The sequence below is a fragment of the Pipra filicauda genome, unplaced genomic scaffold, assembly GCF_003945595.2.
Source record: "Pipra filicauda isolate LSUMZ 115617 unplaced genomic scaffold, ASM394559v2 scaffold1_size10287979_pilon, whole genome shotgun sequence".
Taxonomy (NCBI): Eukaryota; Metazoa; Chordata; class Aves; order Passeriformes; family Pipridae; genus Pipra; species Pipra filicauda.
The window spans coordinates 2,496,952-2,641,130 of record NW_024104310.1 but is presented as its reverse complement, the minus strand read 5'-3'; the positions used below and the strand labels follow the sequence as shown (position 1 = coordinate 2,641,130).

The 144,179-nt window shown below is 39.9% G+C and overlaps 1 protein-coding gene across 5 annotated transcripts; it reads right to left on the bottom strand.

The window, feature by feature from the left end:
- Positions 1-24,606: 24,606 nt before the first annotated feature.
- NRP1 (neuropilin 1) lies at positions 24,607-139,163 on the bottom strand. 5 transcript variants are annotated; one of them, XM_027717333.2, is made up of 18 exons: positions 139,055-139,163; positions 138,429-138,889; positions 135,028-135,202; positions 92,317-92,498; positions 87,501-87,728; positions 80,172-80,327; positions 77,260-77,426; positions 59,913-60,068; positions 57,078-57,222; positions 55,316-55,647; positions 50,696-50,840; positions 47,645-47,749; positions 43,150-43,209; positions 35,920-36,057; positions 31,822-32,096; positions 31,248-31,341; positions 29,597-29,656; positions 24,607-28,373 (listed from the first exon to the last, which is right to left on the bottom strand). In XM_027717333.2, the coding sequence occupies exons 2-18, from the start codon at positions 138,493-138,495 to the stop codon at positions 28,087-28,089; spliced, it is 2,772 nt and encodes a 923-aa protein (XP_027573134.1). In that variant the 5' UTR covers positions 138,496-138,889; positions 139,055-139,163; the 3' UTR covers positions 24,607-28,086. The 5 variants fall into 5 exon arrangements, with proteins under 5 accessions (XP_027573134.1, XP_027573136.1, XP_039236569.1 ...); XM_027717335.2 differs by having other exon boundaries at positions 31,822-32,093; XM_039380635.1 differs by having other exon boundaries at positions 47,666-47,749.
- Between the last annotated feature and the right edge of the window lie 5,016 nt (positions 139,164-144,179).

The following is a 144,179-nucleotide window of genomic DNA, read 5'->3' as shown; positions in this document are numbered from 1 at the left end:
TTCATAGTCTTACTGGTCCTACTGTTAATTTTGAAGCAGAAAACCCACATTACTGTAAGGTGACCTGGATGGTCGTTCTTTCAGTTTGATTCTTAGTCCTAGTCTGGACTTGCCCAAGCTTTTGTGGAAGGTAAGGCTTCTCCATCTTTGCAAAACATACCTTACAATGTGAGCTCACTAACCAACATTTTTTTCTCAGGTAGTTTTTTTTGTCTGTTGTCCTAGGTTTTCAGTGAAAAATGAAAACTACGAAAGGAGAAAATTTGCATTTAATAAAGAGGCTATGAAAAACTGAAGCTTGAAAATGTCCTCCAGTTTGAGGCAACCTTAGGATAGTGAAATAAATAAGTAAAATTTAGATAAAATGGAGAAAGATAGCTACCACTGCAATGCAGTGAAATGGAATTAAGGAGTCTGAGTGATTCTTCCTTGTAAAGGTCAACATCATCGACTGAATTTTTGTGAACCTAATAAATTCTAAGATATGCTATAAATAGGAGCATCTCAAGGGCAATACTTAAGTCATTCAATTGAAAAATGGGACAAAATAAATAGTAAAATGATAATGAGAAATGGCAAATCAAGTTAAAATGGTACGTTTAGACCTGGCTTTCTGGATAATACAATTTTAAAATGTTACCAAATCAATTCTTATTTATAATGCATTTTGGAAAGAGATTAACTAACTTTGGATACAAATCAGGTTTCTATACAGGTTTTCAGTGATGCCAGCACTATATGTATTTGACTATTTCTAAAGGCTGTCACAACAGTGAAAATCTCTATTTACATATTTGCAATTTGATATGAATTTTAACCTTTATATTCATAAATTTGCAAGAAAAAGAACCAATGTATTACCATGCTACATTCACTGTAGGACTACAATATTTTATCTCAGTTTTCACTGATAAAAGTTCAATTTAGTAAGGAGGATAATTAGTCACGAGCCTGCAATAAATCTTGTCAAACTATTTTTTTAGATAAAAAATTCAGGGAATTCAAATAATTAATATCCTGTTGGCGATAAAATTACATGATCACAGCGGTCCATTCCAGTTTGAAATTATATTCATAACTTTATAGCAAATACCCCCCAATTTTATATTCATGTATAATTTTTATTTTTATTCAATGAATCAGACTTGAGGCTTGTCTTTTCTCATGAAAAAGAATATCAGTAGTCAATGCTCAGCATCCTGAAATGTTCTCTTCCCAGTCCATCCTGATCGTAAAAGCTCCTCTTGTCTGCTTCATCCTGGCTGTAAAAATGTCACTGTCCCAAGAGCACATCATGGTTCAGAGATCAAGTTTGTCTTTGCTCAAGTTGGGGCTTGATCAAGGTATATTATCAGGAGATGAGCAGGAGCTGGAGAAGGGGTTTGAGCTGGTGGCTGGTCTCTGCATCAGTGCAGAAGATGCCAGCTGCCTCCTGTCCTAGCTAACTCCGCTTTGTGTTCTACCTCCACTGATCATGCTCCAGCTTCACCAGCTTCACCAACCAGTCAGGTGCCCACTGCCCTCAGCAGAACACAGGCTTTGAGCCAGAGATGGAGAATAAAAATTCAAAGAGACAGTGGCAGCCCTACGCCTGTAGATGAATATTTTACAAAGTTGTCCCTCGTGATAGTTTATGCAATATTTAGCCACTTTCCTGAGCTAATGCTCACTGGTCAGAGTGGTGAAGAACAGCACCCAGATCATCTCTGCAAGCTGAACTTTCACATTAAACTGCATTAAAAAAAAGAAAAAACAAAAATGGGAAACTGTCGACATACTTCCTTATATCTAGTACACTTTTTTGGTTTTGAGGTCCTTTTCATTCCCCTGTCCCTTGAACAGATATACTATACTTCCAAATTAATGCATTTTGATTACAGCTTCAGCCTTTTTCACTAGCTTGTCTGCTGGGAGCACATGCAGCAGATCAAGGTAAGACAACAACAGGAAAGCATCTAAGCACAGACATACAATAACCAGAGGCACTCGCACAGAGCAAGTGGTAAGGTCATGGAGAAGTCACAGGGAGGGCAGAACCTAAAGAAAAAGGGACCAAAACAGGATACATACAAAGAAATAATGCTGATAGCATCATTGTCTTGTGTTCAAGGCACTCTGCCCCCTAACAAACAAGAGCAGTGTGATTTGATGGGTAGAAACAAAAGGATGAAAGAGTAGCAGGTAACGCAGTGCTGTGGCCTTGGGTATCTGTAATTCCTGTCTAGCAGAAGTCAGGGTGCTGATGGATAGCTGCTTACCCAGGTCAAAAGGATTCAGGAACCCAGCAGATGTGCAAGGCGTAGAAAAATGCCAGAGAACACTGGGGGGGAAACAGTTAAGAGAGTTGTTAGTACTGCAGGGGCAGAGGACCAGGATAAGCACCTAGCAAGCAGCAAACCAGATGAGAAGTCATCCCTGCAGCAAATCATACCAGTTAAACTGGCCCTTGTTCCTTGAGCTGGAAGCCTTCATCAAGCAACTATCTTTGGCCTAATGTTATGAGTGGATTACACTTTCTTTCTGTGTATTGAAGGTCTTACGAGGTCAACCAATAATCATTTGGGATCTTAAGTTCTGTGAAATGAAGTGAAGGCTGACTAGGACAGCAAAAAATGTGAAATAAGTTGTTTTAGGTTAACCCTGCTAGACAGCTCAGCCCTGTACAACCTCACCCTTCCCCCCTCCCAATAGCTGGGGGAGGATATCAGAAGGTCAACAGTGAGAAAACTCGTACATTGCTACACCAGTAGAACAGATCCCAGATATGTCCAGACCCCAATGGAGTTTGCCTGTTGTATACATCTTGTATAACACAAAAAAAAACCCTAAAAATGGGCTTTTTTGCTCTTGTAAACCATTAGGAAAACTTGTGGATTTCTCTGAACATCTTTAGGGCAGTTTGCAATGAGATACTCCAAAGGAGAAAATAAATACTCAGACTAGTAGCTTTTAGCATATATCGAGGAATCTAACAGCCAGAGCTGTGGTCTATGATCATGGTATCCAAGATAGATGAACCTAAATAGTTTTTGTATAGATTTCAGAAAGATCAATATTGCTGCTTCTTTTTTAAGCCTCTCCTATGACATAGATAGATACATCGCTAGAAAAGTTGTATATTTGGCTGCTGCAGATGTGAGAGAATTTCTGACAGGTTCCCTGAAGATACTGAAAGAAACAATTAGAGCTTTCATTATATTCTCTGGCATGAAGAAGTTTAAGATGTTACCTATAAATATAGCATGCTGGTTTCTTTTATGAAAGTGGTCTAGTTTTTGGAGGAAAAAAGGTCCTCCAAATGTAAAGTCTTTAGATACCTAAACTTGGAACTAATAATTCAAAGAGATACTGATAATGGTGGGTGATTTCTTTTCTCTCTCACAAACTCCAGGAACAACAAAAGCGAAGGTCATCATGGCTACTATCAGGATCTGCTCTTGTCTCTGAGTCCTGCTATTACTTACGTATTTTCTTGGGTTCCGAATTTTATCAACAAACTAAAATGCAGTTTGAATCCCACTGTTCTTTTTCCTTCATAGGGGGAATACAGAAAACCAGAAAACAATGCCAGGAAACCCTTGAATTTATTTTTAGACCTATTCGTTAACGGTTTTCCCTCCTCCCCTCCAAGCAAACTCCCGTTGAAGTCGATGAGTAAGGATTGCAAAACTTGTCTGTTTCTTGTCCTGTGTTTTGCTTTTGTTTGAACTGAAGGCCTGGCAAAGTTCAACAGTTCAGTGAACCAAACAGCAACCCCCTCCCCGAAAGGGTAATGCACTGCCCACATGAAACTGCAATTGTGATTAAAACAGAAAAGTGGTAGCTGGAATCTAAATGCACATTTCTTCCTGTCACTGTGTGGTTTTTGCATTTACCAGATGGCAGTTTCATACGTGCTGTGAGTCCACCCATGTGCCCTGCCACCAAAAGAGGCAGTCCTGCCTTCCTCTGTCTGCTCCTCTCCCTTCTGCCCTCTTTGCACAGGCATTAATGGATCTGGCAGAAAATTTACCCTACCAAAAAAAGCACAAAGAACTGAAAGAGCAGTTGTGGTCTGGCTGACTGTTTGGTTGCACAAGTGTTAATACCAGCATCCTCAAAGCGGTGGTAACGTGCACCCAGGGACGCTGCGATGGTGAGATAACATTTTGTTGGTGGCTGCGTAGTCTTCAGGTGGCTTAATCATTTGTAAAAGCATATCCTGAAATATAGTCAGGTCGGGAGGCTCAGGAATTGATGTTGTGAATTACTGGGAGGTCTGTAGCCCCACAGGAATTCAGCAGTAGATGCCAATTAAACTATCAAAGAGCAAAGATTCAAGTGCCAAAATCAGGTGATGATATTTGCAACAGAGAATGATTAGAACAGTGAGGTGTTAATAAATATGGAAGAGAACTTTAGAGAACTAATAGGTATGGGTGAAGTAAAAATAATTAAAATTATATTTAATGAGAGAAGCAGGAAAGCAGGTTAGCACTGTTTGCTCTCTGAGGAAATGAGAAGGAAGATAAATGAGAATGAAAAGAGAAGATAAAAAAGCAAAAAAGTAGTTAATGGAGGAAAAATGAAAATCAGTAATTTGTTTTCTTTGTCTAATGGTATTATAAAAAGAAATAAGAAAAATATAATTGTGACATTAGGGGAATTTCATATTCCTTGATGATGCACCAGTCTCAGTTCCAGCAGTATTTGATCATCTGGATAGCTATCAGTAGATAAATCCTTTGTCAAAATTAATCAGTTTTAAAAAAGCAAGATTTAAAAAGCTGTTCTGTAGAGGTTCTTCTGTAGATGAGGTAAAGTTTGCTTTTTCTGGCTGTATAGCACAATATTTCTGCCAATATGTTGTGGAAAAGCATCTGGCTTATCCTTGCTCACAGAAAAGGACATAACAGTGCATTGTATTGTATGGTGAAACTACTGACTTGAGCATCTGTTGCAGTTAGGGAGGAATTTACTGATATATTAATATCAATGCCATATGGCTTATAGAGAGTTCCTTGCTCTTAAAATTCCTGGTATTTATATGAGGCTGGTCAAATATAAACAGCAAGTTCCTCCAATTGTGGAAGAGTTGCAATCTTTTGTGTGCATGGTGAGGATGAGTGCCCTGAGACAATGCTGATGGCACGGAGGGAGGCAATGCCAGAACTGGGAACAGAAAGAAAAGCCCTTGATTTTGGGGCTGCAAGTGTTTTGCATTAACCAACTACCTTTCTTGGGGGAAAAATGACACAAGGATAATCGGTGGATTCAAACAGCAAAATTAGTGTACTCTGATAAATTAAAAATTATTAGCATGAGAAGCCAGTGGTAAAAACGTCGGGGGGGACGGGACACCAAGTGCTCAGCTGTTTCCATGGCATTTCTCAGAGGGGGATAAAATCCTTTTTTGAACATCCACAAAGGTGGCCAAAAGGCTGTAGACACTTTTCCATAGCTCATCTATGTGTTCCCAATAGTGCTTGAAGCCTCATCTTTGAATACCATCTGAAGAAGGATTCTTATTCATCAGAGAAGACCATGACTTCTGAGCAGTGTCTGGCAATGTGTTTGGCCACAGATAGTATAATACAGTTGTTGATGTATGCATGTAATTGCTCAGTATAAATCCTTAGATCGTGCATCTTGGTTTTTTTGGCAGGCTCAGTAGCTGTCCTTATCTCCTGGGCACCAGAAGGCTCTGCAGCTCAGACTTCCAGAAACATGGGCTGCCAGTTCTGCCTGCCAGCCTTTCCAAGGACTTTTTTCTGTTTTTTTCACAAGTCTCTTCAGAGATGGCCTTCTCTGCACTCTTGTAGCAGCTGGCCCTGGTGCAGAGGTCTCTCTCAGGCTATGTCTGATGCCTTCAGAGATCTTTGGAACTTCTGGGCAAGTGGCCTACATGTACCTGAAATGTGGTCAGCCACATTGGTCTGTTTGTCTGTTAAGAACCAAAGGGAGGAGAGTGATTAACGTGAAACTCATGAGACACTTTCCTTGAGCTTTGTGTATATATTTATCTGGTGGTTTCCTGTCAGTGAGTTATCTCATATCTCTTTGGGAGGACTGTGACATACTCCTAGCCCTCTTAGTTTCAATGGCATTGTATAGAATTTATGCTTTGCATTTTTTAAACACAATTAAAGATGCAGCTTAATGTCTGCCACAGAGTATTCTTATTAATATATAATTACTATTAATTAACATGGGTTGAGAAAAACCAGGAAGGATTTAATGGTGTTTAGGGAATTCTGAAGAAGCAGAGTGCTTGCAAAAAGAAATTTATTATTGTCTTTCCTGCTAAAGGGATTTGTCAGGTGTTAACACATCTTGTCACACAGAAATACAAGTCAAAAACAACTATATACACAGGCACATATTTATATTCTGTGGTTTAACCCCAGTCAGCAATTAAGCATCATGCAGCCACTTGCTCACACACCTCCACCCCCGGTGGGGGAGGAGAACTGGAAAAAAATTAAACCTTGTGGGTTGAGATGAGAACAGTTTAATAATTGTAACAATTTATTAAAAACATAATAATGCTACTCCTACTAAAGACAAAGATCTAGTGGAGAGGGTTCAGCAGAGGGCCACAAAGATGATTAGGGCTCTGGAACATCACTCTTATGAGGAGAGACTGCAGGAGCTGGGCCTGTTTGATCTAGACAAGAGAAAACTGAGAGGGGATCTCATTAATGCATAGAAATATCTCAAAGGTGGGTGTCAAGAGGATGGTGCTGGACTCTTTTCGGTGGTGTCCAGTGACAGGATGAGGAGCAATGGCCATAAACTAAAACACGAGATGTTTCACCTCAACATTGAGGAAGAATTTCTTTAAATTGAGGAGGGCAGAGCCCTGGAACAGGCTGCCCACAGAGGGCATGGAGTGTCCCTCTCTGGAGACATTCAAAACCCACCTGGAGACATTCCTGTGTCACCTGCCTCAGGTGACCCTCCCTTGGCAGGGGGTATTGGTCTGGGTGATTTCCAGAGGTCCCTTCCAACTCTAACGATTCTGTGATTCTGTAATATTGACGAAAATAACAGTAACAATAATAATTGTAATGAAAAAGAGGGAGGGAGAGGAATAAAACTGAAGAGAGATACATGATGTACAGTGCAATTCCTCAACACTCACTGACAAATGCCCATCCCATCCCTGAGCTGCAACTTATGGCTCTTGGCCAACTCCCCCCAGTTTATATACTGATCATGATGTTCTAATACTTGGAACATCCCTGTAGCCAGTTGGGATCATCTGTCCTGGCTCTGCTCCTTCCAGGCTTCTTGCACACCTACTCACTGGTGGAGTATAGGAAACTGTATAGAGCAAGAACTATAAGCAACAACTAAAATGTCAGTGTGTTATCAACATTATTCTCATACTGAATTCAAAACACAGCACTGTACCAGCTACTAAGGAGCTACTACTATCCCAGCCCAAATCTGTACAATATGCATATGTACATGTATTTGTGAACCTTATCAGAGATCTTAGAAGAAAACTCTACAGTGTAATTTCCTGTTCAGAAGTAGAGTTTTTCAGTCATATATGATATATATGAACACAAATACTGTGAATTAAAAAAAATAAAGCACTCTCAAACTACAATAAAATGTTTGATAATTTCAGACAAAATTTGCAGGAAATATTAAACCATAAGTTGGGCTGTGTACAATTACATTATGATGTTGACACATTGATGGATTTCTTTCTATAATTTTAGATGAGATCTTAAATTTGTACCTCCTCAATTTTAACCATACAGGAATGTTTCCTATTTCTTATAGCTCACAACTGAATTTTCCTCCCTAGGTTAAATAACCTAACCTTTACTGTATTCAGGAAAAGGTAGTGAGAGAGAGCTGACAGCTTGTGGATAAGATTGTTGTATCTGTGTACAGTTCTATGGCTGCTAAAAGTTCATGATGTGATAGTGATAAATCAAAGGCTTCTTTTTCTTGATTTTTAACACATATGAGCTGTAACTAGTATGCTACTATTGCATATGGGGCATTTTTTACAAAGCTGAACCAGTTTGTCTTTGATAATCAATCTTTTGCTGTTATGGCTCTGGATATTTGAGAGGGTAGACTGTGCCACCTGACCGAGAGATTTCAGTTCTTGTTTGAAGCTGTTGGTGCTGGTGTCTCTCAGAGGCAGGATACCAGACTAGATAGAAACACAGGAACTGCCGGGTCAGATCAACCTACAAGCTTTGCAAAATACCATAGGAATATTTTTAGCTAAGCCTCAGCACGACTCTCATGACTGTACCCATAATACTGTGTGACAAAAATTAGGCTTGATTGCAGTCTCTGTTTGTCGTGATACAGTTTTTCATCTGCAATAATAATTTTTTTTTCTAATGTGAAGAATGATGAACTCAGAATAATGTTCACTTCTAAATAGGCTTGTCAGAAAGAGAGAGAGAGGTTGTTTCCAGGTCTGAATCCTTATGAAGCACAAATTCTTTCATGCTCCATTCGGAACTGCTAAGCTCATCCCATGAGCCTTCTGCAGTTCTCTGCCTTTTTTATGTCTTTTTCCGTGTTCCCTCTGGTTCCCATCGATAGCCAGCAGACACTAAACCATCTTCTTACAGCTCTTGCATGATCCTACTGATGTATTTATTTGCTCTTGGAGATTAAATGAGGCACAAGTAGCACATACAGCTTTTGGAGGTGAATTCCTCTATTTTGGCTATGTCTGGATTAGGGCTGAAAGAGCTGACCTCACACTGAATCAACTTAGTAGTACTGGTATTTAAAACAGGATCTCTAATGCCATTGTACTGACTTGATTGGTTTAAAAACTTAAGAGGCTTGTTTTTAACTAAGATTTTATTGGTGCTTTTCTGAGTCTTCAGGTGCAAAGGCTTTGACTTTCATAGGGTTTCTTCTCTGCAAAAAGAGCTGCAAGTGTCCCTGTGCAGTGTCCTGAGTCCAGCAGCTCCTGGGAGTAATGCCAAATATCCAGGGCATGGTAAAATCATGACTTGAAAATACTACTAACTAGGCCAATCTAATTAATACCTTCTAAACTCAAGAATTTACAAAATGAAGCATGTAATTAGAAATAATATGAATCCTTTGAAATCCCAGCCTTGAGAGGCATGGATGTTATGTGGTGTAACTAGAAAACAGAACTGGGATCATTAACAATATTTCTAAAAGAAAAAGCAAGGCAATGAATGGAAAGGACGAGGCTCAGGAGTCTCTCATGGTGGTGGGTAGAAGTGCCTAATGGTCAGGACTCCTCGAGTCCTGTGACTGTGTTCAGTGAGTTGTGCAAATTGCGTGTGGGAGCCAGTATGAGACAGCAGTTTCCTTGTGTCTTGTGCCCCTCTTTTACTATTTAAGCAATGACCCTTCAGCTTGAAAAAAATTCGTGTCCTGGCTCACAGTGATTCTGGGGGCTTTGAATTTATCACCAAGGAGGTGAAGTAGGTATTGCTGGCGGGAAGCTGTGGCATCGTTTATAGCTTCAGTGTGATTTAATGGAGATAGAGATTCCTTCTTGGGCTGCGGTGGCTTAGGCTACGAGTGCTTGAGTGACAGAGAGTTGGGTTGAGACTTTCCTTTTGAGGGATTGTTGGTAGGATAATTCAGAGTGGAAATCACTAGTGTGACAGTATTTTCTTTTTGACATAGCCTGCACTTGGGTTCAGTTTCCTTGACAAAGTAATAAACTATGCAGAGGAAGGTCCTGTCTTTGGCAATCTCTGTTGCAGCATCCCCCGTTTCTAGGATGCATGGAAAATATAAGAAGATCCAAACGACCATGGGCTTTTTCTCTTTTCTTAACCCTTGTCTTTTCCACACCAGATTACCTCAGTTCAAAGACCTCCTACTTGCCTGGTTCAAAAGGAGAGCTTTGCCATTAACTTTCCCCGTGCAGTTGCTTGGCAACACAAGGTGAAGATCTAAACAAAAGGACAAAGAGAAATTATTTAATTCTCAAGACAGCCTGAACAGCTTTGGAGGTAGCTGCTGGTAGTAGTCTGTCGGTGGTTTGGCTTATGCTACAAAATTTTCCTCACAAAGCAGCGTGACACCCCCAGTTATCACCGATATGCTGAAAAAATTCCTCGTTGCAGACACACATATGGCTACAGAAGAGAGTGTTTCCTGGCTTGGCTCTTGCTGTCTGGGGAGGAGGTGTAAATAGATCAACAGACAAACGCATACGACATATGTTTCCCCCTGCCCGGGGGCTCTGACAGCAAGTGTCCTCAGCTCCTCTGGGCAGAGGAGTACCCCAAGCATGTGTCTGCTGTGACCCCTCACGTCCCCACTCCTCTCATCCTCTGGCCAGGAGAAAACATTGGGGGCTAATTCATTCACGTCTCCTTGCTGTCCCCAACACCGGGTGACATGTCTCATTATGTACCGCAGAGGCAATTGGCACTTCCACTCAGTGCTGGAATCAGATGCGAGTCCTCGCAAGGCACGTAATGTATGCACTACCCGTGCCAAAGTGGAGCCTATCTCTTGTAAAATGGCTTTGATACATCGATAAATGGAGCTAGCTGACAAAAATTCCTTAACAATGAAGTATCATTTCAAAGCCAATATTTTTTTTAGAGTGCTGAAGGTACAAGGAGCCCTAATGACTAACAGAGGATCGTTATGTATGCAGGTGAAAAAGAAAGATGACAAGGATTTTAAATCAATCTATCACATTATGCAGTTACCTGCCAGCAATGAGTTTTTCACCCCTTTCATTTTCTGCTGCCAAATACCACAGATTCAGGCTGGTAAGCAGAGCATTCGGGGGCAGAATTTACATTAAAAATGAACCTTTTACATAAATTATGACCTCTTTTGTTTCCCTGCTGACTGATGCACTTTAGCTGTCACATGCCCATTGTAGAGGGACTATTCTTTCCCCGATGCGTGCATGTAATTCTCATTAACATCAAGGCGACTTACAAGTACTCGCTTGGGAAAGACAGAACCTAAAGTGCCTCTAAATGCTTCTGACAGGGGTGCCTATATTTCCAGGTCCTACAAGCCACAATCCGTGTACACCCAGCTGAGAGCCTTTCCCTCCCCAGTGACTCCCTCAGCCACATTGTGAGTCCCACTGCCCTAATTCAGATGTCCTCCCATACCCTGACACAATCCCCTTATGCCTCCCCCGAACTCTCTCAACAACTTGAATCCTTCAGTGTCTCTCCCGAGCTCCCACATCTCCAAACAGCCTGGGCCATCACACTTTGCTGTTAGCCCACCATCTCTGCTGTAGGTCCCTGCTGATGCCTGCTTGGTGCAGGCAGCAGCAGCACCTCCAGCACCTGCAATGACATGTGCTGCTCCCTCCAGGCACCACATGGCACAGGCGTGTTCTGCAATCTGCTGGCACCTTTCATGTGTCTTGGAGCTTCCCCAGCTGGAGAGGCAAACATGTGTGAATCATTCCTCCTGCCTCCAGCAGGCCTCCATGAGCAAATGGGTCTCCCTACCAAGCACAACCATCCCTGTCCTCTTATTTGACCTGCTGTTCTCCCCCAGCTCTGGCACATCTGGTGTAAGAAAATGAGAGCAGGCTGGGTGTGATGGCAAGCTGTGTGTGGATCACAGACTTCGGCCAGTCTGCATTGTGGTCCTGAAGTGCTGGGACTACAAAGTAGAGGTACCATTGTGGGAGGTTACCTCTGAAAGGGAGGAGGCTATTTGCACTTCGAGAAGTGGAGAAGTGTTTTTTTTCTTCATGTGCAGTTGACATGATCCCCGTGTTAGGCACAGGCAGGGAATCTGTCCACCTGCAGCTTCTCTCATTCCTAAATCCTCTTGCAGTCTTAGCACTGCCACAGAAGGTGTGGGACCAGACTTGAGTCTGCTGCAGACATGGTGGGATTGGCAGGTAGGGAAGGAGAGGAAAAGCTGCATAGTTATTCCAAGAACCAGGGAAAAATGACCTATGAAAGTCTGACAGGACTTGCATTTAGTGCCTGCAACTTGTCCTGTTTGGTGAAAGATCACTGGGACTTCTTAGGTGCTCATTTGATTAAACCTATCACTTTCTCTTTTTTGACACGGCCCCTTATCAGTTAAAAATGAAAAATAGCCCAACTAATATTCTAACTAATGTAGGCGAGCTTAGAGAATAAAAATACTTCTATATTATTTGCCTCTAAGGGCAGTCAGCCCCTAGTCCAGCCTTTGAGGAGGCTGAAGATCAATCACAACAATAAAGTAACTCATAAAATAAGAAGGTGTCTACAACATGATAGAGAGAAGGGAACTGCCTCTCTGAGCAAAAGAAAATTCCATTCCAGTGGTACTGGTCTTTCTTAAAAATAGAAGTCATGAAAGAGAGAAAGCATGGCAAAAGCACAGACATGGATCATGGCTTCACCTTTGGGAACATGTGGCTCTGTGCAGAGGGGAGCAGAGAGCAAACCACTCCTTGGACCACCTATCCGAGTGCTGAGGCCAGGGTGATTCCTAACAGCGTGGGATTTTTGGGCACTTGAGATTTAAATGAGTCTAGAAGGCACTTTTTAATCTCCAGAATTTGCTCAGTATGAAGCCTTGTGGATCTATCCTAAATTAAAGCAACAAAACAAAACAGTCCTCTGGCTATCTGATAATTTTCTATGAAGATGGATCTGGGCATATGTAAGTTTGAGTTAAATGTTTACCTGATGCCTGTTAACTGGCTGTATTTAGTTTCATAATGTGTCAGAGCCAGTAAATTCAACAAGCCTAGCAATGCTCATTGTGATAGTCAATTATGCACTTATTTTCAGTAAGAAATGTCTTTCCCCCCCTCCTCCCCCCACCCCAATATCTCCTTCTTTGGCACTAATATTCTTTGTCAAAAAGTCTTCTTTTTAACGGCAAAAAGGGAAGGCAAACCGAGAGTGGCAAAAGGCTCTTTTCAGAAAGTGAAACTGGCAAGTGCCTGACAGGTCCTAATGGTTATTTTGGGCTGGTAAACATGTGCACTTCTTAGTACTTGCTTTCATGTGGGGAGGGGGTGTAGTCTCAGTATTTCACATGTGTCACCTCAGGGGAAACAGAGCCATCGCACTGGTACAGATCGGTGCCTGTGCTGAGACTAGTTTGTTTTTCAGTGCTTCTGAAATATAATGAATCTCATGCTCTGTGCCATATTGTCTCTAAAAGTTCAAATATCTTTCAACAGTTGTTTCCTAAGTCTGAAGGAAAGACTAAAAACATGAGTAGTAACAGTTAAATATGAGAGAGGAGCAAGGCTGTGCGAGTAGTGAGCAATGCATATGTTGACATTTCAACTCTAATGAACTAAGAAGCCTTGAGTCAGTGGTGGCATGTAATTACCTGGCTGCTGGAACACACCAGCGATTCGTCTTTTACCGAGACAGGCACCCGAAAACTGTGAGCTGAATTGCCATATTGCCATCTGGAGGTGTCCATCTCTACTCACAGAAAGAAACAGAATGGCTGGCTTAAACCTCACTTTTGGATGACTAGAGAGGATGAAGATGAATCCCACTGCTGTGACTCAGTCTTTGGTGTTTTGCAGGATGTTAACTCATTCCTTGCAAGTTGCCTGCTTCCAAGCCTCTTTCTTTGCTTCTTTCCACCCTTGTCCTCTCCTCTTCCTCATGATCTGCCTGAGCAACTCTTTGGCTAGAGACAGCAAATAGAATCGTAGAATAGAATCACAGAATGTCCTGAGTTAGAAGAGACCTGCATTGTCAGGTTTCAAAATTTGTTGTGTGAAGTGGAAAAAAATAAGACTTCCATTTTGGGTTGTTTGTTGTCCTTTTGGTGAAGGATTGATATCCTGGTGACTATACTTATCTACATGATTCAAAGCCCTTTCCACCATAAGATCAACTGAACTGCAACCTTCAGTCGTACTCATTTCCTCTCCACTTCTAGGAGGTTTACCAGCTATGGACTACTAACATAGGAGTTTTAATAGCATAAGTTTTTAAACTTTCTTGTTACAACTCTGCCTACAAGAAATCTACTTCTCTGAAAGCCTTTTTGTTTAGCTAGTTTGGATCTTCAAAGATAAGCGAAATGAAGCTGTGCAATACTGCCCACCTTCAAGACATTCAGAATTTTGGCTTCACCCTCTCTGCCACTCTGAGTGGGTCACTGCACCTTGTATAAACTTGTCCAGTACAATTTTGAAATGAAAATGTGGCTTTTTCTAGCAGTACAAATGATGCCTTTCCAAACTAATTTTAGTTGTCTGTGCGGAGCTCCATGTGTGGCTACACCATCACACTCAGTATGGGATCAGAGTGTGAACACAACTGCCTGCCTTAGACAATTTGAACATGTAAATTGTGTAACACTTTAGTCTTAAATAGTAGCTTTGATGTTATAGCCCTTTTATGCAAGAGGCTTTCTGTATTTGAGGACTGCCTTTATATATGCTCAAACGCAAGGGGAGAATCACTGCAGCAGTTCAATGGGAACAGGCAACGGTAGTGTCTGGAGCAAGAAGGAAAGAGAACTATATCCAATTGAATCCAGACAGGTGGACTTGTGCCAAGCCAGAATTTAATTAAAACACTGGGATTAAATTCACTTTTCTAGTAGCACCCTCTTTAATTGTGCTGAAGGCAGTAATATGACTAAGCTGCATATCTTCTTATTAGCCCTTCAGTGCAAAGTCTTCAGAAAACAGACGGCTGAACCTGTACTTTGAACAGTCAAAAAAACTGGACAATTTGCTACAACCAAATGCTCCATTTCATTGGAAAGATGACAGTGTTGGTGACAACTGTTTCTACTTCACAAGCTAAAGAAAACAGTAGAAAACGCTCCTTGTACAGAGATGAAGACGTATGTTAGGAAACTGCAGTCACACTCTTTGCTTTATGAACTATTTCTCTTCACTTATATTTAATCATTCTGTCCATGTGGAATCTAGAGTCATATATAAAATACATAGTATTTTTAACTACTTTTCAGTAACTCTTTTGATATACTTGAGCTTGTGTTCAAGTAGGTTTCAAAGCAAGCTTCAAAAATGTTCCCACAGTGCCAAATTCATGCTTCAGGGGATCATTTCATCCTTATTGGCTGACAAGATATGTTTTTATTAAGTTCATAGGGGTAGTTTGTTTTAAAGGTCTAAAAATATCTATGATCTTTGGAATATTAGTTCTCAGAGTTGGACCTGCATTGCTCTTCAGTGTTTGGAAAAGAGTGAAGTCTTTACAATCAAATGATAATGATGTACTGGAAGGTGGAACTTGAGCTTCTAACAGCTGCACCAGAATTCAGTTACTCTAGAGATGAGAGAGAATTTAAAGAAACAAGTCCTGTCACTATCAATGGCCATCAAGTACATTTTACAGTCATATAGTTTTGGTGTGTCTGGAATATTGAGATAATGACAAATCTTAGAGTTGTATTTTAAAGTATTTTTTGCTGATGCATATGATGGCCACCAGGTTTTTAGGTAAAAATCTTGAACAGATCCTTTGTGCATGTTAACCAACCACCTCTGTTTTCATCCTTTCCAGTGAAATAAAGAGCATAAAAGTTTAAAAAAACCTGAAAAACTGCTGAATGATTGCGACATGCTTGCCAATAGCAAACAAGCCAGCAAGTCCTTGAAGCTTTGGCTTACACTGCATAATAATTTACAGCAGGAGTTGAGCATTGGAACTGGTTTGGGAGAGAGGAGAAGAGGAGACTTGTATTCTAATGTTTCTTTTGTATTGAGAGAAATAAGCTCTCACAAACTGTAATTCAGAGCAGCTAAATTGGATGTTTAATGAGTTCTGTGAGTTATGTGCCTAAAGTGAACCAGTATCTGCTGCAGTTGTGCACCAAACAGCACATCTAGGGAACAGAAATTGTTTCAATTTCTTGAGGAATGAGGAGCTACTAACTTTAGAAAATTGTGTAGAAAGTGGTTTTGTATATTTTTTAGCACCCGTAGTTGTTTGAAACTTGCTGTCTGGGGGCTTCTTACATTCTAAATGTACATTATGAACTTACTGATCCTGATTTTCTTATAGTAGCATCAACTACTATACTGCATTGAATACAAAAGAGTTTCAGTGTTGGGAGCTATAACTAAGCCGTAATGATAAAAGCTAAAATTGAGATCTGTGCAAACAGTGATAATGATTATTTTGTATTTGAAAGTCTTTGTGAGATGCTAATGACCGGTATTCTCTGCTGCTGCAACTGGTTAACATTTACTTTGCATTTTTCAGGTTTTTCTACAGTCTTCTTTTACTATGGCACTTATTGCTTGTCTGCTAATAGTCCTCTAGGACACTGGCACTGTTTTTCAGCTAACAAGAGTGAACAGCAGCCCTGAACATTTCTGCTGGATTCAAGGCTCCCTCTGACTTTCTGTTCTGTTTTACTTGAGTAAAAGGCCCAGTGAACTGGGTCTGGCAACTCCATTAACAGGAAGAGTAGGGACATTTTGGTTGCTCAGCACTTTTTCTAGTTTCAACATAGCTTAGCAGATTTGGGGTTGTCTGATTACTCCTATTTAAAGGGCTTGGAAATGATGAACCATTTCCTATTCTCTATAATTTGCACATTTTATTTGCACAATATGTTCCAGACATTTGATAACGTATGCACCCAAGGGATCACAGATGTCTCTTGTATGCATTCATATTTTTATGCATGTTTTAGAACATACACTGACCTGAAGCAAGAATCATAAAAGAAAAAAGATATATTTTTAGAATGATTGAAGAGAGACTCAGAAAATCTTTATCTTCATTCTTCACAGAGAGGATGGAGAAACTGAAAATGTACTTGGAAGTGATGAAAATCAAAGCACCCGGAACATAGAGGTTTGCAAATATATTGAAGAGTAACATGAAGATAATACAAATACCTCTGTCTTTTTGATGTAGCAAGACACTCAAAAATCAGAACAAACTTCACCAAGATGGTGATTTACATGGCATATTCTGGGACCTGTCCCATTTGCCCACATAAACACAAAAAGAAGGAAGACACGTCATGAACCTTTTGTTAAAATGCATATTCAGGTAAGAAATATGATTTTTCCTAATAAAAGACAATCAGAAAAGATCTCAAGGTTCACTGCAAGCACAGTGGTGTCAATAACAATATTTGTAATAATGCTTACTAACACTTCTGATGATAGTTTCTTCCAGGTAATTTCAAGGTTCTGTCAGGTTTCATTAATATATTCACTAAGTCTCCTTCTGTATTAAAAGCAGATTGTGATTTTGGGTCATCCTTCATGCTGCCTGTCATGGACATAAGTGTGCTTGTTGCTGAGAAAAATACTTAACAAAGCATCTAAAGTAATGGTTTGAAATGCATGCGAAGCTATGAAATACAACTGTAAGTTTCAGAAGTTTGAAACTTCCTGGAGAGAACTGAGCTGCACTTCTGAAGTAGGTAGTTTTTATTCGCAGAGTCATGAGAGAATAAAACTGTAGGTAGATCAAATCTCTAAAAAAAACCCCCCAGCTTTATGTGATGTTACACATGTAGATCAGAACAAAACCAAAACACAAGAAGAAGAAGAAGTGAGAAAATGAATAGATGACTGTGAAGTAGGCAATGATCAGTCTGAACCGCAGCACTGTAGGAAACAGTATAATTAGCTTGTAGCAGCCAGAGCAAAACCAATTTAAGAAGCAAATTTAATAAGCCTGTAAAAATCCAGATTGAATTCTTAGTTCTAGGCTTTGAATAAAGACATGACTGGACACAAGTCTACCTAAGTATGAGGGTAGGATAAAACTCCTTCAAGACCTATCATAATTCTGTAGGTAGCATCGAATGACACAGTGATGAAGGATCCAATGTTCTACCTACCTTCACACTATGAATTTGCCTGCACTACTGAAACTGAACCAGTAGGTTTTGAGAATCCTACTGTAACTTAAGTGGTTAGGTTTTGCTTCTGCTGGCTAGCTTGCAGGTGAACCAATGCTTTCAGATGTCAAAATGAGCTATGATAAAATCAATCAAAGAAGTTCAGATCTCTGTCCTTGGAAATCAACCAAACCCACAACTAGTTTGTACATGATTAGAGATAATTAATTTCATTTTGCCCATCTAAAATGTAGTCCTTTAAATTCAAACAATTAATTTAGGATATTCTATAGACAAGAGAAATTGATACTGTAAAAGGAAAATTCAGGTAGGCGTTAGAAACAGTGAATTTAACTCACACTTTGGAGATGATTCCACCTCAGACAGTGATAGATAAGCTAAATTATACTCTTGAAGATTAATTGGCTAGATTTGTAGTAGCATCCCATGCTACTGATATATTGATCATAAAATCCAGCAACAGCTCTGGAAAATACAAGAGACAGAGCTGGTGATAAAGGTACTTGACAAAGACACTGGATTCAGAACCATCTGTGATTGCACAGCCACATTACAGCTCCTGTCTGTGAGGTTGGAATGCACATTTTCTGTGTCATTTAATGTTGTTTTGCACTATGTGAACACGATTTGTAATCCTGTGGGGACTATCACAATATAAACATTAAATACAAATTCTTTTAACTCAAAGAATATTGTATGCATAAAGTAGTAGAGCACAGTATTTGCTGAATATTAAAGACTTTCTCAAATCTGAGCTAGGAGGTGAGCTAGAAGATCAACATGAGAGCAGTCTGAAAATTATTTTGCCTGTAGAGATGCTCTTTGCATTTCTAAGTGCAGTACTGTCACAAGGAATCCGCAAACCGGACTAAAACATTCAGACGTTTAATAATTGCACACACCTCCACCTTTAGGAAAACTCTCCATTCTACTACTTCTAATGCTTCTTCACCTTCTATTGTAGAATGCAGGTTCCATCTTAGGAGATATGTATATATGTGTGCTTGCCATATTTAATGCACAATGTGTCATTGGCTAAAATGTATATATTGTTAATCAGCAGCAGCTCCAAAGAAAGCTGCTAAAAAGGCTGAAAGCTGCATCACCACTGGTGTCTAATGAAGTGCTTTCAGCAAGTATGTGCCAATATGAAACCACAAAGGTCAGACTTGTGCTGAGCTGTACATTATATTTGAAGCCCAGAAGAAGCAGCAGTCTGTATTAAAGTTCACAACCTGTGTGAAACGAGACTTGATTAAAATAATACAGGTCGTTAGCTCTGAGATGGTTCTTTATTTGAAAAGAACAAATCTCACCACACATAACTGTGCAGTATAAAAAGCACTGAAATCTTCTCATGTGCATTTAAAGCAGTGCTTAGCATTGTAATGAAACGCATGGTTCAGTTATAATGTGGGGTCAGTAATGCAAGGAGCAAGAAGTATAGCGTTAAATTAAAGAAAATGAGAGATCTGACTGACTATCAGTTTAGCACTATTACTCATGATGAGAAGTAAAATGAAGTTCATGACCCCATCTACTACGCCTCTACCCTCTGCTCCTTCATGTCCTTCATCAGGAAGCACTTCCTCAAGGAGATTCATAAATCCATAGTTTTTCTCCAATGAATTGGCGCACACTTATTCTAACTCTTCTAACCACCATACTTCTATAAACAGAAAAAGAAAAGCTGCTACTCTGAGGCAAGTTACTACATCCTTGCAGTAACTTGTGAGATGTCTGGTATTTTTCTCTTAAACTAGATGGTGACATCCTTACGGCATTTCTCCATTCTGTCTATATAGTGCTGCACACATTTGCATACAGTACACGAAGAAACAAATAGTGCTCATATTAGGTTATAATGACTATTATAATGCATATAACCTATTTATTACCCAGAGAAATAAGCTGGTAATGGTTTATTTCAACCTAAGAGCAACGTGATCTTTTCCAGAAAGCAGCTACCATTTAACTTTTCATAAGGAAGAGTACTAACGGGATCTTTGGTAAGACACTTACACTATAGAGAAATCCATCTTTTGCAATAATGGCTATTAAGAGCCATAAACTAATTGTAGATAATGGTCCACCATTCAGCAGCAGTAATTCAGCCACTTTATCAAGATATATGGTTTTAAGTTGACCACTTTAAGACCTCAGTATGCATGAAGAAAAGGGAATAGATTGTGAAAAGACTTGTTAAAAGTAGCAAAGATGATCCTTAGTCGCCTACAGATTATGGCACTGAAATAAGAGTCTAGATTTCAAGTGAACTTTCAATGACCTTCTATTGCAAACAAGATAGTGGTGCAAAACAACCAGCAAACCAGGAGAGACTAGGGTAGCAGAGCAGCACCAGCTGAGTGAATGGGAGGTCTGGTCCCACACTGGGCTTTTCTAAGCTGGTAAATGGGAACTGGAGTGCTCTGCACCATGCAAGACAGAGCTTGGGGAAACATGGCTTAATTGACAGGTGTCGTCTTAAGAAGAAGAAAGGCCTAAGATATGCAAAAGGGAGATAATATGGTCGTCAACAACAATAAAAATACATTTGAAATATATGCAATGGGTACAAGGTGGTATCACTTCCTGCAGGTAACAGTTTGGAGAACGTGAAAAGGAGTTGGTGTTGAGGGTCAGAGATCTTTCACATGGAAGGTGTTGGCACCCAGCATTTCCTTGCCTCAGTTTCAGAGCTGCATGATAACAGCAGGGCGTGAATTAGTCAACATGAGCCGTAGGTGGGACTGATCTGTAGTTCAGTTCATTCCTTGCTTTGCTTCCCATCCTCTGAGGACTGATTAAAAGAGAAACTAGTAACTAGAACCTAGAGTAAGAAGGTTCTTTCTGATCTACTCTTAACATAAATTATTTTCCTGCTTTTCTTCCATTTTGTCAGCTATGATTTGGGTAAATCAATACCTTCACAACCTGCCTACTTTGATAATCCTGTGCTCCCATCACTCTGCAGACTTATTAAGTCTTTCCAGATGTTACAGGGTAATTTTTATAAGGCTCCAGTGACTGTCTCCTCACTGCTTCACAGACATCTCAGATATCACCTCCAACCAGTCTGGTGACTTTCCTTTACTCCAAAAAACATGTTTCAAAATAAAAAGAAATTTATTTTTCTTTACATGTTCAGTGGACTTTTTTCAGTCATGTAGATAGAAATTGGACAGCTATCTTTTTTGGTTGTTTTTTTTTTTCTTTCTTTTTCTTCCTGATAGAGCTGTGGGAAACACAGTCTGATCAGAAGGTTAAAAGGAGAGAAAGATAAAATACTGGGATGTAGTTAGTAGTCTCAAAAGGCAAAATGAGAGCGACCCACTGACCCACTCTGGTATGCTAACAGTTATGAAGCTAGTAAGTAAATATTTAGTAAGAAGATTGATATCAATATTTAATTAATGCAAAGATATCAGGTCCCAAGTAGAAAACATTGAGGCTCCCTGAAAGGTAGATTATCTATTAAAGATGTAGTATCTGTGTGTTTGACGTGGAGTACACATCCCTGGCAAGGATGTGGAAGAGGAGATGTGGGACGAAGTGGGCTCTTCTCTCTTTTGACATATGGTATGTGGGGCACTGGCTGGGCTTATTTCGTGCTGTGCATGCCTTAGTAATGCATAGAGAGATGTTATAAAAGTATTTGAGCAGTGAGGGAAGCATAAATTGCACTACAGAAAAATATATTAACAGTAGAAAATCATAAAAAACACTAGTTTGGCCCAGGCAATTTACTTCTGAAACAAGTGGCATAAAACAACATTACAGAGGGAAGGGAATAAAGGTTTTCAAGATGAAAAGGACTGATGAAGAATGCCAGTCTATAGCTCTGAGATGCTACCTGTGCCTTCCTTTTTCCTGTGACTGTGAATTTAGAACTGCATAGGAGCCGCCAGAGACATTTCTGTATTGCAGATATTTTTTGAGAATTGTGAATGGGGTTTTTGTTGTTTGTTTGTTTGGTTGGTTTTTATTTTTAATCAGGGAAAAATGAAGTAATTTAACAAGGGACTTTTCTGACAATTCTCTTTGCAGCTTATGCCACCTGAAGTACTTTTTTCCTCAGGCAAGTCCTTCATCCTCCAGGCTCTCATCATTAAATCCCTTAGTCTTTGTTATGGCAGCACCTGACAAACCCTGCCAAACAGTCTCCTTACCTTCTACCCTTGAGAGCAACACCTGACCTCTCTCTTGGGTATCAACAGTGCTCCAGTGAGGTTACACTTCCTTTTTCAATAAGACCCACCTCACCCATTATGGAAACACAACTCTTTGTAATAAAACACAGTGCATGGTGCACAGTGATGCAGTACAATGACAGAGACATGAATCAAATGTCTGAGAGATGAATAAAAACAATGTAAGTTTAAATAGGAGAATATGATTATTGAAGATGGAATTAGGTTTGGACACATGATAAGGCTCCATCCATCTGTGAAAAATGCCAGAAGACTTTTTAATGAGATTTTCAGTTATAAATGTTGAGACACCATCAGTCCTGAGGTGATAAGATTAGAGCTTGATTGTGTGTAGCTATGAGAATGAAAATGTATATAGAGAACTGACCTACTGTGGAAAAGCAATTAGGGAGTACAGGGGGACTAATCGGAAAATAAAACAGCTATTCAATGTATCCCATGGCAAAAAAAAAATCAGATACACTCTGTTATAATTTAACAGACACTTGTAGATAACATTGTGGTTATGGGTGACTTGAGGCACAAAATGATATAAAAGAAGAAATTAACACTCTAATAAATTAATGTTGCTTGAACCAATATGCTGTGAGGCATAATGTATTGCAAAGGACGGCACAATTAAGGAATGGGAAGGGAATTACTTCTGGGATCTAATGTCCAGATGCTATGATCTGAAAATCAAGCCCAACTTTGACATTTGACTTTGACAAATTGGTTTAGAAGAATTGAACTGGAAATGGACTAATTGTACATAAGAAAAGACTTATGAGGGTCAAAATTAGAGCCATAATAGTACACACCTGTAAGGTCTTCATATGCCTCATGAAAGGAAGGTTATGAGGATGGAGGACCTTCATCTCCACTGGGACTGGCAGCCTTGGTCCCAAGGGTAGGTTTGCACAGATCGGCACTGCTGCCATTTCCATGGTGCCAGTGGGCCCTACCCACCACCAACCACAGGCCAGTGGTGCTGCCCCCACCCTCTCCTGTGCCCTGCCAAAAGTAAAGGAAATGGGACTGACCATGTGGATGCTGGATCAGGGATGCTACATTTGATTGGTGAAATAATAATGGGGTTTGCTTATCGCTACCTGCCAAAGACCCTTTTTACAGACCATGACCCTAATATCTGTGCCTCAGAGCTATGCACTCCTGGCACTGGTTGTCTATAGCTGACCCATCTGTTAGTTCCATCTGCTCTTCTTTTTCTTTCAAGTTTACAAGTTATCTTCTAAAATATAATTCAGATCCCATTGCACTATTTTTGTCTTTCCTTTATGCAGCCTATTTAGTGTGGAAAACTGAAGATTTAGTGCTAAGTGCTTGTTAGCTTCCAGGCAAATCAATTTCCCCTAAATGAAAGAAAGAGAATTTTCTTAACTTTAAATACTTGTCTCTCTTTCCTGAACTTCATCCTCAATGGATTCACTTTATAGATTTTTTTTTTCCACTAATTAATTCCATTGCCATTTATTTTCCCTCAAAGAGCCCTGTGGCTGGTTATCACAGAAGCAAACAGAGTGCAATGAAGTACATTTCTAAGGAATTTAGGTTTAGTGATTCTATGGACAACAACCTTCACAACTGCCTTTTGAGAGCAATCCCTACTCCAATCAGAAAGCAAAGTTTTGCTCAGGTGCTTGCTGTAGTTCCATGTCATGTTTTAAACAGGTACCATAACGCTGCTCTCTTGTCAGGAGACAAGATTCAACATGCTCTTTTCAAGTGTTAATGATGATCAAATATATGGTAATAAGTACAATACTCCCAGGAGTAGTAAAGTAGCTGAAGTAAAATATTTGTAGTCAACTTAATGACATCCTGACAGTATATGCTTATTCATGTGTGCAATGTAAAGAAAAGATTTGTCAATCTTTAATGTGCAGAGTACTGAGTATTATAAAGAAACAAATTACGTAAGTATTGCATAAAACAGGAAATGTGCAATCTATAGCTTCTGATCTGGATGCAAACTTCTTGAAGATCTCCCTACACACAACCATTTGTTCCTCAGATGAGTTTAGCACCCAACTGAACGACAAATCAGGCCCAATGGGCTGCCCTGGATGCATTTGCTCCCATCAGCAACTTGTGCTCTGCACTGGAAGATTTAGCCATGTTTGGGTAAATCCCAGTGACTCCAGTGGAAATTTGAAGGGACCTTATCTGTACAAACCTTACCACCAGAGCAGAGACTTAGTGGAGCAACACATTAAAACAGACATTACTTGGGAGTAAATCTCACCCCCACCCAAGAACAAACCACAGGGAGGGTGTAACACCTGCATAGGGTGTTACATTGGGCATCCCAAGGCGTAAGAGCAGGGGTGGCAGATTTGTCCTCTTAAATTCCTGCTGTTTGGCTAAAAGTTAGGCATGTCATGGGAGTGTACTCCAGCAAGGAAAGAGAAATAGGCAGGCAGAGGTGAATCTCTCTATCCTAAACCACAAATGAACCCACCAAAGTGTCTCTTTGTTGGAGCTGCCTACCAACAAACGTAATTGGGATTAAAACACTGTGCTTGTTGCAAGATGCTAAATAAAACCAGCCATTTAATAATACCAATCCATTTTAGTATAATAAAATACATCAGCTATGGGATATTTTATGAAAATGTTTAATTCAACTGTTTCTTTGGAATGTAGTAGTCATAGTTTGGAAATTTAAGTTACAGTTCAGTTCTATGTGTTTTTTTATGCTACTCAGTGTCTGAGAATACAAATGTCATTTAAAGTTAAGGCTTCGCTGTTCATTTTGAAACAACAATTTACAAGTGTCATATTGTCATAGAAAATAAAAATTTCTGTAAAAAAAATTTGCACAAAGTTTTATGATGGTACAAAACATGAAGCAATAATATACCAGTAAAATGAAATCATTTTACTACTGAAGATTTTTATAGTTTTTCAATAAAGAAAAAAATATGTTATTTTACACTTTAAAAATTATGAAACAATCTAAAACAATATAAACTGAACATTTCGTAACACTGCCTTTACAAATTAATAACTTTATAAACATATAATTTTTTTAAATATATTTATCAGTGCAAGATACTTTTCAATGTAAAGTTGCAGTATCATTTTTCCTTTATTGAAGGGCAACTTTCATTCTATTACCTTCAGAGAAATCAAATCTTCAGTGCTAGATCCTCATTATCATAGTAAGGTCTGAAGAACACAAAGGAGATATATTTCTTTTTATGTTCACTATTATCAGTACGTTAAAAGAAGGAAAAAACCCACCAACTACCAGCTTTTCCGTTCAAATAGATTAAGACCCAGAGCTGGTCCAGAATCCATTGAAATCAGTGGGAATATTTCAAAAGGTTTTGGGTTTGGGCTCCCCAATGGGATTTTCTCTTCAAGGCAATATAAGGGTATAACTCTTAGTCAAGTTAGTGGACTAGAAGTTTTTTCAGCTAAGGAGAGCAGGCCCTTAACTCCTGACTCACACAGTGGTGGTGTGCTGAAAATAGTTTTGAAAAATCCTTTTTTCTTTGGGTTAATTAACTAGCTGCTGCAATACCATTATGGACAAATTACAGTGTTAGAAACCAATGAAAATTCTACCTTTTGTGAGTTTGTCACTTGGGACATCTCATAGACTAATTCTTAGACAAAACTTTCAGGCCCTAGGTGCACTGTCTCACCTGCTGGAGGACCCAAGAGTGAGAGGTTGGGGAGGTAACTCTTTCATGAATATAAGGTTTGATGACCTGAAGTGGGTATTTGGATTTTCCTGATAGTCATTGCCTTTAGGACTCCTCTGAAGTAGCAACTGTCCACTTTTTTTTTCTACTGGATTTTCTTTTAAAATATTTTCAACTTCAAACCTCAATTTTTACCTCCTGTCTCCCTCTCTTTTCTTAAGTTTCTGGGTTACTGGTGGATTTTCTACATATTTCTCTTTTTTATAGCTCATATTGGTGAAATTATATGCCTCAGAACATTTAGTTGATAAATAATAAGGGTGGATTCTGTTGCTCCATGTAATTCAAGGCTGAATTAGCCCTTCTTTAATCCTAATCCTGGACAGGATATGTCATTGTTCTTCTACAAAAGCAATTTTGGAAAAGACTAACTCAGAAAGTCCCAATCACTTCCCTGACTCTACTCGGGAAATTCAATGACGAAAAACATGTATCCAGCACTTTGGCAGGATGTTCCTTTACTCGTGTTTGCACTGGTTTTATCTGCTGGTTGGTAGATACCCAGGGGAAGGTGGAAGCTGCCTCCCCATTTATGGCTGTGCTGTGTGCAGGTCACTGCAGAAAACCCAGGGGCTCCCCTTACACCTGTAGGAGGGGAGAGATCCTCCTGTTCCCTTGTCACCTCCTATGGACCCCCGTGGGAAACATGCTCTTGATTCTTTTTACCCTGTTGGACCAGCTGCATAGGCTGCTGAATATTATTTGTCCAATAATATTTGCCCTAAAATATTTAAAAAATTGCCACATAATTGTCAAACACATTTTTTCTGACAGCTTATAGTACTCAGTTCACTGAATTGGTCACTGTCTACACTTCTGGTCAAACAGAAACCACCTGGTATGAAATGCCAATTGGGTATAACATGATGGTAAGAACATACCTTACATACACTGTGGGATTTCATTCTGCCCTCAGTACCCACACTAAGCCAAATTAGCATTGATTAGCATGAAAATACACGTACACTGAGAGAACAGAACTCTGAGTTCAGGTAGGGGCAGGAGGAGGAAAGTTTCTCATTTTAAAGGCAATCTTCTCAGTAAGGGAAGCATTTTCCCCAGTGTAATTAACAGGCAAGCTGTTCAGGATAAAAGACATGTTTCATGACATCAGGAAAAAAGATACTGTCACTTTATGCTGTTAAGAAGAAATCCAAAGTTCGACTTTGGAGGATAAAGTTAAGAATTTTCCCTTATTTTTTAACAAAAACTCTAGTAAAATCCTTTGCCATTACCAGCAAGTTAAAGCTGAAGTTTTCTTTCCTTGGCAATGGCAAATGCTTATGCAACCTACTCAGAGAGACAAAGAGAGAGAGAAAGAGAAGAGAAAGGGAGAGAAATTTTACATTTGAAAATACATTCTATATGAAAGAACAATAAAAGGGGATATTGCAGCTTTATACAAAAGGGTCAAGAGACATGAAGTTGAAATACAGAAAGCAGAACAATCGAGCCAGGTTGTCAAATCTGATTAGCCCTTGCCTTGTTGAGGCTATTTTCTTACTCTAAAATATACTTTTCTTTTAGCCAGTGAGCCATCAGAATATGATTAAAGACAAGGGCATAACTGCAGAGAAGCTGTAGTTAATGTTAACACAATGAGAAGCAGTACAAACAAAAAGGCACTTGAGAGGACATACACTAGCCAGTGCCAAGGACTTTTTTTGTTTCATTTTTAGGCAGTACACTTGGTTACCAGTTGTGTCTGATGATGGCACATACTCTTTTATGGAGTTCACAAGCACAAAATTTAGTACAACACTGAAAAACATCAATAAAATTTGACTGTATTGCTTCGTAAACAGAGCTGACACACTATATCGGTACTGATGCAGCAGTACTTTCAAAAACATCCTAACCCTTCTTTGCCTATGCACAACACGAGCAATTATACACAAATACAGGTGCAGAAGTCCACTAAATTGCTGTTACTCCAATATTTTCTGGGCACTGAGCTACAGACAGCATGTCCATCCAAAGGACCCCACTGAATACATTTTGTGACAGCATCTTGGATTTTGCACAGTAAAAACAAAATTATCCATTAACGGAAAACAAAACAGAGGGAGAGAAAGAAACACAAAATGAACTATAAGTCAATCATACTTGGTCTCAACACCAGCATTCGATTATTTCAAATAAAACCAACAGAAAAAGCAGACTGTACATGATTCAGGTTGTTAACACAGATTGTTGTCCATGTTCATCGGTTACACACTCACTGAAGCTCCTGAGAAAAGCTTGGCTCAGTGTCATCAATGCACTTTTCAGCCTGTACAGTAAAAGATCAACAGTTCCCCAGCACGACCGAGCTATGTCCTTCTATCCCGATTCAGATTCTCTGAAACTTCTCCAGTCGCTTTATACCTTCATGCTTCCGAGTATGAATTCTGTGTGTTTAGTTTATCTTTTTTCAGTTTTACACCATCGACCAGTTCAAAATTATAATTCTCCAGTGCAGACAAGTTCCTCTCTGACATCCCATTGTGCCAACAGGCACAGTACAGAACAACTCCACAGATGGCTCCTAAAAGCACCCCGAGTGCACTCATGGCTATGATAGTAATAAGGATTGGATCTAGGGTCTTCAGGACATTGCCTGGTTTCCTGGAGATGTCATCATAGTCCTCGCCCGTACGGTATGGAGGTGTAAACCCTGAAATGGAGTGAAGAATTGCAAAATTTTCAGAACCAATCCTAGTTAAAACTTTGGAAATTTTGAGAAAGAACATCACTTTTTTTTTGACATAATGAGTTTCTACATAATTTTAAAACCTAGCTTCTTGGAGGTAGTAAAAAATAGCTGAAAACTATAATGTGACCCAAATAGTTGTTGATTTTTTCCAAACTGTTTTCCAGTCTTTGAATCTTCTGCCTATTAGTAGAGGTCTGATTCTGCCTTGGATTAAATGGGAGTCAGGAGCAAATAACTGGGCCTTTTGATTATATTTTACCAGGTTGCAGTATTTAGTTCAAAAATGTTAATCAAATCTTATTCAGCTCAGTGTGAGAGTTTATAGCCTAAGACAGTGGTTGGGAATGTCCTTTGCATCCTTTCCACTTCAATGACTTTAGGATTGGATCTTGAAGTAGAAATAGTGGCAGCACTGACACAGAAGAGCACTCTGCCCCCTTGTGTAAAATATTCACTGGGTATCATAATGTTTTCCCTCAACCCTTTCAGTTTATGAAAATGATCCAATAGCAGTTGTTGCAAGAAAAGCCCAAAAGTCTTTTTGGACAAACCCTCTTTCACTTAAACCAATTACAGCAATCCCATTGACTGTAACAGAAAAAAATTAAGCTCATTGCCTCAAAAATGCAAATATATTTTATTATTGGGACAATATGACAATTATGATTCATTTAATGATCCATTTACAGCTATCATCATTGAAAATGATAATGCTTTGCTAGACTGGTCATAAAATGACATTTTCAGCCAGGTCTGTGAAACAATTAACCTGAAGAGTTTTGAGCCCAATTACCGAGGCATGGTGTGAGTCATAAATTGTAAGATATAATGACAGTGCTTTCTACATCAGTGGACAAGCCTTCTAGATAACCAAATATTGAGGAGCTAAAAAGTGCATGCATATATATGTATATAATGTAACAAATTGTGTATATAAAATGTGAAGTTTTGAAATAGGTAAAAATAATAAAAAGTCCATAAGATTATATGACATAGAAGAATAAAACTATTACTTCCTTTAAATAAATGTAAGCCTTTTTAGTGTCTGATCCAAATAAATCAAAACACCTTAATACAATATGCATTTAGAGAGCAAATCTATAAATAAATGAATAGAATGTACGAATTCACACTAAAATACACGTTAAAATTAATTCCCTTTAAAAAAATAACACAATTTTTACCTGTTTGATTAATATCTGGCTCTTCTTCTTCATCTATTTCATTCTCCACATCAGTTGATTCTAATGAAGCAAAAGAATTGACATTGATTATTAGGGTTACAAACACTGATTGACTACCATGCTGGCAATAATGGTATAGCAGATTTTCCTGTGTCAGAGCATCATTATGGCGGCTTGACAGAACTGTTCATTATAATGGGCTCTGAAAATTAATGGAGGAAAAAAGAAAGATTAAAAAACTCCTCTCCGCCCAGTCTTGGCACAGTTTTAGTTATCAGCAGGGGTTTTCCATGCCTGGAAAAGAGAAGTCAGTGTGATGAATTAGCATCTCATTCACTGTATTTACAATTTTGGAGCCCAATTCCATAACACTTCATCAGCATAGGCATAGTTAATCACAAGAATAGTTTCACTGACTGCAGTGAGACCACTTGTGTTTGGGTTTCAGGCTGAGCTTTTGGATTTAGCTCCCTCAGGCCAGAAATCTTTGCTCAACATTTTGTCTGAAAAACCGAAACATGTGAAGGTAGGAGAGGAGTCAATTTTCTTTCTCATATTGGAGCCAGGTAAGTACAGTCACTGCGGTCCCAGCACCCTCCTTGGCACTGAGGACACTGCAGGAGGACCAAGCAGTGTGTCCTGCCTCTCTTTCCTGCTACCTGTCACTCTGGTGGCATTTGATGAACCCCAGTGTTTGGACTGTGTGACAAAAAGAGATTATACAGTTTTCTTATCCTGCAGTGAAATTACCAGATAGCTGAAGGCTGTCATGTTATCCTTAAATGTATTTTAGCTACAAAAGGTGAGGAGCACCCTCTATTACTGCTCTCAGTCATGTTGCCAACTCACATGGCATAAGTTTATCTTCCTAAATCTAATAATTTCTATTCCCTCTTTTACATAAAAGTAATTGCTTCATCTCCACTGCGAAGGACAGCATTCAGTGCTTGTGTTTATCTGGGGCTACTGCTGCCAAATTACGTGCAGCATGCAATGTGCATATGATCAGCAGTGACTGGAATAACCCAAGACTGGCCAGAAATAAAAGGACTCAAAGAGCATCTCAGGAATAGCCTGGCTCAGATGTGGGAAAGGCCATGTCCTAATATTACTTTGTGTCCTGCATGTCTGGGAGCTGACGACTACAGCAAATGAGCCACAGCAAACTCAGAATGACAGGACAGCAGAGGACAGAGCAGGGGCCATTTCACTCTGTCTACTTATCCTGTAAGGGTTTCATACGCTCCTTTAAAAAAGAATTTAAGTAGACTTGGTAGTAAGTGACCTAAAAAGGGTGAAGAAATTAAATTGGATTTTGAACATTAGTTAAAACAGGGAAGAGCATTAGGAAAAGTAGAGAAATTTAAAGAGGGCATCAATATGAAATACAGGGAGAGATGTGAGAATGTGAACATGCTGTGACCCATGTCAGTAGGATGCCGGTTCTGATCCAAAACACTGGCATTCTGAGGTGAAAGCAGTGGCACTTACTATGAATAAAGCTATGGGCTGAATCAGAATGTTTTCAATGGAAAACTTCCCATATAGCTAATAATTATCTATCTCTTTCTCAGAGAAAAAAGCAGCTATCAAAACAAAATAAATAATGTTTTGGATGAGAATTCTCTATGTTCTTGTTTTTTACACTTACTTCGGCAATCCTCTTGTGCTACGTGATTGTCAATTTTAATATCATCCACAGCAATTCCTCCAGTTCCTTTTCCAATTTCTCCCTCAATAACCACCTGGCAAAACAAGATAATATTAACATTGTTTTCATGTTAGCACACAATTGCAGCTTTCAGGATTTCTTAATTAGTTGTTAACACACATCTTCACCTGCCATGATGTCACATCTACATGTACTTTGTTTGCGGCCTGAAAATCTGCATTGCCTGCCTTTATGAACTTATGCACTCAAATGTAAATTTATATACTGTCATAACTTCATTACAGACATCTACATCAGCAAAACTGTGGCAAAGAGGCAGCTTTGTGACTGATGATAAACAATTTCCAAAGTATTTATTTGGCCTTTGATAACAAATTGCTTGCATCACTGTAATCTGAGATACCATGAAATATTTCACTATTATTAGTCACAGCAAGCCACCTCATCTGTAGGTGTAATACTGTCTACACAAATCCTTCAGTGACATCTTTTGCTACGGTGTATAAAACATGACCTCAGCTCTGGTAGTTCAGCGGGGAGCAGCCAAGCTCACCTGGTAGTGTTTCACAGATTTGTGAAGAAGAACGCGTCCTTCCTTCCAGTAGTTTGCCTGGTGCCCACTCAGGGTCCACAGCACCTGGTCATATTCATCTGGCTTTTGGTACCGCAGTTTGATCTTCAGGGTGCCCACGTGTGCGCCGGACATGTGGTACCAGAAAGTCATGCAGTGGGCAGAGTTCTGCGAGGAAATCACGGGGCTCAGCAGTCGGGCGACTTTGCCTTTCTGGCTTTCATCAGCTTGTGAGTAAATGAAATTGCCATCTCCTACTGTGACAAAAGGACTGTGTTAGGAATAGCCACCAGTTTTAATTTTCTTTGTTAACATAAGAATCCCCGACCACCCCTGACCATTTTGCTTTCCTTCCATGCTGGCGGGTCAAGCATCACAAATGAGAGTCAGAGTGGGTTGTTTTGGGAGCTCTAGGAAAGCTCATATGCTGTAAGGAGAGTGCCACCAAGATGTTCAGAGAGCTGGAGCACCTGACCTATGAGGACAGGCTGAGAGAGTAGGGGTTGTTCAGCCTGGAGAAGAGAAGGCTCTGGGGATACTTCAGTGCTGCCTTTCAGTAAGTAAAGAGGACTTATAACACAGATGAGGACAAACTTCTTAATAGGGCCTTTAGTGACAGGACACAGGGTAATGGACACTAAAAGAGGGTAGATTCAGACTAGACACAAGGAAGAAAATTGGTGGGTGGTGAAACAGTGGCACGGGCTGTCCAGAGAGGAGTAAATGCACCATTCCTAGGAATGCTCAAGATGAGGTTGGAAGGGGTTCTGATATAGTTGAAGATGTCCCAGTTCATTGCAGGGGGCTGGGACTACATGCCTTTTAAAGGTCTTGTCCAGGACCCAAACCATTGTTATTCCATGATTACCTCTCCCTGTCTCCTGTGCTGTTCACTGGGATGCTTTGTGCTGACAGTGAGCTGTAAGAACACGCTCACTACGTGACACACGCAAGGCATTTGCTTTTGCTCAGGGAAGGAGGCAAAAGCCTGTTTGGTGTGACAGCATATGCTCCATTACTCAGCGTGCACCTCCTGAAGGCAGCCAACACTAGGCTGGCTAAATAAAAGTCCCTGGGGCCTACTGTATGGTAATTGTGCAGAGAGCTCTTAAAAAACCTCTGTTTAAAGTAATCTGTACTCGAGAAGGCAAGATTAGAATGGGGAAAGCACTGAAGGATGAAATGGCTTTGAATAGCCATGGTCAGAGATCAGGAACTGAGATCTAAATAGTGTTCCTAAATAGAGTTGCAGATGGTGTCTGACTTACGCCCTTGATTTTTCTAACAATATACTGGGCACTATGTACTTATGAGCCGTTTCTTGAAAGAGGAAGATTATGACTGGTACGTTCTGAAGAGCATAATGGATTTATACATGTTGAAATCTGAACACCTAATACCCTTAACTTGGAAAATTACTTTCTTAATCACCCTGGGAGAGAAGCATGTGGGAGTGTGATTAGTTTGGTAACAGAAAATTGCTTAACAAGATACTGACTATAGAGAAGTGGTTCTGATTTACACCAGCTAGACATCCATTCCAGTCAGCTTTTGAACAGATTCTTTGCTGGGAATTACAGTGGAAAAACATGAAGTTCATCCTGGTGTGTTTAAGAATAGACTGCATGTGCAATGCACTCACACAAAAGGATGGAGATAATATTTATTGACATTGGTATAAAGATATTTTGAGAGTAGGTAGGACAAAAGTAATAATAAAAAATACTATTGCTCAAATGCTGAAATAAGTGTACATTTTTCTGTTCATACCAATACTTAAACAAAAGGAAATTAAAAAGAGGCAAAAGATGTTTTGGAAGGGTGGTCTTTAATCAGCATTGGTGTTTGTTTATACATGATATTCTTGAATTTCATGTGAAATAGTATATAATTGATACTTGCTGGATAGCAATGGTATAGTCCAATGAAGATGGGAAGATGAGCATTGTTACTCTGGGAAGTATAAGGACAGGGTAGTAAAAGGTGAACCAGAAACAAAGAGGAATGGGATAAACCCAGTGGGTGGAAGAAGTGGGCCTAATAAATGAGAATGGAAAATATTTCTTGTAACATGAGGCAAGGATGTTTTGTTTGGATTTTTCTGTGGGCAGTTAGAGTATCCTGCCCAACATGCATGTTGAAGTATCTGGTCTTTGAAAGAATTTTACAGGGAAAGATGATATTAAATTGTCAAAAAAAATTATGCCTTCTTTTTTTCCTGTCTTACTGCAGTAACATCTTGTCCAGCTTCTTAAGCAGGAGTGGTTATATCTATATGCTCTTTCCAACTTTGCTTCTGTGCAGAGAGCAGCACAACATGTGCAAATCTCATCAAAGAATGGTAATAGGGAAATCCAGAGGGAAGAAAAAAGGAAAATAATCACAGCATTAGGATGACTGTCTCAGTTGGAAGACCTAACACCGGCCAGATTTAATCACAACATGTATAATTTGAAGTGACATACAGTGTATCCTGCTGTCTTAAAGCAATTGCTGTTGAAGATGACTTCTGTGGATTTTCTTTAGCTTTGTGCATGTGGCTGAGAGAAAGATGTGTCTGGGAGTTGCTCACTGTGGTTCTCCCAACACATTGGGTGGCCTTGCTACATAGTGGTGACACTGAGGGTTTGTTTGGGACATCAGTGCCATCCAGACTGCTCATGGTCTGCATTCACATCACCCCACTCATTCTATACCTGCGGGCAGGTGAATGGCAAACCTGGCAGGTGAAGGGCAAACCTGGCAGGTGAAGGTGTTCTTTAAGGAAAATTTTGGAAAATATTGAAAGTTAGTGCAGTAGGAGAAAAAAGGGTGGCCTGTAAGACTTACTAAAGCTACAGCTCATGGGACAAATAAGTTTTTTGTGCTAGCAAGGCCCAGGGGAAACAACAAAATCTCATTTGAAGAATATAATTTCTTCATCTCTTGACTGAAGACAGGTTCAGTCTCTCAGTAATCTTTGGTGGCAAAGTGCAGATAGCTCTCATTTTCAGAATATTATTGCAGAGCTAGGTCAGGAACTCTTTCTTCATTGTCTTAATTAGAGCTTTACTTATGCATGCCTTTTAGATTTTGTCAGTCTCTGGCTAACATAGCTTTTAACCTCTTTTCAATGTCAGATCCTACTGAGCCATTTCACTTTACATCAATTTTTCCACCATTACAGCCTTCACTTCAGCTAACTGCATTTAGTTAATTTGATACCATTTATTTGTACAATGCCATTTATAGTCAAAGTATTACAAGTTTTTTTTTTTTCCCTGAAACTACTGTACTTGTCTTAAGATTCAATTGAAAGTGTCTCAGGATTTAAAAAGTCCAATTTTGTCTAATTTCCTTGTCATTCTCATTAGGCAAAGGGTAGCAGAAGTGGGAAGGGGGATTCATCTCAACACATTTGATTAATCTGCACGTATGCAAGCGAGAACACTAAAGTGAGAGGCTGTGCAGGTCACACAGTGCCCTCCCTTCTCCACTACCCTGCAGCATATTTATTGCCTAATTATGCAGAGCCATGAGTTAGATACTACAAAACAAACCAATCAATTTCCCAGGGTGATATTTCTGGAAAAACTGAGTGTGAGCAAAGGATGGCTATAATCTCCAACTCCTGCTGGAAAGGAGAAGAGTATGGTAATACATCAATCTGGGAAGTTTCACTTAGAATACCTTGCTGTGGTGGGTAGTCCCTCTAACTACAAACAGGAATAAAGTGAGGTTTGTGCATGACTGTATCAGTTGGTCAGTGACATTTGCAAAATATTTGTTCATTCAAATATTTTTCTACACCAGATGATGGTTATCCAAAGGCAAGTCAAGGGAATATCTTCAGTTCCTAACAATAAATAATCTTTATTCCCCAACAAAAAGTATAATTACGGTCAGCTGTAACTACCTATAATAGATTAGGTTTCCTAGAGAACCATCTTTTTGACTTTACCTACTTCAACTTTAGCTATAAGATACCTTATAATATACTTTAGTTATAATTCTCTATCCTGTCATTTTTGAAGACTTGCTGGTATTAAACAGAACAATCTCTTCCCATGTAAAATGGCTAAATCATGAACTCATGATTACCTGTGTGGTCTTGAATTGGCCCGGTTTTGCTGGTCAGGATTGCCCACCTTAAATCCACCTGGTTGTCGTGCTCCCAGTGGCACAAAGTCTTTTGGGATCCCCAGCCAAAGGCACAGTTGAAATTGTATAGTGGTAGTTCTGCAATGAAAGAGGGAAAAGGGGGAACAACATATGATGATTAATTTTGTACTTCAAAACAAATGTATACAATTGACCATTAATGGAACCATTCCTCCTTAAACTGTGAGAAGCCATAGCAAGAGCATCCCTCCTGGGAAACAGATGAAAACCTACTATTTTTTGTAAATGATGTGATTGTTTCCTGTCTCTTTATGACCCATATTTTGGGATTTTTTGATTGATTCTTGTGATTTGCCCACATTAGCTGATAACCACATTGTAACATACATGACTCACAAAGAAAGATCCGGCTTACTTATCAGATATACTTTCTGGTATTTCTTTGCCTTGTAATGGTGCAACGTTTTGCAACAACTTGCAATGAGATTTGGACAAATATTAGAAAAGACAGAAACATTAGTGGAATGTCCTTGGCAAGGAAAGAATTTCGGGTGAAATCTGCAGTACATGGCTTCAATAAGGAACTCATTCAGCATCTTCGAGACGGTTAAGTAGGCCCACAAGATGGCAGCATTGAAATGGACAAATTGAAAGGGAAAAGGGACAAATGTGGCTGATTGCCAAATGAACTCAAAATAAGCTTCAAAACAAGCTCTGCATAAAACAAGGGAAGTCTGGCATTATGGTCAGGATGAGATCATATCTTGTCTTTAGCTCCTTTTCAATTCTGCCCAAAGGTTTAATACATAGTAGCTTATTTTCTTCAATAGAACTTGGAATTTAAATGGAAAGATTATATGAAGATAGCACATAAATCCCTTGCATTTCTCATTTTCAGAAGCAGTTTGAAATCTTTTGAGCTTTTGCTTCCTAACACATTGGTGTGAACTTTTATCTCACCTTGAGCAATGACAATTCCCAGTAGAGCAATACCCTTCCCACAGCAATGTGACCAAATCTTGGAGTCTTTTCTCAGTCATGACTCACGCCTTATTAAAGGAATAATTCAGGTTTACTTTAATGTGATGCTTTGTGCAAGTATAAACTAAGAACAAAGGACTCTGTTCTCCCATCAATATCAGCTCTGGGGGAAGAATTGTGTGTCTTGCCCATTATTAATAAAAAAAGTCATGAAAGATAATGCAACCCCTAGAATGAGTTCGTTTATTGTGGGAAAATAAGGAGAAATATGAGAAGTGTGTTGAGACCTGTGGTTGTCCTGACCTTTGAGGTGAAGCTCTTCCAGTCTGAAGAAGCAAAGACCTCCTCCATGTAGTGAGATGCCAGGGAAGACTGGGAAGGCTTTTGAACTCACAACCCAGATTTTAATGGAAATTAAACTAGAATAATCATTTTATCAAGACAGAGGAAACCTCAGGTGAGCAGGTTGAGACAGAATGGATATAAAAAGGGTTCATCTATCATTCTCTCCTTGCCCGCTGTGTCCTTGTTTGGCAGGTCCTTGCTCCCAGACATAGTTTTAACTCAACTCGCTGGATTCCTGCATTGCAGCCACTGTGCCCTCTCTCCTCTGGCCCCTAGAAAACTTCATTCTGCCAGCAGAGAGGTCTAAGCCATGGCAGTTCCTGCCCCTCTCCTCTGCCTGTCAGTGCCTTTGCTGTGCTGGGGCTCTCTCTGCACCGAGCTCTCGTTCCTCACTCCTTCCTTTCATCCTCCCCATCCCTCCTGCCTCCCCCCTCTCTCCCGCTGGCCTCCAGAGGGGTCTACTCCACATTGTCACGAATGCAGCATCCTAGTTGGGAACAAATGAATTAAACAGATAATGTCTGGCACAGGAATTCAATGTGGAGAAAAGATGTTTCCTGGAGCACCCTAGCCCTTTCTAGGAAAGAGGCAGATTGTGGTGAATAATCTCTCTTTGGGCTCAAAACGTTGAAGAAGCAGAGCTCAACCTAAGCACATGAGTGCAGAAAGGCAATCCATTATGTCTCTTTCTTCAGTATATGGGTTTTTTTTCTAGACAATGGGGCTAAGATCAAAGACATTTGCCCAAAAGGGGACATCTGAAAATCAAGGGGAGTTTTTAAAGAAATAGAATGACATTGCAATGAATTAAACGGTTTTAAGATCATGAAAAACAGCCTTTCATTGTCAAGGAGGCCTAGGGAGAGCTATATTGCATGGCTTTGACATCAGAGCCATGAGAGAGAACTTTAGAAAAGGTTTTAGAAAACGTAAAACAAAATTAATCTTATTAATCCCAGAGGATTATATTATGCAAAGCTAGTGATAGCCTGTGTGGTATTCAAACCACAGCAAAGGAGAACAGTAGTAGATAGATCGCATTCATCTGAAGATATCATACAGCATAAATGAACACATAGCACAAACAGATTGAAAGGACTAGTATTGTTCAACTCTGAATAAAAATAAATAGCAGAATACACAGGAGAAGTATGTAACTGAGTGAAGAATTCAGAAAAAAAGAATACAATATTCTGTTTTTTCCATTTCATAGCCCAAGAACTGTGAGATACTCATTGAAGTTCAATGTGGATCAAAGGGAAAAAATTCTCACATGATGTGAGCTGTACTTGCTCCCTCAAATGCTGCTAAGGCTGAACACAATTCAAAGAGAACTGGACACTGAAATGAATAAGGAAAATATCCAGAATCTAACTGTTAATTTTAAGTGCAGGAAGTGACCAAAGCCTTTCGCTTTATGCTCTAAGGACAGCTCTGAACATTGAGATTAGAAGGAGAGTTTCAAAACAGAGCTAAATTTCACAGCCCCATCTAATAAATAGTTTCTTACACTTTCATTTGAAATATATAGTCCAGGAAATTGGCAAAGAGCCTAAGTCTGATATGCTTTGGCCATGCCTGTGTTCCTTGGCTTCAGACTCAGAGACAGCATGGTGTAGCATAAAAATGAACTTGTTTTCCATGCAGAAGTTTCCACTGAAACTGAGAAGAATTTGACTGGTAACCTGTTCTCAGTTAGCTATTCCTTGCTAGGTTCCATTTGTTTTCTGAAAAGTGATTGTGTTAATATATTCCTTAGACAATCACAGCAATGGGATTGAAGGTCAAAGACAAGCCATTTCAGAGTGCTCTTATTTTATGGGCTCCTTAAACATGCCATCTCTTATTGCCTATTCTTATGTCTCTTCCAATCCTTCTCCCAGGGACTCATAAAAAGAAAGACAGACCTGCTAGCCAATTAATAAAGGACACTTGTAGCATGAGGATAGGTTCATTAAGGTTCAGTATGGACAATGGATTTGCCCCAGCAAAAGATAGACTAGTTCAACACTTCTATTAAAGGTCTCAGGGGGCTGATACAGTAGCTCACAGCAAGCTACAGGCAATCTGTGCTCTTTGTCCTTGAACTACAGCTTGGCAGCTCTGGTGGAAGGAAGGAAACTAGGGACAAGTAGCATTTGTTGTGCTCCCTCTGCAGCGCTGACCCATTCCCCTGCTAGGATAATTCTCCTGCCAATAGGTGATTGATCTCTTGGTTTGTGTGTATTGAGAGGATGAAGAAAACCAGCTATTACGTAATCAAATAGCAGCTCAGATGAGAATCTAAGAGAGAGGTGTGATGAAATCCCATATGCCTTTTTCAAGATGTAGGGTACGTGATACTGAATTAAAACAGATTTATCCTCTCAAAAAATAACCAACAGCTGTACTTTTTGACCACATCTTGCTCACAGCTGGGACCATTACTGCACATGAACAAGAAAGTAATTTGAAAATCTAGTTGAGTGAGTTTCTTGCAAGTCCATCAATCTTTCGTGGTCCACAGACTTTGATATATTTTTATAAATACTCTAACAAAAGGCAAGAAGGAGCAAGATGGCATTAAAAATGCTATGAAAATTCTCTTATAAGATGCTCTCGCCAAAGGGTAAATCAACATTAAAATAGGAAATTACAAACATAATTTGGACCACTTCAAAGTAGTATATGTGGTTTGATTCATATTTGCATTTCACCTTTTTATATCACTTATGCTGGCAGCACAGAATTACCTTAAATGATAGTAAATGATAACTGCTTTAATACCCCTGTACTGATGCAAAATTACCCCATCATAAATTAGAATCAGACCTGTTTTACCTTTAAATTATTTCTTAGCATAGATTTTAATTCAAGATTTCTTAGTTATATTTTTCTGAAATAGCTGTTACATGTTCAAAAAACAAGGTACTTTACTTCTTGGAACAGTCTGCTTTACAAGAGACTTGACTTATACACTGAGAGCACATACTGTAAATGAACAGCTTGCTTTGTATGTAAATAGCTAGGAGACAAGCATTTCAAATAGTCCTTCAGAATTGAAAAAGATGTGTTCAAAAAGACTACATGTTAGCAAATCTTAAGGCTGAGGCCTGAAAGGTATTTACCTTGACAGACAGATTTGTTAAAGGCATCTTTAAGTTTGAGGAGGAAAGTAGATCCTCTCTTAAAAATAAAAAATAATCCAAATCCTTAAACATTTTTAGCAGTTTGAAATCACAATAATTTTTTATTTTCTTTCAATTCGGTCTCCTTGAAATGAACTGTAAAAGTCGCCTCGATGGAAAGCTTGTTTGTACATGGAGGCTTTCCAGCTATTTGCTCTTAACAGTTTCCATAGTGTATGAAAGCTGGTTGGAATGGGATAATCTCAGGCTTTGACACACGCAAGCATGTTAGTTTGGGATAACAAGATTAGGGGTATTTGCAGGCTTGAATTCAGGCAGTAGGGCAGCGATATATGGCGTTGGCACCTATTGCAAAGTACCTGTGCCATGGCAGGTGCTGCTACTGAGGGGGCTGGTTAGTCTCTGTCCCTACTCACTGTGGCATGAGCTGCTGTGGCCAGCACTGCCACCGTGTAGTTCGTGCAGGGTTACCCACTGGAGCCTGCAAACTGCATCTGATCTGGAATAGCTCTTTGGCTTGGAGTTCATAATTTACCTCATGGTGCATTAGCATCTTAAGGTAAACCACACCTTAGAGGGAATTAAGGCCAAAACTGAAGGTTCAGTCCTTGGTATGTTAACTTGATACCTTGTTCAGCTTGAGAATAGCTGAAGGAGTGCACTTATCCTCAGGCAGCTGAGGGCCAGGGGCCCCCTGAGCAGCCCTGTAACCTCAAGGGCAGTTTAAACTACATTATTTGTAGCTGACACAGCAGACTCTCTCCCAGCTGCGTGGCCCCTCACTCCAATGTGCTCCGTCGTGCCAGTCAGGTCCAGCCATGCCCCTTCAGCAGAGGGAAATGTTTACACCACCCCCAAGCCAGGAGGGGTTTCCCCATGTTGAGGGAAATTTCTGTCTGACCCTTTTTGGGAGTTTTTTGGCTGCTTTTCAGTGAGGGATTATGAGGCAGCTGGAAACCTTTATGTCTTAAACTGGAGATTCTGGAAACCTTATTCTTATTTATTAGCGTCTGACTGATCTCTATCTATGATCTTTGTAATGTGCTGCCATGTGGGAGCCTGGAGTTTGGGATGTGAACTCGTCCCTTATTCCCCGGAAGGAAATGGTTCCTAGCAGCACAATGCAGGGAAGTAACATTGGCATACTTTGAACAGAGCCCCAGAAACTCCTTTATAAGAGAAAAATCTTGGCACATCACGGAGTAAGCAAAGGTGGTGCAGGAGGGAAGTAAGGAGAGAAATATCTTAATCTCTGGCAGTAACAGCCAATCTGTTACTGGGGAGTCCCGCCCAAGCCAGGGGGATTAAACACAACTTGCAAACTCAGCTGGCACTAGAGAGAAGGGAGCGAAACTGTATTGCACAGAGGCACTTTCTAAATTTACAGTTTGCTTAAATGCTAGAAGATACTTAAAAAACCCTCCTGTAAATAAATTCTTAATTTCATCAAAATAGAAACCTAAAATGTAATTTCAGACATAAAAACCAGAGTGCTTTACTCTAAATCCGTTGCACAGAATCCTTTCTTCCTTAGCATTCCGCACCCCTTTCCAAACTGTGGGATCAGCAGCAGCCCTCCAGCCCTTCAGCAAGGCTGACTGTTGAAGAGCAGGGTGGAGAGGTGTCCCATGAGGCTGGGCTAGTTTGCTGTTGTGCTTCTCATTGCACCACAATCCCCCTCTGCTCATAAAGCAGGGTAGAGCTAGAAATAGTGTATGCTGACTAAGCCAGCTGGATGACACTGGAGACAAATTTTGAGGAGAGTAAAAGCATTGGCCTCTGCAATATCTGAATGCAGAGGCTGAGAGTGGGAACAACACCTTAGCTAAGTCAGCTCTATCTCTTAATCAGGTCAACACCATCACTGTCCTCTAGGAAACTTGCATTATTAGTCCCTTTCTTTCACTTGAAGCAAGAGAGGATTGTTGTCACATGGTCGAGGAAACAATGATAAACATTTACCCACCCTGTTAATAAATCATTTGCAAGACTGTGCCTGACTGTGCTTTAATGGAGGAAATGGGAGTAACTGAAAATTGACCTCTACTGCTTCACAGTTATTGTTGCAAAGGATTTTTAACTGGTGCTCACAGTTTTTCGAGTTTGGCTTTTCTGCCCAAATCTATCCTCTTCCCCAGTTCCAGTAAATTGTACAGAATATTAAAAAAATGGTATGCAAGCTGTGGAAGCAGCAAACTAAGGAATTTAAAAGCTGCCAGTTATTGTATTAAGTAAAAAGGACTCGCCGCAAGTGACAACTTGGTTTTCCCTTTTCAAGTTCATGGTAGCAGTTTATTTTGAGAAAACTTGCTAGAAAACAATATTGTAAAACTGCCAGCTCCCTGGTGGAGAAAACTGGCAAACTTTACTTGTCTTAGTTTTGTAAAACCATGGATATAAATAGTGAGTGGGCCTGTGTGGCTCTGTTTTTGTTTTCCCGGAGTTTGCAAACACACTTTGTGTCACTGACATGCCACATTTAAAGAGTGCACTGTGTGATTAAGTTAGTTTAATTTTGTCAGCATTTGGCATTTGCTGATGCAGAAGGAAATCTTGTTCTCTGCTGTGTCTACATGTGGATGAAAGGAATAAAATATTTACTGTACAGAGCTAAGAGACCAGATGCTTCTTTACTTCAGAGACTTTTAAGGAATGGGAAGTCAGGAAGTGCTGCAATTCATTATTTTGTCTCTGGCACGAAATTTGGGTATGGAATTTATTGCGGTTTTAATAAGAAAAAAGAATTCTTTTTTACCTGGTTGTAATGTATTGTCAATTACTGTTGGCTTTTCTGTATTCAGCACTGTAGTCCCACCTGGAAAAGAAATTATGCGTATCATGATACATGGGACACAATAAAGGACACAGCAGTCATTAGGAATATCCTATATATAAACCTGAAATATTGCCATCTTTATTAGACATGTAGGTAACTGAGTATGTGAGCTTAGGCATGAAAATACGACATCAAAGGTCTGGTTTCTTCTATCAAAAAGGAACACAAGGACTCTTCATTAAATAAACCTCTATATCTTTGGAGTTGTTGCAAACACCAACTAAATAATCCTCACCATGTCCCTGTGGCTGTCCTGGGTTTATAGACACAGATTTGCTCCAAATGACACAGGGAGTCAGTGACTGATGTTTATGGTACCTCCTAGGAGTCATTACTGTGTGCATTTACTCATTACATGTTGTTTCTCACATCAGGGATGTGAGGTCCTTCAGCCCCTGCCATACTGGTTCCTCCCCAGTTGTTTCACATGTTGTTTCATAGCTGTGTTGTGAGACCAGCTCACAAGAGAAGTACATGGGAATTGCCTGACTTTAGGATCTAACCTAAGGCAGGTCTCAAAGTGAAGGAGGAATTAAAGACCTCCCCTTTGTCCTTTTCTTCAAGCAGATAAACAAGAGGTGAGTGGGGTCATGGACCTCTCCTAAGCTCACTAATTGTTATTTTTAAAATACTTGACTTTTTAAAGCAAGCCTCAAATTATTGATAAAGGAAACAAAAAGGAAATTAGCACAATTATAAATGCACAGTGGGGTGCTGATTACCAGTCAATGGCTCCTCTTTTCTACAGCAAGCAAGTGCTTAAAGCATTATAGAAAGGATGACTATGATGACTTCCAATGAGAATGAATGCCCAAGCTGTATCAGCTTTATGTTTGTGAGAATAATCTGATGGGAAATGCTATAAGCCACGCAAATAGAGTAGCTCTGTATGGGGTCCAAATAGAGCAGGAAGGAATCTGGCCTCCAGCACAATTACAGTTAATTGCAAGGGAGGCTTCACTGTGATACATATGTGCAAGTGCTGTCACGAAAGCAACTCTAACAGTCATACCCATGAGAACGCGGGTGCCACACTCCCACTGGGAAAGGATAAAAGAGGGTAAGGTTCTGATGAAATCCCCTCTGCACTACCCTGATATCCTTAACCGGCCACAAGACTTACATACTTGCCTTCAATGATTTTGGCAGAAGAAAAGCAAGTTTACAATTAATTTATTGGTAAAATCAGTTCTGTGCATTTTAGTGTTTTAAGTAACTTCAAAGGTACAATGAAGTGTTTCTCCAGTGTCCAGAACAACTGGGCACCACTGCCTGGGGTTTCTAGGTGTTGTAATAATAAATTATACCAAATACCAAATGGTATTTGGTACATGGTATTTGTCCTCAGACAACTGCAAGAAAAGTGTAGAGAACAGAGCAAAGGTCTCCATGTAACCTTCATCAACCTCACCAAGGCTTTTGATACTGTGAGCAGAAAAGGTCTGTGGCAGATTTTGAAACGTTTAGGTTGTCCCCCTAAATTCCTTAAAATGATCATCTCACTCCATGAGGATCAGCACGGCCAAGTCAGATATGGCAATGCACTTTCTGAGCCCTTTCTAATAAAGAATGGTGTGAAACAAGGCTGCGTTCTTGCTCCAACCCTATTCACACTCTTTTTCAGCATGATGCTCCAAAGGGCCACAGCAGACCTCGATGATCAGGACAGTATCTACATTCGATACCGTACTGATGGAAGCCTTTTCAACCTAAGGCGACTGAAGGCCCACACCAGGACCTTAAACCATCTTGTCCGGGAGCTGCTTTATGCTGATGACGCCGCCCTTGTTGCCCACACAGAAGCAGCTCTGCAACGTTTAATATCCTGCTTTGCAGACCCTGCTGAGCTCTTTGGGCTGGAAGTCAGCTTAAAGAAGACGGAAGTCCTCTACCAACCTGCACCTCAGGAAGCCTTCCATCATCCCCATATCACCATTGGCCAGTCAGAGCTTAAATCAGTCCAGCAGTTTACCTACCTAGGTAGCCTCATCTCCTCAGATGGTAAGATTGATGGGGAGATAGACAACAGGTTAGCAAAGGCATATAGTGCTTTTGGAAAACTCCATAAAAGAGTATGGTATAATAAACACTTGAAGAAAAGCGCCAAGATCAGTGTTTACAAAGCCATAGTGCTGTCTATTCTCTTATACGGTTCCGAATCATGGGTCATCTACCGCCACCACCTGTGTCTCCTAGAACGCTTCCATCAACGCTGCCTCCGTACTATCCTAAACATCCACTGGTCAGGTTATGTGACCAATACATCTGTTTTAGAACAAGCAGCAGTCACTAGCATTGAGGCCATGTTACTGAGAACTCAGCTGCGCTGGGCAGGGCACGTCTCAAGGATGAAGGACCACCGCCTCCCTAAGATCTTGCCTTACGGTGAACTTGCCTCCGGATGCCGCAAGAGAGGAGCCTCGAAGAAAAGATACAAGGACTCCCTGAAACATCATCTCAGCCTTGGTCATATTGATCATCATAACTGGTCTACTCTGGCCTCAAATCGGGAGGCCTGGAGACACACCATCTACAATGCTGCCGTTTCCTTTGAGAACGCACGCAGGATCACTCTCGAGGAGAAAAGACAATGCAGAAAGAATCGTATCCTGCTGAATACACCACCTAAGGAGTCTTTCTGCTGTGCCTTTTGCAATCAGATATGTCTATCTCATATTGGCCTCATAAGTCACCAGCGTGCCTGTAACAAACACGGATAGAGCCTTCCTAAATCTTCGTTCGCGAAGCCTAGCCATGAATAATAAATTATACTAAAGTGTCTGCACCTTTGTAGAAGGGCAATGTAGTAATTTTCAATATTAGTACTGAAACAGGTTCAGTTCCCCAAAAGAACTGGTGCTCAGAAAGGCCAGTGGCTGTTCCTTTGTCTTAGAGATTATAAACTGCTCCATAAGCTCAACCTGCAAAAACTGCCATAAGGTTTTTCTTCTGCTCAGTGAGTTTTCCCTAAGAGACATGTTGGACGCATTCCTGAGCTCCCTGAAGTGCAGAGACTGAGTGAACATGGAAGGTGCTTGAATAGATCTCTCTCTGTCCCCTCATACAGCCTCCATCTATGTAAAATATGTCTCTACCTATTGGGCTTTCCCAGACCATGTAAGGCTTTGCAGGAAAGCTCCAGTGTTTCCTGACCTGGGTCTTTCTTTTCTAAAAGATTAATAAATTACCATGTTTAAACACTGAAAGATTTCTGAGTTACCTTAAACACAATACAGAGTATTTTGTCAGACTCCCCACATGGCTGTTTTCAAAGGGAATAAGATTCGTCTGGGGCACGGATTTGAAAAGCAGTGACAGTGACCATGCACTGTCTTTTCCACTCAAGACTTCTTTTTTCAATTTATGGTTTGCAACATGCAATTACAGGAGACATTGGCAAAACTCAGAAAGGGTTTGATGCTGAAACTGCACTCTCATTAGTATCTGCTGCCTGATGTTCTACTTGGCTCCGTCCGAAAAGCCAATCTCTTACCTAAGCTTTCCCAATGTCCTCTGGGACAGCTATTGCCAGATTTTAATACTATTTTATATCATTGATATAAGAAGCAATAAACATTTATTAGATAAGCCCATCAGGGAGCAGTGATGAAATAACTCGTGTTGCTGTATCTAAAAATAAACTCAATTAATGTACATGTACAGATCTCATCAAACAGACCCAGAGATTTGCAGAACAAGTGACCTCCAAGAAGAGATCAAACGCATAGAGGTGCAGTGTCAGCTCTCTAGAAGGACTAGTGGTTCTGTGCAAAACTGTGAGGATATGAAACTTAGCAAGCTTCCTCTGTTCCAGATGCAGACTATGTTATGCCTCCCCCCCCTATTTTTCTGCTAGTGATGGCAGCTTGGAGAACATTAGCCCCTCTGTGGCTGTAATGCATTGTTGGTGGAAAAGCTCATGGAAATATTTCTGGCAGCGTGAGTATGTGTAAGTATGCTTTGATGAAACAAATGTGTTTTGTTTCTGTCTGGGAAAGGTTTGGGGATGAGATTCGACTCCTATACTAAATGTTAGGTAGGGAGCAGATATGTAAATCTAAACAATATTTGGAGTTCTTCAATCTCAGGCAATAAACTCCAAAAGGTTTGTCCAGCTTTTCTGTTAGTAAGAGGGAGTTTGATTAGGGCATTTCATTAGACACAATTCCTGCTACAAAAATTGCCCTCTCTTCCATCTAGTCACTGTTATTTGCTTCAAAAATTACATAGCTGAGAAAACAATCAAAAGTATTGTCATATGTAAAAGGCAGATGCCCATGTTTTGGCAGCACTAACAATATGAACTGCATACCAATATTCATTAATGTTGAGTGATTAAATCAGTGCAAACATTTAGCTGTTGATGGATATGAGCTACAATGAAGCTGCAATGGAATGAGGATGGTTTCTGCACCTGTCAGTTGGTAGTCATCACCTGTGCCACTGTGACAGTTTGCCTGGTCATCATCACACTCATCCACGGGCTTGCCTTCAGAAACGGTTGGGACAGCGGTAGGAGCTGAAACAAGATCCAGTCATTCAGTTAAAACATGTGCTGGAGAACCAGCATGCAATTGGCAGTAACCTCTTGATGAACACCATATGCTGTCTTCGCGTGTTCTATCTGAGGATTGAAGCAACTCTACCTTGCAGGTTAGTTAGCATTTCTTTGGAACGGGGAGCATCTGTTCTGACTCCTGCACTAAGGCACTCTGATGTGTCTGAGATCAAGGGCTGAGCAGAGTTGGGCAGCAAAGCCCCGGACTCTCTATTCACTGGCTAATGAGTGTTTATTGCTCCTACGAAGGAACAGTGAAAGGCTGGCAAGGCAGAATGAGAGTCTTGGGGGATTGTGTGGAGGGTAGAAACCCCATAATTTTATTGCTGGCCAAAGTGCCTGTCAGTGGGCCTGTAGAGAGGAGCAGGAGGGGCTCATGCTCAAGCTGGTAATTCTCCAACATCCACCACATTGCTGAAGAAACCTCTCTGCAGAACATATGTAAGAGAGGAAATGTCTGAGCAGAGTCCTGGTAACAGCGGCAGGAAGGTAGTGTGATTTAGAATCACTTTGTGCTCAATGAGGAGACCTGGAAGGAGTTTCTTTTGTTTTTTGTTGAAGTTATAAATAAATAAGACATCAGTGATGTCAGTCATCCCTCCCGGCCACCTGCCTGCTTCTCACTGGTGATGACTTTCCAGTAGCTGCTGCCTAACCGACAGAAGTCTGAATTCTGTTAGTGCAGTTAAAGCTTCAGGTTTGTGTAAAATGCCAGAAAACACATCTGTAGCCCAGTATCTGCAAAGCATATCACATCTGGAAAATCAGAATACAGATATTTGGTGTTGTGTTTATGTTTTATGCTGCACATATAGTTCCCTGGCTCAAGATAAGCACTCCTGGAATGTGATCTAGGCTTTTGTCTGTTCTCATCTATTGTTATTTTCATTAGCAATCTTTTTCACTCATTATAAGTTATGCAATAATGCATGTCCTTTGCAGATTCATCTTTTCCCTTCTACTGCCCCCAGTTCCTGCTGTGCACACAAGATCACATACACTGACTTTTTGGCCTGAAAATGTCAGGAGAGGTGCTAGTTTTTGAAGCAGCTATATCCTGGGATGAAACATGCCTCTTTAAAACTCAGACCTATGCTTTACAGGTTTAATCTACCCCCAGTTAAAGAAAAGGTCTGTACTTATTATGAATTATGCAGAGCGTTTGTTCCTCACATTGCTATAAAAAAACCCTCTGGGGCGGGTCCCTCTACCTTTCTACATCCAGTTAAATTTCTTACCTTGATCTTTGTGTCCCTGTATAGCCTCAAGCTTGCCCACATCTCTGCCATCATTCCATATATGCCCCTCCGGGATGCTTCAAGCACACAAAACTTGCCCTTGCTCATTAGTGCTGGAGAGCTAATTTCTACTGCTCTCTGTGCTAACCTCCATGCTTCTTTTCTCATCTCTTTTCTTGCTCAGTAAATCTCAAGTGACTTCTCTTCATTCAACTCCCTCCTTAAGATACAGTTATACAACAAAGTTTTCTTATTATGCTTCTCCCATGGCTAAGTGTGAACTGACCTCACTTGTGAGGTCACATGGGTGACCTATAGGTGAGCATACATCAAAAGTACACCATAGAAGAAAGACAAATGCAAAAAAGAGTCCCGGGAAAAAAAAATTGTACTTGCTTTTGCAGTTTGCCTAAAAGCACTCACTGAGCATCTCACTGTCCATCTCACTGAGCAATGTGTTCTTGTAGGGTGGTCCATAGACTCACTTCTTGATGTCTAGGTGGCTACAGGAGCCCTGTGGCTGAAGGACTTTGCCCACAGGTTGTTAGTTTACATAAGGCAGGTGCTGGGTTTTCTTTTTTCCTGAGCAAGTAGCACAATAGTCTGCAGGAACTAAGTATTCCCACAGGAAATGAGGACTTCCTGCAGGAACTAAGAAGTATTTCCAACCTCTCCACTTTCCGGGCCAAGTAAAAGCATACTTATTCAATCTGGCCTTCACTAAAAAAAACAACACAGAACTCCTCAGTTCTCACAGCAAATGCCTCCCACACTTCCCCCTTGGGGGAGAAATGGTGAGAAAGGAATGGAGGCAGAGCAGTTGCTTCCATTCATCTTGGGAGCCTGTTCCGCTACTTCTATACGAGGTGTCACATGAAACCCCAAATAACATGGTTTGCTATTCAGTGTGTTGTTAAGCTGGGTGACTTATAAACCTCACCACTATACCATCACTCACCAGACAAAATTGTGAAATTCGCATAGTGTTGCCTGTAGTTATCTATGAAAGTAAATAATCATTGTTTATATAACAAGAATCAAAGCTGACTTCATGTCACAGTCCAAGGATAAATGTCTAAACTTTGCTTTTCCTGGTCTTTCATCTCCTATATACTCTTGCAAAACTGAAGCTTGGAAAGGGACAAAGAGGTCCCCTTTTACCCCCAAAAAGGAACAGCACAGACACTGTCCAGCCAAGTGATCTTTGCCCACCATAGATTCTGGTGTGACTTTCTGGTTCTTTGAAGGATAGAGGGACATAATCGCTATATTTAGTGCAGAGCTCCCTGTGCACAATCAGAAAACATCTCTTACAGGGTTGTATTGTGGTAACATAAAATTAAAGTTCCTGTCTTTATTCTCTCCTAATAGTTCTATGATTCTCAAAAGTATAATCATAAAGCTGCTTAAGGGAACGGAAAACCATGTGGAGAATATAATCGTGATTCAACAAAGGAATGGGAAAAAAAGAATAATACTTGTGCCTTGGGCATATTCAAATGTCTGCAGAGAAGGAACTTATTAGGCCAAGAAACAGCACTAATGGCAGTCATGGAAGTGAGAGTCCAACGTGTTGCCTGTGCAGACACAGCAGTCTTCTGCAGTAGACCACGTAGAGAATGTATTTATGAAAATAATAAAGTGCATTCATCTCTATCAGAGCAATTACCTTCGAGTTCACAGCCCAGCAGCTCCATTCGCAGCCCCAGTCCCCCATGTGTGGCTCTCTCAGGGTAGACACGGATGAATCTTGTCGATACAGGTTCAAAAGTCCTCAGTTCAGGCGTGTCATAGTTGGTGTTGCCTTCAAAAGTCTGCAAAGCATGACAAATACTACTTGTTAAAAAAAAAAAGGCAAAAGCTATTTTCAACACTCATCCTTTTTCCTTCATTCTCCAGTCTTTGAATTAGGTGAGCAGTAGGCCAGATTCTAACTGATTAATAAGTGGCAGGCATTCCTGCCCTGAATGAGAATGGAAAATACACTGCTAAAGCTTCTCAAAAAAGTAATGCATTTCATTTTTCATAAACTCAGTAGCAACCAATCCATGAGGGTCATAACAAGAGCTGAGTGTTTAATGAGACATGTTTTTAAATGATGCTCTGATCTGCTGTTTAACTGGGTGACATTTCCATCACTTCTCAGGCAAAAAAAATGGCTGAGGTGAAGATCCTGTCACCTTTTAAGTGGTTACAATAATAATCCAACTATTCAAGAGAAAATTTCAATCTGATTTCCCCCAGTGACAGAGTTTCACAAGTTGTAGTTATTTCAAAAGGCATAAATTAAACTTCAGGAGCAGTAGCTGCAAGAGTTCTTCCAGTGAACCTGCTATTGAAGAAGAATAAAAAGAAAGAAAGAAGAAAGCTGCTTCCTGACAAAACTGCGATATAATCCAACGGGCAAGGCAGGTCAGCAAATGTACATTTCAGACAAAAATCTCTTCTCTGAGTTACAATCTGGGTTCTTCAGACATACTGCAACTCTCAATGGCATTTGGTTGATACCTTCAGCTTCTCTTGTCAGTGATCTTTTGCATATAGAACATGTTACAATTTTTATTTATAGCAACACCTCAGGTGCCTCCAGGAAGATGATCAATCCCTAGAATGAATCAACTGAAAGAAACAGTCCTTGGCATGAACACTTTATAACCAAAGATAGGTAAAAGCAGTTATTTTTATTCTATTTTGTGGTAAAAAATGTCTTCAGAATATCAGGTACAGAAGACTCTAAAGTACAAAATATGAAAATGTATATAACTATGAAGTAAAAGTAAAGTGTTCTCATCCTTTTCTATGAATTAGGAAAATGGCAACACACTAAAAACCATCTTCTTTGAACTGCAGTTCAAATTTGGGATTAGAAGCACTACTATAAGAAACTTCTAACTCATAGCTGTGAAACCCGAAGCCTTCTTCAGGAACAAACTATCAGATGCTCTTAATTTTGGATGAGAACAAAACCCAGCCTGCAGCAAACTCCTTCTACTGATCTGGAACAGAGAAAACAGATGCCACGGAAAAAAGCTGGCTGTATTTCCCAAGGCACAAAATCAGCATATGTAAACTGGACTGTGACTTGTATGTTCAGTGAAGTCCTAAAAGCCTTGCTTGTTTTTACCTCGGCATTGTGATCCAATGGTCCACAATCCCTTCTGGCCATTGGTTATAGAGTGCACATGGTAAAAACCAATGGTGATGGTAGACTATGACCAACTAAAATAACTTCAACATAATGCTGCTTCTCCTGCTTCCTAGGGAAATTGCACCTCCAAGGTGCCTTCAAGGGGCACTGGTTGACCCAGTATATTGCCAGTGCTTGGAAGACAGTTGTCAAGAATCCATGTGTAGAGGGCCTGTCAGATCTAATTGACGTGGAACTGCATATTATTATATTTGAATAACAATACAGTGCAAATGATCAGAAAAGCCACCTACCACATGAGAAAGAATGAATGCCGTTTTATGTATACAAAGTAGACAGACACATGTATCTGAGGAATCCTTGCTCCCTTTTTAATAGTAGTCTTAATAGCAACATATAATAATGAAAACTGATTTATAAAAGACATCACTACTGGAGTACTGACACATAGACATCAGAATTCAATAGGCATCTAGAATTATATTGAATCATTGTCCTTTGTAGTGCAGAGCTGCCTGTGATTCAATTTTGACTGTTCATTTAAAACACACCGATATTCTTTGTGGGAGAGGAGAGAGGAGTATACAGCAAAACTTCACTTTGTGAGTGTCTTTTATACAGGCTGTGACACAAATTGCTTTCCTTCCCTACAAAAATAAGTTATAATAAATAATAGTTAAACAAAAGAGAAGCTAAACTGGTGAGAGGAAAAAATTCTGCCTAACATATTTTAAAATCAAAATAAACACGGCAGAAAAATTTTAAAAGGATGTTCCAAATGACAGGATGTTCTGAAGTGTCTTGTACCAGAAATGATGACAGGAAGTGTAAAAAACCAAAAAAACTCCAAAACCAAAAAACCAAACCAAAACCAACCAACCCTGTCCCCAGAAAAAGTGGAAGGAGGAGAGAAGTATGACATGAAAATGGAGTTCTGCATGGTAGTTTGGGGATTTGTGTTTTTCATTCCTTTGAGTGCTTGAGCTAGGCTGCAGGGGAAACATTTTGCACACTCAAAAATTGCTGAAATTGGGTCAGCCAAAGAGGAAGGAGTTATGGTAGTCCTTGTGAAAGGACCTACAGGCATGAATGACAAGATCGTGCTGAGAAACAAGGTGATGTTTCACCCGTTGGACATATTCTATTGTTATGTTTAGCCTGTCACTGCTCTTTTTTTCCTAAAATGCAGTTGTTTGTTTATTGAAAGTCATGACTTTAACCAAGTGAAATGACGTGTTTCATTTCATATAACAGGGCTGTTTCTAATCCATGTTCCTGCTGTGACTCATTATATCATGCTGTCCCATCCAGCTCTACTCACATTTAAAAATACTACATTCCAGTATTAACATTTTAAATCCATCGGACTCACAAATCATGGGATTTATCTGATTCTCTTTAAAGAAAACTTGTGCTTTGGAAGAAAGTTTATTAAATATCTTGAATTTTGAGGAATGATTATAATTATGCCACGAGAGATTCGAATTCCAGCCCTCTCCATTCCATTAATCTTGAAAGTTAATTTATGGTAGTGATGAAAGCTGGGGATGGGTTCAGTGCATTAGTTAGCACACTAGTTTTCTTGTCAAACTCTAACTTCTGACAATGATGGCAAGTGCCTGTATTAGAAAACAGAAAGCCATGCAGCAGACGGCGCGCTGCTTTGAAAGCATATGGCATTATTTTTTTCCCTCGTTGAGCCACAGTGTAGAAGTACATGTCAAAACAACATCTATTTTAGAACGAAAATGGTTAGATCCCATTGTTGATTTACACTCCCTTCACACTTTATGATGAAGTCAAAACTCATGGTAACGAGAGAAAGGAGATGACTGCAAAGGCTGAATCCGTTTAGTTTTAATCCCCCAAACAAATGATAAAAAGTGAGAAAATGCAGACATATTCAGTGCGATTAAAACAGGAGAGAATGAAGTCCAATATTTACCAAATGTGCCTGGAAAAGCTACATCCATGGGCCCACTCAGCTTTTCCTTTAAGGAAACACAGGTTTGTCCAAAGGATGAGTCTGTATAGCAAAACAGCTTTTACATCTAATTTTCAAACTAACACAGATGAGATATGAAGCAACTCTCAGGATTTCCATCTGCCAAGCACCACAATGCTTTGCCTTTTGAGGGTACATTTTGGTATGCAATTGCCTGGTCATCCCAGTACTACAGCACCAGCATGCCTACTCATTTCTTCAAGGAACTGCGTAGAAAGACTAAAAAACAAGTTGCGCCTTTTGAGGCAAAAATGCACTTTGTGAGCAATGATAACAAAATGGGATGGAAGATTAAAATCAGATTTGGTATAAACAAGCTCAACACAGTGCAGTTTAGATCCTGAAACACATACATGCAAAGACAAACCAAAACAGGTACATTCCCAGAAGCTTTTCTGGGCCACACTCATTTTCCTTGGCATGTAACCCAGCAATTCATTTGGTCCTCCTCTGTAAACGTCTTTCAGTTCCTGCTTGAGCCTATGAACCAGCTGCCCTTTATTCCCAAGCAACTGCCAAGATGCTTCACTTGTGACAATATAATAGTACTTTTCACTTGGGAGGGGATAACTTGTCAAAAACTTCTTCACTTTCTTTTGGAGGGACTTGGATCAGATCATTACAAAGAGCCTATGAAACTCTCAGAGCAATCTATAGGCAGTCCAGAAATACAACAGGTACTCCATTGAGTTAAATAACCCCACTCTTACTCTACAGCTCTGACAAAAATAGATAAAAAGAAAAGTAATTCAGTGTCTCAAATAAATTCGTTCACTTTCAATTTTAGTGTGGAGTTTAGTTTTTTAGAGTATACTTTTAAATCCCATTGCATGGGATTTTGCAGTAACCTGGGGGCCACGGAAGCACCAAGTTGTCAGGAATCAAGCCTGAACTACCTGTTGAATAAGCAAAACCTTTGCTGCCAGAGAGAGGTAAATGTCCCAAGGCCAGCTCTTGCCCTCAGGCATGGGATGGCTCTCACAGCACCCCTTCAGGATTGCTGCCCTTGGAGTTCCCCTGCTTGGCTTTGTCCCAGCTGTGTGCCTTTTCTAAGGTCAGAGACAGATGCATAGAAATGTAATGTAAACTTTTTTTTTTAATGTAACTTTTCTTTAGTGCAGAGCTTTTCTTCTTACCTTTATCTTTTTCTTGCTGGAATCCATAATCATTTTCCAATCTGATCCATTGTTGCTGTAGCCAATTTTGAATTTTTTCATGAACACTTTGTTTTCTCGGTGCTTGCCTCCCTGGACAATTATACCCCTCACTATTTTTTCTTCACCAAGATCTATTTGAAGCCATTCATTTGTGTATGGGTGAGTAGTTGGTGGCAGCGCCCAACCTGAACGGCTTGTTATGAGCCGAGCATTTTCTGGGATCCAGTTTCTATCCACTTGAGTAGATGCAGTAATCTGAGAGTCAGGAATGAGCCCAGACACCATACCCAGCATCCCAGAGCAAGGATAATCTACAGAGAAAAAAAGCCCCAAATAAATTAAATAGTTAATCTGAACAAGCAATAAAACAGAAACAGGACACATCAGTCAAATCAACTATCATAAGTAATTACTTATTTATTTCTTATATCCCAAAGAATCTATTTGAATTTGTATATAATTTTCATTTGTTCAAACTTGCACATCCTAGTTTTGGCAGGAAGTACCAAAATACCACAAGTATTTTTGGCTTAGTGGGAACCAAAAGGATCAGAAAATCCTATTCTATTCTTGTTTTCTATTCTTCTAGCTAAGGCAAAGAGTGCAGGGTCATCTGAATTTGTGAATCTTTCCCTAGAGAAAACTTCCAAAATCAGCCAAAACCTGGGTGCAGATTGCTTTATTTTGGTGGCATTGGAAATGGAAATCTTCATAGATTCTGTAAAATACAATTTTATTGATGCGGGTGAGATTTTCCTGTTGTATTTCCTTGGTCTCTCAGACTTTTTCAGATGAAACAGAAGCTAAATAGTTGCTTCTTTTATGATCCTAGATAAAAGTAAATTAGAAGTATCTGCTAACAAGGAATGAAGATTTCCAATATAGAATGTAACAGCAGTCCTGCTGACATCTAATCTGAAAAGACTTCATAGAATGACCTGGAATTCTCTAACAAAGTAATTAGTAATCTTATTTTCCTGCTGTAGGAAAACCAGTCCTAAGAAACATTTTCAAGACTAAAGAAACCCTAAAAGGAAAAAAAAAGCCCTAGAAGTATTAAAAATCACTCCAATGAACTATGTTAATTGCTAAAAAATGCACTAGAAAAATTAGCTTTGTAAAATATAATAACTCATTAACATTTTCTTTCATCTATAACTCGTATTTTTACTTTACGTATAAAAGCACCTCCATTTTGTAGGAAGTATAGGAAATGCAAAACTATAAAAAAAGATTTCTAAAAAAAAATTTGATAGGAAACTGTGTGATATAAAGGAGTTGCTTTCCAATACTTATCATTATTGACTATAAATACCATTGTTTGCATAGGTTCCAGATCTGAGTGTTTGTACCTCGCAATGCTTCTGTATCTAGCTATGTACGTTTGTTCCTTGGGAAACCTGCTGAGAATGACCTATGAATAGCAAGCATGAGAGAGAGGGACTGGGGGGTTAGGAAGGAAAACTAAGATGGGAATTTGCAAAATATCCATGTATCTCAGGTATTTGCATGGACCTGTAAAGTAATTGCAAGGAAAGTAATTAAACCTAAAAGATAATGTCAGAACAACAGTCAGATAACACTAAATGTTTGGGTTGTGGTGTTTTCTTTTTTTTTTTTTTTAAATTTCTAGATTCAGACCATACTGCAGATTGTGAAAATGCATTTCACTCATAAAAATAAAACTCACAGCATAAGCACAATAAATTCCCTTGATTTTATAATTCTTCCCAAGACCTACCTGTTATTTTGCAGCCATAGACTTCAAATCTCAGTGAAACTCCATTTTCCCAAGACACAGGTCTAATTCGCACAAACCGGGTTAAAACTGGTTTGGCAAAAGGTCTGTAAACAACATCAGTGGGATTGCTATTCCCTTGAAACACCTTTGTGTGGAAACAAAAAGTATATATATGTTAAACTTTCTCTTAAATGTTGTTTACAATTCTGTGTTTTACACATAGTTATGATATAAAGTCTAACCAGGGTTATTTTGTGGGGGCTGAGACAAAAGACTTGCATGGGAAACTCCTTAATCTCCTAAAACAACTTTTGCAGACAGATTAGCTTTCCTTGGGGAGGAAAAATGAAGATGGAAGATGTTCAGTGATACTAAAAAAGGTGTTCCCAATGCCCAGATCTATATGCAGGAATGACATATGCTGGTCTTTGTCACCCAAGGACTTCTGTGTCCTGGAAGAATCCCTCAATGCCCCATCATTAGGGCAGTTTTATCTCTAGTACACTCGTAGAACAATGCAAAAGCTACAGAACCTCAGGCTCAAACTAAAGGTTTGGATTTCAATTAGACCACAAAAAAATCCTATATGGAGTTAGGATAAAAACATATTATTTTGCTGTCCTTGGGCTTAAAAGTTTTGCAGAGGATATCATGCAAACCTTGCTTTGTCAACCTCTTGTTTTCAAATCCTTTTCAACAAGTACTCAGAATTTTTTTTCTCCTTGCATACTGAATGGAAGTCTATTTAAAATCTACATAACAGGCTTTAAGACTTTCCCTGCATCCCCTGAGGCTGGCAGTCAAATTAAATGAACAATGAAACTTCCACAAGAAGGGACAGGATTGGGCTGTGCTTTCATGTTGAGGATCCTGTAGACTTGCTCCTTCCTAGCAGAGCTGAAACCTTGCAATGTTCTAATCCAAAGAAGGTGATTCAGCTTCCTGCTTCTTCCTCACATAGGGAAGACCGATTTCCTGTTGTTTTCCATGGATACAAACCCCTCTCCTTTTATGGGACATTTCTCCCATTTCTTACACACACTGTCTACTTTCCTGTTTGTTACTTACTGTAACTGCACTAATTTGGATCGGTGACCAACAGCACACAGCTGTCAACTCATCAGGCTCAGTTACATCTCAAGTAATTTAACGTCTAGTAAGAGATTTTAAATGGAGCTACATTTCTTTTCAGCAACTTTTTTCTCTGTGAGGACCTCCTGTAGTTTTCTCGAAGTTTGCATCTGACAGAGAAAATGAGTTTTTTCTCAAAAGTACACAGCTTCCTATAAGGTGTTAGTAAAATACGAAGGTGAGGGTGCCTTGAAGAGATCTGTAGCTGTGAACTTTTAATGGGAATTAAAACATTAGAGAGAGAATGGTGCATGGTTTTTTCTTGTCTCTATCAACAGCAAAATATTGCCATTTTAGAAATCTAATTTTTTTATAAAGCCTTTGGGCAAGTGACACAGGTTTAGGAAGTGTTCTCATTAATTAAGGACAGCATGTGCAAGAGAAACTCATGTAAAATACACTCTTGGAGAGTTTACAAATTGAAGTTGGTAATGAAAATCAGGCATGGTCTGATTTTGAAAGAAGCAGTTGTTCAGATTACAGAATTCAGAGCCAGGAAACCATGTGTCTCATACCAGCCACAGTGCTGGCTCCTCTTGTGACTTTGGGCAAGTCAGTTATTTTAGCTTTACATATCATTGTACAGTGCCCACATTGTGGCATTTGACCTGAAGTTCCTGTAAAACCAGGATAATACCTATCAAAGAGAAGCTTTCAGTATTTATTTTTTTATTGTTTTACAAAATGCTTCAAAGAAGAAAGGTGTATGTGTTAAATACTACTACCATTTTGATTAGATAAATGTGGACTTGGCAGAGCATTTACAGATGAGTCAGGGACAAACCAGTAACCAAATATTTAAAGCTAGATAGCATTACACTGATAGAGTTTGATATTGTACAGCTCTTCTCTGTCTTCATAGAAGGGTCACAAAAAAGCTGTTCTGAAGGGAGGTACCACCAAACCTTTCCAGTTGCATCAGCCCCTGGCAACCTCTGGGGATGCTGCTTCCAGGCACATCCTGAGTGAGGTGGGAAGGGAGGCACAGCCTCACTGGGGTTATTCATGTGAGAGCTGGAGTAGAACTGACTTCTCAGTAATAAGCTTTATGCTCACGGTAGCGGATAATGAAGATTTTCTTATAAGTGTCTAAAGCTGTTTCATTGGGAGGTCACAGAGAGCAAATGTGCCGATAAATGGAAAGGTGATAAAAATCTATAAGGATGGAAAGATGGGCCTAATCATCTGCCTGCATGACCCCCATCACTGAGATACTTGGAAGTCTAATAAACCACTAATCACTTGCTAGCACTCCTGCAAGACAGCATGGCCACGCACAGGGAGCTGAGGTGCTGAAACGTTGCATATCCAGAACTTCACTGTAGATAACAGAGGAACACATTTTTTGAAAGGTTCTGCATAATGTTTTTCTCAAGGTCACACAGAAAATCTCTGGCAAGCTGGGAAAGAGCAGAACACTCCAGGAAGAAGAAACAAATCACTCAAGTTATGGTGAGTTCAACAGATAAGGCAGCACCCTGTACCACTTTCAGCTGCTCTAGGGTTTGCATAGACAATTTCTGTGGCCCATCACTGTTGAGACAATAGCTGGCTTTGGATTTGGCAAATTGTTAACCCTGATCAACCTGACCAAACCTCTGATACCTTACTCCTCTTTTTTAAACAGCTGATAGTAACTAAACAGTTCAACAGACTATTTCTTCGCTGAAGAATGATAAAAAAAACAAACAAAAAAATACTTACAACAGGTTTGTTTCCTTCCTTCAGTGTAATCCAGTCCTCTCCATTGGAGCTGACATCTACACGATATGTTTTCAGATAATATTCTTTCTTTGTTTCTTTTGAGATGGCTCCTTGGGTCCCAATTCCAGAAACAAAGCGGAGAAGGCCTAGATCTACCTGGGGTAGAGAATAATTTGTGATGTGAAGACAATCAGTTCAGAGGACAACAATACTGCAGAAATGGCACCCCCTCCACCCCATCATGTTTTACAAAGATAATAAGGATTTTGTATGAAGGAAATTGCAAAATATTGTTGATAATAACATAGACATAATCGCCTGTTTTGTAAACAGTGCCATCACAGAAGATGGGAAAATTTGCCTAATTAGCCAGAAGGGTTATTCACATGCCAGAGAATTCTCTTTTCTCTGTGAGGGAGCAACCAGAGACCCCATCAGTGCAAGTGGGAACCAACAGACTGCAGAGAAGTTACTAGAGAAATTCCCCAAGGACCAGTCTGGTGAAAAACCTTACTTAATATTTTCATTAACCACCTTGCATAGATGCTAATGAAATTTGCTAAGGACACAAGTCTGCAAGGCCTTGTCGATACAGAGGAGACTCATGCAGTGAGAACAGAGTGACCCTAAGGATTGCAGTATTAGAAATCAGATGAAATTTAATAGTACAATGTCAAAGATGTGCACTTAGGGAATGATAACAAGAATTCTGCTAAAACTCAGGAAATTGTTGCTTGCAAATAGAAGAGAAGAAAAGAATCCCATGATGTATTAGTTAGTCACAAGATAATTACAAATCACTGTGTGATTTAGTTAGGAAAAAGGCAAATTAGTTGCTTTTACTGTATGATGTATTTGAAGAAAACAGAAATAAGCATTAGCACAAGTGTAATAATTCTGTTCCAACTGTCAAATGTAGTGGACTTCTATCATTAGAAAATAATGTAATTTTGAACTTGGAGAAATGAATGCCATGGTGTGCACACAAATGCTCATTAGAGGTCTTCACTCTTTTTCACTCACTCTCTCTCTTTCTCCTTTACAAATGGACAAGTGATTTAATGCTAATCTTGCTCTTCCTCCTCGTTATTTGCCATCTAGATCTTTTCCTCATCTAGTTCATCATGTGGCATCAAAGAAATATCAGTATATTTGGGAGCATGATGTGGGGTATAGGAACACAACTACTAAAGTCAGTTCTGCTGGCAAAAGAAATCTTTGTCTCAGTGCACGAGTCCAGTTGCCAAATGGCTGACACTAGACACAAAACTTTCTCATAGTCAGGTTGGTGACCACAGCTTTGAAATGTCTGCCATTTCTGTACAACCCTTTTTTTAGCTGTAACAACAAACCAATTAAAATCAAATTCTTCACCCTATTTCTCTACAGCTAGAACCTTCTCTTTGTTTCCTAAAGCAAGCCATTTAATTTCATGATAAAATCACACTATTCGCAAAATATTAATCAGAGTAATTTATCCCCCTAAACTTCACTTGTCCAGAGTTCAGTAGGATAATAATAGGTTGAATTAACCCTTATCAAGTGAATTGTCCCATGAACGTCTCAAGCTTTTTCATTATTTCCAAAGTACACAGGAGGCAGAATATATGTGTCCTGTGTCCCACAGGCATCCTTTTTCCTGGATGTATGTCATATATCCAAAGGCGCTGGAGCAGTTAAATCAACATGCTCTGCATTCTCTCCCAAAAGGCTGAAGGAAGTGGCACTGAGGACAGAGGGTCTGCTCTTTCAATGCCCATGTCATATACAAGGCATTTTGGAGTCCTCCAACACAAGAATAGCAGCCTTGTGTGTGACAGATAGAACTGGCTTTGAGGGCAAAACCCCTGCCCCAGTTTTTAAGGCTGGTAAAGGCTATATCTAACATTTTAGCCCTTGTCTTTTGGGGTGAAATACTGCATCATCTTGGTTTTGTGTGATTAAAAAAAAAAAATCAGTCTTAAAAAAAATCAAAAAAATCCCAGCCTTGCAAAAACAATCAAGTGATTTAAAGCAACTGGAGAGTCTCAGATGTTAGATTGTTGCAATCTGAAAGTTAATGGGGGAATCTGGGCATCATTGCGCTGAGCAATCTCAGCTTAACTTCAAATGCTCTCCAAACTGTACTCTGCTGATTGTAAAGTGTGCTGCACTGAGTTATGTCCAATACCTCATTCACTTCTAGGCTGAAGTGCACTTGAAAATCTGGAAGTCTGAGGGAGTGCGGAGCTAAGTTATTTAAATGATCTGCTTCTCTCACAATCTGAAACAGCTCTTCAGTTTTGAAATGATTAGGGTCCCAAGCCTGTACCATTCCAACTGATTTGAAATTATTCTAGTAGGGGCTTTTTAATATACAGCAAGTACCTCATTGTGAATAAAGTCAAGCAATGGCCTATTACAAGAGTTCTAGGTATTTGAAGCTGAGCTAAAATTTAACATTGACGGCTTAGGGAAAGGTTTGATTACTTGATGCCTGAGCTAACAATTGGTACCAGTCGCAGACCCTTCAGGTGTCTCAGGCTTGTCCCATTAGAAAACTTCAGGTCCCCAGATTTTGCTTGGTCCCAAATTTTGGGATTCAATACATCTTCTTAACTCCTGGGCACTGAATATTGTGCAGCATCAATCTCACTGCCCAGGGCTCAGTCCTGAACACACAAGGGATATAGACATCTATCTTCACGTTCAAAAGATGGCAGGATTCTCTCACCGGGGGGGAGAGAGAGACTCTGAGAGGACCTTTAATTTATTGCCTACAAGCAAGGAAGGAAAGGCATCATCATTAGCACTCCTGCCTCCAGTAACTGACATAAGACAGAAACTACAGTAAGACTGTACTGGAGGAGGGATGTCTCTCTTCTTGTTAGGGAGAACTCCTCTCCACATAGATGTGGTCTCTCTGGGTCAACAAATCTTTATGTGCTTCTTGAAAACTGGAACTGTGTTAGTAGCAGTCCTCTCCTGGAGTGCCTGGAGTCTGACAGCTGTAGTGTTCAGCACAGCTTTAAACCCCTTGCAAAAGGAAGCTGTAACCCCAGACCTGACACATGCCAGGGGCTGTTTGTTCACAAACTGATAGAGAAAAAAAGAATAATATTTCTCCATCAGTGTAATTTTGTGAGAAAGGAGCAGTGCAAACAAGAAAGCTGAGGCTAAGCAGCAGAGAAGCAGAAGGGTCTCTTGGAGTTTTCAGTTCTGTGTCAGTGAAAAGGTCCAGGAGAGAGGTAGGGCTTAAGGCATTTTCCTCCCTTTGATGGTTCGCTGCAGTGGCCTCCGGAGAGGCACCACTCTTCTCCAGGTGCATGCAAACAGCATTGCAACACTGAGCACCCCTCTGTTGTGCCTAAGTATGTTTGCAAATCAAGCTCTAAATGTATTATACTCTTCTTCTCTAAGTAAGGTGATAGAAATGAATTATGTAGAACACTACCTTGGAAACTGCATGACACATTTTATTGGGCTGTTAAGCTCACCCTCATTAATCACTTGGTGATGTATTTTGTTTTTTGTTTCAATGTCTTTTAAAACCTCGCTTTCTATAAAATGTAAATATTGTCCATAAAACACATATTCTAAATGTCATAGGAACTGCTCAGAGTAGAAATTCAACTGTATCAACTGCTAGTAACCTTTGGAACCTGAAGGTAGCAAAGTGTGGCTGTGGTAAGACACAGCTCTTTTCCATGTTTTCCAGACGAATCAATGCAGGGGGTAGTAGCTCTGGAACGACTGTGTCACCAAACACGTAGGACTTGGTTTGCATTTTGGAGGCTTATGTTTATAGAGATCAACTCTCTGTGTAAGTTCCAGTCAAAGGGGAACCTCCAAAGAAGGTCCAACTTTTAACATGACCAGAGGCTACCCATTTTTCTCAGATCCAGGCTCCTCCAACTATAGTAATAGATAGTAATACAAATCTTTAATAACTAGCTTTTTGTTTTGGCCTTCTTGTCCTTTTTGTTTCAAGAACTTGTGTTTCACATTAAAATGACTGTGGAGAGAGGTGGTGATGAAATTCAGTACTTTTGAAGATGAACATCAAATGCATCTCCCTGCAATTATTTGACATTTAAGTTTCTGCACATATGATAAACAAACATCTGGTATTTATTTTAGAGAACACAAGTGATTTTGTATGTTACCACAAGCTGTATGGCTGTGATCTGAGATAGGCAGATGTCTCCAAACCTGAAATACTGACATTTCATTACCATGACCAGAGTTTCATCTTTGACTAACTGCAGTACATTGCTAGTTCTTTTTTCAAATTTTCATCACTTTCATTCTGATTAAAAAGCATATTTCTCTTGGAAAATGATGCCTTAGGGTCTTATCCAAAAACATAGCCTTTGATAATTGCTTGTGTTGCAGTGTGACTGTCTTTATTCATAAGTACAACTGTGGGAGCAGAACTGTCTATAGGAATGGACCTCTAACTTAAAAGAAATGAGGAGCATCTCAAGTGTGCAATTTTTTTTTCCAGGAGAGAAATGTTCATGTAGAAAAAAGTTTCTCTTGTTCCTATTTCTGAAATTAATTTCTTTCCTGCAAGAGCATTTTGCAAGGCACTAGCTACATATGAATTACTTCCTCTCTATTTATTCTGCAATATCTTTTAGCATCCAGGAGATATATTTTTATTGCTGTCTTACTGTCTCCAAAAAATGTTAGTAGGTGACACATTTTTAAGACATAGATATGCAAGGGATGGCATATGCATTTTACTAGAGACCAGTTAAAGAGAAGGAAAAAAATAACATTTAGCTCTGTACAATGTATCATGTAGCAAATCTTAGCAAACTGCTGGATAAAGAACAACACATGACGTACACGGCTTGAAATTAATATTGCTGCTTCCTGTCGTCATACATAACCATGTCGAAGTATGGAAGATCTTATTTTCAGAATGAAAATCTTCCTTGTTAAATAAAATACAGCCATTGAGGGAACTGCAGCAAGGGAGCAGTTTTGCCAGCTTTTAACACGCCTACTGTAGGTCTGTTCAACAGCCTGAGAAAATAAAGGACCGAGTGCTGGAGTTTGATTAACAACAGGAAGCTTTTTGTTGTGGGCATCTCTTGTGGCTTGAAAAGCTGTACAATCCATCACTTGACACAACATACCAAAGTAAATATTTTTAGAGAACCGTGTCATTTCCCTAGATAGCATACAGTGCTCTGAGTCAGATTAACTATTGTGATGCTTCACTGTTCTTCTGTCAAATATTTAATTAAGCAAGAGTTGATCTTTTTTTTATTAACTATTGCTTTTGATTTGACCAATCATGCTTCCTCAAGATGTATATACAACTAAGACTTAATTCCTTTACTTATTAGATTACAATGCTAAGTAAAAATGGCACAGGCTCTAGTAGAAATTCTGAAAATAGTTTAATTAATTTGGTTGGAAAATTACTTCCAAGAGTCTTCATCCTTGAAAGGAGTAGTTACTACAAGAGCACAACTCTTTGATTATTTACAGGGTGTAAATATTCATCCTGGGTTTAAGCGAAAATAGTTAAGCCTGTAAACTATCTCAGATCTTTGTGCAAAATTCTCAGTGATACTTGTGGCAGCTCCATAAAGAAAGTGGGGAGAAAATACTGCTGTTATTAAAATCTCTCCTGAGTCACTGAAGTCTTTCTCATTGACCCTGACAGCAACATCCTGAGAGCCCCAAAAGGGAAAGTAGCTAATCACACGCTTAACTTCTAGTCTGTGCTTAACAACTATCCCCAGTCAGCATGTTTTACTGAAGTGATGCTTATGTGACTTGGCAAAAATGGGGAAGCATGAAAGAAGAGATGAGCAAACATTCATGCCAAAGCAACAGGAATTCTTGGCAGCAAAAGGGAAATGAACTTTCTCTAGCATTTGAAATATATATTCCTCACAATCTTGACCTTCTGCTTAAGTCCTTTTCCGCAGCAGAAAAAAAACATAAGTGTAAAGATTCCCTCAACTGAAAACAAGGAGTAAAGTCTAAGGACGCTATCATGTTGAGCTACTGATGCTGGGATTGCAGTATTGAGTACAATAATTTTTTTTAGAAGCAGATCAACCAGTTTCTATGAGAGAGAATTTAAGATAGTGATGAAAAAGTGTGACTGATGAACATAAGATAAACTCAGTCATCATTATGGAGCTGGTTCAAGAAAGAAAAGATGCAGAAAGCATAAGAAAACTGAAATCCAGAAACAAAAAGGAAAAAAGAAAAGACAAGAAAATAATGAAAGAAAAAGCCTCTGTGCCTCTGACAGAGAAAAGATAATGCTTGTGTGGGCTGTGTTGCATCTGGATTCATGGCACATTCTCCCACTCTTATGTTAATTTTTTTTGCATAAATCAGAAGCAACTAATTAAAAAAGAAATATTTAATTCTGACATGTTCTTTGAACTGGTGTTCCATCTGGTTCTGTTTGAATAGTAAAATCTGCTGTAGTCGTAAAAATTGGCAAGCAGCACTCTGGTAAAGAGAAACAAAAGAGACTCAGTACAGCAGGTTAATACACTAGCATTTTAACTGGAGACATTTCCAGAATTCAGCAAGCCAAATTGCTCCAGTATGGAAACTATAAAGATCAAATGTGAAAGAGAAATGCTGCAAGTGGGCCGGGAGCAGCACTGACACTGGTACACGAGCTCTGTGTGATACTTGTAGTGTGGGTCTTTGAAGAAGCTTGGTTTACAAGCAAAGGCAATGCAATGCTCCCCTGAAATGGGCTCTCTCTGTTGTGTGAAATGCATCCAGTGCACATGCAGTGATAGGGAATGATCCTTATGTTATTCATTTGCAAGCTCTACCTTTTGCATTCATGTGGTGCTCTGATACAACACAACTGTTATTCAGAAGACTCAGAAAATACCTTTTTCTTAATTTATTTTTCTTACTTGAAAACTACTTAAAACCTGAACACCAAGCTACAATAAACTCTGATAACAAAGGGAGGAAAATGTAATCGTATTGGGTTTTCTATAGGCTCTGGGATCTAAGCAATCAGCATCCTATGCCATTCAAACCCTCTCTGTAGCAGTGAAGAAAGGCTGATTGACTCCCAGTGCTGCAGAAAAAGATTGTTTTACATCTTTCAGGAACATATCTTGCTGTGAAATATTACTTCTTTAAAATGAAAACCTTTGCTTCAGCACTACATTAACTTGCAAATGGATAACCTAAGACATGTACAATGACTTAGTCAAAAAAAAAGGGGGAATTTGAATGGCCCCTTTCTCCAGCTAAGATACTTAGGAACCCTTGCTGAGCAATAAATGAGTCAGGAACGTAATACTTTTAATTAACGTTTTCTGAATACTTATTTGTAATTTACATTTAATTTTAAACTTGAGCTTAATCCTGTGATCTGGAATGAAGACAACTATTTAGCGCAGTTTGAATGTGACCTTCCCCGGTTTGTGTTAGAAACTATAGAAAAGGGAAACTCTATAGCAATACTTGCAGAACTACTCTTTTCTGAGAAAAGGGCATAATTGTAGGACTTTCTTTCTCCTAAGTGTACTGAGCAACTAATGCACAAATGGGAAACAAGTAATCCAAAGCTTCTCTATCAGACTTCTTCACATATGAATAACTAGGGTTTGGGTAGAAAACACTGAATTTTGCCTATTAAGTTCTTTTGTAGAATTTTTTTTTTTTTTGCCAGTTGCTGTCCTGTTAAAATCAGAGGGTAAAGGCAGAAAATTATTACTGATTTATAATTTTGGTATTTTGAATATAAGTACAATATTACAAGTGTAAACACACAGTAATAACTTCTGCTTCTTCCTGTTTCACAGCATACCTATGCTAATGGCTAGGAAGCTGTTAAGCAAGGGATGATACAATATGCAAAATTAAACCTCTGCTGTCTCACACAGTACACCTTGATGGTGTAGATAGATCTGACAGTGCAATCCCTGTGTTCAGAGCCAGCTCCACTAAAATAAGTGGAAATTACTACACTCAGATATTTCTGAAAGTTCAGACTTTAGGTTTTCTATAAAAAATCACAGCAAAATCAGGAAAAAGTGCCAGTGTCTATGATATAACACTTTTTAAGCCTAATTTCACTGGCAATTGGAGTAGGCGTATAACCTGTGTCACATAGAAATGTATGTATTTTCTTGTGATCAGCTTTCTCATCTTGGAAAATCATCACAGTCTCTTTAAATCAGTCATTCATCCACAGCAGTCTGCATTCATTTATTCTCTGTTAAATGGAACTGTCAGTTTTGTTGCACCAAAATTCGATTTTCTATTTCATACACATTGTATATGATGATTTTAACTTACTACTGGGTCACCAAGCAAGTCACTGCTTTTTCAAAATATGAGTTTTTGCTACCTTCTTGAAAAACATCAGGTACCTGCAGTTAGATGATGCGGTGAGGGTACTGTAAATGTATGGTGAAAAATGAGTGACAGGCTGCACATGCAAAGATTATTCCACTTTTTCTGGTATGTCCCTCATAGCTCTGAGGAAACGCACACAGGTAGATGAAATACTTCTGAAGTTGTGATTTGGAAGTGCTGCTGCTGAGAGTGGTACTCTTGTCCCGTGCTGGTGGAGGAAGGGGGACAGCAGAAGGGATGGCACAGGCCAGTGACTACCAAGACAATTTCCCTCAGGTGCTGAAACAAACCAGGGAGATTGTCTGTCCCCAGCTCTGCCCTTCCCTTAGCAAAACACTCAAACTCAAGCCGCAGGGATTTCACTTTCAGGGTTTCTTTGGCCAGCTAATGATGCCTGGTTTGTGTACCCTCACTAGCCTATCTAAAAGTTACTCTATCTCCAGCTATGTAAAGAACAAAGCGATTGATTTTTAAGTGCTGTGGCTTTTTAAAATAAACACAAGGGTGTATTTTCGTAGTTAAGCATATCATGAAAGGGGGGGGAGCACTCCTGTGGACAGGTAATTTTTAAGGCCTGATAAGAGCATTTAAAAATTATTCTGTGCTATGTTAACCCTTCAGTCAATAGCTTGAAGTTGGTAGGATTTGCAATGGAAGAATCTGCTCCTGGGTCTGTTAAAGCTGAAAGACACTTTAGTCTTTAGTACAATAATCTATAACCTAGATTTGACCAGTTAAAATACACCCTGGTTTTATATGTGATAGAGCAAATTGATCCTTTCATCAGCTTCAGGGGATCAACACCAGAAATGAGTTTGGTCTAAAGCGTTCAACACAAAAGCCTGCAATGAAGAGAAAGACCAGACTATACAGTTACAGCTGGTTGGTGGAAGTTACGTGTAAACAGTGCTTCTCTGATGAGAAGCCAATTATTCCTGAAAACAGAGGAACCAAACCTCAGCTTAATGTTTGGTCAACTGTATTTTCTCTGTTTGTCAGTCAGCTTTGGAATTTTTTTCCAATGCCTTTTTAAAGACTTTTTTTAAAAATCCCAAGTGAAAACATTAGAGGTAAAGCCAAAATGAAATGAAGTGTTTCCTTTTTGAAATATACTTCTTTTTTTTTGAAAGAAGACAAATTGCTTTCTGAAGGGCAGGTATTTACCAGTTGGAAGAAATCTCATTTATCCTTCCACTTTACCTATTTTGCTACTGCTGTGAAAATGTCACCTAATGGGTAGAACAGAAACTGGGACAGAAAGGCAGGATGACAGAAAGACAGGGGAGGCAAATAATAGCTCAGCAACAGAAAATATGGAGCATGGATGCTGGGATGGGGAAAGGCCCATAGGACTCATGAACTCTACAGCTTCATACTATGGTGCAGGTGTGGAAAGAGTGAATAAAAATGCATAATTGTCTCTGCAAAGCACTCAGCAGTACACCTATCATCTCCAGCCCAGGGTCGGCCCCGTGAGAACAGAGACCTTTAGCTCAGTAATAACTCTGCTTATTATAACACACCTCAGCTGCGCGTTCCTACCCAAGGCAGTGCTTCTCGCCACTGGCCTTAGCCACTTAACTTCTAGCCTTGAGCTTTACCTCACCCTCAGTTTGACACCTGCCTAGTCTTGTAGATTAATTATTTCTGCTAGGCTCAGAAAAATCTCCTTCTGAGACACCTTCCTTGACATCTGCAGAAGGTTCTGGCTGCGGTGGAGCAGACGTGTTGCAGTGCCTGGTAGCTGGGTGGGCAAGGCTGCCTCAGACCCCACGGGGTCGCAAGCCATCTGGGAGAGAGCTCCCATACCAAGTAGAATGGCACGATGGCAGCTTGAAAACCAACAAAGTATAACAAATATTCTGAGTCAAGCCAAATGTGAACCCAATGAATGGAAAAAATAAAAACAAAAACAAAAGAGAGAGAAGAATAATTTTGTACAGAATTTTTTAAGTGGCTTTAATTTCCGTGAAAGTAAGTAAAAGTACAAGATGTGATTTAAAAAACAAAACAAAACAAGCCTGTGGCGGTTAATTTAAAATTAGTTTTAGTTTCAATTTAAGGATTTTAATTTCTTTATCTCCTGCAACCAACTAGTGAAAGTGAGGTAAATCTACAAAATTATTTTAGTAGTTGCTGAATCAGTGTTTTTGCCGGACACATTTTTAATTCACTATCTCAGCTCTAAAGGACCATCTGTCTTGCAGCCGTTGAGGGGATGTAGGGCCGGACTGGGAAGTGGATGCATAGGTAATTACAGAGCTACATACAAACTACCCAGATCTCTGCATAATGGATCCTCTGAAAGAACCGAAACTATTATAATGATTAGGCTGGTAGTGGAAGCTCAGAGGGGCTCTACTTCTGCTGCTCCTCCATATGTTGCATGCAGGATTGCTTGAAGCCACACAGGACTCCGCTCTGTATTAGGGCTGATGCTGAAACATGTCAGAGGGAGGTAGAGAGGATTTTACTCTAAACTGCATTTTGCACCTGCACTTCTGGAGCAATAAGGCTGCCAATGGTTTTGCACAGTTCTCTGAGCATCTCTTCAGCCTCCCCAGAGTGATAAATCTATGGCTGGGAACTTTCTGGTACTAAAATAGCTCTTAAAGCACTTTGAATAATCAAAAAACCTTCATACTTTGTAGGGCCCTTTTATTTCTCCTTCTCCCTCTTGTCTAATTTCAGTACTTGCCTTTGTGAAACTCTACCATTTATTCCCATGTCACAGTAAATAAAGGTACGAATGTATCCTGCTGGGTCAATTAACCTCGGTTCTGTGCTGTGTCACAGTCTGTACTGGCTGTGATTTCCAGAAAGGAATATTCTTTTGTCATTCTTTGCCCATGTGCAAAGCATGTTAAGGCCGTTAAGATAACTGTAACACTTTTCCACACAAAGCTAGCTCTGCTTTTTGTGATTTCTGGAGTGCAGTTATGAACTGTAAAATGACATGAACCAAATACTTGTATTCTAATGACTTGTATTCTAAAGTGGTAGAGAAGACAAAGGACTGACAGTTTTTGTGCTTTCATGTCAGTGTGCTCCCTAATGATGGGCAAGCCCCACCACAAAGCCTCTGAACTCCAGCTCTCAGGCAGTCCTTCAAAGGCCAGGAGAATTGGGAGGCTGAGATTTCCCAGTTTTCATGTTATTCTATGCAGTAATATGATGCACTTCACTTCACTATCAAACTCCAAAAGAAACAGAAATGATAATAAAAATAACAGGCATTGTTGACTTCCACTTCCTTGAGCTTTCATGTGAAATATTTAGATAAGCTAGCTTGGTAAAGTCAGACTAAACGGCTGTCTGATGTAGGAATAAACCTGTTAATTAAACAAACATGCTGCGCAGCAGCATATATAAATACTGCCTATATTTTTAAGTGAATATCTGATAAGGAAATAAGCTACGACACCGATAAAATGTCAAGACACCAAATGATGACCTGTGATTATTTTCAGAGGTGATATGGGAATAAACCTGTATTAATCTATATACCTGTATATATCAGTGATGGGTTTCGCTTACAAGGGAGCTCCTGGGTTTCGCTTACAAAGGAGCAAATGATGAAGAATGTAGGTTAAAATGTAAAAGAATGAAGACAAATGTGGAAGGAAAATTCCACCCCAGAGTTCCCTCTCAATTCTGGTGAAGTAGTGTATACATAGAAATGTTTTAAATCCATGGGAGTATATTTTCCTTCCACAGGAGGGAGAGTTAGTGTTAAGTAAACAACTGATATTTCAATCAGTGAAGGCAAGGGGGATCTCCCAGGTTGTTTTTTGAGACCTACTCTTACCTCTCTGGCCTTTCTTCAGACCCCTAAATGCTGCAAGATGCAGAGGGAGAATTCTGCACTGGATCAACTGGTATTCCTAGGGCTTGCTGCTCTAAAGGACTAGAATTACTCTGCAGGAGTTGAAGGTGCCAAAGGGATGGGTGATGAAGTGAAGACTGGCAGACAGAGGCCAGAGGGAGGCAGACAAAACCTGCTGCTTGTGCCAACCTCTGAGTCTGGATGTTTGCATATGATACCAGGTTTGTGCCCCGCTGCAAACTCCAGCAGTATAAATTTGGGCTGGATTAGCCGTTTATGTCAAATTAGCCAGAACGCACAACAAGGAGTTCACCTTAGTGTATGGCCTTATGTCAGCTGCAGAATGACAGATAGTACCAAATTCAGAGCATAATGTCTATTTATGTTAACCCCCTGTTAACCTTTTCGAACAAATTTGAACTGGCAGAGTGTGTTTATACCAGAGTAGTGCTTTTTGGTTTATGGCTGCAAAGTTTTGATCTGATACTAGGATTCTTAAAACTGGATTTATGGTTTTGTCCAACCCCAGACATAATATGAACTGGAGATCTTGTGTTATTAACAAACATGCTTTGCTCTCTGGGCAAGCTGGAGGTCTTGCTCACTGTTACAGGATAAGAGAAAAATTGTGCCACCCAGAAACTATCATCCAACCTCGTGGGAGTGTAAAGATTTGTGTTATACGCATTAGAAGAAACGTTATGATAGAAAACATACAGATTCTGCAGTAAAAGTACCCAGAAGGTGTTACTCCTTGTGAGTTTGAAAACCCACACCATTATGAGGATTGATGGTAGCAGAGGTTCCCAGTGACCCTGGTAATAGGCAATCAGTCTCCTCTCAAAACCACACACACATGGGTTTCAAGTATCTTTAGCTGAAGACACCTCTCTTGGAGCTCCCCTGACTCCTGTGCTGCCCTGGGGCTGCTGGCCACAACCCATCAGGGCATCCCTGAGGGGCAAGGGTTTGCAATGCACAATGGCTTGGAGCTCCTGCTCAAAGGATTCAGAAATAAGATGCAAAGTTCCCTAAATATAGAGATTTTGCATGTTATTTTTTCAGATGAGTGTAAATGTAACTGCTGTTCTTAAATGCGAACATTAAATCTACTCTGTAAAAACACAATTACTGCTGCCATGGCAGACATCAGTTGTCCCTTTTGAAGGAATGCCTTGAAAATGCAATCATAAAATCCCTGCACGTTATGGATTTCATTAACATTGTACTCCCCTAGGATTCCCAATTGCACAATAACAGGAGTTCTTTAAATTTTAAATACCACAGACAGGAACAATTTCACTAAAACCAGATGTCAAAACCTCGCATGGGCCTTCTTACTGGTTCTAAGCACTGAAACTGGCTAGTAATTGATACCTATTAACATGTTTGTTGTTCAGATTACATAAATGGAAACACTATACTATTTTTCCTGTGAAAGGATACGTTAATGAGGGACAATGACTTAACATTGCAATGGCAGTTCCCTGCTCTTGATTAAATTAAAGGGCTGTTTTTATTTTTTATTTTAGATTACGCTGTTTCAAACTGAAGGGCAGTCAAGTGTGCGAAACATAAGTGCAATAAACAAGTAGGCTGAGCTTAAGGTTGAGATGTTAATAACATCCCATATGACAATAAACTACCTTCATGCTTATTTTTGGTAGCCTTTGCCTCATGCATATTGTTATTCCATTCATATTGGAAAATCCACAGACTTTATTAATGTGTTTTTAAAGAAGAAATTCAATCTGGAGTGACTCTGTTTCTGATTAAGGAATGACTCCAAATTTCGAGTTAGACCATCAATTTTAAAAAGTGTGTCTGAGGGCAAAAATAAAATGGAGAAAGTACTGTGCAGACTTATAGTGTGACTGTGCTACGAAAATTTTAAATCTAAGCTTTGACATTTATATCCAAACAATTGAGAAATAAATGGAAAGGCAACTTTCGTTTAGCGGAGCCCTGTAAGCAGGTGGCACTCAGATGGACTCGGTAGTTTGTACCTGTCAGCCACAAAGGAGCAATCCAGTTTTTCCACCAAAGAATAGGTTTCAGGTCCACAGATGGAATTCATGCAAATTCATTACTAACAACAAGCCAACACGATTTTCCTAATTATTTTCAGCGAAATGGTCCAAAAGACTTCAACACCTCAAAGGAGACAATCATATCACATGCCCTCTAGACATCCTCTAAAGATACCAATCTCTTTTGGCTGCTACTTAACTGAAGTTTTCTGTTTCTTTTGTCTTAACAAGAACATTAACCTTCAAGGGAGAGGTAAAAGGAAGGGAAAGGAGAACTATATTATTTCCCTTATACAAAAAAATGATACACTGAAGAAATTAGTTTTTGGAGCTGTTTTTTCAAGCTGTTTTGCCCATGTATGACTGTACATAGTTCACATATATGCCCTAGTTGCATATGCATATTATCAATTTAAAGGCAGACATCACTGTTTAACCAGCTGCAGTGTGTGTGCAGGTATGGAAACCTGCAATTGTGAAAAAATTAATGATTAACTGATATACACAATCTCTGTCTTTCAGACAAGGACATACAGGCAGAAATTTTCACTTCAAAAGTTCTAAGTTCAGCATTGCTGTATCCTTCACCTTTTTTTCTTTCCATTGAATATTTTCTAGAGTTCTTGCTCTGTGCAGCAAAAATTCATTTATGCTGTACTGCACAAAAGAAAATAGTTCACATAAATGACTAGTTTACAATAGCACGCACAACAAAGCAGAACAAAGTGACCTCAGTCCTTCATATACACGTGCCTTCCTCCTTTTATAAAATGTTACAATTTTTTTTTCTATGGGTAATTTCAGAGTATTTTATCAGTTACATGTCCTTGGTTGTTTTTCTGTAAGCTCTTATGGAGACGAACATCTGTTCCCGAGGATATTTGTACAGAGGAAACAGGGGATCTCAATATTTTATCCAGACACAAACTTGCAATATGCACTTACTGCCAGTGGCATCAAGACTTCATAGAAGATGGCAGTTCACAGGCACAAGAACCCTGCTATTGAGGTTCCTGATGGTCTGAAGCCCTTAGCACCCATCTCAAGATTGTCAGTTAACAGGAAAGCGTTTAGAACACAAGTGGAAGTTCGAATTGTCAATGTTAGTATAGAATGAAACCACAATAAATATGCATCAGAGCCAAAGATAAGTTAAACTGTTGTACTTTGTGAAAAGCCAGGGGATGGTGTACTCAATCTCTGAACTTAGCTTGGTTGCTTCTGCTACAGAAGTTGAGTGGTAGAAACTACTAACAGTAGTCCCTTCACATGGGCCTTGGGCAGTTGAAGGAGATGCCCAAGGGTAGATTGCATGCAAATGATCACCAACTTCTTGGCTGATGTGGTAGCTGGAGGCAGCATAAAGCTGCTAAAAATTCTGCTCAGTGGTTGTTTCAGGCCCTGGGCGCTCTGGTTTATGGCAGGAGGCAAAGGAGGCTGAGAAATTCATGGGCAGGAGGCCTGACGAACCCTGAGCTGTTTTAAGCATAAACCCTGGAGTATCCTGCATTCTGTTGTGTCTGTTATTAAAGAAGTTAATGGTTAAAAAAAGTCCTTTGAAACTTTTTCTCAGAAAGATCTAGTTCTAAGTGAAAGGATTAAGCTATATATATAGGTATGTAGTTATCATAGCTTAATAAAGTTAATAAGCACACAGAACACATGAATGAGATTTGACTAGCTCTCTTGTTTTGATTATCCAGTCATAAATGTGCAAGTGACAGCAGAAAAGAGGGAAACAAAGAAAAAGTGGCAGTCCTTGGACCAGATGAAACACATGGAATTTGATTCTAGTGCATTCCACCCTTTTTCCATGTGCATTCCAAGGATTGCAAGTGGCAATGATTAATAACAAGCCTTGCACTTAGATAAGGTTGAGGAGATTTTGATGTTTATTCCTCAGTAATGAAAAAGGATAAACAGATTTTTTTTTTTTGCCACTCTGAAGTCTGATTAGGTCCATTGTACAGGATCACCATGTTGCCAGGAGCTCAGGATGCACAGGGGCCCCCAAGCAGGACACCTGAGAGTCCCGTTGTGTGCCAAGGATCAGAAATGAGAGATTTCCCCTTCTTTCTTCCCTTTACTAACTACTGCTCAACATGTTTTTAAGCTTTCTGGCAGACAGCAAACCTCACAGGAAACACCAGTGTGAACATTCGTATGGAAGGCTAATAAGGCATTGTTTTTATATGTCAGTTAGTAATTTCCTATAGAAAACAACAGAAGCAGGAGGAATGTTTAAAATCTATGAACAAGTTTTAAATATTAGTAATATAGATCTAATATAGTCAAGCATTTCTCTTAGCTTTTGCCAACAGAAATAGAATGTAGGTTTCAGCTAAGCAGTGTAAGGCAATGTACAATTGAGGCAAATCAGTGGTTTTCTTCATATAATGATGCTAATACTTGCCCATTAGTATAGGTTTTTTGTATTCAGCAATTCATATGAATAATCTTAAACTGTTCAGGAGTTATGTGCCATTAAGCTATGGACCTGATAAAACATACTAAAAAACAAGCCCAAACAGACTGACTGAACTCAAGGAGCCTCTTCACGGCAATAAATGTTTGCAGGATTTCTCCTGTACTAACAGAACAAAGCCAAGGCAGCTTATCTTGCTAATGAATGTTGTGTTTAAGGATGTGGAAGAATAGCCACTAGGCAGAGACCACTGAACTCATTCTGTGTGTACCATGTTCTAGAAGAGACATAGGTCTTCTGAGGTGAAATCTGAGTGCATGAAAACACTATGTTGTATTAATGCTTAACTGTAATCAGCTAGAGACATAGCACATGCTCAGCTTACTGGGACATTCCACTTTAAGTGCATGTTAAACTAATATTGACTTTTCCACTAAACCAAAATCTCTGTTATTTGTGCCCAGAAGACTGAAAAAACAATAGATGTGGGAAACAGAAGAATTAATCTTCCTGACCTTTTCTTTTTCTATACCTTTGGGAGTAAAGTCTTTTTCTGTGTGTCTAATAGGGAATATGAGATATTCACTTGCAATGACTCTTAAATTATGTAGAAGTACTTTACTGTGTTATTTTTTTCCTTTCTTTTTCATCCTCCACATTCAATAAACTCCACAGAGTATTATTAATAATATCTTTAAAATGTTATTTTTTTACCTGTATCCATTCTCTGATAGAATCTTCCCCTGGGGTCCATCCATTCTCAGGGTAATTTAGCCGGGACCTTTCCGAAGACCAGATAGCGCTGTACTGGGAGGAGACAGTGATTTGATCAGAGTGAATTTCTCCTGACTCCATACCTAGTGGTTCCATGCACTGGAAATCTGAAGAAAAATAAATTACCATCATTATTATGGTCAGCTTTTTGATTTACACTTTGAATAATGAGAACATTTTCCTGCTTTGAATATGAATATCTAAAGAATTTATTTTTATGTGACTTTGAATACTTTAGCAACTTTAAGTGAGGCAGTATTGGGTTTATAGTGTCATTCTTAATACTGTCATTTGAGTTGCCATGGCGATTCCTGCAGTAATAATGCTATACAAATATTTTTAGCCCAGCATTTTAGCCATTTCAATATAGGACAATAGAATTCTCTATTCTAGGCTAGCACAAACCCTTCTGTGGATTCATAACATAAAACAATGTATGTTCATCTCATAATTATGCATAAACTCAGGAAAGACAAACTAGATGACTGTATGAAATAATTTGATTTTAAAACTATTTACTTCCATAGAAAAAGTACAAAATGCTTAAAAAATACTGTTAAAATTTTATCCATCCTCTTTGGATCCTAGACATTGGAGTGAAACACAGCAACGAATTTTGAATCCAGGCCAGAAGATTATTGACCTAAGGGAATTACCACCTCTTCTGTAACGTGGTGTATTTTAAACGAGTTGATCATCTTCATTCAATCTTTTTTTGTTGACACAAAAATTACGTAGATAATTTAGAATTAATTGACATCCTAATCACTATTCAAACTAATCACAGTTCAAAGGCTAGTAGGGCACGGAGATTCAATTCTTCTCTTGGTCTTCAGAAAAGGCTCCAACCTCTACTAAAGCAAGAGAGGCCAGTGGCTTTAGACAGATCCTCACACCCACGTGCTCATGTTCCCCTCGTGTCAGAAGTGGGGTAGGAGAAACAAACATGTGCCTATACTTCTGTTCAGAGACTTCATATTATAGAAATATAATTAATTCCTTCATTAGAAATTTAAGATAAAATACCAGTGTGTGAAATGGAGGCCCTGACAGTTGGATATGCACTCCTTTTTATCACACCTTCTCTGGAGCTGATGTTTCTCTAACAGAGGGGTGGGTGCTGAGTTGAAGGTTTCAACATCTATGAGTTGGACAAATGAGATTTAAAAAAACAAATTTCCTATTTTTAAGTGAAAATTAAAATATTCTGCAAAAAGTGTTTAAATCTTTTACCAGGAATCCAAAAATTTACATTCAGAAATGTTATAAAGGGTATTTTATAGGAGTTGTAGTTAGACTGACCCATAACTCAATTATCAAACTTGTTGTCAGCTGTGTTTTCCATGGCGTATGACCCTTTCCCCCAAATCTGTGCTGTTTAAGTGTTTCAGGAGCCTTGGGTGAAGCACTGGAGCAGAACTACATTAGGGTAAGTCTCAAAGTAAATTAACCTCTGCTTGAAATCTGAAGGAGAGCCATAAGCCACTGTAAAGAATGCAAAACACGATAGGTGGGAGTCATATTAAAATATCTAAAAAGTGTCTAGTTTGATCTAGATATGTTGGCTTTCCCTGTAGTCTACTGAGAGGGACAAGTACCTCCTAGGGACATCTCACATGTCTGAGATAAGCAGAATGAGCTGTCCTCTGGAGGTGACCCTCTCTGTACTGACAACACAAAGAGAAAGGGTGGCTGAAATTAAGTGAGAGGATTCACTCTGTCTTAAGTCTACAGCATATAAAATGTTTCCTCATCATCCAAAAGGGTTTTCACACACACTGACTTCTGTTCTATTGTCCTGTGCTTAAGAGCTGAAGGCATCCCAGTGTAGCAGATATTATTAATTCTGACTTCAGTGTGATGATGCATCTACATCCCAGGGAGGGTGACTGTGGAGGAGATGGACAGGGGGACCCAAGTGGCCTGTGTTAGCTAATGAAGGGATAGGAGCAGCACCTACATAGGGAGCAACCAAACTAGCTGAAAGTACAGTCTGAGACAGATTCCCATCCACAGAGGCTGGGTATGTCACATTCCCTCTTCCTAGCTATGCATGCATAAGAAAGCTATTAAAGAGGCAAGGAGTGGAGGAGAGGTGGCGAGTTACAGGGATTACTTCAGTTTGCTCATTTTTCTTTTGTTCCTTTTTTGACTAGACAAGTAGATTAAATATGGGTGAATCTGCTTGAATCTCAGTAAGACACAGAAAGAAGAGAGAGTTTGATTTAAAGTGCGTGATTTATCATTGAGGAGAGCAAGAAAATCTGCAAGGATGTGGTGTAACACAGCCTGTTTTTTCATGTGTCTTCCTCACTTTGTTTTATTCTCTGTCCGAAGGGTAAGCATGAAAATCAGGCAACTGGGGAAAAAATATGAGTTAGGGAACAAAGCTTAGACAGCTTATGAAATGGTTTAACAAGCACACATATATTAAATGGTTTTTTTTTATTCAAGAAATCGATCATCAAAGCTTATTCCATGTAATAAAAGGCAGCTTTGGATAGTGCATTCATTGTCCGTGTTTCATTGTTTTAATGCAAGTGTTCAATTGCTCTGCATTCCTGCGTTCCCGTGGTCAGCACAGTTTTTCACAATAATTATCCCCACTTCCTGGCAATACTGTGGAATAAAACCGTAAGGAGAATTCTGCTTCTTGCACTGCTTTTCAAAGGGCAGCTGTTCTTTTTAAAAATAAAAAAAAAAAAGATAGACAAAAAGGAAAACAGAGCCAATCCTTCCCCACCATCTTATTTATTTAAGGTTTCTTTAAAGCTTCAGGCAACACCTGGTGTGCAAGAAGACATAACTGAGAGTAGTTTCCAAGAAGCTCTGTGGGATAGATAAATACTGACCTTCTGATACACTGCTCTGCGACACGCTGTAGTTTGCTGAGAATCCCTCCTTTGCTATTGCACTGTCAGTGTAAAATACCATTGAAAGAATCCCTGTTGAAGACCGGACACGTCCCGGGTTGTTCTGCCCACAATAACGCCCGATGTGTGGACCAACTGCAAAGAGACAGGATACAATAGTAAACTACCAGTCCTACTATAACAATAGATGCCACTACAATATCCTCCCAAAGAGAGCCTCTCAGCAGGAAACAGTGAACCTCTGCAACAGTTCAAAATGACAATGTCATCAATAACTAAGCGGTGAACAGTAAATTGTTCATCCTACCCTAGCAATCTTACTTCTAAAATGCTCCAGACAGCACTCCATGAACCTCTGAAAATGTAAAGAACCAGGATTTAAAAAACTGTCCTTTAGAGTGTGCAGAGAGGCCAGCGATGCACAAAATTGCATGTACAAAACACCACAAGTATTTTCCAAAGTGTGATTGAAGAACCTATTTCTGACAAGAACAACTGAATGGCTTGATTTGCCCACCCAGTATACAAGATACTCTGAGGAGTTCAAATAGTGCCTGCCAGGTTTTATGCTCAATACTGCAGATAATCTATTAATTTTATAGTAAACTTTGAAAAACATTTTTGCACTCATATTGAGGCTACAGTCAATGACTCTTTATCCCCTCTATTTAGGCTTTCAGCACACCCTCATAGGTCTTTTGCCCATATGTTCAATATTAAAGAACAGTGTAAAAAGAATTTAAGAGTAAAATCTTAATCCCTTTAAAAGAGCAAGGATTTCTTAAGTATATCTCCATGTCACAGAATACACACACACACACACACACATACATATACATGATCTCTTTAAGTGTTAATAATGTATAAACCCAATTCTGATATTTTTCAGGGTTTCCTGTGCAGTGAGATAATCTTTTTCCTTAATTAAACTACTCAATTCACAACCAACATATGCGGCCTTCTAGCACTTGAGCATTCCCTACAGATAGGTCCCTAGGCTGTTGAATGGTGGTACATCTGTGCTTACAAACAATAAAAAAAGATAATGGTAAACCCCACCCATGGAGTTCAATCATGAAAATAATCATGAGGCATCATTCTAATGCTTACACCACTGGCTTTCCAGGCTTAAATTAACACCTTGTCATGTCTCTAGGAAGTCCATTACACTTTCAGTTTAAAATATAAAATGTTTATATATCCTAATTATTCACAGTTCAAAGAATATCTACAGCTAACATAATTTTCTACTCATTTATTGGCATTTTACAACAAGTAAAACAGTTCCAGCTTGGAATAACTTTATTATGTAAGCTACACATTTCTGTAAGGCCCTAGAGTTGCCAGAAAGAGGAAGCTCAGATGTTATAGCTCTTGCTGCCAACATGTGCTTTTCTATCTGTATTCTGGCCACAGTTAGTCTTCAGTTGCCTTGGCAATCCCATGGCATTTAAAATACCTGCCAATTCAGTCTTTTCCCACCAAGGTTGTTTAATGCAGCATTGATAGAATGAAACACCCTATAGAGGATATGAGTTGAATTCTTCGTCAACCTAGAAATCAGTAAAGCTTCATAGTTTTATTATTTGGAGAGAGAAATTAGTTTTAGACTGTTACCATTAGTGGCTTTTAGAAAACATAAAATAATGTTTGCATTCCAATTGTTGGAGGTTTTTGTTTTTGTATTTGTTTTTGCTTTCTTTTGCATTTTCTATGTGCAAACAACTCTGATCCTGCTTCTTCCCATGATGGCTTTCAACATTATAGCTGTTACTGTTGCTCTCAACTGCAAGAAAATAAGGAGGATAAGGCTACCACGTTATGGTACTCTGAGCCTCCCTCCTCCCATTTCCTGTAGGGAAGCCTCTTTGAAATGACAAACAGAAGAGAACTTTGTTTAAAGCAGACAGGCTTTAAGATTCCCCATGACTCACTGGTTTATAATTTTTAAGACATATTTAGTGATTCTGCATTGAGTCTTCAACAGATTGGCCCTGCTATGACAGTGCTATTCCCTTTGCTATCTAAGTAGATGCAAGAGCCAACAATTTTCAGAATATTACATAAAGAAGTATTGAATTTTTTGCACAACATGTAAACCTTAGCCTGCTGAGCTAATACGATATCGATCTGAGTAAAACTGGATGAAATAGAGATTCTTGTTCTTCTTCCATAAATAGCTAACACAAAGTTCTCCTTTTTTTTCTTCAATTCAAGTCCTGAAAACCTTTGAATTACAATAAATTATCAAATATTTTAGGTGTCACGGCATCAAATAAATGCTGTGCAGGATACACTACCTGAGCAGTCACTCAGGGGGTGATACTGCTGTCTGATTAGGTAGACTATGCCACTGCTTTTTTTTACCATCTTCTTGACAATTCCTTAGGAACCAAGATGGGATTTCATAATAGACCATATACAGTTCCAAATGGGAATTTTAGGGCAGCAGGTGCTGAAAAGTCCTTAGGCCTAGAAAGCTCTTTGCAGCTTCTACCTGTAGACCATCATGTTGCTATGTCAGAATTCCCCAGGAAGTCCTACTCCAAATACAAATCACTTGGAAATGTCCTCACTCAAGGATACTTCTACACTACTTGCAGAACAAAGGCATTTCAGGGATCCAGCTACTTCATTTGACTGCCCATGCTGTAGCTGTTTCTGGGACCTTGGCTCCTCTTTCCACTGGCATGGTACAATATAGGGGAAAACTGAGTAACTTTCAGGTTAAAAGATGGAAGGACAACTAAAACATCTGTTTTACAAGCACTTCCCAAAATGCAGAGTCTAACTGTAGAACTTGAATAAATCCTTGATTAATCTTAATATGTCTGAAGGTTTACAGATCTGAGTGTGGAATACACAGAATGTGGCTAGTGGTTTAAGACTAAACAGAAATCTTATCCTTACCAATTCTACTTTTCTCCTGTTTGCCTTTCTGGACAAAGAATATCTGTATCAAGAAATTCTGAGACTTACTGAAATGCACATTTATTCCTCTAGTTCAAATGATAGCTTTTGGAATACAATTAAACAAACCCCCACAAAACAGAAACAAGGAAAAAAGGTATTTCATACCTCTAAAATATTTAAACGTCAACTAGCCATTTACTAAATTTTAAAGCTGCTTTCTGTAAGTATGTTGCTGTGGTTGTGGACAATATGTTCACAGCAGTATGAGTACTATTGACAAAATATTTGCACACAAAAGAGAAAACAACTGAAAAATTAATCCCATCCTCACAGTCCAAGTAGTCAACTACACTGAGCTTGTGTATGCCCTTATATCTTAATAGCTTCTCACAAGAGTGTAGAAAGGAACCACAACAGAAGAGAAACACACTTAGATTAATAGCAGTCTTCATTTGCACGGATGTTAACGACTGCAGTAAAGCATTTTGCTTCACTCTGTCATTCAGTAGAAGCTCTTGTGTATTGACCAAAGCAGCAATGCTTAGGTTGTGGTTCTCAAACCTATGTAAACTTCTCTAAATTACTTCTGAGCCCTAGTAGACAGTCTATAGAGCTCCAAAGAGAGCTGCATGATGAATATGTGTAGTTCATCACTTAAGCTAGTCCTTGTTTTAAGCGGGCTATTTTTCTTCAAAGTCATCAATGGACTGTTCTCAGTAGAGCCTGTCTGAGGTATATGTGTGCCTTGGGCAAAGACATTTTTGGTGTCTAGTTTATTAATGCAAAATCATATATTTCTATTCTGAGATCTCTTCTGCTCTAAATCCACCTATTATCTCCTTCAAACCATGGTCCCGTTTCTGCAATATTTGCAATGTGCCCTTGGCATGTAGCTGCACAGAAACAAAATGTCAGTTCTGAAGCATTCCTGAATGCCTACCATTCCCCTCTTGAACCAGCAAAACACTTACACCACTGTTTAACTTCAGTCCCGTAAGTGTCCTTGGTGAATTCTTTTTGAAGTCAATCTGACTGCTCACATGCTTCAAAGATAAGCACATATTTTGCAGAATCAAGACGCAAATACTCAGCACTTGCCAGCTTCAATCCACTAAAAGGACAGCCAGGTAGGCTGAGGATTCTGTGATTGTGACAGAGCATTTCAGGATTAACGTCTTTTTGAATGACTGTTACAGTTGCTGTCAAATTGTCTAATGGAAAATTGTTTTCCATCAGTAAAACGGCAATTACGTAGAAGCAAAATCTAAATGGAAGCATACTGACTTTGACATATCCTTTTAAACATCACTGTGAAAAATTTGTTTAAGAGAACATTTTTCTTCTTTATTTTTTTCCTTTTTTTTTTCACAATTGTATAAACCAGCAAATTCATTTCCTGCTGATCTCTAGTGACTGTAGCTGATCAGATTCTACAATGAAAACATTTTCCACTTATGCTGGGATTCCTCTGCTTTAACTCAGGTATCTTAAGTTTACATCTGACTTAGTGATTCATAGCTCCCAATACAGTCCATGAGACAAGAACCTCCAGAGGTCCATTAACTGTGTCCTAAAGTAGATGTCTGAGACAGATCAGAGTGGGATGCTGTTCCTGTCATTAAAAAGAGCAGGCAAGGGAACACCCTTTGAACCTGCAGTCAGTGGCCAGGGACTGCTCCTGGGACCAGACTGTGATGCACCTTGCCCCTATGGAGCTCTTCCCTCTCAAACTGGAGGGCCATGTCCAACATGCCTGTTGGGAATAACCCCTGGCTTTCCCTTTCCTCCTAGTCATGCTTAGGAATTTCCTGGGAAAGTGCAAACTGATGTGTGCTAAAACGGTTCAAGGGATATGCCAGCAATTAAGAAGTACACACAACCGTGCCTTGTGCCTTTTTCAGTTGTGTAGATGCAGCTTCAGAATATTTTTGATGGACTGAAGGGAAATGGACAAATAGCTGAAAGACTTACCTTGGGTAAAGACTCCCTTCACCAAAGACAACCATTCTGTCTAATTTTCCATAGTGTAGAAATTTACTACTTCCATGTGGATGCAAATTAGATTTATTATGCCTTCCTTTCTCCTTTCCCTTCCCCCTCCCCAAGATTATCCAGATGCTCTGGTTTTGATATCTAGAAACCTAATTTCTATCTTCAGTTTATGGCCAGGCTGTACCAGTGGTTTCCTGTGTCAGCTTTGCTCTTCAGTTCAAATAGTTCTTCTCCCTCCCAGGAATTTGTCCTGTGATGCATTTATAGAGAAGCAATCACGTTCTCTATTCCTTTGTAGTGTTAAGTTAAACAGGGGAGACTGACTATTTGCTAAGGATTGTCCTACGGTGAAATGACGCAGCAAACACTTCCTTGCAACTGCAGCAACCTCCAACAGTTTGGATCAAAGAAAACACCTTTTTCACAACCCACGAATTCAGTTGAATATTTACAAACACGTAAACACCCTTTCTGGACGTCAGGATCATTTTGGGTTTAGACAGTTTGTGAGGGAATTGGAAGGCTGATAATGGCTGTTTTTAACTGCTCTTCAGTACTGCTCAGCCACTTTCTTGAACCAGGAAATTACCACTTTGAAACTCTCTACAATAATGCATTTCTTTTTGGTTATATTACACATGAATTGATTGATTGGATCATCTTTTCATACGTCAGTTTAAATGCAAGTTCTGCAGGAATTCAGTTTGAACAGATTTGGCCTATATACAAATAAACTCATTATTAAATGTTCCAGATATCATTATTGTAGTGTTACAATATTGTCTTCCTAACTGAGACATTAAATACTAAATAGTCTTTTAGCTATATTATGGGTCTTTCTTCACTATTTATTGGAGTGGATTGAAAAGGGCCATGATAAACCCATTAACCATAAAACAAAGAGGAAAAAATCCCAAATATACATTAAAAATATATAACTATTTACTGCAGCATCAATGAAAGCTTTAAGCAAAATTACATTGGGAATTTATCTAGGAAAACAAGCAAGTTTAAATGTATTCTTATAATATATTCCTTAAGTTACATGTTTTCATTTAGATGAAATATTAATGTAGGATTAGCAGTTTGTAAAAACTGCCACTGCTGTTCATGAAAGAAAAAAATCTATTAATAAGAATTATCACACCAGTGGAAAACTGAAATAGTTGTAATTAGTGCCCAACACAAACAACATAAATCTCCAATCTCTGAATTTTGCTACAAATTACAAAATTAAGAAGAGAAAGGACAGCTCCAAGATGTTTCTCTTCATCAGCTTATGCCATATGTAGAACCAGTGAAAAAGGCACCACAAATAATCAGTTTTACATAGCTGCTTGCACAGTTCATATAGGCATTTGGGCACCCTAAAAGTTGGTCATTCAGCTTGAACAGTCCCTTTTAGGCTGGAGCTGCAGCCTATAGTGTTGGGTCCTTGGAGAACTGGCACACAGCTTCCTAACCTACAGGAGACTTGAATCTTGAGGACCCAGTGCTGTACATGAAAAACATAGAGAATCATGCAGCTACTTTGTTTGTCAGTCTTAGTGTAAAACAGGGTTATGAGACTGGGCAGAGGGTGAAATGAGGGCTCTGGCTCTATAGGCTTAGCTGATATCTAGCTATGCACTTAGTGAATGTGCATAAGGTCAAGTGTGGTCAACAACTAAGTGGAAAATTACTGAGATGGCAGAGACGTTCCAGAAGGGTACCCAGCACACCCACCCTGACACATGTGCCCAGCTAATCAGAGATTATAAATTAACAAATTAAGATAAAACCTTTGGATTTGCTTATACTGCTGGAAGAGAGAGCATTGTAATGGAGGAACCCTGCAGTGCCCAGTCGCCGAAGCAACCTGAATGAATAACTCAGTGACTGCTTACTGACCTGGTTAATCATTTCGTCACCATGATTTCAATTGTATGGACACCACGCTTTCTCTGGCAAAGAAATTCTCTGCTTTGACAGCTGGTCTGTAACGCAGTTCCTCCACAAGTCAGAGGATCAGAACCTGAAGTCCAATTTCTGCAATTTGTTGGAAACGTCTGGACTATACTCATGTGTTAGCTGTGAAAATTTGGGGACCCATTCTAAGGCTTATATTTACTTTGTTTTAGTGTAGGAGGTTCATCACATATACTGACTGAACACAGAGATTTCTACCAAGCCAGCTGTTCAAGATTGAGCATATTTCATTAAAAAAAAAAATAAATCATTCACACTGTGATATGTTTTACTGAATGAATTTACAGAACGTTTTCCCAATTTCTCTTTAATTCAACTCCCTTCACATAAATCAAGCAAGGACCTTTCTAGTATGACATCTAAAAAAATGAGAATATGCCTTGCAGCCCACCACATAGTAATGGTTATGCATATCACAATCCATTTTTCTCTTACCATCGGGGAATCCATCCCAGATTTCCAATCGGTCATAGCGACAGAATGCTCCCCCTGGAGTATTTGAGTCAGGTTCTAGCTCAAAGCTTTCAAATTCCAGTATAATCTCTGACATCTTTGGTGCAAAGATAATATAAGTGCATTCAAGGCTGTTGGGATATTTTTCAGGGAATCCAGGGGACTTTATCACTCCACTTGAGGAAGTAAAGTTTCTGGAACATTCAGGTCCTGTAGGAGAAGGAGAAAAATCAACTGGGTTAACACTATGTTACTAAGCAAAGTAGTTAGCTGGGAAACAAATTAGGTTGTATTGTCTCTCCAGCAGCAAAGGTGGCTTTTCAATGAAACACCTCATTTTAATCACTGCATTAATCATTCATCCAGCTTGTTCCTATTATTGATAGTCAGGTTTTAAAGCCCAATTCGTATATACTGTCTGATCTTCAGTTTTCAATTTGTATGTAACAATATGAAAACTTGTACCAGCTCTAGAAAAAATTATGACAAATACAAAGTCATGTGGGAACAATGAAAGTGTAAGCTGCAGAAATCTCGACAGAGCCCTAGAGAAATAATTATAGCCCCTTCAAGCTCAAATCTTTAAATCTTATGGCTGACAGGCTTTTATTGGTGAAATAGAATTTTTCACAAAAGCGGGTGGGTGAATTCAGTAGAGGGAGTAGTGGTTTCAGATTCCTGGAGCACTGACTCAGTACCTCTGCCAGATGTGACCTATGCCTCCCTGACAAACTAAATGTGAAAGGTAATTCGTACATGTACAGAGGGTGAGTGACTCATTCTGAGTGGTGTTGACACAGGTGCACCAGTAAAATGTTGCTGCTAGTGCTGGCATGATAAACTGTGTGATTACAGGCAGTCTTGCTAGAAGTCACCTAATGTCAATGTTGACACACCAGCTTTCCCTGATATCCCCAGCATGGCATAATGGGATGCTCCAAACAGTGCTCTTGGTGGAGCAGGAAAGTGGCTGTAAAGACGTAAGGGTATAAAAGGCCAGGTCACTGGATTTGTCTTTGTGAATATCACATTTCTCCTTTATTTAGGTCCCTCAGGAATCCTCTCTGTGGATCCCACACCTGCAGGTGTGCTCAGAAGTCAGCTGCAGGCACTGCCCACACATCTTCCTACAAGGTCAGCACAGGTACCCCTCTCTGCCTTTTGACACTCCAAATTTAATGGAGAGTGATTTACAGGACTTGGAGCATTGGTGAATAGCAGCTGACCTGGGGAGTCTGAGTAGGATAACTCAGATGAAGGTCTTCAGACATGGAGTAGAGGAAGGACACGGAGAGCACAGTTTGCTTGCAACAGAAAGGTCTGTGCTGGAGGACGATGTGTGTGAGGTTTTAATTTGGATGAGGATGCCTAGAAATTGTAGTCAGGAGCCTTAGAGGATTTCCAATGCTTAACACAGATCATTGAAGGAAAACAGTCTGGCTTGTTGCATATATGAATACTCTTATTTCACTGTAGAAAATGTTTTCCTTGTGAATGTGCCAAAAATATTACCCCCCGCAGATTTGGCCACCTCCCAGCTAAATTCAGCATGCAAGAGAGGGGTCTGAATGAATTTAGTCAGTTCAGGTATTTTTGTCCTTCAGTAGATACTGATAGGAAATGCTTGAGCTATCACATCAATATTCAGAAAACTTCATGGCATATTTTGGAAGATGTGGATATTGATGCTCATGTAACCTGACCCATTCCAATTTGGGAAATTACATTTTGCCTATAATTAAATCACCCCCTTACACATTAGTCGGATATTTCTCTTCTCTCCCTGTCATTCCCTTGTCTCCTTGTCATGTATGGGAGGGTTATATTCTGGTGTTGCTCCTCACTCCCACCAGTAGCTGCTGTTCCAGGATAAAATAACTTTGCTATGCCATTCATAGTATAAAGTGCTCTATACTCCTCTTGGAATCCAATAAAAGATGCAATATAAAATGTAAGCCAGGATCATTATTGCTTTATTAAATACAGCCAGATCCTGGCTCTGAGAGTGCACAATCGTCAGGCTCCTTACGGTCACATGTGGTATCTCAGTACCAGCTTGCTTTATTTTAAACATGTTTGAGTCAATCTGGTGCAAGAAACAGAAACTGTTTTCACAAGAGCTGCCTCACTAAAATGCCCTCCACAGATTTTGACCCTTTACTGACACTGTGAAGCAGGAATTAAATCAACACTAAGGCTACAAGAAACTCTGTGGGGCAATCTGCATGGAAAACTGGCAGAAGAGGTTCCAGCAGAGGCCTGACAAAATCGATACTTCTGAAGTGGAGAAACTGCATGTATGCAAGAGGTATGAGCTGAAAGAAAGAAAGAGAGGAGGCAACTGAGGGAGCAAAGAAAGAGATAACACTGGGGCTAATTTCATCTGCTATCTGTGGGTGTCACTGAGCCAGAAAATCATTTGCCTTCTTGGTTGACACTTTCTTTTCTTTCAGTTTACACCATAAATTTAGTTGACTAAAGTTCGGAATGTTGAATGTGAACCATGTGGATTCTTTTCTAGTGAATAAGTCACTCATCCATCCTACGACAGGCTGTCTGCTGAAGCCAAAATTATGCTATTTCACATGGGCTAAACGTTGGGCCAAATGGCTTTCATCTTTTAATCCTGCATTCAACTTCTTCAGTGTCTTTCTGGCAAAGGAGCTGAATGAGAAGTAAAGGCAGCTCCTCTTCTCAAAGCCCATACTTCCTTTATCATGGTCATTACGTGTGCTAGTCTCTCCTTACAATTTCCATGGTGTGCCACATTTTAAGCATCCAGCTTAGAACACAGGTAGCATAATGCAGTTTTTCCTTTTCAAAGACTAGAACTGCTCTCATATGAATAATGGGAAAAAATATACTGTGTGCAGGAATGAAGCTCAGCCTTCAGCTCAGCACCACAGGACCCTTGGCTTGGGATCATGCTTCTCATACCTGGGAAATGATGAGACAAGTTGTGAATATGCTAAACAAACATACTTGTCTAGTGTGAGCAGCTGAGCTTCACCTGCGCAACAGGGTGAACTGGTCAGCTTTACTTGGTACAGATATTAAAATGCAAAATTGGAATAGCATATATGCATTTATTCAGAACTTAAAAAGGGCTGTGTTCCCACAGCAACGATAACCTGTATCCTTTGTGTACACACGCCATTTTCTAACACTGCGTGGTGATAACTTTCCTGCCTTAATATACAGTTTGAGTTGAATGAACTTGAGCTAAAGTTGCTCTGGGAGCCGTAATTTCGAGTTTCCTGACTTCCGTGTGTGTAAAATCACATTCATAATGCCATCTTAACATTGTAAATGTGTATCTTTGAGAGATGTAAATGACCATACAAGGAAATAAACAGTGTTCCTGTCAGAGCTCTGAGTTGCCACTACACTATTAGGAAATAAATAAAACCTTTTTTTCTTGAAAATGCTCAGTTACTAAAATAGATTGTTTCACAGGTCATTCTTTCACTTCATTTTGTGTTTCAGCCTTCTTCTTTATGAAAGACGGTAGTGCATATATAAGCACTGAGAAACATCAGAACACAGCTTCAAGAGTTTACCTCCTAAGGACACCAAAACAAATAGAGATATTTTTTCAGGAAAGCTTGGTGTCATTTGGATGCTGAATTCTTTCAAAAAATGTGACCCTGAAGGTCAGCAAAAGAATTTCTGGGAGTCAAGAGTGGATTTGCAGACAGGGAAGATGGTGAACAAGAGGTCTGTGGCCCCAATTAGCACTGTACAGAGAAGCAATAGCAACAGAAAAGAGACTTCACTACTGAGCTTCTCCTCATTAAGGGTACAGCTGCCATCAAGTGTGTGTGCTGAACACAGCTGAAAATATGGCTCTGGTTTAGGTGCATAAAAGAGATTTGAACTGGTTCTGGAAATGGGGCATAGACTGGGAGTGATGTGCACTGGAAATTTTGAGTTCTGAGCTGCTTTTGTGAATATTACCCTAAACATTGATGTTAAAGTCAATTTTTTTCTATAAAATTAATCTTATTGTCTTTATATATATTAAGAGTTTTGGTCCTGTGTTCTCAAGGAATGGAATACTTGAATTAGTAATCCAGCTATTAATCCAGCTATAGGGAAGATGTATGCTAAAAAATGACCTTACAGACCTTCTAGCTATCGACTCAGAAAGTGATATAAAAGAGGGAGTGCCTATATATCTAGTTAATCTTTCACTCTGTTTCTCTGCACTTTCTCTGTGGCCCATACAGCTAATAGTGTTCACTAGTACAGAACTCCTGGCACGAGCATCTAGCAGGTCATGCCTGTGAGCAGTGTGAGCTTCATCTCTCCTTTACCTCCCAAACATGATTTGTGAAAGCAACAGCAACATCATCTGCTGCCCATGTGTACTCTGGTCCTTTCCAAGCCCAGAGCCATCTCTTGGGAATGCAGAGCAAAACACTAACCAAAATAAGTCAGGGACTCAGAAGCTTACAGTGCTGTTAAGGCAGTACCATTGTAAACCATACAGTAATTATTACTTAAAAAAAAAAAAAAAGAAAAAGGCTAATGGTTTTAAGATGGATGAAACAAACAGCTGATGAAAACTATCATATTTCACACAGAGGAGTCAACCCTCAGATGCAGCTGACCCATTGGATTCATAATGATTTACACCCGTTGAATACATGCCCCGCCTTGGAATGACTAGGGGAGTAGAGATTTTCTCTTTCAAGCATTTTCATGCATTCCCCCCATTACAAAGAATTATAGTGAACTTTCTGATGCAACTAAAAATCACAGGTTATGAACTATGTAACAACGAATTTTTTCTCACCTCTTTTGAAAACTTCATAGCGGATAGAAAATCCTGCTCCATGTGTCTCATAGTCGGAAACAAATTTAATAAAAAGATATGGTCCCGAAGACACTAAAGGAGGGGGGGCAATCTTTCCACAGTACTTTCCCCATAAGCGTCCTTCAGCATTATCTCCATCAATCACTTCAACATAATCATACCTGGTAGATAAATGGAAGGAAGAAACTTTTAACTTCCAGGAAAGAAGGAGACCTAATTAATTTAGAAACCATAACACAACATAGATAATCAAGAAAAATGCTAGCTTGCTTGGAAAATGCATTATGCTGAAAGATGTAAGCAAAATGAAATAATTAAAATGGACTACATTATGTCTGTAGACATCATCTGGCAACATGGAACTATTAGGAAGAATGGTGTCCATTATGCTTGCAGACAATGTCAGCTAAAGTAACCAATTAACAAAAAAAAAAAAAAAAGGAAATCTCATGAGCACAATTCTGTATTATTAAATTGTGTTCCTTTGTCTGTGTAGTGTTGTTATCAATACATAATGCATAGCATTCTTTTCAAACTGTGAAGTTCTGTTATGAATTCAAAAATGTCTTTTTGGCTGGAGCTCTTTATGAACAATACTTTGATTTCCATATGCTGTCCTCCAAACATATGTCCACAGAATAATAAATAAATCCTTAAACATTAGATTTTGTTCAAAACTCTGCCATGTTGCAGATCAGTGGTAGAAAAATCTGTTATTTTCCTTGTTATCTGGACAAATAGTTTGTAGCAAATCACAAAATCCACAAGTCAGTTACACCACTCGGCTTTTCTCAGACAAAAATTGTTTCAATGCAAATCACCTTTGCTTAGGTATTTGAATCAAAAGTGCACGTTATAATATTCATGCTTGTACAGCATGTGATTACTAGACAGACTGGGCTGAATCCTCCCTGGTTGCTTCCTTCATTCCTAAGGACTGTATAAGGAAAAGCATAAAATAATACAATAATGATTGGTAGTAAAAATTAGCCTGTGAGCAATACATTAGGGTTCCTCTGTCACCAGAGATGTCAATATGTGGAGTCTGGTCTGACAGATTTGGTTTCCAAGGGCTGAGGAGAGCGAGCCCAGCAGGTTGGTGGTGCTGAACCAGCCAAGGGAATACAAACAAGAATGAAAGTCACAGGAGGCAGAAGCTGCAGGTGCAGAGACAGGTCTGTTCTTAAGTTTTATCGGCAGATGATTTCACTTGACCCCAGACAGGAAGGAGGAGCAGACTCAATCTGTAGAATCAGTTTAATCTTCTCCTAGAAGGTGATGGCATTTGGATCCTAGGTTGTGCTCTGGGTCTCTTTCAGACGGCGGCAAAAGGCTTTTCCCTGCCCCTGCGTCTCTGTGTCTCAGCCCCACTGCCCTTTCAGTTAACAAGTTGCTCTTAGCCAGACAATCTCATTTACTTTTCATTATCTTACTGCGACTGACGTTAAAATGTTGCCATTAATTTGTTTAGACCTTTATATTCTACTGTTAAGCTCACTGAAATGTTCCAAGCATATTAATATACAAGGAAGAGCTAAAAATGACAGGACAATAAAGTGTGTCTGACATTCTTAAAGAGATCAAAGGAAAAAAATGTCTTCATGATGACCAATGTCATTTTTAACAACTCTGCTCCAAACCATCCAGGGCACATTACTTATGTTTACACGAAGTCCCATGAGACAGCTGCAAAGATGATATCACTAGTTAAAGTGGACGGCTTAAGGCTCCTTAAATTAAAAATGACATTACCTCATCAGTTAAAATTGTGTGCCAGCTTTGGTGTATATCAAGTAGAAAATAAAGCTGACACTGATGGAACTGTAAGCATTAACATATGTGAAATATTGTGTTAACTGCATTTCCTCTTATGTATTTGATTTTTCTAGTAGCAATTGCTCAGCTCACTGGTTTCACTGCCCCAGTCCAGAATGGTGGAAATACAAAGTGGAAATATGCTTTTCTGAGATAATTTCACAGATACTTTAAGTAGCCTACAGTTTTAAAAATTAGACTTCTTTCTATAATGTCTTTATGATATATGTAAAACAAGATTTGAAAGTTAGGAGGAGAGTTGTAAAGAGATCTCAGAATTGTTGGTTTTTGGTTTTTTGGTTTTTTTCCCCCTTTTCAGAAATATCTTTAAGAATGCCTCTAGGTTCCCTGCAAAGCCTATTGGAAGTACTGAGGGATACACACTAGTGATTTTTAGAGTTTAGGAAAAAAATGTATGTTGAGAATTTTAAACCAGACAAACTTTCTCCAAACAATAAACTCCTTGTTAAAGAGAAAGAGTAAGTGCATAAACCCATAGCATCTGAGTGACAGTCTTTGCTCTTCTCCCCATGATGACATTATTGCACCAGTTTCCTACGCGCCATTCGTTGCTCAAGCCTCAACAGTAGATAAATTTTCAAATGGTATGAAAAGATGCTAAGCAAATTTTACATTCTTTTTTCCTTCATGTATAAAGAAGACAAAAAATTCCAAAGGCTTGAATTCAGTGTTTTTATTCTTCTACACTTTAATAGAAAACAGTCTTAGATAGTCTTACTAAGTCTTCCATATACAGCCAAAAAATAACTAACCTGTAAGTACCGATTTTGCTATTATATGAAGTAAATTAGGCAAAAAACCCCATTCAAATTAAATTCTATCACTTTCCTAGGTTTCCTCCTTTATAGCAATAACCTGCCCACACTTTCCATTGTCCCTTATAGTGACAGAACTGTAATTTATGGTGCTCTTTCTGGCTGCTGTGCATTTGTAAATGACACAATTTGGTTACTAAAAGGCTGTCTTCTAATGGATTTTGCAAGTTATAGGTCATGAGACCCTGTGGAAGATTGAGGATTTTTTCAGTTTTTTTCCTTTGCTTTGAAAAATTACTGACAGACAGAAATTTAGCTGTGAGACAATAGGTAAGAAGTACAATTTGAAAAGAGGAAGCTTTTAAGATGAACCCTACGACCTTTATGTTATAAGGATCATGTTTTTCACTTGGCAGCTAGCACATGCATTTTGATTCTTCCACACTGGTGGCAACATATGATATCTGGGTTGCAGCAAATGAGTATCTATATTTTTTTCTTAGGGAAATGAAATTACTCTGGATTTTACTAGTTTATACTTGGAAACCAATGTCCCACTGTCATTTTTGCACTTTTTAAAAATCCTGCCGGAGACCATAGCATATCACAAACAACTGGTCTGGTAAAAAGGAGAAAGTACAGTCACAACTTGGAAATGGAGTTGCTGCCAAGGAAGCTCAGAAAGCAGCTTGCATCTCCCTCTGGACTTGGTAGCAGTTCTTCTTCATAAGTTTGTCGGAAGATGCTGTGCCAGGGATGCAGTTGGCTCATTGGCACCTTTGTGAGAAGACTGAATGCGTCACCTCTGCAGCGCCCAGACAGACTCGGCAAACAGCCCAGAAAACAGAGTTTGCAAATTTGGATTTCCCATTTGGCAATTCTTCACTCAGTTACTGCTGTCAATGGCGTGGCAAATATTTCTTGTAATTTTATAGTCCTTTGGGGCTTATGGTACAGAGATGTAAATATAAACATGGCGCTAACCATGAAGTGTAGTTTCAGGTGAAAGAGTAGAGCATAAGTTTGTGTCTGAAAACAGGACATGCCTGCCCAGAAGAGGGGACAATTAGCGGACACATTCATGAAGCCTCTATGCCACAATACCAAAACTATTCCCTTTTTGCTTGTCTGGGTCATTCCAGATATTCCACTTCTGTTTGCAGCCTCTGTGGTGTGCAAGGCCAGTGCGTGGCTTTCAGATGGGAGACTGTAGTGCAACAGCTTACACACACTTCCTGCTCCTCCCAGCTGGTGCCTGAACATACTGTTACTAGTTGGTCCTAGTTTTGTGGTTCAGCAAAACAATATCTGGGACAGATTCTCAGTGTAAAAATGAGGGAATTTAGAATTCCTCTACAAATTCTTTAGGGAATGGTGAAAAACTTGTTCTTTTTGGGACAGTGCAAGTTATGCTTTTGAGGAAAAGGCCAAGCAATACCTATAAAGTGAGCACTGAGCAATGAAAAATATAAACAGTTGCTGAGTATAGATTTTGGTGAATCTTCAGTTCCAGTTTCTAGTATGTGATAACAGTGCTTATGTCAGGGCTCAGTTTTCAACATGCTGACGACCCCTGAAATGGACCATAGCACGTTGTACTGAAGAAAGTGAAGTGAAAATGCTGGAAAGCCCCACCTGCTGCTGAAGCCAGCCACCCTGTCAACCTATGTTCTGCTTCTGCACATTTTCCTATTACTAGGGCAGCGATATCTTACACCTTTTGCCTAAAAAAATTCCTTCCTAAGAAATAGGAAGAACTCATCTGAAATCTAAATATCTGCCATTTAACTTTATGAAGCAATCAGTGAAGCATATACAACTATAATTTACATCTGAGTATGCCACATTTTTCCGCAGCCTATTATGATCTATAGGGTCGTTATGAGTACTTTGGCTATTCACCTGTTAGAATAAAAAAAGTTTCCATGTCTCTTTTATCACTCTGATTCCATATCCACCAAGCTGCTAAATTTCTCCCTGACACAAATTATCCATCCTGGTTAATTCTGGGACTATCTTTGGTTCTGAGAATTTTCTTCTTAGTATGTATCTTTCTTCTGCTTTTATTTTATAAGGATTTTTTTTATTCCTCTCAGAGCTCCATTTTAGCTGAACAGAAGGCATTGCAAAAGGAAATCTAAATAAAGAGTTTCAAGTTGTTCTGCACTGTGGCTTTGTGCCCCATTAGTTACTGAGGGCTAGAGGTGTGGGATTTACTGCAGTGCTTGTGGCATAAGGCAATCTGTATCCCAGAGCTAAAAGCTTAAGAGATACAGGCACTTGAGGGACACTAGCCTTAATCCCAGTTTATTAGCAACAAGAAAAAGAAGTACATGCTGTTAAAAATAAAAAATTAAGCACAACCCCAGACAGGCTGATTTTGTGCCTGGAACCTCAGCATCTGTTGGGTTTCTCTCCATCTGAGCCTCCTCTATAGAGCCTGACTGCTCTCCAGGGCCTCTAGGAAGGTGACCCATCTAATTGGCATTGAGAAGCTGCCCATTCTGTGCAGCTACATTCTACAGCCCTCCCTGTAGGGATTGTCAGTGCAGGTATCTGCACCAAGGGGATATAACTGCTCACACATGGGCCTCAAAACACACCTTGATGGAGGTGAAAGCAGCATGTGGCCCTTGGAGAATCCTGAGTGACTGCTGTGTCCGCAACAGGTCTAAGCAGGGCACAGGTACTCTCTGATCACCAGGTGACATGGGAACTGAAGGGTTTTTTTCCTTTCCTAGCCCCTTTCCAGTGTGCCATGGGGTCCTGCATGGTGCATTCCTGCCTGGCTGCGTGCTGCCGTCACTCAAGGCAGTCTTCCCAATGGAGATTTTTTTCCATCCTGCCAAGTCTATTGTTGGTATAAGCATGTTTTTAACAGGATGAGTGAAGTGACCTTTCTTTATTGCTTGCTTGCTTTTCTTTTTCTTCCTTTCTTTCTTTCTTTCATCTCTCTATCTCTCTCTTTCTCTCTCTACTCCCTCCTGCCCCCTCCCCTTTTCTTCCTTTCTCCCTTTTTTCCTCAAATCCACATATGGACACACATACAGTTGAATCAGGATCAGCCAGGCGTTGTAAATTCTGTGAGAAAGGGGAGCTGGGAGCCAGTGCCCATGGCAGGAGACTTTTAAACTGGTTTTGCTTGTACTGGATTCATGGTGGGGATGAACCCTCCTGAGGGAGAGAACATATCATCTAAATCCTATGGTTCTCTAAATTGCTCTAAATTTAAATACACAATTTGCAATCAATTAATGATTTGTCATTTACTGTCAGTTTGGGGGGCCTTTGTTTCCATTGGTCTTTTGTGAGCTGGTGTTTTTATGGTCTTCACCCAGGGCCAAAATTCACTGAAGTTACTCATACAAAGGTCCTGTCAACCTAAAAGATTTCTGGGAATAAGGCCATTGGGATTTGGCCACTGTTCAGTAATTTACTAATGCCATTAACTGACAGTGGGTCTCCATTAAGAATGAACTACTGAGGGTCTATTTTATTACAAGACAATGCTGCAGTGAAAAAGAGAAAAGATTTAACAAAGACATTGATGAAGGTCTACAGTTACCCACTGTAACAGTTTGATTCCAGCTAATGTTAGCAACAGTTTTGTTACTACATTGGTTTCTGGAATCATTGGATGCATAGGGATTTGCCCTTTCATTTTGAAATTAAGCTTTTAATTTTCTGCTGAACAAAGGAGTCTGAAATGCAACATACCTTAACCACTAAAATTTCAAAGCCCAGAAGAAGAAATAAAAGAAATAAAAATAATAATTCCTATTTTAAAATATGATTATTCTTCATCTTATCACAAGCTCCTGGTTGTTTGGCTCATGCCTTTTGAATACATGAAACTGGCAGAACTGAAGATCTGAACTAAATGAGCAAGATTGTATCTGCCCTTTTATCTATACAGCTCCGCTGAGAACAGTAGACAGATATTCAGTTGCTGCAAATGAGATTAGCCCCTTTATGTCAATGGATCTAAGTCAGTTTGCACTGATATATGGCTAAAGAGGGTGCAAGTGGTGACAGAATATTTTACCTTGTATTTACTTAGTTCTATTCTATTTATACCAAATAAAACCTGGAAAATACTTCAACAGAAATGAGAACACCAGGATTCACTTTTGGAATGTATGAAACAATGTCATGCAGAAAATGAAGAAGAATCAGAGCTTATGGATCAGGTTTTGTCATTTTAGTATTGCAATGTCCTAGGGGAAGAAAAAGCAAAATTCATCTGCTAAGGTCTTCAGCACTTCTATCTGCAAAAAGCATTTTATCAATGAAAAGATTTGATCTTGAAGTTAGGGCAAATTCCACTGATTTCACTGCTTGCCACATACTGTAATAAATTATAATATAATGATCCCAGTATATAAAAAAGAAAATCTCTTCTGGGAAGAAACATTCAATTTTAAACCTCTTCAGTGAGGAACTTCAGTTCATAACTTTCTGGCATAGAAAAATGCTATCTTTTCACGGAAAAGGTTTCTGTCTGTCAAATAAGACAAATTTACAAATGCTTGACTTCCACTTTAAGTGGGGAAAAAAGAAACACTTAGCAGTTTAAAGACTTCAGAGACCAAGGAGCTTTCTAGTGTCAAACTGGTGAAGTTTAGTATTTATAGGAAATTCACATGCCTCTAATTACTCTAAACTCAGTTCCCAAGTAAAATATGCCATCTGGAAGATATTAGAGTCATTTACAACTTGCTCACTTCCCTATTTCACTGCAAAATCTTACCTCTTGCCAACTTTCCAGTGTTCTTCACAAAATGAAATGCAGTCTAATTTTTACTGGTTGTTTGGTAGTTACTTTATCTACATTGAGACAGCTTAGCTGTCTCATTGGAAAAAATTGCCTTTTTAAAAAACTAATTTTCTTATTACTCACTGTACCTCAGTTTCTTCCACGTGGACATTTCAAGTGTGAGGGTTATGCTTTGGCTTAATTTGGTATTTAGCCACTCATTTGACAAGGGTGGATTTGGAAAGATATTCTGGGCGATAAGAGAGGAAAAAAGATGACACAAGCAGCCGTCCTGCATAAGAGTAGGCTCTTGCAAGCCAAAAAAAACATGTCCAAAAACTAGACTATACGCCTTTGTTTTTGTTTCTATGACCTCCCAAGAGATGCCCATCAATCAGAAAACTTCTCGTTAGTTGAACAACTTCATCCAAGTATGCCAATCTGTTTATAAGTGAAGCTTTGCAACATTCCTCTGAGGTAAAGTTGTCATTCTCATTTTACATATGTGGAGACAGAAGAGAGAGACTGAGTGCCATCAGTCTTACAGAAATTTTGCAAACAGCAAAGAACAAAGCCTCGATAGCCAGATGCTGTGTTTTAAATATAAGAGCTCCTCCTGAAATAATGGAAAGATTCCTAGCGGCTTCTGCGGGTTTCAAATAAAGCTTCTTAACAGAGGCTTGAAACTTGGAAGTTTTCCTGAGCCATAGAATGACTGAAAGAAGGGGCTGCAAAGTCTCACACAGAATCACAAATAGGTTTGTGTGATTTTTGTAGGAGAACTAGACTAAATTACTTGCATACAGAGACTCATGCATATATACACATTCTCACTGCTGTACATCTCTATATCCATTAAATATTTTTTTCAAGTGTCTAACTAGCTTAATGATTTGTGGTTGGATTAGTGCTGTTAGCATTCACTAAAAAGCCTGCCTAATTGGTAAGTTATAGAAGTGTCAGTTTTGCTTCCTCGAAGGCCTAAAGAACAGAGAAAGAGTTGTATCAAATGAAGTTCAGAATCGGTTGTGATTTCTTTTTCTTTCCATGAAAGTAGAAAAGGAATGCTTTAAAGTGATGGCAACCTTCTAGTACTCCATTTGGGAGTTTTGAACTGCTGATTAATTTGTAATTACCCTGTTGGGATCTATGTAGTATATTAATCATAACCTTAGGAACTTGACTTTTAAAAGTATTAGGTAGATGTTAGCTTTCCACAAAAACTGTGAAAGTTCAGAACATAAAATAAGTTCCACACTTCTAAAACTCAGATATTTGTCCCTTGTGGGCTGTCTACAACCTCTCTGACCAACACCTATAATTAATGAAACTAAAAGAGGCTAAAGGAAAAAGGAAATTGCAGACATACATATCAGCTCTAGAACAGAAGTTATGGCAGTTTTCTTCCATAGCAACCATGTCCTGAAGCTCTGTAAATGCAGTAAAATGATGGGCATTTTCATTTATTTCCAGTTAGAAACTATATTAAGAGAATATTAAGGACGCAGTGTTAGGCACTTGGAACTCAATATTTCTCAGTGTTGTTCTCCTTGTTGTGCCTTCTCCATCACATGGCCTTTGGGCAGACCTTTGGCCAAGTGAAAAATCCACTGTGGGATTAATGTCTTCACATACCTAGTCTGTACTGATATAAATGACTGCTATGAGTCCTCCTTGCCTGAAAATGTGACATATGTAAATGAGTGGATTGATTTTTTGCTGAGAACGTATCTCAAACCCGTATATAGCCACATGACTGGGTATATGTACAAACAAGTGGAGTTACTGGAAAAAATATAGCTTTGGTTTTGAAACTTTTGACTTGTCAGTGTTTCATTCTGTACATGTATTAGGGACTTTCCTGTGGATTTTTAGTGGGGGAAGGAGAGGCAGACTCTCTTAAGCTATCACCAAGGAAAAAAGAGTTTAAATTACATAAGGGAGATCAAAACTTTCAAGGCTTTTTTCTATTGAAAACAGAGTCCTAAAGTGTGTGAAATATGTGGCATTATGAAATATGTGGCATTATTAGGTAAATATTCTCATAATGCTGAGAAGACCTTTGGCAGACCATTTTTAGCACTTAAAGATGAAAACCATCTCTCCTTACTTCTTTCAAATATTACAAACTTGCAAAAACAAGGTGCCTGGCCACAGCATCTAAGACTGCTCTCTGGCACAGGAGGCACACAAAGCTGAATAAGAAACATTTGTAGTTCAGAGATCAACCCACTTACCATGTCTGCATGTCTCCTGTTATCTCAGCACAAAATCATTTGGTTGTGTACATTGCCACTTAAACAACCCTTAAGCAGCATGAGTAATCCTTATAGTTGGCAACTTTAAAGGAGCCCTGGCTTTGTGAAATCTAAACGGTATTTTCTAAGAGCAGTGCAAGGAACATTTACTCAAGGATGGTGCTTTCAAATTCCAGCCTTCTGATATTAGTAAGTGTGGCTGAAAAGCTGCCTGAAAAAGTCCCATGGTTTCCTTTCTTTTGGAACTGGGACATGTGCATGCACGTATGTTTGCGTTTCTGTGTGTGTATTTTTTATATTCTCTATGCAGAAAAAGACCTGAATAATTTCAGATGTTTCTTTCCAAAGTTCATTCTCAAGCAGAGAAGAAGCCTGGGAAACTTTCAGCCTGGAAGATGTGCATTTCAAAACTGCTAAAGCATATGAGAACTGGGAGGCAGAGTGGAAACCTTTATGCAAATTTAACTATAGTAATTGCTACTAACTCTTTTCTATTAATTTGTTGTCTAATTTTAGTAGAGACATTATAAATAAAACTCCTATTGATAACTTATGCATCTTCTTATAGGTGTAAGTTGGGTTTTACACACATAAGTGTGTCAATCCAACACATGAGTAACACAGCACTCCCTGAGATCTGCTCTTGAAATCCACACTAGGAAATTCAATATTACCCTCAGCATCATTTCTTATAAAGTACATGATTACTTAACAGTTATTGCAAACAGATCACTATTTCCCTTAAACTCAGTTTCATACAGAACTACAGTACATTGCTTTTGTAATAGAGCTCACAGGTAAAGTGCACCAGTTTGAAATATCAGTACATAAAATTTGTCCCATTGAGCAACTTTATTGTCGTTTTATTGTGTGTATCTTTGAACTAAAAAGTATATATAACTTAAATGAATGTATTTATATTATGATAAAATATACTATAGATGTTTAAAGCTGCTAAGCCTGAGTTTAGCTCATTTGTATCCTATATCACAGAGAATGTCACAGTTTTTATGGGGTTTTTGACCTTATGATTTATAAGGGTCTTGAGAAATAACTATGTGTTTAGAAAGGAGGAAAACAGTGGCCAATAAACATTCCCAGTAGCCTAAAAACAGGAACAGCTTGTTAGCTGAGGTCAGCCATGTGACCCAGCGCCCAGCGAAACTGCATTGTTACAGCTTGAACACTGGGCAAACCAGCCATGCAAAAAACCCACCCCAGTGATCCACCTCTCATAAAAACGTCTTTCTTAGAAAGAGAGGCATGTGATAATGACTTACAGGAAGGAAAATGTGCACAGCAGATCAACATCATCTCTGGTACAAATTTACAGAGTTTAGTGGCATTGCATCTGAGGTGCATTGCCCTATGCTAATTTAAAATGGAAAATTAAGTGGAAAACCTACCAGAACTCACAAGTGTCTATTAAAAATTTTTGCATTGTTTTCTTTAGGTACTTAGTACTTGTGAAGGCAAGCAGGGTAATGGATGTCCACACAACACAAACATATACACAGCTCATGGCTTCAGTAATTGGGACCATACTGCATACATGCGTGCCAGCTCAAATCTCCAGCGGGAGTTGCACAAATGTCAAGGAAGTATTCATTAAATGGGACAGAGTTTGTCTCTTTCCACTTCCTTTTCCTCCCTCATCAGTGCAACTTCTTGAGACATACCCTCTCTTAAATCTGCTGAGCGTTTGGACCTATACTCAGTGGAGGCTAAATCTTGTTTGGAGCTGCGTGGCTGTGAGATGACCCCTGTCTTTGAAAACAGGGCAGTGCAAAACCCAGGTCAGGAGTAACACACTCACACAGAAATTGCTGCTTTTGAGGTCAGCAGTAATGTTCTCCTAGAACCACTCTCCCATCTTTGTATAGGCTGCTTCAACAGCTGTGGTCTAAAAAAAGACAGTCTTCGGGAAACAGCTGTTACGGGGTCCAAGAAAGTAGGGATAATGATGTTGATTTGTCGTTTGCATTTCATGGGTCAGACTTCTATCCCTGCTTTCCACTTAGGGAAATGGACAGTGTGAAATGGAGTTATAATACTGTATTACCTGATAGATCAAGGGTACCTGTAAGTAACTCAATGAATTGCAAACATAAATGGTGTTGCAACTCTTCCCTTTTGTAACCCATAAGAGAGTAGTGTTCTAAGTCTTCTTTAATCAATTACAATAAATAAGCCTTGAAAGGCAATAAACCATTATACAGCTGATGAAAGCACTTACTCCGCAATTAAATGGATAAAATCCTGAATTGATGGCTTTTGTTTAGTTTACACTTTCAATAGGTATCTAGAAATGCTTTTACTTTTGTTTGTCTAGTTGCTGGCGATAAGCATACAAGAGCAATCTGTATAAGACTCTGTGGTATTAAGCATTGATTCTTTCCTCTCCTTCACTCATGGCAAGCAGCACACTAACTCAGACAGACAAGCTGTGAAATGTATTTGGGCCGGATTCTCTTGTACGTGCAGAGAATCTGAGTGAGATAACGCCATGCTTTCCTTTATGGTTTAATAATGCAAAAGACAGGCTTTCACACACTAGGGAGAACAAGGTTTGTTTGCCTTATGCATTCTTAAAGGTATAAATTGCCCAAAACAGTCGTAGGAAGTCTGGGAAGGAAATGAGATAACGCCCCATCCCTTTCCTCACTTAGAGCCTCCTGAGCTGGCTCACAGAGATGTCTGACTTGTACAGAAGAACTCAGAGACTCCTTTTGGCAGCACAGCCTCCATCCTTCTGTTGCTAACCCTCCTGGTGCTGTGTTCAAGCTGTTGTGCAGCTCCCAGGGTGCTGTCCTGCAAGGGCTCATGGTGCATTTCTGGAGCTGTCCTGCACCAGCAGTACTGCCACACACTGTCACCTTGCCGTGTGGTAATGAAAGGCAAACCTGCACGTTTGCTCTCTCAGTGCTAAAATACCCAAATAAGCAAAAACCTACCCAGCTTTAAGCCAAGTGCTACATGCATTGTGTTCAGCCACTATTCTGAATTAAGTTGCTGGTACCTGTCAGGGGAAGGGTCTGTACTTGGAAGTATTTCAAACTTTGTGACACAAGTACTTGTTTTTCTCAAACTGAAACATTATTTTCATAATTTTAAAATACAAAAATTCCTGTTTGAACAGCTCATGGGTTCCCTGCTGCTGAGCCTAGGTGTCAGTGTGTAGTCCCCCTTTAAAATTTTATAACGTAACATAACCTCATTTTGTTAGACTGTAAACATTTCCAAGATACAGGATCCTGTTTTTTATTACAGGGGAGAAATGGTAATAACCCCTCCCTCTTTCCTGAAACATGCAGAAAAACCCTTTAACAAATTAAACATACACATTGCTCATTAGCTTTAACCTGAATTTAGTCTCAGGGGTGCTGTAAAACCAGTCCCTATTTCTCTCTCTCTGAACAAAGGGATGTTAAGAGACTAACAGGCCATTGGAGAGGCACAATCCTGTCTGACTCACTGTACTAACACGTTGTGATGAACAGATTCCTGAAACAGCTCCACTGAATTGAACTGTCTCATATTTGGCATATGACATCCCATATTTCAGCTTTTCCTCAATTACTGAACATTTCTTCTCAAAGAGTTACCACAAAGTGCCCTCTGTCCTTGCATGATTGCTGCATGCCTAATATAGGAACCACTCCAGCTAGACAACTTTGAGAAATATTTTAAACCTTAGTCCCTTCCCCCTGTAAAAATTTCACCTGGGAATTCACAAAAATCAGAACTAGCAAGGGATAATAGAGGAACTGATGAAGGATTGCCTCTTTTTTCCCCACAGGGATAAGGATCATGGAAACATGTCTCATGCCAGCAACAAAAGGATATATCAGCTGGAAAGAACCTGAGTAAGGTTTCTATGCAGCATTGTGCTCTGGGAAAATCACAGTATTGCTTGTTAATGGTGCTGCTCAGAGCAGCGATAAACTCCACCAAAAATCGCTATTCTTGCATTTGGAGATGTGATTACAACACAGGGACACATGTCTGAACTATTTTTATTAACTGGCTGAGGTACTAATAATGTCATAGAGTCTGCTCAGCACTGAATATTCCCACTAGGAACAATAAATCCTATGTCACCATAGCTTTGCCACTAGCTGGGTAAGAATTTGGCACCACTATGGATGCTGCAGTCACGTTTCTGACTGCAGTGCAGGTGCAAATGTCCAACCTGAGGCAGGTTGGAAGCTGTGAGTTATTCTGCTTTCATGAGAGTCACTGGCAAGGTAGGAGCATTGGAAAGGAATTGGGCTGCCCAGGGGTTGCCCATTCAGTCAGCTGTATACTTTCTGTTTTGTTACAGCTCCGTACTGTTCACAGAGTAGTTAACAGGGCCATAAAGCTGCAAGATTAGAGAGAGTTGAGATTTCATGCTGCAAACATGGGCCTAGATGGCCCTCAGTAGGATGGGTCTTAGGTCATTTAGGGATATAGGAGTTGACAGGAGAAAGTGGGCAGAGACTGGACAGGAGGCTGAAGGTACAGGCTCTGTTCCTCTACCATCACTATTCAGTGAAGCCAAGTGTCAGTTAACTTTTCTGTGCCTCAGCTTTCCAGACTGTCAAATCAGATATTGATATTGCCCTGAAAGAGTTTGAAGGGAGTGGATGAACTGATATGGCTACAGTACTAGTGACACCGTCATTAATTTTGTGATTCAATACATGTTTTGTAAATAGATATACTTGGTTGACAGTTCTGAATTCTTGCTTCTAACTCTTTTTAGCTTTGATTTCAAATTTTCACCTTTGAAGAGGGACAATGAGAAAGAAGGACAAAGAGACCTAAAATACTATGTATTTTTTGTGAGCCTCCGTTTCAAAACGTTCATAGTGAAATACAGCATTTGGCTACTCTTGTCGCTATATCAAGTCTTGTTTTACTAAGCACATTATAACAAGCAATAACATTTCTTTATAACCCAGATATACTCACTGATGTAGCCTTGTCTAGATGTGTAGGGATTTATACAATTACTACTCAGACGTATTAATAAACCTTCTGCATAAATCCCCAGGTGCGGAAGAGGCAACCATATATCCCTGAGCTCCTTAAGATAGGTACTTACAAGGAGCCTGAAAACCAAAGGATTTGGGGCACAGTCTATATTTAAGCAGAAAATGATTGATTAACATCTGGGGGACTCAGAATTACTTTGAATTACCCTGAGTGACCTGTTGCTTTGGAGAAGTGGTAACCTGAGGGGCACACACTGGTGTGTGGTGGCAGGGTGCCCCACAGGTTATCCACACTTGTTTCACTTTTGACTAAACACTTTGGGCAAGTGAATTCAAAGAAGAAATTCTTTGAAGAGGAGTATTTCCTGTACCTGAGCTCAGGTGTGAGAGGTTGGCCATCTTTCCCCCAGGCTTTCTAAATAAGTGATGATGGTGATTATACTTAAGTCAGTACAATTGAACAGAAACAAGGAGATGCACTACCTCCTTCATAATCCTGAAAGGATTTTCTATTTGAGTCTCAGCTTACTACGCTTTTTCACTCTTTAACACTCAGCATACAATCCAGTAATTGTGCTATGGAGTCTTTTCACATAAAGTTATTGCAAAAAAAATCTCGTTGCATAAAAGTCTTAGCTAAATTGAACACAGGATAGATTGCATACACACCATGAAGTTGCCAAAACACTGTGATTTGATTAATGAGGCTGTTAATTTTCAGACTTGTCTCCCATACAGATCTCGAGCCTCTTCAGTCACATCAAGACTTGTGAGGTTAACGATATTCCCTGCCAGCCTTAGCATGAGTCTGTCACGTTATAAATTACTCTCCCTCCGTTTGCCATGTAGGAATTGTCTTAGATACCTGGGGCAACATGAGAGGAAGCAAGCACATCAGCAAACACTTCACTATGGTGAGGGATTCTGAATGTGAAATGCCTTTCATTCAGTATGACCAGTGCCCTTTACACCCAGAACTTAAGTTTGCCCCTCTCCAACATCCATTTTGTCTCCTGATGCTTTTAATCCTTACGGATGTGAGTCCTACTCACTTCAATTTTGCAGTTTCCTGACCATCTGCATTTACCCAACATATCTGTGAAAAGAAAATCAGGGAATTGCTATAAGGTAAGTGAAAATGGTTTCATATGAATCGAATCCTAAAATTAGCCCATTCTGTTTTCCTTATCTGCAATATCCGTATTATTCTGTAAAAGAATCCCAAAGCATTGACAAAAGTAAGAAACACAGAATGGTGCTGAGACCTTCTTTTGCCTTATTTCGTCCCACCTTCACACACACAGACACACACACAAATCCATGATTAGGAGGCATGGTGAAAACTGCTTTTAAGTGTGATTGTTAATCATGTGTATATTGATGACCTTGTATTTGTATTTCTTTCATTTTAAGCACATAAGTCTTGAATGATTGGTGCTCTATTAAATCAGTACTATCCCCTATTCATATGACTTAGAAACATGAATTAATCAGTAAGCTAGAGAAGTTTAATATTCAGCCAGTCTCATATTCAGGCCATATGCTTCACTGTACAAAACTTGAGATAAAAACGACAGCAGGAAGAATTTATATGTACACGATGTATTTTAAGAATTAGACTGCACAGCCCTGCTTTTGCTGACGTCAGTGAGACTACTCATGCACAAGGATTTAGCAACATAGAAGTTGCACACAGAGCTTGGGAAAAAGATTTGAATGTTCCACAGCATGACATCAGGTTGGAACTATATCTATCTTTCTGCAATAAAGCCAATACAAATAACAAGGAAAAAAACTCTCTTCTTATATGATTGTATCAATTTCAATTGTTGGAAACTCAAAAAAAACCCCCTTTTAGCATATGTATGTGAATTAGAAATGCACAATTCTTAAAGCTGAATCACTTAACAGAATTAGAGATAAGCCTTTTTATATTCCTCAAGTACTTATCAGCTTCACCTAAGGCAAGTTTCTGGTTTTTTTGGTCAAATTTTTTTTATTTCAGTCAACGCTGGTTAAGAATCTGTTACAAATCCTCCAGCTTCTACATGATTCAAATACCTTTGAATATTATATTGTTTTACAAAAACATGTTTTCAAATGATGTCCAAAGTGATGGTGGAGAGTAGAAATACAATTTCTACAGACAATTTGCACTAGCCTGTAAAAATCAGCACAAAGGGACAGAAGAAAACAGCCTACGTGATATGTTTTGTTATTGTCAAAAGCAAGAGGGCATCTCACCTAATAATTTAAATGAGATCCTGTTGCCTGACATTTTTAAAGCCTTTTGATCTCTTTCTTCTGGTTCCCTGGGTTGTGGCTCTGTAGGGTGCAGTAGACAGAAAGCTATGGATTAAATACTATGTTGCCTATGCCTTGCTTTACTTTGCCAAAATCCCAGTTGGTGGACAAAATGAATGTCTGCTTTTATGAAGCACCACTCCACTGGAGATAGTGGAGAACAACCTTTACTAAAGGTTTTTAGGCACAGGCCAATCTAATAAAACTGCCAAGTTCAAATTTTCTGTTATTATCAAGGCAATAATTCTTTGGCCCTTTGTTAGGATGATTTGCCGATTTTGTTGGCACAAATTAGGGACTGAGATTTAACCTCCTGTAATCTAATTTTGAAAATTAATTTAACACTCATTGCATCCCAAAAATAATGTAGAGGTAATGCATTTGTTTTGCAATTTGTTGCCCTAGGATATCATGCTAGGAAATGACAAATTTTGTCTTTCCAGACCAAAGACAGAAAGAAAGATACCTTATTTTCACTGGTTCAGTGCAAGCAGATAAGCCCGAACAATTTGAAGATAAAAACCTTAGCAGAATATTTAGAACTTGAGCCATGCATCTAGCTTGTGCATTTTCTCACTGAATGTAATGTTAACACCTTCATTAACTTTGTTAATGCTTGAAAACTTAAGACATTTTAAACTGTAACAAGAAATTTGTGAAAATAAATAAGAAATGGACATGAGAAATCATAGAGATTGGAGCAGACCTTTTTGCTGTTGTAACCCAATTAGCTTCTAAAGAATTATATGAACCATTACTATGGGCCCTTAAATTTCCAGTGGGTCAGATTTAGTGTAGGAGATTGTAAACTGCTTTGTGGCAAACAGCTCAAAGTATTTGCATTCAATTTACATTTAGAATATATAACACAAGCTGAGAAGAGTCCTTTCAGAGAGCTCTATTTTATCTGTACATAGGCATTAGCTCCCAGCGTGTCTGTGAGATCCGTCAGCTCCTTTGGTTTGGCAGAGGCCTCTGGGGGAGCCGGGTGCCACTCCCCCTTCACGGGGAAATGCTTATTAATTATTCTCCCAACCAGCGCTGATAGAAAAGTGTCACTTCCAGCCTTGACTGTCTCCCCTGACAGCCTGCTACTTTGCTTAAGTGATCTCACAGTTACAACATTTTTCATAATATTGAACCTAAATTTTCCTTGCTGCAGATTAATCCTACTCCTTCTCTTATCAAGTACAACAGCTTCACGGCTCGCAGACAGTATTTCTAACACAAAACAGGGATCTAAGCGAGGGCTCTTTCTTGGAGTATGTGATGTCAAACTGACCTTTGACTCTCACACTTTAAATACATCTCTTGGCATCCTGTGCAGAAGAAAACAGACACCACTTGTTTCCTAAAGATTTTACAACTGGCCTGGGCTAATTAATCAGTCTCCAGCACACACAGCTCTGTGCTTACCTGGCTGGAGGAAGTGCAGATCCCAGGAGCAAGGCGAGGTTTCTCATATCTCCTTTTCACCAGGTACTTCATTAATTACTGAACAGACAAAGGAAAATCTCTTCATGGCTGCTTCTTCCTTTCTGCTACTGTGCAGCAATCCCATTACCCATTTGGCTGCTGTTTCATTATATGCAAAAGTAGATTTTGGTTCCACGGCCTATTTTGATTCCTGGTGTAGTTTGGCCAAAGCCAGTGAAATTCCAGTAGGAACTATTTGGCCCACTGTCTTTAAGTATTTAACCATCTGCACAAAAACCACAAAAGAGACGCCCAAACCAAAACCACTCATTTACATAATAAGGATGTGAACCTACTACAGCCATGTGAAACTATCATTTTTCAGATGTGCTTGTGAATCTTTTCCCAGGCTTTTGCAAAGGGAGGGGTAATCTGAGGGCTGGGATATATGAAGTGAAGAGAAATGTGTGGGTGGGAAAAAACAAGTTTTAATTTTTTTCCTTTTATTCTTTAAGAAGTATGCAGCAATTACTTCTGTATTTTATAGAAATGGTAAAAATACCCAGAGGTTATAAAAGGATTCTTTTCCTTAATGTTTATACAAATATAAACATACATCTAAAATAAATACAGAAGTAAATGGAAAACACCCACCTCTACAATTACAAAATCAGTTTCCCATGGGTAAATTTCATCGTATCCCCATCTGTTAGAACTTGGATTGTGCCATGAACAATTATGGCTTATATCCCGTAATTATTTTGTATCATATGAAATGTAATTGTGGATATTCCATGTCTTCATTGCAAATCCTTAATTTTCCTTTGTAAAGCTACCTATATACTTGGCCTAGTTCTGTGTTGTGGAAATGAATTCCCAAGGTTAATTAGGTATAACAGAGTAAGCTGCAGTCCTGATCCCACTGTCTCTGCATAAGTCAAATTCTCACAGAGAACTTTTTCCAGTCTGAGAAGAGAATAAAAAGGAAAAATGCACCCATGAGACTCTGTCACGTGTCTGAGATCAGGAGCCCCAAGGGAGCCATGCAGCAGCTGTCCTGGGCACAGGACTATGACAGACACCTTACTCAACAGGGAATCCAAAAATCTACACTCTGCAATCACACTCTCCTCTCTGGGATTTTGCAAAACTCTTCACACTTTGGTAGCAGAGGGCATGGCAGCACTCAGGTGCTGCTGTCAGAAGGAGGAAAGATGTTACTGACTGGAGAATCTCAGCTCTTACAGAGCAATTTGAAATCTGCAATTGGAAAATACGTTCAAGTCCCTCTCACAGAGCTTTCCTGGCACATGCTGTCCTGTCCCACTGCTCCAGCTCCACCGAAGTTGAAAACTGACACAGCTCTATTAGTTTAAGTGGAGGCAATTTAACCTGCTGAGGTCTAGCCCAAGGCAAGTCCTCCTAGTACACCTATAAACATGTAACAGTAGGTATATTTAATAGCTGCTTTTATACCTTGCAGCAAAATTTGGTTTCAAGTGTTCTTCTCCAGTGAAGAATATGGAATTCATAAACTGTGTTGGTTTGACAAAATTCACATTAAGACCAGAAATCACAAACCTCGCTCTACATCTTATGAGCAACCGGACATCCTGCTTCTAAAGCTTGTATATCAGACTCCGAAGAGTAAAGGAAATCTATACTCCTGGGTAGTAGTCCTAAAAGAAATAGTGCTTGTGATATTACCAGCTGATGAAAACAACAATTTTGTGATTTGGACTTGAAAACATGGATTTTGTTATTTTCCTAAGAGCACTATTTCATGACTTTGAACTAATGCCTGTTTAAAGCTGTGCCAATTTTCACATACTATATAGCTGTTTTGTCCTCTTGGTCTAAAACCAGGCTTATTATGGCAGACATGAAAACATCATGAATGTATTTTCATGATGGTTCAGCACAAAGCCTCAGATCCTCAAATCCAGAAGGTCAATATAACAAAGAAGATAGACAGCCTCTGTTTGAATTACATGGCACTCCTGCCAGAAAAGAGGTGATGGATTCCTTACACATCATTTCTTACTGGATATTAGATATCCTCTAATAGACTCACAATAAACTACAGCAGATGTTTGAAAAGCACATAATTTGCAATTGATTATACACATATATCACAAATCAGACACTGCATAAATAATAGTTGCCCTGTATCATATTGCTTTTGTGAAAAAGAGATTCAACTATTCAAACAACCGGTCGAATTTTTATAATTGTTGTAGATGATCTTCTACAGTTTTGACTATAACAGTTTCCTAGTAGGTTGTACAGTGCTGTATTTTGGATTTAAGATAAAAATAATATTGATAACAGTGATGTTTTGATTGTTGCTGAGCAGTTCTTACACTAAGTCAAGGGCTTTTCAGCTTCCCACATCACCCGACAAGCGAGTAGGCTGGGAGGAGACTGGAACAGCTAACCCCAACAGACCAGAGGGATATTCCACACCATATGGTGTCATGCTCAATATATAAACTAGGGGCAAATCTGGCCAGGGGCTGCACTTGGCTGGGCATTGGTTGGCGGGTGGTGACCAGCTGAATTGGGCATCATTTGTTTTGTATGTAATTGTTATTGTTATTACTATTATTATCCCTTCTGCTTCTGTCCCATTAAACTGTCTTTAGCTCAACCCACTAGCCCATAAATTTTACTTTTTTTTCCACATTCTCTACCTCATCCCACTGGGTGGGAGAAAGACTGAGCAAACTGCTGTGTGGTTTTTAGCTACCTGCCGGGTTAAACCAAGACCTACAGTAAATATAACTTTGAGGTGCTAATAGCTCCCAGCTACAGTGACTACAAAGGTTGATCTTTGGCTTTCTCGTGTGCAAGTATGCTTTGCACCTGCAAAATGAAACGACCAGAATGAGAGTAGCTGCATTTGCATTACTTGAATTTCACCTGCAATTCATTACTTAGCATGAGATCTATGAAGTTATATGCATAAGATGTGGAGAAAAGAGAAGGTATTTGTTTTGCTGTCAGGTAAGAAGGAAAGTCGGTATAGGATTTGGCCTCCATGCCTGAATCAGCTGGAGCAGAAGAGGAGGCTTGGAGATGGGAACCCAACACCAAGAGCAGAGTGTAAGGCTGGAAGGAAACGAGTTTCCTCTCACTTCTTGAAAGCTGGAAATGGAAAGAAGGGTTTATTCTGAAGACTTTGAAAAGAAAAACAGATGCATCATGATCACTTCAGCATTATTCAGCCTCTTTGACATAATCTTTGTCTCCTTGGTTTGTTCCTGTCTGCTTTCACATGAACTGAGCAGTGTTGAAAATATGCAGACATTTCCACACAAAAGAACACAAATATATCATTTGAATGTGAAAGAGGTGCTAAACAGTCATTTAAATGGTGTGTAAATGCAAGAGACATGAGGTCTAAGATATATGAGAACAAGACACAAACTCATCTCTACCACGTTTAAAAGCACACTTGTATAACTACTTCATGCTGAGATTACACTCAGCATTTTTCTCTAGGCCCGGAGTTGCTGAGACAGACAGAACATAGCTGACCTTTGTAGTGAGATTTTTGTAAAATAAATAAACTGGATGGATGAGTATAAAAGTTACAAACCTCTTTAGAATGCCATATGTGAAAATCTTGTAAACAGTCCATAAATATCACCTGCTGGGTAAGACTTGTGGAAGCTGCTGCAGAATTCTCTGCAAACATCTTCTCCCCCAAACATTGAACCACCTGGTAATGGCAATGTATTCTATAGCTTTCCTGTTGTCATGTGCCTATAATTATGAAACGTGTCATTACCAGCTTTGGTCTGGAAGCAACACCATCCCACGGCCTGGGATCTAAGCACTGACAGTGACCGAAATGCTGGGGAAGGCTGAAGCACCCATAGTGACACCAGTACAGGATTTGTCTTGCTCCCTTTGGAGTCAACTTTACTAACATTTGAAAAATTTTACCAGGCATTGTGATTGACGAACTGAGCTCATAGCTTTTCTTCCAGACTCCAACTTCCTGAGGAGGAAGTTACAATTTGATCTGATTATCATTGAAGCAAATGGGATTTTTCCACTAGCAACCCAGAGCTGGACCAAGCTGAACTGCGCAGCACTAGTTTTAAAACTAGTAACTTGGTTTTGTCTCTACTATAACTGATTTTCTGAAATAACAAAACCATTGACTGCTTTAAGGGTTAATTTTTTATTGAGTTAATTTTTGAAGTGAATTTACTTTTCAGTCACAGATCCACAAAAAAATGGTCTAAGAGCTTATTCCTTTTTATACATAAAACTTATAAACTATAAAAATGATGCCTTTTTAGTTTAAAAAAATTGGGTTTAAATATGCACTCATTGGCTGACTTTTATCCTGGGAGTGAATTTTTATAGCTGTTATTTAAATCCTTGAAAGCAAGGGCTTATAACAGAATCTCCAACATGATTTAAACTACCGTGCAGCAGTCCTGGCTGGCACTGCTCTAGTTAGCACTCCTTTTAATCTACTGTTTGAATATGATGCTGAAGAAATACTTTAGATTTTAGTGGACAGAATAGTTATGGATCCTAAATGACTTGCCATGAGAAATGGAATTAAGAACAGTACATATGGTTTAATAGCTTTATCATTATGAACAGGCACAAAGGCTGACATTTGAAAGTCATTATCCTCTTGCACAAGCTGGTACAATTATACTTTTAATCAAGAATTTCTACTTGTTTTGTAACTTCCTGTCCTTCCAAGTTCCTGTGATATACAGTTCCCATTTTGGCCTCATCCTGTTTTGCCCTGCTTCTCGTATGTTAAGGAGTCTCGCTCTACTGTAGACTAGCATTTTTCAAATGCAGCAGCATACAGTAAACAGGAAAGATTCCCTTAGAGACATTGTTGTTTTTAGCTGATCAAAAGGCTATTCTGACATCCGCTTCTTGCTCAATAAAAATATTATTTAAGGAAAAAGAGAAACAACCCTAGATTAGCATTGTGTCCTTAGCCTGGCTAAAGCCTCAGCAAAAGAAATTACTAGCATCATTGTTGCTTAACCTATTGCTGCTTCAGTCCACCCTGTTTTAGTTACATAAGGTAGAGACAACAAATCAGATTGTAAGAGAAAATGCAGGTCCTCTATTTTTCCTGAATTTTAAACTGCAGAACCACTGTACAGTTCAGTTACAAATTTACTACAATTTAGTAATATATCATAAACTTAAGGACACTGCCCTGACAATCTGCCAGGAGTCCATGAACTGCATCCAGTTTGCATGTTTCAAGTCTGTGGGAGTTTTGCAGCAAGAGGAACTTCAGGATTTGGGCTTCATAAATTGATCTAAGACAGTCATGGCTTTGACCCTGAATAAGCAAGTTTTGAGCTCAGACCCAAATGGATGCACGTGAGCAGCCTTTGGAACAGAAGCATTTCCTAGTGCTTTGTTGTCCATGTGGTGTGGTCTGTACTGATTACAAATCTTAGCGTGCAGTGCTCCATCTTAATAGAAACAGCTCGTGTGTTGAAACAGGAATATTTTGGGCCTTAATTCAGGCACATTACTAAGCATGTGCCTAATTGTAAGCACCTGCTGCCTACGTAATATTAAGCAGGATTCAAGCATATGTTAAACAGGACTTAGTGTGTGCTGAGAGAAGAATGAGGAAGCTCAAGTGAACAAGTGGCATTTGCTGAATTAGGCAGTGTGTGTTGTGTGCACTTGGACTCTGGTATTTTCCTTTCCATTCTCTTCCACTTCAGGGATGTTGCTCATATCACCGTGTCCTATCAAATATCTTTGCTACAGAAGATCTCTAACTGCTGACCAGTGGGCTCTTGTGGTGCATGTGCTCTGTAGGAGTGACTGAATGCTACAGATCAGTGAGCACAGGTCTGTCAGCCTGCCCTACCAACACGCAAAAAGGCTTTGAGCCAAGCCACAGAAGCTGCAGGTAGCACTGCCTAAGTAAACACAATTTGACACTACTAAGTACATCAACATGTAATATATTTTAACACAACAGTTTCAGTTCTTGAAGAAAATGTTTACTTTTACATGAGCAGAACACATAGGTCTTGTGCTCATTTTCTGTTTTAATTTTCACTTGTAAACCAATTATACAGCTTGTTGTACATTAAGCCTGTGACATGACAAAAAAATTCCAAACAGTTGCAAGATTTTTTTTACCTTATTGACATGGGCAATCCTGTACCAACCATGGCAATCAGCTCTGTGTCTGCCACGACAGGAACGAGCTCCAGCAGCTATCTAAGTCTGCCAGCTTTCCTGTCCACTTTGGGCAGACATTTCTGAGGATTTTGCATGGAATTTATTTCACCTTACAATAGTTGTCTAAAACCCTGGGAGATACTTTGAGCTAGTTTTCCCTTGGTAGTCTGGGGAGAGAGATAAAGGCACCTGGAAAGAATGATTTATCCTGGTGATCAGTCTTAAGGTGGGATTTATTTTTCCTCTATAAGCCGCAGGAGAAGCCCACATATCCAGTTTAGAGAAGACATCAAGTTTTTGGAAGGATGAATTAGGTGACATTATGTGCTCTTTCGGTCCTTTCTCACTATTTTTTTCATACTAATTTTTAAATGACACTTACTTATCACTCCTGCTCATGCCTTGGACTACCAGCTACACAGCAGCTCTGCAGTAAATACCCTGTGTTTATTTCCTACCCACATGCCAACAATGCTTTCTGCTACATGTTCCCTCTACAAGTAAATTAATACTGGGCTGCACTCCTTTTGTCAGGAAGAAGCCTCTCTGGTAGATAGCTCTTTCTCAACTGTTCAACACGGCATTATTAACAGCAGTTTTGAACTGCCAGATGAAGAGAAAAAGTTGCAAAGGAATGACAGGCAGGATATTTTCAGACATTAGCAGCACTCTTCTGAAATTTAAATTAGAAATGCAGCTATAAGGGTGGATGAGAAATGTATAATGCTGGGGAAAGAGGAAATTTTGCTTATGAGTTTGGCTTATGGCTTTACTTTTCATGTATGCATCATACAGTTACTAGACACCTGTGCTTGGGACTAGAAACTTGGCTGGTTGTTGCATCCACGTGGTGTAAAATGGCATAATAGGACTTTGATATAATGATATGACCTAATCTTGCAGGAAGGACAACTGGTCCTGACACTCCAGGTCTGGGTGAGCTAGCAGTTTTTGTGGATGAACATGCAGCAAGTTCGGAGAGTTCAAAAGCAAGGGTATCTGCTCTCGCGGACAGAGCCAACAAAGACAGGCGCTTGGCAAATACAACCAATTCCTGCCTCTCTTATCTTTGACATGCTGCCACAGCTTTCCAAACACCTTTCAAAGGAAACGTGTTGCAGTCAGGCCAAAGTAGCAGTGTGTGCTTCCCTGGTTTTGACTCACCAGGGTGCTGAAGTGGTTGTGCACGTAAGCACGGAGGATGTCGGGCATTCCCAGAGGAGCACGTACTTTGCACGCATCAAAGGAAGCTGAAACCCAGGAGCTGGCCCACAGCGCATGTGTTCCTGCTGTTTGTAGCCTGCAAAGAGGCAGTGAAGCACTCCCGGACAATTGAGGTACAGATGTGAGAGCTCTGGTTCATGAGAGAGGACTCCAGAATCAGTCTAGCAGCTACAGAAATGTTTACTGTCTGATTTATTGCAAATTGGCTGTTGTTTGGCTGTTGCGTGTGATCAAAATGGGTCATCCTTGCCAAAGGAGGCAAATGCAATTCTGTCAAACAGCATCTAAGTGCTTCCTTTGCTAAGTGGAAACAATTGCTTCTCCTCACTTTGTGGACTCCTCTTGATATTTCCTTAGGTGGCACTGACACAGTTCACAGATCAAGCATACCAGGGCGACTAATATTAAAGAAATAATTGGAACAAAATGTAGAAATGTTCCCCCCCCAGTAAAATTTAAACTTCCACTACAAAGAAATATGCAATAATGTTACCATCTGTGTCACTTTATTCAGGCCCTGTCCACATTACAGCTAGAAGAGTGTTCCCATGCTGAAACACTGCATCATTATTAGCAATTACCAGCGTAGCTCCGTTATTAGCAATGGGATGTCTACAGTCAGTTTGCATCGGCTGTGCTGCTCTTATTTACTTTGGAGAAACAAAGGACATAAAATGTCTCTGCTGGATGCTGACATGGTGTGTACAAAGGCAGATGTCTGTTGTAATCTCGGGGGTGAACAGGGAGGAGGTGTCAGAGGGAACTGCTCAGCCACTGAAAGTTACTTTCATCAGTGTTTCCTTTGGCAAAGGCTGCTCAGAAAATGCTAGGGGAAAGGTGGGAGGGAGGCGAAGAGGAGGGGGAAGGAGGGAGACAAAAAAAGCCGAAGATGAAAAGTATTTTTCTTACTGTGGTCGGCTCAGAAGCTTTTTTGACAGATAATTGCTAATTATTTGAGAGAGATTGGCATTTTTCTGCAGGTAACTGTCTCTCATGCCTTAAAACCCTGTAGAGCTAGTCTGGAATAGCCTTTAACACCTACTTTAAAAAATCCTAAAGACCAGCAGACAGCAAATGGTCTATTTAACACCTGGGAAAAGTAGATACACTGCAAGGAAATATTAATCTCTTTTCAAAAACAGATGATTCAAGAGCATATTTTTAGAGTACCTTTTAACTTAGACACCAATTCAGTTTTCTGGTTACTGGGTCAGGGTACTTAATGGCTCCATCAAACACGGGACGATGCATGAGTGAAGTCCTCGGCTCAATGACTAGGGTATGAGATCTGCTCTAACGTCTGAGTGCACAGTTGTGACTGCTTCTCTTCAGAATTTGCCAAGAATGAACATTAAAAGAGGCTGCAGGGTAAAAAACTACAGCTGCCTGACAGACAGGCAGCAGCCTCATTTTACACAACTCTTGTCTGTACTCTGCTGAAATAAAAACAACAGGGTGATTCATAACTTCTAAATTATCCATGCAAGAAAAGTGGATTTCCCCCTGCTATTATGAGAGTATAGGAGCCTCCTTCCTCAGCACCATGCTGGGGAAACAGTCCCCATCGCTGCAGTCGGACCAGACCATATGCACCAGAACAGGCCTTAAGAACTCACTTGTTAAGAGTTTTTTCACTGACTGTGTTTAATGTAGTCCTTAACAGAAAGCCTATTTTTGATATTTTTCTGTAGACCTCAGTCTTGGGCCCAGATACTTTGGGAGGGTTTGCCATGCTGGCTGCAGCCACAACCGCATGCTCTATGCTCTGCCGTGGATGGATGCACAGCGGTGACTCCTCAGGAAGGGTGGAAACTGTGAAACAGCTGCAGCCTTGGTGAGTTTTGGGCAAAACTTGCCTCCACCTGGACCAAAGCTGGCTATTTTGGTCCTAAGTACTGCCTGCCCTGAGCCTTAATGCTGAGGTGGCTCATCTGCACGCTCTTTCTTTGAAAAAGTCTTTTCTGGGCTTAGCTGAGGGGGCAGACAATGACCCAGTGGGGTTCTGCAACCACCATGGTAGGGACATGCTTGTGGCCCTAACCCTCAGCCCTCCTCCTGGGTGGGGTCAACCCTAAATGGTACTTCCATGTATTTTAAAAAGGAAAAACAGAAGAGAAACTTCTTTTCAATAAAAACATAAAATCTAAAATGTTAAAATTAATAAGCATAGCTGGTGACAAACCAGTATTTACTTGAGCAGAAAGCCTGGGGCAGGCCATGAAATAAAGGTTCTGAAACACCACAACTGGATCTTCTTTGGTTTACATGGATTGCTTCATTTTAGCTTCTGTACTATATAAAGTGCAATTTCTTTGATTAGTAAGTTAGACAAGGTGATCTCCTGAGGCCCCTTCCAACACAAATGTTCCTATGATAGAGTGAAACAAACTTAGTACAACTCAGTAAAATTTTATTTTCATAGAAAAAATTAAAAATCAAATTGAAAAGATGCTTCATAATTTTATCATCAAAAATTGAATGAAATTCATGCCAAAAATTGAACTGAATGCCCCCCCTTTTTTCTTTCTGGGGGAAGAGAACTGGACAGTTGGAATTTAAAGCATTCTGTGATAGTTGGCCTCAGAGTCAGACAATGGACTTTGCCTGATTTATATAGTACATGTTTACAACAAAACTTCCTAATATCATTTAAACTAGCTTTTCCCACAAAAAAGATTTTTTTCTACAAAAGTCTTTGACTGGTAGCAATTGTTGCAACTGTGTTGCATTTTTCAGTGCAGTTTCCTCACAGTCAAAACCCGCCAGTCATCTAAATAACACTTTCGCCGATGCCGAGATGGAACTCATCTGGAAAATTCTTGTAGTACTTTCCTGGCAAAAGCTATATAAGATCATACTTTACTAAAAGGCATTCTCCCTCCAGGTTCTTTTGTGTCAATACAGCAAAAAAGGTGTTCCTTGGGATACAATAAATAAGCATGTGCATGCGCATACGTGCAGATGTGTGAGATTTCTCCAGCACAGAAACATACAGTTGAGGTTACAGCAGTGACAGTTACATTATAAACCCATTTTCACATTTGGAGCTTTCTGAGCTGTATTAGTTTGTCACAGAGGTTTACATTTAGCTCATAGGGGTATTTTTTTTAGGTTTCACAAAGTCTTTTAATCCATTTTTGAGTTGCCAGAGGATAAAGAAATGCTTTTCCCGCCTCTTAGATTCTTACAGCCCTGTTATGGCATTGATTTTTGCACAGAACTCTCTGCAGAGTTTAATAGCAATCAGCAGCCTGATGTGCCTTAATGACTTCCTCTGTGCGTTCAAAAAATGGCTAAACTTGACAAGTTGAAACTTTCCAAGGGGCCAGTACTCACTGAGTAATAGGTCCCATGTCAGTTTGGGATTATTATTGTAAAGTAATAACAGAAAAAAGACATTAAAATTTCCTTCAGTTTATAAAAACATTTCAAAAATTAGTTTTGTCCTCACAACAGCCACTGAGTTTAAAGCTATGCGTCCACTTCGTAGCTTGTGCACATCAGACTAGACCCACTGCAACTATTGTAACTGCAGCAGGGAAGGATCCAAACCATAAAGAAAATACAAATTGGTCAGTCACAACTTCATTGACTTCACTAGAAACATGCAGACAAAAGAATGGTATAGTTAGGTGCAGGACGGGTTCATTAATGTCAGTGTTATCTACTTTGCCTCGTATTTTTTTTTATATCTGAATGAGAACGGTCCCCTGAAAACATAAGCCTGCTCAACACATAAAAGAATGTGGCATAAACAAGTTTTTCTGTGTCAGTCCACCCCGTTTATCTCCAGCAAGACTGCCAGAGGACAGCCATGGAACAGTGTAAGGACTCTGGAGAAGCCAGTGTGATCTTTGTCCCAGCCATGCCAGCAATTTGCAGATGAGGGTCTTCCTGAGACCTGTCCTTGTGTTTAATGGCATTTAATCAAATTACGTCTCATTGGTGTAAGTTAGCTTTGAAGTCAAGCAAATGTGTAGCCTCCATAACAATAGGACTCCTAATGCTATTTTATGTGTTCTCAGAGAAAAGGATGAGGTTCTCAGGATGTGTTCTTGTTTTTTTCTGGGTTGAATTTTGCCTTCTGGAAGTTTTGATCATACAGTGAGGGGTGAAGAAACATAGCCATGCAGTGAAATCAATATAAATTAATACTTCAATTTCCTTTGATTCTATTATTCTTCTGTAAGTCTATCCCTTGAGTGAGAATTTCAAGGCTATGACTGAGAACAGAAACAGCATCAGGAAGCTGGGACTTTAGCAAGAATCTAACACAATCTCTCATTATTTTTAGCGTGAGTATCATGAAACTTGGTTGCAGATTTTAAAGCATCAGCCGCTGATATCATGGTATTGCCAAACTCCTCATTTAGGGCAGCGGAACTTTCTGGCTATTATCACAGCGGAAATCCCCCAAAATATACTAGGTAAAAAATGAAACAGAAATCCATAGTAATTTTTTAGACATGGGGATTTTTAGAAAGTTTCACAATTTTTCAAAGCTTGACTTATGATGTCCAAATCTTTGAGTTGGCAATATTGAGAAAAAAACTCCTGTGTCTTACTCAGGAGAGTGTGAATTTTCACATCAGCTACAGAGAGGAAATAGGTAAGGAGCAGACATCAGGTGGAACAAACAAACCATAAACCAGCCTGAAATGTTCTGAAAGGAGGTTAAGAAACAAGGTAGATGACCTAGCACAGTACGTCACGCATTAGATGACCTGGCACAGTACGTCACGCATTACATGTACTCCAACAACAGAAAATTGTTGTGTTTTTCATTTGGTTGCTTTTGGTTTTGTTTGGTTGGGATTATCTATCTATCTATCTATTTATTTATTTATTTATTTATTTATTTATTTATTTCATTGTTATTCTAGCAGTACAAACACGTTTGAAAACACATGGGCCTGTTTGCTCCTCTACATGATCTGTGTGCATTGGAGGGAAAGTAACGTCCAAACTGAGAAAAATCCTGTGAGAGGCACTGGCACTAGAAAAGTGCTCTTCAAAAAAGGGTTTTGTGAAGCCTAGTATATTTTTTTTCAGTCCAAGCAATACTGAGGCAAAATTTTGTCATCGACTTGAAGGAAGTCAGAATTTCACCCTATGTGCAAGGATAGGGAATGCTCCCCCCACAGTAGACTGTACAGGTCCATATCTTTGTGTCATCTGCTTCCACCCAGTAACAGTTTTATAGAAGTAAGTTAAGAATGAATAACTTAACAGCTGCCCAAGGCGGCTCTAAAGTGCTGCTTTCCCTCGCTGCACATGAGAAGACAGCCATTAGTGTTGCTGCTGCTAGGTTCACTGCTCCTTGGGGGACTCTGCATTTGCAGAATGGCCTGGTTTTGTACTGACAATATGCACACATCTGAAATTGCTTGCATTTGGATGCTGTTTGGTGCACAGTTTTGAGTTAGTGTCGTGTCTGTTATAGATTCTTCTCATCACAGATAAAGTCTCTCTTGTGAGCGTGAGTCCCATTCTTTATTTTTGTTTGGATAACGCTACTCTCTGAAAGTAAAAAGATTGCCACATGCATTCTTATATAGCAGCATTTTGTTAAAAAAAAATTAACAGTTAGAAGATGAACAATGCAAAACAATGGCAAATAACTATTATACTGCACTACATTTCCACCCAGCAGTCTCCAAGGATTTTGCAAACACTAATAACCACGTCCTCACATATTTGAAAACCAGAGAAATATTATCCTCTTTAAGGAAATCAAGACACAAAGATGATGATTGACTGTCCCAAGATCAAGCAGTAGGAGAGAGTTAGCACTGTAAAGAGCCACAGTACCATAGCACCCAATCCTGTGTACTTCTTTAAAGCTGTTAGTGGAAAGAAGGACAGAATTACTTCATTCCACCGATTTTTAAGAAGCTCCTACCCATTCTGCCTAAGTATTAAAGTCCAGTCTTGCTGAACAGCAAAACTTTAACTGAACTTCACTCTGAATTATCATGTGTTCAGCTACAATACTGGCCTTTCTTCTGAGAATTTCTAGGGAACTGTAGAAATGTAGAGTCAGCTCCTCATTCAGTTGATGTAAATTACTGGGGCTCCACTAATTTCAATGGAATGATCTTTAGACAAATTAAGAATATGACCCATGAAAAAACACCTTCCTTTCTTCACATATTTAAATAAAAAATATCTGGTATCTTTCAGATGAGAAAGAGCTGAAGCTGGGATGCAGAATGGAAGGATATATTTCATTTTCTATGCTGAGCATATGGGGCCATGCAAAAGTTACCTAGTAATCAGATATTTATTTTCAGAGCCCTCAGAGTTTGATTTCAGAGCATCAGCTGATCTGCGGCTACATCTATGAACGTGTTTTTACTTTGTAATTTCAAGGGTGGGGGGAGGAATAACTAAGAACCTTGCATGTCATAGGGAAGATCACAGAGTGAGAATGTGCATACAGATAATTTCCATGGAGTAAGCGAGGTGCTTGAAGGTCACACCACAGTAATTTATGTGGCTGCCTGGTAATTCAAGTTCAAAAAAAAGCCTTCCTGGAAAGCATAAGTTACAGCACGCAGAGGAACTGCTTCGGTTAGACACTTCGGCTAAGGTTTTGTACAAAGAACAAAAGCTGGGAGAAAATTGATGTGTCACTAAATCCCCCAATATGCACATCTATATATACATCTGTTTTGCACTTTGCAACTTGCAGTCAGTAAGGCAATCGAATTAATTTAGGTATTACAGTATCCAAACCCCTCTACTAGCATTTTTGAGTAGTTATGTCACAGAGAAGTAGGTCTATACATAAGTTTTTACAGCTACTGTAACTATTCCGGTTTAGAAACCATTATAGATAGAGCAGTATACAGTCCTTTCCACAAACTGCTGATACTAGCAAGGCTTATTGTGCAAAAGCACTGACATAAGACATCTTTATACTAGAATATATGTGTTCCCCAGTGTGTGTTGAATTGTTTTAACTATACACAAACAAAACCTTAATTCAAATCATTAAATTGGTTCAAAAATCAGTGCATGAAGACTAGGCTTAGACAACAAAGATTCAAGTCTCAAGGAGTACACAGGTACAATAATTAAAAAGTGTAAAAATGTCCAAAGTATAAATGTAATAGACAGTAGAAGGAGCCTAATTACCTGGGAAACATGGCACTGGCTCTTGGAAGTAAGTTTTAAGTTTAGTTTGGGAGAGAGCTATTTGTGTGGGAAAGAACGAAGAGCATTGGTTTTTTGAATAATGACATACTATAATGAGAAGAATGAGAAGCAATTTGGGCACTATTAGCTACACTGTTCAACAGTAATAAGGAGCTTGAAAATTATGTCAGAGAAATGAGATAAAGATGACTATTATACTGTTGGAAGGCCATTATGTGGTATAGCTGTGGAGGATAAATGAAAATGGAAACCAGCAAGGAACATTATGATATGTTTATGGTATTTTGTGTTGAGCTGTTAGCAGGTGCAACTCTACTGGCATCAGTGAGCTGTGTTCACTTGCTTCACAGCTCAATGTGGTCCTGTCTCTTTTTTATATACCTACAGTATATAGCCTATGTGCTATCAAAACACATTGGAAAGATCTGAAATGCATCAGAATGTTAGACTATGTGGAGTGGTTAAAACGTGTACCTGATTTAACTGCTTGCCATCTGAAACACAAGGAGATGAACCTAAACTGTCTGCTTTAAATGCATGCAAAGAAGTTTTGGATTTAAGCCCGGATATGAATATACAAATAGATAAAGTTTATAGAACTGTGACACAGAGTCTCAGGGGTTTTCTGGGAATGTCAAAAAGCACTCAGCAATCAGAACATATGCCTGCCATGCTAATACATCTTATGCCTCTGTCTCCAAAACAGATTATGGACATGGCTGTGACACAGAATAAAAAAAGAGTTTTTATTTAAGAACTACCTTTGCATATTTTTCTAGACTTAGTTAAAGCTACTCAAATGAAGCGACAGCCTAGGATTTCCTCTAAGAAGGGTTTTTAGCATGAGGGATGTAAGCCTCTCATTTTGCATCTGGCAAAGTGGTGTGATCGCTATGGAAATAGGCAGCATAGCCTACAGTTCTGCATGGTGATCAAGCTAAAGCTTTTCTAAATTGCTGATCTGCTTCCCTTGTTACAGATGAATACATCAGAAGAAAGTCGGTAGAAGTTGTCTGGCTTAATGATAGATTGGCACAAGATCCTACAATAAGGCAAACTTTGATTCTCACTCACGCACTTAGCAACTTGTCCCAAACCTTCACTATTAAGAGCTAAGAGCTGCAGAAGAACTGATAACCTATTTATGGTGATTTATGAATTGAGGAGACAAAAAAGTATGAAACTAAATCTTCCACTGTATTGTAAATTACTCTGCAAGCATCTGAAAACCACTGTTCTAAAAAGCAATTATTAATTTGTGTAGTGCCAGATATGTATGTCCTAGCTATTAGTCCTGCACAAAGTGAGTCTGTTGTTTTAATTGACTTCAGCGTGACTGTTTATGTGAATGAGCAAAACTTTGGCTGTGAGGGAGCATTTCTCAAAGCTTGAGGCAGAATAATCACTCGGGTGTGAACAGACCTCTCTAGTTATCTCTAGGTTACCAACTTCCAATTTAATAAGGAGTGTTCAAAGGAAAAAAAAAAAGAAAAAGAACTACCTGTATCTTCTTTTCAAAGATGAAAAGAAGCAGGATATGGCTCCAGGAAAGGGCTGAGCTGCAAGGTCAGTGCGTGCCCCTACCTGCTGTGGGGTGCTCCAATCCCTGTCCCACCCCACAGCTCTGATGGCTGTGTCTTCACATGGGGGCACAGAGCAGCCCACAGCACAAGTGTGCAATGGAACCCAAGCTGCTGGGAGTGTAAGGAAGAGATTAACCCAGGCTCTCGTTCAGTGTGAGGCTCAGCCCATCTGTGTTTAGGGGAGACATGGGACATGTGGCCACTGCAACTCCACGTCAGCATGGAAGGCAGCAGACAAACGCCCAGTTTCTCCTGTACAACAGCTGGTTATTGTGCTTCTGGGATATGCATAGTTTCTTCTGGAGAAAATCATCACATTAAATGGGTGTCTCTTCCACATATGGAGATATTTTCTCAATGGTCCTTTTGAGCCATCTAAATTCTTCATTTTATAGCATTACGTAAAATGCTTGTAATGATATTAACATGCAAGATGAGTCTAAATATGCACAATCTGTCCCTGTTTAAATATATTACTATAAAGCTCACATGGTTCTTAACCAGCTCTGTGGATCACAGAGTTTCACAGTACTGATGTGTAAAAAACAATCAGAAATTTGATTTTTGAGGTTACGTTTTTAAAAACCTTTGATATTGCCCATGAAAATCAACTTCCTCCATGGAAGTTTAGGACTTAGGAAGGGGGTTATTCTCACATTTTTGTGAATTCCAACAGAAAAGCAAATGACCTATGCTCCCAGAAAGTTGGCAGGTGACTTATTAAACTTCTCTCGAATCTCCTTCAGGAAGTTCATTAAAAGTCTATTTGGAAATGGCCAGGTGCTTGCTTCCCACAGCGTAAGAGGGAAATCTGTCACCCTGTTTAAAAAATTGTTTGGTTACTCAGGATAAAGAAATAATCATTATACCAAGCTGTGTGGTTTTATGATGGAAAACTGTGGCTTGGTGAGAAAAGTGCCAAGGTCAATGCGATGAAAGACCCACAGTGAACTCAGACATGGTTTCAGAAGTCAGTGGTGGACAGAAGCCAGGAGAACAAAGTCTTTCCTGTGGTTCACTTGAAAACAATTTTTAAGATTCTGGATAAAAATAGCTCTCTAGCTTGAGAGAGTTTTTAGCTTGAAAATATATCATTAGAGAAGATTTTTTTACGTTTTGTGAGGATTGCTAAGGCTGACAAAATTACCTTGTTTGACACTGGATCCTGACCTAAATACTATGGCCAAGTCAACTAACAGGAAAATAGCAGGGCTAAGCCTTTTTCATTCTTTATTCTGCCAAACCACTGCCTCTTGCAAACAGGATTGATTACAAACACCCAATTAAGAGGCATTTGGAACATGATCTGAACACTAATCCTGTCTCTTTTTCTCTTTATACCTAATTATCAGCCTTAAGATGGATATTAGCACTTTAATTAGTAGATTTACTTTAGGAACTTCTACATAAACTAAGAAATCTATAACACAGACACAAATACACGTATATAGGCACAGTCCTAAAAAGGTGCATGTAACACATATACCTATATCTAAGTAGTCCTGTGTGATATATAAGCATAGACATATACATGTGAGTGCATGTATATCCAATTTTCAAATATAATTTCATTCTTTGGAAATATTACGAAAGAAAATAATTGAATTTTGTTTTGCATCAGCTGTATAAAAATATATCATAATTATCAAATTATGATCCAATGTTATAGCTTGCAATAAGCTATAATTAAGAAACTAATTTTCGGAGACACATAGGTTTTTGTTTCAATTAGATTAGCGCAGGAAAGGAGGGTGAAGAGCAGTGTGGGGTTGACTGAAAACATGTTGTGAGTTTCATGGGGCTAATGCCAATGTCTCTGGGTTTCAATTTAGAAAGGATTCAGACCTCTGTTCTGAGTTTGTTTATCTCTGTCCACAGAAAGGATGAAGGATTAGGCTTAAGGGAATCCATATTTGACCCTCAAATTTTTCCTGTCTGAAGGGCATCTGGTTGTAGTGCATCTAGACAGAATTCTCCTCACAGTTCACTTAACTGTCCAGATTAATAGAAACACCTGCATGTGACTGGTTTTACAGTTTTAGTGTGCTACTGTAAAGAGACCCAAGTCAAGGCTCCACTGTGCCAGGGAATGTACCCATACAGATAGAGTGCAACATCGGGCTCTGCATCCAACACCTCAACCCTAAACACAGGCCAGCACAAACTCTCTAGCTATGACCAGGCGGTTTGGTCATGGATTTCCTAATACCTTTTCCTGAGGAAACTCAATCTCAAACCACTACTCTAAAAGAAGGAATTGTTAAACAGTTTGACAATAGAGACTTTTACAAGAGTTAACTGCTTGGATAAACCACAAAGGAATCTTTTTATTACACTGTATAATCAGAAAAACAATATAATTTTCAACTTGTTTCAACTCTTATTTAGTCTCTAAAGCACAATAAAATAACAGCATTCTCTTCAGATGCTTGCATCTGATACTCGTATGCAAATACATGCTGAATTTTATAGCAAAGAGAACATTGTATATATTTTCATAATCCAGAATCTTTAAGTTAAGGAGAAGATTTTGGAGCAGAACAAGTGTTTTCTGCTTCCCTGATCCTGCTCGGACTCTGGGTTAATTCCTTTCCTTGGCACAGCTTACTGCAGCCTTACAGAGGGTACCGAACAGCAGTGGTCACCAGCAGGACTGTCTGGGTCTAGCAGCATGCTCCCTGAGAAAGCATTTTGTGTGCTTTATATAAAGCACAGAAATTCCCTCAAAGTGTGCCCAGACACATGAGACACCACATGGCCCCTAAATCCACTGCAACAACTCATCCCAGACGACACCAAAACCACTTGTTTCTTGGTTTAGGGACAGAATAAAGGATGGTCCCCTTCATCCCCTTAGTACTTCCAAATAACCTCTCAGTAACCCCAAACAGCTTTTGAGGGACAGATTTTTGAGGGAGGCAAAGGGGTGGAGATGTTGCCCCTCTGGTCCAGGTACGACCTTCCCAAGGTGTCAGTGCCCACGTCCCCCTCATGGCTTCGACAGAGATGCCTCTGCCTACCTGTGCCTGGGCAGCAGTGTCCGCGGTGGGGTGGCTCCAGAGGTGTGGGCTGGGTGGTTTAGTTAATCCAGATCAGAGCAAGCAGGGGCATTCCCACCTCTCTTAGGTACCTCATCCTGCTGAAATACACTAAAAGCCCCATGCTGATGCTTAGGGGAGCAGGGTCAGGTCACTAAAGCTGTATTTCTGTTGGGAAGCTCAGAGGCCTTGGCTCCTTCAGACCTCTCTAGTCAACCGTGGGCAAACACCATCTCTGCCTCCCACAGACCTGAACAACTCTGCTCCTATGACAGCCCAGCCCTTACCCTGCCTTGTCACCTGCAGGCACCTCTCTGCCTGCCGAACTCAACAGCAGCAGAGAGAGAGGGAATTAGGAAGCACTGACTGATATTTGCCATCCAAACAACTAATCCAGACACAAACCATCCTACAGGGCCTGTGCTGCACCCTTCTCCACAGCCTTCAAGAATCATGGGAGATAGCTCTGTGGAAGTGGAGGGCAAAGTTCCCACTGCTTCCAAGGGCAGTGGGGTCACACTAGGCCCAGACCCCCCATTACGCCCGAGATGTCCTTGGTGCTGTTTGTGGGAGCAGTTTAGGACTGGGCAGGCTCCAGATGCACCTCTGGGCAGTCAGGAAGCAGCTATTGCGTGCTACTAATGGCAGAAACCTTTGGACAGGCAAGTCCCAGCAGTGTCCTTTATGGGTGGCTCTCCAGACGGGCAACAAGGACACGTGCACTCTTACTCCCATCAGCTCAACCCAAAGGGCTCGAACCACCCCTGCACAAAAGGAACAAACGAGAGGTACAAAGTCCGCACAAAGCTGTGTGGAAGAATAAGAACCAGGATTTAGACAAAAGCAAATGAAAGCTTAAACTTTGCAGGAACTAAAGAACGGCTGAGCCGTGACTTGGCTCGCTCCTGTTTATTTTACCAGCTTCAGTTTGTTATACCTACAGATTTGCAGCATAAATCCATTGACATTATTTAGAAATAAAATGGATGGATGAATTTCTGACATCATTAAGGTCTGTGGGAGTTCCATGGGGCTACAGTTTCACCCTGTAGGATACCTATGCTTTCTTTCTTACTTAAGGATCTGCAGGAGCCATTTTCTTCTATATAAACAAACAGATATTTTTTGCTCTGTATTCTGTAGCTGACTGCAATTTCTATACAGCTCTAATCTCATCGCTCTAACTAATCCCTGGTAAAGGCAATATAAAGAATAATTATCTATGACATCTTTCCTTCTACAACGTGAAGGTTTCCAAAATGGGCGATTTTTCCATTCTGAGCGATTTGACAGCATTGTGTATATAATCCATAAGTGTTAAGTGAGGATAATATTTATTCTCTATGTCTGTAAATGATGGCCAATAAAACAATAGTGCCATGTGGCATATCTACGAAAACCTTGTAAAGCAATACAGTCAAGTCTGGCAACAAAGTCAATAATTTGTCAGTAAGGAAACCACTATTGGGCTTTCTCTACCAAACCCACCACATTTCTTAAGCCCTTTTCTTCTGAAGCTTCACATTCATTTTCTAAATGTTTTTAACGTAGTGTCTGTGAAATTTTTATTGCTCCCTAGATAATGACATCTGATCTGAATGTAACCACACACCTCTTTGCTCAGCAACATTTGTCACAAACCATTATAAATTATCATGCTGATAGTGTGCATTGCTGGGAAACCGGAAAAGTTCCATAAATTCAAAGTACTGTATCAGTGACATTCTTGTTTATTATCTAGGTATAAAGTTTTACTAGATTCAAGATGGCTACATTTACACAGTAGGATATTTCAGCAACACAAGACTTGTACAGCTTGCACTAAGTGCTGAAAAGCATTTACCACATGCAACAAACACTGGAGCGTTTTAACTAATATGTGGCCATATGTTTTGTCTCTTCTATTCATTTTAACCATGTTCCTGACTTCAAAAATGCAGGGTTATTATTTGGGCTCACTTGAGAAAAGGCAAAATGGCAAACCAAAACTAGTTTTCTCTTAAAGTACAACCATAATTTCCGTGTCTTGGCCTACACAAGAGGAGGCATAACACTCATCAGAGTTAAAAGTTAAAAAGAGACTGCATATTTTTTCATTATATATGTCCTTGATAACAATCTGTGGTTGACATATTTGTATACTTCCTGTCAAAACCCAGTATTTCCATTAAGCTGGTACAGTAGTTCTGTCTAAAAGATTTTCTATTAGTTGAACCTTGCTTGTGTGAACATATTTTTAATTATTTGCGTGTCTTTTTTCTTCAAAACCGTGAAAGTTCAGTCCTTTGGAATGCCTCCAAAGAAACAGGAATTTTCACCATGTTTACTTGAAATTTAAAACAAATGGTTCTGATTGTCAGAAAAACATACATATATGAATTTTATTAGCAGTCATTTGAGAAATGCTTATTCATTAAAGCATGGCATAATAAGTAGGTAAATCAAGGGCATATTTTTAAATTAATTCCAAACCTTAATATACAAAGAGACTAACTGGGAACAGCTTCAGTACAGCTAATGTTTAAATGTGCTGCTTTTGACTCTCCTCAGAGAATCAGCCTTTCACCAGTTTTACATTTCAATATATCTAGCCCTCTGTATAGAGTAATATTTTTAAAAGTTAGATAAGGCCCCTTGATTTTCTTGTTGGCACTATGGAACAAGAAGATAACCTTTCCAAAGTCACATTGTTTGCCTTCCTGGGCTCAGGGGGTCCCTGTTAAAGTTGTTTTCAACTCTAACTAAGGTCCAAGATGCAATGAACAGCATTATAAAGAGGATTTTGGGAGCTAGGCCAGCAAGCTAATCTTCTCTAGTCTACTCTAATTGTATGGGACATTTTTTGTTCCCAGACACGAATTCCCTTATCTCTCATTTTCTATCTGCATTTCATATTTAAGTGTTTATTAATTTCCAGTGCTAAACTTTTCAATAAACTAGAGTGTAACCTAAATTACACATTTCTAGATTGCAGATTGAGTTTCTAATAAACTAAGCATATTAGAAAAACAAAGTGTACTTAGCCTCAAAACCAAAAAATCTTGTGATAATTTTATTGCTTCAATCTCCTGGTTTATCCTGAATTTGGTACAAGGAATGTGAATTTTGTAAGTAGATGCTGAAATTTCAGACCACGGAGATTGCTGACAAATTCCTGGTGCTGAAATAATTTTCTGTTATTCGGGTCCTAAGCTTTTTCTTTGCACAAATACAATCCCTCTTAAGTTGAAAAGAACAATTTTCAATGTGTGTGAAGTAGCAGCTGAGTAGTTTAGCATAGCCTAGAAAATCAGCATTTCAGCATAGTTAAGATAATGGTAAAGTCATCACCATCACATACTGCAAAGACAATGCAAACAACCCTGTGTACAGACTTCCTTCCACCCACTACCATCTCATTACTGCACTGGGCTCCATTTCAGAGGAAGAAATAATGCAGGGGGGAGAGTGGACAATGAACATTGAGAAGGAAGCAACAGAGGGAGGGAGTCAATCCTTTCCCTGGACCCAGTTCAGCTCAGTCTAACACTGTTTAGCACAACACTATGCCACAAAGATTACTTGTTCTTCAAATAATTGTATGCTGTACACCATTTTACTGCTGCCAAAGCCCATGTTGGTTTTACAGAGCTGGAAAAACATGCATTCTAGAAAGAGAGAAAAAGGATTTGACACTTCATTTAATTTTCCAGTTTTTATCTAAGAGACAAAGAGTGACAAACATTTTAAAGAATTAGCAGCGTCCCACAGAATGAAAGCAAAACCTGTATCAAGAAGACACAGGGAAGTGAATCACTACCCGAGTACAAGACATTAAAAATTAAAGAATGGGAAGTCAGTATGTGAACATATGGTGTGAATATGAGCTGCAGTTCCAATGCCACAGTAAAACCTCATTTTAACGAAGAATCAGTTTAGTTTTATGAGCACAGGGTTTTCCTGCATTATCACTCAACTATGGTAGTGAAATGTGGCTGTATAAATGGTTATAAAAAAAAAAAAAAAACAACAAAAAAGCAACTAAGCACCACACTGCATCATTAAAGAACTTCATTTTAAGAGAAAACAGTAATTGTGATCTAAGTAATCAATTTATTAAATAATAGGAACAAAGACGTGCATGGTAAAAATTAAGTGCTTGAGTACAGTTACTCTCTTTCTCTAAATCCAACACTCTAATCTCATGGTCTGTTACAACCACTCCTGATGAGCTAAACATCATTTTATGGGACTAAATCCTGCAAAATCCTGAATACGCCCAAGAAATGGCAAAAACCACTGGCTATTGAGTTTAATCTTTCTGACATGCAGAGAAAATCTTGACTAGTAGCATTAATGAATAGTAACTCTACTGCAGTTATCAGAAGAGAATGAAAAAAATACGACACTCAAGGAATATTTAAATAATGAATCACTAAAATATTTTCTTCATGAAATAAGCAGGCTGAATTTAGAGGGCATGTTGAAGAGGGGAATGATCTGACCATGTGTTGCCTTGGGCAAGCTATGTAGTTTACAGATTTTGGGGAAAGTGGAGAACAGTTTCTGGGCGGTTCTGATTCCCCTTCTCACTTTTGGAACAGTCAGAGGGAATGAGAGGACAAGGGAGCAAAGGCAGCCTCAGCTCTCCCCTTCTTCTTCTCAGGGTGCTACTGGAGAGCAGGAGAAGGGGAAAGAAGAGCTACTGGCCATAAATCAGCAGCAAAGGCAGAAAGGGGGAAATATGACTATCAGTCCTACAGTCCACTGCCCTTTAAAGCATGAGAGCAAATGCCAGACTAACCCTACGTTAAGAGGATTTGGCAATTTATAAATGGCCTGTCTCTGCCATGGACCGTTCGTAGCTCTGGGGCACAAAAGGAAAAGGAACTACTTTTCCAAACTCCAGAGACTTACTCACAAAAGCAAGCAGGCCAACAAACGGTGCCTCACCCCGACCGCACCCCCATACCGCGCATCACCACCGATCGCCACCAGCTCACAGCCCATCGGGCTCAAACGCACTGGGAAAGCTGTAAAGATCTTTTTTACACCCCACACCCCCCCTCTCCCCGAAGGACGCTTCTCGGAACGCCAGCGGCCGCAGCCCGGCCCCAGGACTGGGATCCCCGCGGGCGCGGGCGGGCGGCGCGGCCCCGGGCGGCCGGCAGGTGGAGCCCTGGCGCTCCGCACTCACTTGCAGTCGCGGTCCTCCAGGTCGAAGTGCGGGTTGAAGTTGATCATGATGCGCTGGTACGGCTCCGGCGCCTGGATCAGCCACTCGCACTTCTGGCTCGGGTGGTAGGACTGCGGGTAGCCGGGAGACGTGAGGTACCCGGGGCTTAGAATTTTGATCGTGTCGCCGCACTTATCTGCGAGGGGGAAGCAAACAGATGGGCTTGGTCTCAGTGCCCCCAACAAGCACCCACACCCCAAGCAGACCGGCTGGCTGCCGTGGGAATGCTGCGGGGCCCGCAGCCTTCTACAGGCAAAATTATGCTGCATCCTTACGCCTTTAAAGGCATCTCTGCTATGTTGTACCGAAAGGAAGAGGCTTCCTTCTCCAACCCCATCCTTAAGGCAGTATGTAGTAGAAGATACCCCATTTCTAAACAGTAAGGATACTGTTTTAAAAATCCCTCCTCTCCAACAGTGCCCTTTACAGTGTTAAAACCCTGCACCCTTCACAATAGAGCGTTAATGTTGGCTCAGAAGAGTACATAGGACACAATTAACTCTAAAAAGTATAATCTTCTTAAGTATGAAGTTTTCAGAAAAGCTGGGAGGAGGTGTAAAGGGATGCCGTTTGACCCCCTGCCCAGCTGTGGGATAAGCCTGGTCTGTGTCACTGACCACTGGGATTGTCTTGGTGGATCCAAGCTCATCCGCAGCAGGCCCTGCCTTTGTTTTATCAGTCCATAAATCTAGACAGGTTGAAACTATCTGTGCTCTTCAAACCCAGGGTAGCAGAGAACAAAGTAGCTCTAGTGAAGCAGAAATCATCCACTATTTATTCTTTCAAGGAAGTTTGTTCATGCTTGGAGACTGCATCAAAGTAACGGAGCAGAACAACATCCCTTCCTGTCTCTTCCATTCCTTCCTCCCCTCCCAAAAAACAAAGATTTATTTCTAATAGGAAAATAGGTGCAAAAGTTTCAAGAATCACCAAGTGTGACTGAAGTGTGGTGTGCTGCATCTTGCTCCTCTGGTCAGCATTGTAAAGGTTTCATTGTAAGGTTTATAGAAAAAATAAAAAGGGGCAAGAAATCCAACCTACACAGTCACTCACTCCACTGTCTAGTGCAGGTTTGTGTTATCACTTTTTTAATACTATGGATTTCTTTCAACAGACCTTCAGGTAAGAAGAATATTCTCCACACATTGATTTTAATTTGGAGCAATAAAACATGACAGTAAACTATGGACAAGAAGAATGTCCCCACTAAAAGGCAAGACTATATATCATTACATCCCAATAGTGGTATATACAGGCTGCAGCGCTCTATCTAATACATTCCTTGTGAAAGCAAAATGGCAATCCTTGCTCTCAGCATGAATTTATAAGGGTACAGGATTTTATTGTAGGAAAAACAGGTCAAATGGAAATGAATGAGAAAGCGCACATCAAAAATGCATAAAGCAATACTCTTTATAGAAATTATTTGCCATAAATTAGAAGAGAAGGGGATGATACATACTCAGCTACATGGTCAAAAGCCAGATACTGCTAAGCATGTTGCTGGGAAAGGCTATCTTATTATATTTCCGCTGTGCCTTTGCAAAACAGGCTGTTTTCCTCTGACCAGAACAAAAGGAACTGCAGCTCAAAGCTCAAAAGCTGTCACTGGTGATCTTGCTAATCCGCTGTCTGGGGCTCTCAGGGAATCTTGCCTTTTCGTCCCTGTGCAAGCACACTCGGAAAGTGATCCTGTCTCATTAAGCCCACTCCAGCCCTGCAAACAACATGGCAGAGTCTGGCATCTGTTAAATGCCTGAAATAAAGCAGTGCTGCTTCTAGTCACTTGACAGAGTCACTTCAGAGGACGCTGAGGTGGACTCACTACCACCAGGGCTCCTTAATCTGCGATTTCTGGGAAAGTGACAGTGTAATAAGATAATGCGGTCTGCTAGACTCTCTGGCTCTGTGCAATCTCTCTCACACTTGATTAAGAAGAACAGTTTCTAATGACTTTGGACCATTAGTTCCAAATAAGGTTAACGAATTAATTTAGTGGACACTAATACTGCATGTAGGTGAAGGTGGCATAAGTAGGTCTGGTAGGTTATAGGGGAGGTTAATAGCCTTGGTGACTCCAACAGGACCACCACAATAACCACTCATAGTGGAGGCTTCTGCCCAGCAACTGGCTCTACTCCCCTTCTTTTAATAGAGATAAATGATCAACAAAAGCATGGAGTGGCCCTCTCCCACTCCTCAGAGGTACAGGACTAGCAGCAGTATGGGTTTATATGTGAGGCAGCTGCCCACACCCCTCACCTGGCCTGGGGGGATGAGCAAAGTGCACCTCTCAGAGCATCCCCACTTCAGGCTTGGTGCACGCCTCTAGCACCTCTGCTCCTGTGCCACAGCACTGGCTGATTAAATTAAGCAGCCTCTTCAAAACATATTGGGAAAGAGATTAACTTCCATCATAAAACATGCGATTTTAATACTCTTTCTTGCTTGACACTCCACTTGTGGTCCCTTATTAAAACAATATACCAGTATAAGTGGAGGGTGCTCTCTTCTTTTAATTACTTAGATTGAAAATCAAGTCAGGCAAAAGTAAATATTTGATAATTAGTTAATAATAATTGCTCAGGATTTGCCGGGAAAGGAAGACTCGCACGAGCTGTTTCATGTGCAAGAGCTAAACGTCAAGCAATCCCACAATTAGACCATCCTTAAAAACGCATCATGCAGTAAAATATTCGCAGTGCCCTAGCATTGTTCGGGGAAGGAGGAGCATGCTGCTTTTAATTAGTTGTGTTTTCAAGGGCTGCTTGACAGTAAGCTAGCTACATCACTCATTTGTTATGGGATTTCTTCTCTTGGAAAGGAGTCGTGAGCCTTCACAGAGGAGCTCAGCTCCTCTCTTGGCACAGTGCAAGTTGCACGTAAGATGCAGACTTGGGAAAGGGGTACTCTAGAGAGCTCTCCATGTGAAGACTCCTCGCAGGTACACACACAGCTAGTAAGAGGCACGATCTAAAACTTTACGCTTTGAAAATAGACAGGGCGGGGGGAGGGGAGAGAAAGCCCTCCCTTTAAAGTGTTCATTATCTTTCAGATATCGAAAGGAGAGACATTTAATTGCCTATGGGACGGAACATTATTAAGATAATTGGCTGTCCTGATCCAACGAGAATGAGCAGTCTGCTTCATACAACAGCCCGAAACAACAGAAAATAAAATCGGAAGGCAATGCCAGGGTGGGCGATCCTCGGGTGAGGACTCTGCCGCATCCCTCCTCCGGCAGAAAGTTCCCCCCAACCAGGCTCACGTTGGTGCCGGTCCCGCGGCCCCCCGGCTCCCACCGCCCACTCCCGCGCCCACAGCCGCCCAAGCTGAGACCCGACGTCCCACGTTACACTCACCGCTCCGCAGAGCCCTGGCGAGGGTGAAGGTGAGGGCTGCACAGTGCAGGAGAAGTCCCCAATCCATTTTCCCTTCAGGGGAAAGGAGGAAAAAAATAAAAATGCCCTCCACGCACAACTCTTCCTTAAATCCTGCAACCGGAGTGAGGAGCAGAAAGCACGGTCCGCAAAGGCAGTCCCGGGGGCAGAGGGAGGCTGGCTTCTCTCTGTGCCTCAAGCCGCCCGCATCCTGTCATTTAGCTCCGGCTCCCTCTCCCTTTCCCCACACTTGTTCTTTCTCCAGGCGCCGCTGCCTCTGCCATTCCCAGCGAGACTAGAAAGCCAAATGAAAACGAGGGAAAAAAAAATAACAAAAACAAAACCCAACAAACACACAAACAAGACAGACAAAAATCCTGGCTGCTGCCGGCACCTCGGGAGCGCTCTGCCGGGCGGGCTCCGGGAGACGCGGCGGGGGTGCTCTGCGGAGGGGAAATAAGGAAGGGAAAGCGGCCGTGAGCGGGAAGCAGCCGGGCGCTGGAGTTTGGCAAACTGCGTCCCCGCCGCCTGCCCTGCTCTCCCGCGGGGCCGGAGCCCCGGGGCGGCGGTGCCCGCGGTACCAGCGGTGCCCGGCGCCCCGCACTCACCTGCCCCGGCGGGGGACGAGCGAGCGCTGCCGCCGCAGGGACTCCCGGCCGGCCTGGGAAGGGGGAAGCGCCCGGGCGGCTCCTGCTCGCAGCCTGAGGAAGAGGAGCGCAACTCAGCGGCAATAAGAGAGGCCGAGGAGCCGCCGTCTCCCAAGCCCCAGTCCCCTCCCCCTCCCCGCCCTCCTCCTTCTCCTCCTCCTCCTCAGCCCCCCAAGACATCGGCAGCGCAGAAGAACGAACAAACAAACACGGCGAGCCCCAGACCTGACACTCAGCCGAGGCGTGGTCTGGCGAGCGGGAAGGCGAGGGGAGAGGGGGGATCGAGAGGCGGCGTCCCCCGGCACGGCAGGTAGAGCCGATCCGGGCGGAGGCACCACCTGCGCCCGCCGCCCCGCGGGCTCCTGCGCGGCCCCGCGCAGCCCTGCCCTGCCCTGCCCTGCCCTGCCGTGTCCTGCCGTGTCCTGCCGTGCCCCGGCCCCACGCACCCCCACCCACGTCCCGGCTCGCTCTCCGCACGGTGCCCCGCGGGAACCCTGTCCCGTCCCTTCCCGGGCCGCCCCCTCTGCCACATTTCCCCCCCTCCCAACACTCTCTTTTTATTTCGTGCGGGAGTGCAGCCAAGCGCCCGTCTCCGCGCGTGTCCCTCGGAATCCCTGCTGTTCCCCAGTGGGACACCACCGTTCCCTGTGATGCTAGGAGAGGCTGGCTGCGCTGGTGTGGGGTCAGCTGCCCTCATCCTTCGTGAGAGGATCTTCAAGTGTTAGGCTCATCCGGCCACTGCCCTCGTCCTCTTTGCATTTCTGCATCTCGGCGGGAGGCCTCCCTGCATCCCGTCTCTTTCGACCCTTTTCCCACCTCCCTTCTCACCCACTCTGGCTGTCATTCCTGTCTTTCTGAGCTTCTGTTGTGGCTTTGCCCCTCCAGTCTATCTGTCTCTCATGAAGCCTCTTGAGGGGCTGCAGAGCTGCTGGGGTCCCCCAGGGCCAGCTCTGCTCCGCATGGGGGCTATGCAGGATGAAATCCCCATTGGGGAGTGTTTGTCTCCTTCTGAGCATCCTCCCCCTCCTTGCTCCCACTGGCAACAGAGGACAGGAACTAAGTAGGGACATAGTGGGCTCTGAATCTTGCTGCTTTGGCTGCATGGTCTGGTGCTCACCAGCTATGGGCCCCGTTCCTTCCTTGCCCTATTGCCCTGCCTTACAGGCGGTCCCTGCACCCGGGGAGTGATCACCTAGCCAAACCCGACTGGTTCTTTTATGTGGAATACTTTGAGCTCCCTCTGCATTGAGGCAATCCAGCCGCTGGGGTAGGGGTTAGAGGAAGAGCTTCAAGACTGAGAGCTGAAACACAGTGTTAAATGGTCCCTAAAGATAGGTCTGTGCTAAGAAAATGACCTGCGGCCAGCGGTGGATGTCAGCCACTCTCATCTCCCAGAGCAGTTTGAAAACAATTTGTTACTGGTGCACAGTTGAGGCAAACTCTGTTAATGCTTCATCAGGAAAAAGGCCTGATAGAGGACCTACTCCACGAGGAGTCTTTGTGAGGGATGTAGTGGGAAAAGAATTGGGCTTTGCTGGGGCAGGGTCATCCTCCAAGTGTAGCTGCAGCAATAAATCCCTGTCCACTCTGAAGATGTAACCATGTTTGAAATAGTTTTCAAACATAGTTGTAAGTCTGCAGCCACACAGATTAACTACAAATGTGTTACATCTGTGTGCAGAAATCACACACAGATCCAGTCTCCTCCAACTCTTTGTCTCTAGCCCTGAGTCTGAGACTTCCACTCTCGCTCTCTCTCTCTGCCCTTTTGAAGCCCCGACTTTAAGGTCAGCTGAAGTCTGGAGATTAAGTCCGTAGGAAATCTGTCTACTGGTTTCATGCTGCACACTCTCTTACTACTACTTTCTGAGTTTTTGCCAGATATTCCCCTTCTCTTCTGTGATTGCAGTTCTGTAATATCGTGCAGTAAAGTGCAGTTTGATCCTGTTATACTCTCTGTACACTTCATTCTTTTCTTTCTCAGCTTCTGTCCCTGCCCTTGCCCCTGCTCCTGCCCATGCCTGTGTCTGCAGGCAGGTTAGAAACCAGGCAGGCTGGAACTAGTCAGATTGAGTTATTGGGTTCAGTCTCATTTTCCCATCTTTAGGCAGTCTCTGGATCATCATTTGCAATACTTATGCATTTCCTTGATTGATTGGAATGTATATTTTATGGGTAGCACATTAAGCCCCCTTTATTTTTTTTCTTTTAGAGAAGTTCCCAGAACAAGGGGGAAGGGGAGAGTTAGCAGTGCTTTCTGATTATTAAAACTCTCATTCTGTTGGACAGTCCTTGAGATAAACTGGTTCTGAAGCATATCTTAGTTTGCAACTTTCTGAGCAACAATACAGGTTCTAAAATAAAGTAAATGTATTTTTGAAAACTAAAATTATCCGCTGATGGTAGCTCAGTAAGGGGTTGCAGAATTATATACATACATGTTTGTTTTAAAACCTCAACCTCAGAAGCCAAGATTAATTCTGTAAGTGACAAATAGTAAGCAGATACCCAGAGAGCATGTATATCAAAAATTACACTTAGTGCATGACAGTGATGTCTCTCTTGCTTTGAGATTAGCATAGCCTGTCAGGTAATTGCTACTAATCTGCAGAAAGGAAATAATAATTCCCAGTTGTACATTTTAAAAATGCTCCAAACCAACCAACCAACCAACCAATCAACTGTGGTGTTTTACCCATTTTTTTTCTTATCTGATTAACAGGTTGCTTTTTGCAGATGGAGACACAGTGTGTTGGTAGCTAGTGTATTTTAAAGAAATTCTATTCCCTGAAAGAAAAATAAAACACTTAAATGCAAACAGAACATGTACATTAGAGAAGATGGTACAATGTGATAAATTTTAAGATAATGATGAAGGTTGCTTTTATCACCTGAGCCTACCCTGTAACCATTAATCCATGTATCAAGGTTTATTTCAACATGCTCATGTCTCAAATGTCTGTGCTTCCTCTTCTTACAGAGAGATAGGTATACACCAGGCTGCAAAGACAGCTGAACAGGAATGGCCTCTCTTGAGGCTAACATGGCCCACAGAAGAGGATTTCTGTCCTTCCTCAACACTCTGTAGGTATTTTAGATTTCACACTGAAGACTTTTTTTTTCTGTTGAATTCTCAAGGCCTAACAAATATAGAAGAGTCTGGTACAATAATATCCTTTCCTACCATAACATGAATGGCACTAGTCTATTTTTTCCACCCATCTTTTTCTTTCTGGTTCATGGATACAGGCACAGGCTTCTTCCATGTATGAATTGCCCTGAAGTGATGAGTGAAGGCATTCTATCCTTGGTTTACATATATTTACCTGAAAATGCTTAATCTTTAATCATCTTGAATATAAACTGGCATCAAATGAAACATTCAGAAGTCTCTTTTTATAATCCACTTCTCACATTTTAGTCACGGTATTTTAGGTCCTGATCCTGCAACTGCTTACACATTTGTTCAGCTCTCCATTTTCCCATCAGTAATGGGATTTTATGGCAAGGATGAGTTAGTGTTACAAAGACTGAATCTGAATCCAGTGTATGTAAAATTTAATGGAGTGGCTAGCTTTGGGGTTTGGGTTCAGGCCCATCTTTGCTTCATAATTTGACTTGGTGTTTATAATGCTTTTTTGAAGATTGTCTGCACTTCTGTTATAAACCTGTTTCTCAAGAACTTTATAATTCAGCCATAAAAAAATATTTGCCTTGGGCTAAATCATGTAATATAAAACTTAAAATTCCAAAGGAAAAAACACTTTTCCCATTTTAACAATAGCAGAACAGAGCAACTTTGATGTTTACTCCTTTATGTACTCACATAACACGGTAACACATTTAATTAAAAACTAAGTTTGGCAAATGATTAATCAATGGCTTAAGACACTTTTATTTGGTATTATTTTGAAAAAGAAACACAACAAATTAAACCCATCCATAATATTAAAAGCCTGAAAATGCAGACTTCCTACCAGTGTTTAGCGTAGAATAGAAATATATTTACTTTATGACTAGTACCTACTAATATCTTCATATGCAGTCTGATGCTCGTTTATAATCTTCTCTCTAATGTTTTCCTTTTCTTTCACTTATCTTCCCCAATAATCTCTCCAAAATTAGGCTTCTATGTCATCTCCTCTCCTGTTGTTTTGGCCACATGAATCACTGCTTGGCTTCCTGTTGCTTACTGTACTGAACCAAAGCTATTTACCCTTATCTTTAAGATCAGACATACATTTTCCCTTGTCTATATCTCTCCTCTCTCAACCCTTTTATCTCCTACATCTTTTATCCTCCTACTCAGTCTCTCACACTCAATGCTTTTTTACCCTGTCCTCTCACGTTACACCTCTTTTCCACACGCAACCACACACATCTAAATGATCTTCCTTCTTTTGCTGCACATCTTACCCTGCTCCAAGGGGCCACTGCAAATACATTTATTTTTATAAACTCTGACATCTGATTTATACATTATTTAAATTTACATATGGCCATGTGTTGCAATATACATTCATATCGTATACTCCATTGGTTAGAGATCAGATTCATTTGCATTTACATCATCTCCACACTGACTACATTGTTAGGGTTAGAGTGACTTTACAAATATCTTACCAGACTCCTTGGAATCACAACTATGCCATCTCACAAATGCCTTATCAATGTTCATCACCCTGTCTAAACATATTCCACTCCAAAAAATTAGCACAGCCCAAGGCTTTATTAGCTGATTATCTGATCATCAAAAGTCAAACGTTTTTATCTGTGTCAAAGGCAAATTATTGCACATATCATTCTATTCCCATTTCCAGTGTGACAACAAGCTCATCAGGTCTCTCCAAAGTCTAATTCTCCAATGCAAATGTAGCTTGCATTGCTACATTGCCAAAATCTAAGTACGGTCACCATGTTTTTCCAGATTGCCCCACTCCTTTTTTCTTTCTTTCTTTCTTTAGTAATATTTGTATATTCTCAGTGTAATCTGCTTGTTATCAGAAATAGGAAGTAGGGGACATATACAACATATGATTTACAGTAGTGTCCTTAATAATAATAATACCTGATCAACTCAAGGGGT

Coding starts and splice junctions, on each gene's coding strand:
- NRP1 (XM_027717333.2), bottom strand. CDS start 138,495: ATGGATTGGGGACTTCTCCTGCACTGTGCAGCCCTCACCTTCACCCTC. Junction 92,499..135,027: donor CTGGAGGACCGCGACTGCAA/GTGAGTGCGGAG, acceptor TTTATCTACCAG/GTATGATTATGTTGAAGTGA. Junction 55,648..57,077: donor CTATGGCTGCAAAATAACAG/GTAGGTCTTGGG, acceptor TTTTCTCTGTAG/ATTATCCTTGCTCTGGGATG.